Source organism: Silurus meridionalis, chromosome 9 (genome assembly GCF_014805685.1).
Source record: "Silurus meridionalis isolate SWU-2019-XX chromosome 9, ASM1480568v1, whole genome shotgun sequence".
Taxonomy (NCBI): Eukaryota; Metazoa; Chordata; class Actinopteri; order Siluriformes; family Siluridae; genus Silurus; species Silurus meridionalis.
In genome coordinates this window covers 13917761-14035152 of record NC_060892.1, presented here as the reverse complement: position 1 = coordinate 14035152, position 117392 = coordinate 13917761, and the positions used below count along the sequence as shown (strand labels likewise).

The 117392-nt window shown below is 36.8% G+C and overlaps 2 protein-coding genes across 7 annotated transcripts; both read left to right on the top strand.

The window, feature by feature from the left end:
• Window positions 1-25875: 25875 nt before the first annotated feature.
• Window positions 25876-93652, top strand: LOC124391251 (heterogeneous nuclear ribonucleoprotein L-like). The gene is made up of 13 exons (XM_046857717.1): window positions 25876-26348; window positions 64885-65003; window positions 68703-68940; window positions 70567-70652; window positions 74942-75038; window positions 75178-75250; window positions 81224-81295; window positions 81699-81913; window positions 82061-82182; window positions 87595-87796; window positions 88572-88629; window positions 89846-89944; window positions 92451-93652. Exons 1-13 carry the CDS (start codon window positions 26124-26126, stop codon window positions 92504-92506), a joined length of 1662 nt encoding a protein of 553 aa, XP_046713673.1. The 5' UTR covers window positions 25876-26123; the 3' UTR covers window positions 92507-93652.
• Window positions 93653-107513: 13861 nt separating this feature from the next.
• Window positions 107514-114033, top strand: ist1 (IST1 factor associated with ESCRT-III). 6 transcript variants are annotated; one of them, XM_046858111.1, is made up of 10 exons: window positions 107514-107623; window positions 108450-108547; window positions 108630-108810; window positions 110439-110526; window positions 110616-110699; window positions 110785-110895; window positions 110980-111159; window positions 111388-111501; window positions 112465-112513; window positions 112600-114033. In XM_046858111.1, the coding sequence occupies exons 2-10, from the start codon at window positions 108460-108462 to the stop codon at window positions 112764-112766; spliced, it is 1062 nt and encodes a 353-aa protein (XP_046714067.1). In that variant the 5' UTR covers window positions 107514-107623; window positions 108450-108459; the 3' UTR covers window positions 112767-114033. The 6 variants fall into 6 exon arrangements, with proteins under 6 accessions (XP_046714067.1, XP_046714071.1, XP_046714070.1 ...); XM_046858114.1 differs by having other exon boundaries at window positions 107518-107623; window positions 108447-108547; window positions 112504-112513; XM_046858110.1 differs by having other exon boundaries at window positions 107518-107623; window positions 108447-108547.
• Window positions 114034-117392: the final 3359 nt, after the last annotated feature.

Below are 117392 nucleotides of genomic sequence, written 5' to 3'. Positions count from 1 at the left end.
CCTCCAAAAAAATAAAATGTTAAATGTAAACACAACAAAAATGACGAAGTTGCGTTTAATATCAGATACATTCAGTGATTCTGGTGGGAGTTGCGGGACTGATGAGCAGTTCCGATCGAGCTTAAAAGGAGAATGGCAGGATCTCCAGAAATCCAGTGTAGAAGTAGTGGCAATGCTTTTGCAAACTTTGGACACAAAGTCCCAGAAAGCAAAGCAGTTGTTAGAAACATTTACAACAGAGACACCAGATGATAAGCACATTGGTGTTGACAGTGTAACTAGCATGAAAGTTGAAGCTTTGTAAGCTGATCTGTTTGAGAGTGTACAGATGAATGAAGTGAGTGAACTGAGTGAAGTGCTGCTGCATTGCTTTGTTTAGTGCGATACAAGTGCTACATCCCACTGCCTCACTGTTTGTCAGGTGATATTGTGGTTAATTTGTCCTGTTTTGCTAAGCTACTGGTAAAACCAAACTGACCTCATGTGCTCTACAAATACCATGATACAAGGCTCCACAGTTGTCTAAGTCTACTGCAGCTCGAATTTTTTGCATGTTATCTGATTTAAGTTTGTTTGTTTGCCTTCATTTATTTCCTCTTGACTACAAAACCAGGCCTTTGGCCTAGAACTGTGGTTCAGCTGTTGAAAACTGATCTCTGGAAAAAGAAAAAAAAAAAAAAAGCAGCATCACTCAAGCATCAGGAAGTGATGTAAATGTGTTCTGTATTTTACAGCAGGGTATAAACCACAGCTGGACTTTTGAGGCTTTTGCTCACATGTTATTAAGCTGCGCTAACCTAAAAAAGACAGCTGAACTAGAACTACAATTTACTGCTCTAGGAGCACTGCGTATTTCTATTTTGTCTGCTTTAACACAACAATGTGATTTAATTCAGTGGGTTTGTTGGAGAAGGCAAAACGCAAAGAAAATATGAGGTCCCCAGAGCTAAGAACGCAATCTAGTGCTAATTAGGTTGATTTTTGCGTGACTGGCATGATGCATGAGGAGGGTTTGGTTCCTTAAAGCCTGTTTGTTATTGGTTTATTTAGTCTTTGCAAGTCTTTACCCTTAAATAGGCCCTTGAGGCTTTTGTAAGAGAAAATTCATTCTCCTAAAATTGAGCAACGTAGCACTGGATCAAGGTGCTTCAGTAATGATGACTGCATTATTCAAATGTATGCGCCAGTGACATTTTCCATCGTCTGGCTGTGACAAATTAAAAGCAGCACCAGGTACTGCCAGTGTGGACTGCAGCCGATCAGGAGAGCTACGGTGTGTCTTGAGGAAAATGTTGCAAGCATGATGTATGGATTGCATGATTAAGATATGGTATATATATGCGTGTAAAAGACGGAATTCACTGGAAAATTGTCCACTCGGGTTGATTTCATCCCGTTAAGTCTTTAAAGTCTTTGCATCATTGGCTTAGCCGTTATTAATTTTTATTAATATTGGTTTGAATGTCATGATTATGCGAATGGCAATTACAACACGTGTCCCGCTGGCGCTGATGTGCGCCGGCAATCTATTAAAAAACAAGTGAGTCCCACAGAATTACAACCAGGGGTCCAATACGTCACTTCTATCTCTGATCATATGAGGGCCACTTCATTTCAGATGCCGATTATTCACACCTCAATAATTTGAGCCCAGGGCTGGAAGAAGACACAATAAAAAAAAGTGTAAAGTACTGTAGTATAGGTTTAATGTAAAGAATGTGCAATCTTCTGTTCTGCTTTTGGGTGCTATCTGCCACCATCCATTATCAAAAATATATACAGTACACACACTCAGCATCCACACAGAAGCAACAGCTGTACACCTGCACAATGTAGTTTTCTAATTTGCCAATCATGTGGCAGTAGCACAATGGGAAAAACTCATACGGGTCAAGAAATTTAGTTAATGTTTACACATCAAAATGAGGAGAAAGTGAGAATTCTGTGATTTTCTGATAATTATTCAATGGTGTGAAAAATAAAAAACACTGTCAGCAACTCTCTTCAACTGTGTCACTGAGCGCGGTTATTCATTTGATAACTTCCATTGATGTTTCATAGACAACTGTCTAGTGGACGGTAAGACAGTTGAATACCTTGAAGGCTATTTTTTGTTGTTGTTATTTTTGCTTTGTGTTCATTTCCATACATGATGATCAAGGACCAAACAGTGGCAGCTTGGTGGTGCACGGGTTTGAATCCCCAACCTTCCAAGCAGTAACGCAGAACCATAAACATTGAACTACGACTTTCCTAGGGGTAAGAAGAACAAAAAACAGCAGCTAAGAACTACATATACAAAGAACCTGTTGAAGAAGCCATTTTATAAGAGTGCAGGTTGAATCAGCTGTACTTATTGGTGGAATATTTCCTAACATAAATAAATATTAGATTATAGTTAATTTTTTATTTTAGGTTTATATTTTATGTTTCATTTGCTTTAAAATAGAATCCCTTTGCCTGGGATTCAAAGTTTATTTATTTAATCTTTTCTTTTTAGGTAAAACATAGTTATAAGAGAAATCTGACGGTGAGCAATTAATCTATAACACAAATGTAAACCTTAAGACACAAGATTAGCATTAAAGCTAGGTACTCTAATGTAATTGAGATTTACTTGGAACAGCAGTAACGGAGGAAGAAGGATTCAGAATCAGCTTTATTGCCAACGTTTTCCTGAGCAAAGATTTTGTTTCATCTTAGAGCAAACCAACACTGCACATTTAACATACAGGACTGCACAGCTCTGCACTGAATAAGACATAGACTTCATTATACATAACACAATTAAATGTTCAAGCATAGACAGCACACACAAACACACACACACACACACACACACACACACACACACATATATATATATATATATATATATATATATATATATATATATATATATATATATATATATATAATAGGAGCACTCTACCAAAGTCCCCACAATCTTGCATATTAACTCAAACTAACCCAATCATGTACCTAGCTAGGATTAGTGCTTCACGGCTAAATAAAGCACAGTTTGGTGCACAATTCAAATGACCACAGAACATAGAATAGCCGTCTGTTCTGTTATTTTCAAAATATAGAATATAATGGCACTGTTTGAGAATATTGCATCACAATGTATTCGTTGTGTATTGAAGTGTATGAAATGAGGTGTCCTGGCAGGACGTCTTTTAACAATTTGTAAAGAAAAAAAAAGGACCTACATTTAGATTTCTGTTTAGTCTCCCGACTCGTGGTTTATTCTACAAGTATTTATTTTAAACTACATTATTCAGTAACTATGAATAATTCAGTAACTGCAGTGGAGCTAATGGGAAAGGTGTGTAGGTGTGGCAGTGAGAAATGTAATGCAGGATCCAAAGGGTAAGTAGTTGACTAACTAAATTGTACATATGGTGCACAATGACCTTTCAAAAGCATGACCTAATTGGCAGTTCAGGCCCCTGCTGGACAACTAATTTTTATGGCTCATAATTGCAAAATTTGAATAATGCATTCAAAATCCATGTATCTGATCATCCGGCTGGAGTTAAACACGCTCGAAATATCGCAACGATGGATTATTTGGACCGTGTGCACTCTGGAGTCCTCCCTTCTATCACATTCTCTACAGGACCTAAACAGGGATTGATTTGTTTTTTCTTGCTCTGGTCCACTAGTAGCCTGGCTGACTCCAGAACTTTGATTTTTACCCCAAAATAATGTCCCTGCTGCCTGAGTTTCTGAGCCTTGAAATGGCTTCTCATCAGTTAATGGCATTTAGAAGGTCTACAGAGCGAGCACATCCTACCCGAGAGGTTTCCCCTCCATATTTGCATTCATCACTTACCCCAGAGTCTGTCATGAACTGTTTTTCTCTGCAAGATTGATGGCTGTGCTGAACTCTTGTGTATAAATATTTCTCTACACACTCTCTGAGAGGCATTAAATGTTTGTCTGTGATCGATAAATGAGGCTAATTGAATTATAAAGTTCCCAGACAGGAAACGGCGGAGGGTTCATTTGTCTAAATGGTTTGGTAATGATGCCTCTCGGGTGCAAGGCGGGGGAGCTCATTTGGTTTTTTTTGCGTTCTGATGTTGGGCGGCTAGAGTGCTCTTCACCTCTTCGGCGAGCCATGGCACTTTAGCTAAACTCAATTTCTGACTGGACACACCACCGCAGGTCAAAAGCGATTATGACTTCAAATTTGGCTGAGAGCAGCATTTGCAGCTTTTCACCAATCATTTTTCCATTAGGCAACGCTGTCAGGTGCATTAATTAAAAGTCAAGTGCATTACCTTGCACCACTTTAAGTCACTTTCTCAGCTGTGATTCCATGACATGCTGCTATATACCTGATGTCTGCATGGAGGAATATGAGTATCAGGCGTATGACTAAAGCTTTTCACAAGCCTTAATGTTATCCAACATAAGCTACCCAGCCACACACTTCATTTCTAAAACCAGTTATATATATGTAACATGAGTAACAGCACTTTAGTGTGGTTGTGACAAAACTGTGTGGTTATCACTTCTTTTAAGAGCAGCACAAATAGAACCAAACTCCTCCTGTTCACAATTAAGCTGGAATCAAAATAAAACCATTACTAACAGCTCATTGTACAACCTTGATTATGCCAAGCCGCATCAATATTTAATACTTTATTTTGATTGGTCAGATGATGTTGATTATTTTTCTAAAACAGTAGCAAGGCAATTCCGAGGCTTAAATAAGCCTTCTCATTCTGATATCGTTTCTATAGTAACAGTTCAGTCACAAGCATTTGTATGTTAAACAGTACATTATCCACTTTATAGCGATTTATAATGTGCATGAGAACAGGAACTCATCTGATTCATTAATAAATAAAAAAAAGATCATGACTGCAAAAGATTCAGTGGTGTAAAAGGAATGAAACACTAAAACATAAGCTTGGGTAGTTCTACGACTAAAAATTTGCACACCATCAAGTCTTTCATTCCTGAAATAACGAGGTTAGAAATGACGATATCCTATGTTTACATACTGTTTAAAATATCTGGGATGTTACACACAACAAAACCTAAAATAAGGAGCAAAAAAAATGTCTGTAGAAATGAACTCTTCCTGCAGCAAAGTGGCAAATCCATAAATAAATAAATAAACAAATCTGTTCATTATTTCCCCAAATGCAAAACTCTATAATCTCTGTGTAAAGTTTGTTCTTGGAGATCTGCCAAACGCTCTTTCATAGTCCAAATCCTATTTTTCTCAGTACAGCACTGAAAACACACACACACACACACACACACACACACACACACACACAAACACACACACACACACACACACACACACGCACACACACAGAGCTCATTTAGCTTAATCAGTTTCACCACATAATAAATCAGCCATATATCAGTTTCGGGTCAAAGCAGGTTTTCAAAACGTGCAAATTACTTGACCCTTCGCGCAGAAGGCAATTAAAATGAATATTAATGAATATTAGGGGTCTGCTTTATGAATAGTGATGACTGAATGGTGTCTGGAAAAATCAGCCTTGATTTTTAGGGAGGGAAAGACACTATATATGATGGTAGGCCATCTTTGCCAGCTGATGAAGAGGAAACAGTTTCTGAATTACTGTTGCTAATGTTTCTTCATGAGCAAGTTATTTAACGAAACGAAATAATGTCTCAAACATTTACTAGGCGATTCAGGCATAAATAATGAAGCTGGAAAATAATTTATGCAAAGAGCTCACTCTACATGCTTCATAAATGACAAACAAAAAAAAGTCAAACATTAAAAGGATACAAATTAACGTGTGTTGCATTATGAATGCCTTCTTCTTTGTCAGTTTTATTAATGTGTTTCAGAGGAGCGTGACAGAAATCTGGAGACCCTTTCCAGAAAGATTCCGGTCCCTGACGCTTTTCTCAGCCGCTTCCTTCTGCCAGAGGAAGCTCCTGCTGTTGCCGTGGCATTTACTGCTCGACCCGCTCTGGGATCAGTTTGCTGTTTGTGCTGTCATGGCTGTGAATGTGTCCGAGGTCAGGATAGTTGGTTCTAGATCAGCGTGTTGGCGTACCATGAGCACAACTGCCACCCACAGCTAGTTTGGCAGGGATGTCGGGTGAGAATAAGGTCTCTGTTCACTCGCTTTGGCAGCTTCCTCCTACGCCATGTCATTCCTGTGCCATTCTGCTTGCGAAAGCCTGCGAAAATCAGCACCAACAATGAAAAAATTGGTCTCTGAGAACTTCAGTTGTATGTTCTGAACGTTTCTTTCTCACAGACGCTGTATGTGTGTGTGTGTGTGTGTGTGTGTGTGTGTGTGTGTGTGTGTGTGTGTGTGTGTAGGTGAGTGCAAAAAGTGTGTGCACTCTTTGAGCAAAATGATGATGAATGAAGGTTTGTAGCATTTGGAGGTCCTAGCATTTGCTGCAGGTACTGATACAGGTTTTGATATGATACAATGATCATTTACTTTTTACTTATTACTAATTTCACATTAATGACGGCAATCAAAGCAAAGCAGACTGTTTTCTGCGGAGAAGCTATAGTGTACAATAACCGGATAAAAATATCTTCAACATAAAACTCTGCACAGCAAGTCATTAATGCTGAAATTCTCCAAAGAATTCTGATGCAATGGAGACAGAAACCCACACAACCACTTTTTCTAAAATCTTATGTTGACTTTAATCAAGGTAACTAATGCAGCCGAATTAATGCACTGTATTTAGAATCAACAAGCGTTATAGCTTAGACGCACCTAAATGTTTTTACATGCTGTTTAAAGCACAGAAACATGCAGTGGTGATTACCCATGCACCATAACCTCACTGAATCGCTACATAGTTCAAATAAAGTTTTAACATTAGCATAATGAGAACCAATAAAAAACATGCTGCTACACTGAAAAAAAACCTCCCTACATCATTGCATCCCTAGTTCTTTGTCTGCTGATATTTTTATATAATGTGATACGATGTGATATACGTACTAAAAGATTTTTTTTTTAATGCTTTAGGAACACTGTTTTACCCAGCAGTTCCTGATGTTGCAGGCAAACGACGTTTGATGATGCAAATAACTGATATGGAACTTCTACCTTCAGTCTCTCACACATTGCATGCTTGGGTTTAGAGATTGCAACATACGTTATGTATTTTTCTAATCTGCTTTTGAAGCCACACTGCCATAGAAAGCCACATTGGCTCAGGAAGTGATGTAATGGTTTTTGTTGTTTTTAAAAAAAAAAAAGCTAGTATGTGCAGCACACTTTGCTCATGAGAAACTATGTAAAAAAATGATCAGCCTTCTTCTTCTTCTTCTTCACTTTTTCTTCTTCTTCCTAAAAAAAAAGTGCCACCTTCTAAACACATTTTCAACCAAAACATCACAGAAATTTTTTTTTATTTATTATAATGATGTGATCAATCAATTCATTGTGTTGGGTTGTTAGACTTAAGTGAATGCACGTGGCTCCATTGGAACAGTTTCCAAAATACACTGTGAGGATCATGTGTGGAAAGATTTGATCATATGATCATACATATAAAAAAAAAGTCAAAAAACAAAAAAAATTAAATAATTGAACTTTTGAAGAAATAACATGATATAATAAATCACATGCCCTACATGTGGAAAAAAGATTTACATATGAATATGAATGGATAATGTGAGAAATTATGTGAAAAACTGTCTATAGGCTAAATGTGAAAAATGAACTGGTGAAAAGAAAAAATAAATCATATGAAACATCATCATAGATAATTAATTAATTGTGTGAAGAAGAAAAAAAAATGAATGATGTAGGTGTTAAAATCAATGTGAAAAGAAAAACACATCCAAAGTCCAAACAGAAACCACTGTCCAATCACACTGGATGACAAAAATGTAAATGGTCTTGAAAACCACATGCACAAATTACACTGGAAATTGATTAAACTGATTGCTGATAAAAAAAAAAACACAGACTTGTGTCATTTGGCACAGCATTTTCTGACACTGAGGTCAGTAGATGACAGCAACAATGAGAAGATGTGAAACCAAAACGCAGAAGCACGTGTAACTGGCGATGCCCCATGTGGCCTGAGAGTCATTTCCTGTCCCTGTCTTGTGCAGTGTAGCATTTTAATGTGTGGCTTTGTTCACACAAGCACTGCTGGGCCAAATGAAAGCTGATATTATCTCCTTAGAGAAGGAGTGGTCACTAGCACACACTGAATACATTTTCATACATTTAAGTCGCACTTTTGGTTTATTTTGACATCTTTTTTGTTTTTGTTTTGCTTCTTTCTACAACATGAAGCATTGTTGTGCTAAGGAGAAATGATGTCAAATGCATTTGTTTACTGTTTGTACGGTGTAATCCGATGATTGTAGTGCATTTGGCGTTGAATGAACAAATGATGAAATTCATCCATTCAATAAAGTCTTACATTGTTATTATTTACAAGGGTTTTTTTTGTTGTTTTGTTTTTTGTTCGGCTGAATGTTTTTAGCATAGCATTAGCAAATACACAAACTGTTTTTAACTAGCACAATAAGGACACAAAGTCTTTCTGATTATTTACTTCCTGAAAACTTTATTTTATTATGTAAGTGCTCTTGTCAGTCAATTGTACAATGTTGATGAAAATAAAGACAAGAATGAGAGAGTTTATTTTCTCTTTCCAATGAGTCAGATGATGATGCAAGTTTTGTTGAACATGTGAAATATTCCACATTTTATCAAGTAAATAAATTAGAAATGTACTCTTTTTGTAACCTATAATGGACGACTCGTGGCAAAGGGTCTTTCAAGCATGGGATGTGAAAAGGATTTAGGATTTAGAGCAATAAAAGTAAGAAACATTTTACAGATTAGGTTTGATTATTTGATAATTAAATCAAGCCACATTGCAGTCGAACCCACAGAGAGCCAAATACAGTTGTTATCATTTGGCTCTGCATCTTTACGCTACAATTGATTCAGATATTATCTACAGGCTTCTCAGTTGCACTGTATGAAATTCAATAAATTAAAATTTGAGGATACTGAAGAATTTTTCATAAAAAAAAAAAAAAAAAAAAAAAGAAGAAAGTCTTCATTGAAGGATGCATGTAAGATATATACGAGTCTTCTCAGAGTCGACTTCTCTGTGAGTAATATATGAATATCATGTACAAATATCCGACTCAACTCGGAGAGTCGACTCCTTCATGACTGATACATGAATATCACCCAATGGAGAGGAAGCCTTACGCAGCATATGGTGTTGTTTAATGCATGTTTCTGTGTTTATCTGCAACTCACACACATCCTCGTAAAACTGTCCTTCTTCCTCCCACACACACAGACCAGCATCCATTGTACTCGAGGCTTAGTGGATCAATACACAGCTGCTTCTCTCTCTCAAGCCACAGTCACACCTCCTCCTTTGCACTGGTGATGCAGCACGAGACAAAGACACAGGGAAAAAAAACAAGATGAGTGAAAGGGTAGAGGTGGGCTGCAATGCGACAGGGCAGGGAGACGGGGTGAAGAATTAAGCGGATAAATGCTTGTGTTTGGAGCTTTTCAAGTTCATGAATGAGAGATGCATTTTGAGTGTGAGGGAAGACAGAGTTGCCTTGCTTGTGAGTCTTAAACACCGATGTGAATAAAACGAAAACATATGGCATAAGGAGGCTTTCGGGTTTCATGTAAAAGGGTCATTGAATGAAATACAGACTTCCATTCATTTAAAATAAACCATGATTGCAATTCCATTATTACAATAGCGAAATATACTGTAATATACTACAAAGACATCCTGTTTCAGGGCTTTCTCTGTCCACAATCAACAATTCCTTGCACAAATACTGCATCTGTTGATCTCAGCAGGTGCAACAGAAAAGCCTTTGCTTAATCTTCAGGAGAATCTGTGGCTTGTAGCTTGACCAGTCTTTTTGGGTAGAAAGGATAAATGGCATGCTTGCTAATTGCCAGCATCTCTGTGCTCATGTGTGTATGTGGAAAAGGGCAGATAGTGTATGTACTGCTGTGTGTATTATGCTACCCTGAGACAAAGAACAAGCAGGTTAGTTGGCTTCATTTGTTTGGGAGGAAGCACATGTTCATCATACTTGCAGTTGATAGCTGTTGCAGCAATGGTGGAAAATAGGGGGCTGCATTTACAAGGATACCAGCATTGTGTATGACCCCTTTCACCCGTCACAACAGCTTTTTCCCTGAGGCACTCAGACGATTCAGCAAACTGCTCTCTCCCAAAACCCACCATTTTACAGCCATCACTGTACACTTTCTTTTTATAATGCTGCTATAATGCTGCTATTTTTCTACATCTTTTCCAAACAATTGCATAGTACTGTAGAGTTTACAGCTTACAGAGAATAGTTTGCACTGCTTTCTTGTATCCATCTAGTTAGCATGCACTATTTGTTCTAGTTGTACATGATGTGCTACTGGATTGTAGTGTGCATTATTTTGATATTGATTAAACGATATTGCATTCCAATATTTGGAAGTTATATATATGAACATGAAAAATATCAGTGGAGGGCTATAAGGGGCCAGATCCACTAAAATCACTAACATATGTTGCAATATATTTTTGTCCATGAATAAATTATCCCCAATAGACCATTCTCCTCATTTCATGGCCTTTTTCTCTGGTATGCTGCTGCAAGTATTATACATCTGTATACATTCGAGTTTCTATCCAATCAGATTTTAGCTGTTACATTATGTGATGCCGAGGTCAAAGTTATTATTCTGATGTAAGGTCTTTACAGTAAGCAACTGCAGACTTTTTTTTTAACATAAACTCTATGTTGTTTGAAGCTGTTGCTTTACCCACTATAGCACTGAATTTAATAGCTTTTCATTCTGCAATGGTTAAGAGAGGAGTGAAAGAAGTGAAAGAAGACTTGTTGAATTGTGTTTATTGGGTTACCTTCTTTAGTAATAGCATTCATTCTTACTGTTGAGATACCTGTGATGTGATGCAGCCCTCTGTTATACTGTATAAAACTGAATTGCCAAACTCAAGAGCAGGATAAACCAAGGTTGTATAAAAGTTTTTAACAGGATTAAGGCAATTGAATTCAATATCGAGTCCAAATAAGAGTGAGAGTCAAGACAAAAAATAAAAATAAAAAATCGTTTCAGAGCTTTTTCTTTTAACAAGTTAGCTTCATTTACGTGTTGACACTAGAGATTCTACAAGAAGGAATTGTTTCACGTTAACATGTGCATGTGAAAGAAAAGAAAATACAGCAGAGCATAATTTAATACTAAGACCAGCTCCCAGTATTGAGTTAAGTCCTAGTTTAACTGCCAGGGTGAATAAATCAGAGACAGTCCAAAATCAATGCACAAAATGTTTAAAAATCTTACAAGTTATGTTTTTATCTCTTTATAAAGTCTGTAAAACAAAAATACAATAACATTGCTTTGGACATTTATTCCTTCCTTCCTTCCTTCCTTCTTTCCTTCCTTCCTTCTTTCATTCATTCATTCATTCATTCATTCATTCATTCATACGTTCATTCATTCATTTATTCATTTATCTGCAGTAAATGCTTTATCCTAGTTTTAATGACTGATTTGTTGGTGTTTTTAGAAAATCAATGATTCCATTAGGAAAATATTAAATTCAGGGTAAAACAAAAACAATTTCTAGACCAGGCAATAATTGGTGAAAATGACTTAAGAAGTTCTGGGAACAGGAATATCATATCTCTTATATACACCCACTAGCAACTATTAAAGATGCTCCAGTCATGCACTAGTTTACTTTTAGCAGTACTGTATTTATTTGTGGCAGAGAATAATCTCGTGCAAATATAATAGCTGCACAAGGAAGAGAGTGAGTGTGCAGAGAGTGTGTATGAGCAAGTGAAGCTGATGTATCTTGTGTTCTGCTACGAGGACTTTATGTGTGTCTGTGATAAAGTTTAGAGCAGATGTGTAGGTGTGTGTGTGCATGTGTGTGTGCGCGTGTGTGTGTGTGTGTGTGTGTGTGTGTGTGTGTGTGTGTGTGTGAGAGAGAGAGAGAGAGAGAGAGAGAGAGAGAGAAAGAGAGCGAAAGAAAGGAGAACCTGCAGTGTACAAGTGTGTTTTAAATAGGATTCACCCTGGGCTGACACAATCCACTCACCCTTATGTTGGCAGGGGACGCTATTGAGAGACATCAGATAAACTCAGTGATGTGTCTCAGCTTTTGTGCAGTATGTGTGTTCACGTGTGTGTGTGTGTGTGTGTGTGTGTGTGTGTGTGTGTGTGTGTGTGTGAGAGAGAGAGCTCAGCATTACCTAGTGAGAGTGTGTGTAAGCTCCTGAAAGCCTTAATGAGTCTTAACTCCGCCCTGCTGTTTACATTATTCCCTGCCATGAGATGTTAGTGCTGCAAGCTAAGGCCAGGATGTTTTTTTTTTTGACAAACAAAGCCAAGTGCTTTCCTAGAATTTCCAGTAAGAGTTTGTTGAGCCACACGTATTAGAAATGTAGTAGTTCATAAATATTAAAATCTATAAGTCATCGGGCCCATGCCTGTGGCAGCCATTTCAAACAGGATGCTGCCTTTATGAGGGCTCGGGGGTGACATAAAACTAACATTGTAAAGCCAGCCTGAGCTCTTTAGACATATATCGATTATTTTAGCCTGTCAAAACCGCTTAGGCAACCATCGCAGCTGTAAATGGAGGATGATGAATCTCTGCATCCAGCCTTCTCTGTAAAGAAATTCAATCAAAAAGAAACAACACAGAACTAACAACAAAACTCAACAGCGCAAGCACTAACAGAAGCTCCTCAGCCACTCAATGGCAAAACTAATAATACCAGTTATTGGGAAGACACACAAGTAGCAATACCTGAGTTTGGTTGGATCAAAAACCTGTGCTTTCTCACTACCCATGCTTTTTGCTCATGTACACAACTAGCACAATTTGAAACAATCTCCTTCTGTTTACACTTAAACCAGACTGAAACATACAGTGTTACTGGCTCATTGTACACTTTAATCGCATCATAATGCTGCTGCATTCTTTATTCTTTTCTTTTCTTTTCGGTCAAAAAGTGTTGATTAAATCCCTGTAACAGCGTGTTCTGACTGCAGTACTGATGTAATGCCAATTAAAACTTTTATATGAATGCACCTGTTCTAATATGTTATATGCTGTTATATGTTTCCATAATAACAACAAATTCAGAAGGATCTTCTATAATCTAAGGCTAATAAAAAAATTAAAATAAAAGATTACTAATATGTGTCAGGGGACAGCCTGCCACGCCATTCCCCAGCTCCACACACACACACACACACACACACACACACACACACACACACACACACACACACACACACACACACACACACGTAGTCTGTCCCCATCATACTAAGTATCGGCACCTGCGGCTCGTTATCTACAGCCCTACATAAACCCCTCTCCTGCTCTCACTCACCGTCAGTTCTACTACTTCACGTAGAAGACCCTTTGACTTAGTGTTCAGCATTTCTGTTGTTGTCTTTTCTGTTGCGCTCTTACTTCAGTAAAAACCCTTTTTCACTACCCTGGAGTTTTTTGCTTCCGTCACTTCGCAACCGTGACAATATGCTTTTGTTTATATCATTTCTGCAATCAGGTGTTTATTTTACATTTATGGAAGGAGTCTCCAGTGTCAGTGTCAGCGCCCCATGAGAAAGATTCCAGGGCAAGTGAGAAAATAGGTGTTTGTAGCTACTACAATGTAAATGATATGTACTATAATGGAAATGATGAAGTGTAACAAACAGAATAAGAAACTAATAAACATATAACTATTAAAAACTGTATAAACCAACCAACAAACGAGCATATGGCAATTTACTGTGTATATAAGACAAATTAAAGAACTGTGAAAGTGGTTTTATAAAAAAAATAATCAGCTTCAGGTTGGTAACTGCACTAAAGATGTTTTGTATTTAGTTTTTTGTAATTCATAAACATCTTGAAAACTGAATGTTGGAAAAATAATTCAAAAACCTAATCCAAGCTTGGTCTATATAGTGGTAAGAATCCAGGCTTCATAACTGCAAATTAATTGAATCCTATTATAAACACTATTTATTTACTGCAGCAGTGCATAATGAAGTGAAATGTAAATGCTGTGTGGTTGAAATTCTGAGGTGAAGAGTTGATGCTTTTCTCACAAAATATTATATAAGCGGCAGCACACCACAATGCATATACTATTGTATTTTAATGCTATATGAGGAGTTTTGTCCGAACTGAAATCTTAATCTTCTCTATAGAGGTCAAACCCAACCACACGCACACGTGCTAATCTTACATACCTTTGTTTCTTCAAATGAACCACTAAACCCATATGTGGATCTCTGTCCCTGAACACAGCTGGGACTTTCTTGCTTTTTACAGAAAACAGAAGTGTCAGCGTGCAAACTGAAGGCCTGTGATTGTTAAACTCAGTGCAGATACCGCTGTTGACACTGTAATAAAAAAAACACACTCACGCAGGGTTCCACTTCCTACAGGCCCCTTCTGTATTTGCACAATAGCCAGGAGAGACATAGAAGCGAATAAGTGATAAACTAGTGGAAAAAGAGACACTTCAGATGAATTAGTGTCAGACAAAAGATGCTACAAGGATACATTTTATTCCTTAAAGTACACTCACTATGTGACACTCCAACAAAATAAACCACATCCTCTGGGTGCTGGAAATGAATTCCTGAGTGGTCAGTCCATAACTGCTGCTCTGACAATAGTGCTGGCTGAAACCAAATCACACGGTTTCACTGTATTTACGCACTTGTAATAGCAAGTCAGCCACAGGGACTTGCATAATAAACGCTCCGCATAACAAAATATAATAAAAATCTCTAGACATTTATGTGGCAAAGATTTCTTTAAGAAAACAGTTGTTTATTATTATCAGTGTCAGTGCTTTGTATCAGTACAGCTGTGACTTTATGTTTTTTAACACAGAAGACAAATTTTGTAATTATAATGGGACCTGGATTACATGAACAAGTTTTTTTTTTCGATATGAAAATTATTTCATATCGAATTATTATTGCATTGTTATATGACTACTGTAAATGATTCTGAGCATAATTATACATTTCAAGCTTGTAATTCTATTGGCAGAAATGTGCTTTTTTCTAGAAATAAAAAAATAAAATAATATAAAATAAAATGATGTCAATAGGAACAAGCCCTTTTCAAACTTGAACTTACTACAATGGCTTGAAATAAACTATATGGATTGAGGTTTGTGGACACCTGACCCTGATTCATAGATGTGTTTGAACGTCCTATTCCACATTTCTTTACACTTGCTGTTATAATTACCTCCACTCTGCTGTCAAGATGTTTTTATGCTGCCAAAGCTAGTCTTGCCAGAGTCTGCACCACTCTGTGCAAGTAAAAATGGTTCCACGTGAACAGCCTAAAGATCAATGAAGTTACTGAGCAACTCAAGACTATAAGAATAAATTTGGCCTGTAATTAATATAAACAATCTGCTACAATGGCAGTTTGCATGGACAGTTTTGCATTTAATCGCCCATCAATGAATAGCACACCTTAACAATGCTTAAACTATAATGAAGAAACATTGGATGTCACCCAGAAGAAGATGGGATCACATATGGCTGGAAAAGTCAGATGCTTCAATCCTTTTGTCCATAAGTGCAATTTTTATGATCATAAATGTTGGCTCACTGTATTTGTATAATAACATAGTATATATTTATAATATAATATAATAAGTATATTAAATAGTACATTTATTAAAGACCATATTAATGACATTTTAAATATACTTTTTTGTGTAAGAAGAATAAAATATATCTGAATCATGCTGTTTTTGGAAATGTATAAACTTTGTATAAACCCCATATAATTGCAGTGTTGCTGATCATTTTTTAAAAAATAACATTAATAATGATTATTACAAGTTTCCTTGTTTAAACTCTGTGTTAGTTCAGCATTAGCTGTCATGCTGTATAGCTGAACAGTTCTAGCCTCGCTCAAGTGACATGCAATGCCAGAATCTGGGATTCCCAAAAACAAGCTTAGATTTTTTGTTGTTGTTGTTGTTGTTTAAAAAATGGCAGGAACAATAATAGTGTGATGTTTGTAATTGTTTTGCTAATTGTGCCACAATACCTTTGAAGAGGAAGTAGGACATAAGCCAGGGTGTGAGTCCAAAATGTGCATGTTTTACTTCTCAAGAGCCATACTGGAAGTCCTAGTAGCTATTTTTGGAAAGTAATTTTTCCTCTGGATAAAGATATACTCATACTGATAGGGAAGGGAACACAATTTAGCCAAAATCCCTTCCTGTTTTTTTTTCTTTTCTAATGTGGTACACTCCTTTAGACACTTTTGCTATTTGTATTTATTACATGTTATCTTTACTTTGAGTTACAGAGTACAGGTAGTTCTATAGGGTCCTGCACGGAAGATCCCGGCTAACCAATGAGGCTCCTCTTACTCTTTCAGTGAGGTCTGTAATCCCTTTTCAATCTTTCAGATGATAGCAATTAATGAAAGTTAAGCAATGATGAAGTGACAAAGCTTGACCATGTAAAAACAATCCGTCACACGAATTGTTTGATTAATCTCACTAATTGATGTAAAATGATTTCAGTAGAAATGTGCTGCACCTCTCCTCCAGTCCTTCTCTTTACTTCATGTCTGTTTTTACAAGGATTCAGGATTAGGATTTGAGATGAGAGAAGTCTCTCCAAGGCCAAACGCGTTCCTATAGAAACTGGGTCAGCAATGGCCATTTATAATGTATTATTTCTGAAGCACATGCAGTGAAGTTGCTTTTAGAGATTGACTGACTGACACACAGGACCTCAGGGTTTCATTTTTTTTCATCTGTGCGTAACGTTTGAAACGTCAGCGCACTACAGTACAGTGAACTGCCTCACTGCAGTCAAAATGAATTAGTAATAAAGTTACAGCATGGTGTTTTATGGGTTCCAAAATCATTATCATTTGCAAGTAAAATGACACAGTTTGTTGCAAAATAAAGTCTTGGACTTTAGGCTCAACATTGTATTCTATAAGGATCGAAATACAAAATCGAACCTATAATCAGAAATCTGCAGAATCCACTAAGCACATCTCTCAACATACCTAATGCACAATAGCAGACTCCCACGGCTCAGTAATTGCTCTGCCCACTGTTCGATGCATAATGTATGATGATGTCTAGACTCCTTTTTTATTTTTAGATATTGAGTATATCACTACAGAAGTAAAATGCTGTAAACCTATCACTTCCTCAGTCTTCTCTGTGAATGTGATGGTGATATTTGTCTAGATTAACCTCATGAGGTCATTTTCTGTGTATCAGGTGGCAGTGTTTTTTTAAACTCGTTATCATTTGCTGTTACACATACCATATCTCATTTCACCGTGTATGTTTGTACAATGTGTTTTATCCATACTGCAATATAACGGTGTCTATGGTCTATTTTCACTGACCATATGGTCAGTATGGTCAGTGAAAATACAAAATCATTGTTTAAAACAGAATGAATTTAGCCTCAGAGGAGATAAAGTACTGTAACTCAGGGGGCCTGGACTATAAAATTTTGCATTTCCAAGAGATACTTAAGGAAGCTGCATATACTCTTTGAGAGACTAAAGAAAGTCCCATCTAGTACCCTTCCACATTATTAGTTTTTTTCTACTAGTGAAATAAAAATTTCTGAACAGATGTGTGAAATTACGCAAACAAATCCTTCTACTTTTAACTTTTCAGGAAGGATTTTAAATAGAGCTCTTTCAGAAAAATGTTTTCCAAACAACCATTGGGAACAGTTTTTGGGAACAGTTTTTTTAATGTGATTTTACATATTATTATTTCAGTGAAAGCTGACATGAGGGACAGAAACTGTTGACAGTTGGATGTAGATGTGTCCACTAATGGGACAAAGTTAACTTTAAAATTCAATTAAGCTTTATACAAATATGGAGAGACTTGATGCAGCAACAACCAATGGATGTAAAGACAGTAAAGCACACAAGATTGGTCCTTTATAAGGTTAAAACATAGAAATTATTGTATACATATTAATTGTCTATTTTTTGTTAATCAATAATAATTAGTTAAGTCAAGTCAAGTTTATTTCTATGGCGCTTTTCACAACAGACATTGTCACAAAGCAGCAGCCATGGCGACTGTGGCAAGGAAAAAGTCCCTTAGAGGTTATGAGGAAAAAACCTTGAGAGGAACCAGACTGAAAAGGGGAACCCATCCTCAGTTGGATGACATCAAGAGTGTAATTATATTCTTTAAACAATACAGAACACTGGAGAGTGAGAACTAACATGAGCACTGGAATGTAAGATTATGAGTATTGCGCTTTCTACAGTCTTTCTACAGTTCTACAGTCTTCTACAGTCTCAGCAATTGATTTATGATTGTTTGCCTGAATTCATTTCAATGGTTGTCTTTTGAATCAATGTATTAATTTAGACTATCAATACTTTTTTCTCTTAAAAAGTGCATGGACCAAATATTTATTCCTCAGTAACAGATTTATGTTGGTCAGGATCATAGTGCATTCATTGGCTATTCCAGGAAAACTCCCATGATTGGACACACATTCACACCTAGAGAAAATTTAGAGTCCACCTGGGATGTTTACGGAGGGAAAAACTTGAAAGGAAGCATAGGAAACCCAGACAGTAGAGTGGGAATGCACACATAGAACCTGCTGCCTGTCAACCACACCGACAAAGATTTCTTGGGTACAAATCTATAGTATCAGCTGAGAACATTTACTGAAGCAACAGTGTAACTGAAGTGTGGGTTCTTAGAGAAAAATGCTTCTTTAAGAAAATGTTGGCTTGGAAATTGTTCCACTTGGAAACTTTGTGACTGTAGGTTCAACTTTAACCAAACCTGAAGTTAATACTCCAATCCCTCTGAAATCACATCATGTCATAAATCCCATTACTGATTTTTGCACCCCTCTGCTGAAGAACCTGGTAAGATTTAAGAAAGAAGAGGTCTGTGATCAAAACCAAAAACCTTTCTCATGATGGGCAAACTAGAAACAAACAAAACCCTGTGGTCTGTCAATGTGCTTTAGATCTGTTTCATCATGTTTACCTGCAGGAGCAGCTCATATATTCACAGATACCTGCCACTTTGTGTTCCAGCCAAGAGCTCAGCATTCCTGATGTGCACAGAAGCTAAATGAGAAACTGGCTTTTCATTAAACTGTAGCAAATTTGTGCAGCTGTGGCACTCGAGCAATCGGCGCTTAAACAAATCCTGGGAAGGCTTCCACTGGAGTTGGCTGTGAAACATAGACCAGTGTTTTAGGGCTGATTTCCCTTAAGATCTGCTCAGAGTCATTTTGGCAAGATGTTTAGAAAGAATGCACAGAGTGGAATATGCCAGGAGTGTCGCGGGACGCCCGTTGCCTTTTGGGAAATGAATGCGTTTCGGATGCTCTGCATGTCGGATGCTCTGTTATCTCGACCTTGAGATGACCTTGCTAAAGTGCAGTGTTTCTGCTATTACTGGGAGGAAGCTCTGTTGTTGGCGATCGGCCAGCCTTGTTTAATGCAAATCCGCCAGCATCTTTGTGTGCCAACAAAGGCAGCATAACACAGACAAATTGGATGCAATAGCCCCAAACATTTTACGGTTACATGAAGCATAACAGCGAAGCGTATCACCTTTTCTTATATATTCAGTATGGAGAAGGAGAAAGGAGACGTTGTAGTGTTGTAGGACCTCCTCAGGCTTTTCTGCTGGAGGTCACGTTGTGTGGGCTGTCAGTACAAGAGCAGCAGCAGCACTGATGCTCTTATCTTCATTTTTTGGCACTGTGCTAACATTTGTACAGCCTGCAGGAAACTGGGGGAACTCAAACTGGGCTCAGAGGAGAGGAAACTGCTGTGTCCTAAATGCTTCAGCGTGAGACGGAGATGACAGTTGGGTCCTAAAGGGAACATTTTGCAATTGCCTTTTTAGAGCTGTAGCTCAGTGGTTAGGGTTCTGTGATTGGAAATGTGTGAGCACACGTCGTAGTATGGCACCACTGGTGGACCCTCGAGCTAGGCCTGTTACCTCTACAGCTCTACTTGGATTGTATTGAAAACATGTCACTGCCACATACAAAAATAATGCATAAGTAAATGCAACAGTGGCCATGTTTATATCACAGGAATGGAGTTTAAAGCAGAATCCTTTATAAAATGCTATTTGCTTAATGATTATATGCAGTTTATAAAGCCTTTGTTATGTCACAATACCATAGCACAACCAGTTTATGTCCAGTTCCATTCTTTCCATCAAAACTGTTAAATATTTGAATAAATACTAATAATCAGTCACAACAAAAGTCCACTTTTAGCATTTTGGAAGGACGTCTTTATTAGTGTCACCACAGTCAATATTGAATATAGAATTGGAAAAGATTTTGCCACATCTGTGATTACACATTTAAAAATCTATTTATGTAGAGTATCCACCATACAAATTAAATTAACTAATATAAATCAATAAAACATTCACAGCTACTGTTATAGAAAGTGAATCAACAGCCAATCATAATAGCCAATTAAATAGCACTGTAATGTAACACTCTTTTTTGATTTGTATACTTTATTGGGCTAATGAATGCAGCTCAATATGATATTGTAATTTAAGAGTAACCCCCACAATTCTGGTGAGAGTGTGTTTGGAGTAAGAGTTCTCTCACTATGTGTCTGTAACTATACAATACTCTTTCTTAAAAATGATGCAGTGTGTTGTGCAGGAGAATGGAAGATTGGTCTGCATTAATCAAAATAAATGATATATAGTTCTCATTGATTAGTACTTTAACTATTGCCATTAAAGTCCATTCAGAAGTGTGTACTTTTGTACTCTTACTCAAGTAGAAATCTACAAACAGTTTTTTTTAGCTTAATGGAGTCATATAAGCAGGAAATTTGTACTTTTACTCAAGTTCAGGATGGTGTAATTCATCCAATACTGAGCAATAGACTTTGTTCCAAAGCAGCATTACAGAGTTCTGGATAGAAATGTAGATCTCTAATGAGCAATTCAGAATAGGCAGTGTCAGGGAACAACTCCCTGGATCAACCTGAGAAAGAAACTTTGAGAGGAACCATGCTAACCATACAATTATCAGAATGAGAAATGAATAAATTTATTGCAATATAAAAAGTTAAATATGCAAAAGAATGAGTTGCCTAAAGTTCCACTGTAAAATCATGGTTCAGATTTGTAGCTACAGGACAGAGAAGGCTGACAGTTGCCTGGGGCCCCAGCAATACGGGGCTGGTAAATGGGGTTTTGGTGGCTTATCATTAATAATTAAGCTGTAATTCATGGTTGAATTCTTTATGTGTCCAAAGCCTGACCAAGCTGTCTTGTTAGCTTGGACTTTAGATTATGTACAGACAGAAAAAGAAAGTGAAAACTTAGGCTCTTATAAAATGTAATGTTTAGTAATGATGGGTTTAACAAGCTAAAATCCATAGATTACAGCCCAAGGTGTATTTTTTGCTTTTTTTTAGCAAGCTGAGAGAAAATACCATGCAAGCAATTATAGATCAATTTAGATACAAATCTTTATCTGCTTTATTGCTTTATTGATGTTAATTATATGAAATGTATAAATGTATGATATTTTGAGTAATATTTAATGTTTCTGGGTGCCAAGAAATACATGAAAGAATAACCTTATTATTTATTTAATAAATTTTCTTCCTTTCTTTAGTCTCCACAGTCTCTAATCACATCTTTACCATTTGCTAATGTGGTATCTTGCTTCAGCAGTTGTAGTCAGAGATGGACAGTATTTATGATACATGTATTTCAAATAAATATTTCAAATATAATGTAGTATTTTGTATTTTGTATTGAGTTGATGAAAATGGCTTCATATTTTGTATTAAAATACATTAGTGTCTTGTATTTTTGTTGGTTTAAAATAGTTTGTAAAAGGTCTACATGATGACATAACAATGCGGCCTCTGATAGATACACCCTTATTGTCATGCATAGTACAGGTACACAGCAAGGAAATGCAGTTTAGCATCTATGTAAGTGCAGATAAATATGTAAGTATATGCACAGCATTTAAACACATATACACTAACTGGCCACTTTATTAGATACACCTGTCCAACTGTTCGTTAACGCAAATTTTTAATCAGCCAATCAGATGACAGCAACTCAATGCATTTAGGCATGTATACATGGTCAAGACGATCTGCTGAAGTTCAAACCGAGCGTCAGAATGGGGTAGAAAGGTGATTTAAGTGACTTTGAACGTGGCATGGTTGTTGGTGCCAGACGGGCTGGTCTGAGCATTTTAGAAACTGCTGATCTACTGGGATTTTTTTTACACACAACCATCTCTAGGGTTTACAGAGAATGCCAGAGGTCAGAGGAGAATGGCTAGACTGGTTCAAGCTGATAGAAAGGCAACAGTAACTCAAATAACCACTCGTTACAACTGAGGTATGCAGAAGAGCATCTCTGAATGCACAACACATCAAACCTTGAGGCGGATGGGCTACAGCAGCAGCAGAAGACCACACCGGGTGCCACTCCTGACAGCTAAGAACAGGAAACTGAGGCTACAATTCGCACAGGCTCACCAAAATTGGACAATAGAAGATTGGAAAAACTTTGCCTGGTCTGATGAGTCTCGATTTCTGCTGCGACATTCGGATGGTATTTATCGGAATTTGGCGTCAACAACATGAAAGCATGCATCCTACTGCCTTGTATCAACGGTTCAGGCTGGTGGTGGTGTAATGGTGTGGGGGATATTTTCTTGGCACACTTTGGGCCTATTAGTACCTGAGTATTGTTACTGACCATGTCCATCCCTTTATGACCACAGTGTACCCATCTTCTGATGGCTACTTCCAGCAGGATAACGCGCCATGTCATTAAGCACGAATCATCTCAGACTAGTTTCTTGAACATGACAATATGTTCACTGTACTCAAATGGCCTCCACAGTCACAGATCTCAATCCAATAGAGCACCTTTGGGATGTGGTGGAACGGGAGATTCACATCATGGATGTGCAGCTGACAAATCTGCAGCAACTGCGTGATGCTATCATGTAAATATGGACCAAAATCTCTGAGGAATGTTGCCAGTACCTTGTTGAATCTATGCCACAAAGGATTAAGGCAGTTCTGAAGGCAAAAGGGGGTCCAACCCGGTACTAGTAAGGTGTACCTAATAAAGTGGCCGGTGAGTGTATATACACACACATGTGTTTACATGCTGTGCATATACTTGCATGTACTTACATATATATGCTGCTGTATGTGATGTATACTGCTATAGACTTTGTATTTATTCACTGTACATATGTTTATAAATCTACATATATATCTACAGCAGTGAAGAGAGCTGTGTAGCCACTGTTGAAAACTACACATACATATATTGTACACAAGTACTGATTGGTGCCTACTCAGGAGTTGGAATAGACTTGTTGAGATCAAAACAGAAAATTTATCCATATGGAAGAAGGTAGTCAAGAAACATGCAGGCTGCCAGCTTTTAAACAGATAATGTGATAATTGTTGAAACGCTAAAATGTTTGTTTTCAACTTCCAAATAGGTGTCCAGTGATTGATAAATAAATGTCTGATTGCCGAATATTGTACCCTAGTTGACCATCTGACACATAATATATTATTATATTTCTGATTAACAATCAAATGATTAATTAGTTAGAAACTAGTTGTTATGAATACAGGTGCCATTCTTATGAATGACTTGTTTGTAACTAAATTAGGATACAATAATAAGTCATTTGCAAACTGTTTAACATTAAACTGATGGCTACTTTAAAACAAACCTTCTATCTGGGAGATCACAGGTAAATGTTTGTGAATATTTGATCTGTTAACTGGTTGCATATGTCAGATTTATTGCATGACTCCAGAGTGAAGCTGCTGCTATTAAACATTGTTTACTTATTCAACTGAGTCAGTTTAATGTTGAAGGAACAAAGGTGTGGCTGCTGTATTTTGTAGTTTATTTCGATATATTTAAAGTTAAGTTAATTTGCCATTTAATTTTAAAATACATTTTGATGTATCTTTGTCCAACCGCTGTTGTAGTGACCATAGTACCATAGTAAAATAATGGGGTGTTGTAGTGAAATCATGGCAGTAAACAACAGTGAAATGTTGTTTTTATGTGTGTTATTACATGTGAAAGCATATTATTTAAAGCAAGGGGGGATAAATCTGAAATCAAAAGTCAAAGGCACAACATATAGAAATTACCTATAAAACTAAAAGTATATACACTGAACAAATTTATAAACATCCAACCGGCCAGTACATCCAACCGGCCTCACAACCACATGTCAGACAGATTGTATGGTGTCGTGTGGGTGAGCATTTTTCTGATGTCAACGTCGTGGATCGAGTGGCCCATGGTGGCGGTGGGGTTATGGTATGGGCAGGCATATGGACAACGAACACTGTTGCATTTTATTAATGGCATTTTGAATGCACAGAGAAACCGTGACGAGATCCTGAGGCCCATTGTTGTGCCATTCATCCACGACCATCACCTCATGTTGCAGCATGATAAGGCATGGCCCTATGTTGCAAGGATCTGTACACAATTCCTGGAAGCTGAAAACATCCCAGTTCTTGCATGGCCAGCATACTCACCAGACATGTCACCCACTGAGCATGTTTGGGATACTCTGGGTTGGCGAATACGACAGCGTGTTCCAGTTCCTGCCAATATCCAGCAACTTCGCACAGCCATTGAAGAGGTGTCGACCAACATTCCACAGGCCACAATTAACAACCTGATCGACTCTATGCGAAGGAGATGTGTTGCACTGTGTGAGGCAAATGATGGTCACACCAGATACAGACTGGTTTTCAGGCCCTCCCTGGTCCCCCAGTACTGCACATTTTAGAGAGGGCTTTTATTGTGGCCAGCCTAAGGCACACCTGTGCAATAATCATGCTGTCTAATCAGCATCTTGATATGTGATATGAGGTGTGGATGGATTGTCTCGACAAAGGAGAAGTGCTCACTAACACAGATTTGTGAACAATATTTGAGAAAAATAGGCCTTGAGTTCAGCTCATGAAAAATGGGGGCAAAAACAAAAGTCTTGCACATATAATTTTGTTCAGTGTATATAAAGAGTAGAAGAGCATTTATTTCTCACATACATTACAGCACAGTGAAATTTTTTCTTCGCATATGTCAGCTTGCTCAGAAGCTGGCGTCAACCATGATACAGAGCCTCTTAAGCACAGAGGGTTAAGGGCCTCAATCAAGGGCCCAAGAGTGGCAGCTTAGCAATATATATATATATATATATATATATATATATATATATAAATATATATATATATATAAATCTAATCCATGCTCCTGCTCCGCTCCCATCTTCTCTCCAGTGCGGAATATGAAATGACTGCTGCTGCTCAATCTTATCTACTGATTCCCCCAGCCAATCAGTGACGCCGGTCGGGTGTCAGCCCTGTGCGTAGTCCAATGAGAACAGTCGCTGAACTGCAGATTTGCGCGAGCAAAGCACGAGGGCGCTCTCGCGCATAAGTGTGTGCTTGTTAGGCTGGCTCTATGTTGCCATATTCTGTGGATTAATGCATTAAATATAAATCAAATAAAAAATAAATAGTTACAAAAATTATTATCTTTATTGATGTATAGGACGTCGTATTGAATTTTATTAAGGAAACATTTTCTTCCACTGAGCATTTTTTTCTTTTACATTGTTGTTTCATTTTGGCACATTTGTATTATTATAATTATTAATATTACTATAATAATTATTATTATTATATATGTAATATAAGTGAAACGAGAAACGTGAGTGCGCATGCGCAGGATGCCCCGCAGAATGCCCCGTTCTCTAGGACAAGTACGACACCAACACGTCCAATCTGGCAACACAGAGCTTGGAGCTTCTCGGCAAACATCAGCGAGCCTCACACGCAGTGCTGCCGACCAACCGACCGACTGTGCGCGCGCTCTCACGCTCTCCGACTCTTCGGCTTTCCGCTGAATCGTCCCTCCCCGCTGCGGCGTTATTCCCCTGGTTTGCTTTTTGTTGGTTGTTTTTTTTACGAGCATGTCGCTGATGGAGGACTACGCGGAGGAGGAGTACGAACGCGCGCCCAAGCGTCTGAAAACATCGGAGGTGGAGGAAGGAGAGGAGCTGGAGGAAGGAGAGGACTCGGACTCAGCATCCGCCGGGCTGCTAGGAGACGAGGAGGAGGAGGACACGCGCCGCTCTGGAGGGAAGGACCGGGCCCGGTGGAGCAGCGCGACCTATACCACCAAAGCGGTTCGGAAGGTGAGACAAAGAGGGGGTGAAAAAGACTGCTCGAGATTTTTTTTAGGGTGTGTGAATGAGTGTGTGCGCGCGCGCGGAAAACGGCAGGTGATAACGCCTGCCGTAACCAAACGCAAAAAGCATAATTAAGCCTGGTGTGGATTAATAGCGCGCGCCATCCATCGTTATAACGTCACGTTCTTCGGAACACGATTGGAGTAAGGAAATGCTGAAATAACATTCGAGCAATCAATCCCGTGCGAAAAAAATAACAAGAAGAAAAGATGAAGCAAGTGTGCAAGCCACCAGAAGGGCTTTTCTTTCATTATTTACGGCCCTCTGGAGTTCTCTCGATCGGACGCAACTCGATCAGCGTGCAACCTCGCGGCATCTGATCTTGGTAGAGAGATAGAGAAGAGATGAAACGTGTCCGGATGTGGTCCGACTTTTGCATAACGTTTTTTTTGCATTAGGTCTGTGTGCGGCTCTGGGACGTCTTAAACGAGGAGATCAAAAGGAGCCGACGCTTAAGGGGATACACGTGATAAATCTTGCGCTCCGAATCACTGCACGTTTTGTTTTTGTTTTCTTTACGTTAGGGGAAGCATCGGATGCTGTATGATAGATGGGTGTTATGAATCTCAGTTCACACAGAAAGTCTTGAAATGGTCAATATGATCAATCCCCATACTACATTCCAGTACGATATTAAGAGACTCGTCATGTGACCTTTGAAAGTAACACATCCTGTGACCTCTGTTCCAGCACTCGGACTGTACAGCATGTTAGATTGCTTGTCTATGATGAAGTTCACACTGCGAGCTTTATTGCACAAGTGTGCCTCAGATTAGATCTGTCCAGCTTGACAGTTTACTTCTGTAGGGGAAAAAAAACAGCATCGCACATCACTTGTGGTATTTAGTTTCCCTGTTTTGCCACATGCTCTTTATTTTTCGACAACATTGTCACCATGTGTGTCATGCTGGCGCTTGACTATTGCTTGAGCAGTTGTTTTTCTAATATAGTTTTTTTCCAGTTTTGTTCAGTTGATTGATTTCCCTAATCGTTTTATTGAATACAGTGCCATAAAGGCTCATTCATGGGACATAAACACGTCCGAGTGCTACATCTTTACATTTATAGAGCAACCCATTAGTATCGAATTCTTTCTTAAGTAAAATATTTATGTTCTGAACAATAAATAATAGTAAGTAAACTCGGATGTGCACATTTGCGGCCTTAATGTTTGGAAGTAACATCGCCTGTGTCGGGTTGTATGAGTTGTATCAGTATGTAAAAAGCTGCATAAGGTCATAATCAGTGTGTTTAGTGTGAGGTTATTGAGAAATACATTTGACGTGCTACAGAGCTCCTTAGCACATGCTCAGTGAGCGTTACTGTAGAGTTCACATTGAGGCTCAGGGGTCTTAGAGTTTCTCACACACACACACACACACACACACACACACACACACACACACACACACACACACACAGGCATAATACCCTCAGCTAATGGCTCAAAATGATGCATACTTATACATCTCTAATGCTAAAATGAGTAAGTTAGTCACTCCCATTTACTGATCCACCAGTTATTGTGAATCTAATTCACACACAGATCTAGCGATCAAGATGTAATGGCTTGGCTCAAGGCCCCAGCATCGCCAGGCTCGCCGACTGGGATCTGAGCTAACATTCCTGCTTCATCTCCTCTCTCACTATCACTCTCTCTCTGTCAGCCGTCTGCACTGTGGCTCTTTATCCTTGTTTATGTCTCTTTTATTGACGTTTGGAAAGTAAAGCGAGAGTCACAACAAAGAAACGCCTCTCCACTCGTGCTCCGTGTGGCTCCCCGAGGAATGGAAAACATTATTTTCGGGTCAGAGATATGAAAAGAGAAATGTTTTTTTATTGTACAGATTTTACAGATCAGACCAAAAGCAGGGCAGGGGGTGCAGGTGGGTGGTTGTAATCCGAAAATATTCGACAAGAAAAACATATTTGGAGCTGTGAATCATGGGTCGGAGATAGCAAGGCGGTTGTAGATTCAGTTTGCGCCTTTCATCTGCCCACTTTTTGTGTGAGTGCAAATGGGAGTGGAATGAGAGTGCAGTGAGCAAGATGCTGCATCGTTCAAACCCCCCCTCGTGACTGTGACTCTCTCAGCTTCTCGGTCCCTCTTTGTTGGATGGTTCTAGGATGGCACGGATGACTAACAAACGATTGAGCGAGCCGTTTTCCTCAATGCTCGTGTGCACGGCCTGACAGACCGTCGATCACTTATAAGAAAAGAGACACCAGTGCATCCTGATACCACCATAGAAAATATAAATAAATTACCATAACAAATATTTATAGTATTAATAATATTAAAGGAAACACAGCTACACCTGTCATCATACTCGCATTAAACACTGAGTGGTAAATATTTGAGTTCATAATCTCAGAAGATTCAAATTCACACTCGTAAATATATGCAGTCCTGGTTTGGTTTGAATGAAATGTTTTTCTATAACCTCGTTCATTTATTGTAGAGTAAATATTTTGCATCCTACCCTAGTTACTTTCACTTAATGTGCCTTGTAGTGTAGAAAACAAGATTTAGTGTGTTGATTATTTATAAGTTTTTTTTGTTGTGGTCCATAATTTATGATCTCATAACCTCTTTGTTTTGTAGTAATTGTTTTAAATAATGAAGTTAAATATTTGTGTTCAAAATATTGCAATATTGCATTTACCTCTCCTAGTTATCATGATTACATTCCTATTTCGTTAGGCATTGTTTATAATTATTTAATTGCTATAATCAAATAAAAAAATACTGTTACTTCAATGAAAATCTACAAAAGTACAAGTAAAAAGTAGCTCATTTAAAATGTACTCAGAGTAAAACTTACACTTTTTTTTAACAGGGAGGATTCTTGTGTCAAAAATCTCGAATTAATTGTTTAAATAAAGAACACCTTTACAGATTAAAGTGCACTTACAAAAAATAAAAACTACAGCCCATGACTTGAGTCTAATGTGAGTTATGCACTCACATTGCAAAATGCAGATTCAGAATTCAAACAGTGAGCGACGAAATTTTTGCATTTCAGCTGGGTCTGCATCACTGGCGTCTTTCTTTTCCGTCTCCATCTTTCTTTCTCGTGAGTTTAGTGTGTTTGTTCTCTGCCCATCAATCAATCAGTGTGACACAATTCTTTCCCCCTTGCAATATTTTGATTATAATTTTTTTTTACGCTGTAACGGATTTGATTTAAAATGTATTTCAGTTTAATACCTCAAACAAAACATACTTAAGCAGAAGTAGAAATACAGATTTAAAAAAACTACTTTAAAAAGTAGAATTACAAAAACAACCACTTAATTACAATAACGCGAGCAAACGTAATTCGTTACATTCCGCCTCTGGTATTTATGGAAAGCCATTAAAGATCATATGCATATTTGTAATTCATTTATTATAAACTCATTGGTAACAACTCTAAAGAAATCCAACCCAGCTGTTACGTTATAATAGTTCTTCTTTATTTTATTAAAGAAAACTATTGTCAGACTGATTTATAATATGTTGTAAACACGACTTCACATAATGACAATTCATAACGTTTAAAATTAGCTTGGTTGTTTATGCATCTTTTTAAATAATCATTATAATGTGTATAACGGCTTATTTGAACATTAAACATTATAATATGAATATTATATTTAATTAAAAAATTACTTTGATAGAAAGTGTAAACTTTTTTTCTCACACATGACACACTACGCATGATTATTGTGCATGATTACACAGACTATATTTCATAGACAACTAAATTTCCATTACGTTATCAGTTATCAGAGAGAGAGTGTCTTCATAATGATTTGCAGTATTAAGGTTTTTGATTAATCACAAAGATCTCAAATTTATTTTGCCACTAGCTTTTGAAATCTCGGATCTATACCATCAAATCTGTTTTCTAAACTTAAAACGAGTACATTTTTCTTTGAGGCGTTGCTCTACTTTCAGAAATTGATCAAAAACAACAAGAAAATATAATTGCATTTAACTTTTCTGTCACGTTCCTGCTTAAAAAACTAGGCCACCCTGTTCCACAAATCTCCCTGCTTACTCCAAACAGCATGGCACTCGTGGAAATAATGTTTTTTTTTGCCATGTAAGCACTATTCATATGGTATTAGTTTTTCAGCACAATGCCACTCATGTTTAAACAGCTATGAATTTTCATGCTAAGCAAATTTCTAGCAATTTTCTTTTTTTTCTCGACAAACTCGCATCATACATGGTGGAGAAATCTAATTATTGAATCATGAATTTGTTTACAGAAATCTATAGTCAATATCGTGGCGTATGCGAATATAAAATGAGGCTTTATTGACAATCCGTAGCTGTACTGTACTCGTGCTTTAATGACTGGCTTATTCAGGCATTTTTTTTTAATTTTCATTAATGAGATCTAAGTAAACATAGTGTGGATCAATTAGATGTTTGAGAGTGTGTTCAAAAGCATCTGTGATTGTCTGGTTCGAGAAAGATAAAAAAAAAAAAGAACTCTGGGTGTACAGTATATGCAGAAACATAATACATAGGAGAAAGGAGAGAAAGATTGATATGGAGTTATCTATCTATCTATCTATCTATCTATCTATCTATCTATCTATCTATCTATCTATCTATCTATCTATCTATCTATCTATCTATCTATCTATCTATATGTGTGTGTATATATATATATATATATATATATATATATATATATATATATATATATAAATATAGAGTGAGAGAGAGAGAGAGAGAGAGAGAGAGAAAGAGAGAGAGAAAGAGAGATCGATACGGATTCTATATGTGGTGATGCCTCTCATGTCGGACGAATTAGAATTAGCTGTGGTCTCTGGAGCTCAACACTCAACAAAAATAAAGTGTGTTGTATTTTTTAATATGCTTTTCTTTTTGCCTATTTTAATAACCCACTGTCTGACTTTGATGCATCTTGGCATCTCTTGCCCCCTGCTGCCGAACTGACAAAACTGTGAACATCTTGGTTTTTCTCTTTAAATTAGAGATTTAAATGAAGAAATTGAAACAGAGCATTTTTTATGGGGTCGACTTGCACCATACAAATATTTCATACGTTTTCTCTCTTTCTGTTCAACACAAAGCATTTGTAGTTTATGCATAATTGCATTTCAAAGTTATAACAAGCTTATTTACAGAAGTTTATTTACAGTCCCAACTTCAGATGACCGTGTTATAGTTCATAGTTAATAGTTCATTCATTTAAACAAAGAATTTAAAGGAAAGAAAAAATTTCAGATTTTCGTGTTTTATAGTGCATGACATTTTAAAGTTCTGTGCTATGTGTTGTTCCATAGATTTATAATCATTAATAGATAATATATACGTTGTTATATTATAATAACAAAACCAAGACGGCATGAAAGAATTTGTTTAATAACAGCTGTTTAGAAATTGTAATTTGAATCAATCATTGTGGCAGTTTGTATTAAAATATTTGCCTGAAACAGCCTGAGTGACATGTGGGTTAAAACACAGCAGCACTGAAACACTTAATGAGTCTGCAGGAAGCAGGGTGGACCAGGTCGTGAAATTAACTATTGATTTAAGGCCAGTGATGTGCACGCTTCAGATGCACAGATATGATGGGCTGCAGTAGGGCTTCCTACCCCTTTCTTCTGAGGAGCTCATTATGACACTGGAGAATGAAAATGATGGAATGATTTTGTTTTCACCTTACAGGCGCTGTGGGACTGACATTAAATATATAGATCAGGTGAATATATTTACGCATTGTAGACATGTCACGTCTCTGTGTCAAACTAGTCTATTAGGGGATGGACGCGCATCATAGATCTGTGTTTAAATGGCCTGAAATAGGTTCACATCCATTTCTATTGCCCTTCCATCCATATAAAACAGAGAGGGTTTCTGCAAACAATCGAATACTTCAATAGACCCACAAAACACGTAATTACAGAGAGAGTTACCTTCATTTTATGAAATTGATTTCCAACGGAACTTGTTTAACTATTACTGCGAACAAATATAACATTTCTGAAAAGTCCTAGCAATCTACTTTTAAAGGTTCTAGGTTAAAAGGATAATTAGAAATTATTATTATTATTATCGATTCTGTTTGGTCAGAAGGTGCTGATTAATTTTCTTCATCATCAATGTCTGATTTTAGTGCTGGCTGCAAATCACACGTTTACATTAATGTGCTCGTTCCTATGCATTTCTGTTTCCATAGCAACAGCTAATTCACTGTGGATTTAAGGTGAAAGCACCACATTATCTAAGGCTATGTCCACAATAAGGCACGCATAGATCTAAAAACATTTTTATTTTAAAACGCACTACACTCATGTTTTTAAATGTCTTCCAAAAACTGCGGGTCCACACTGAAATGTTTAAAAATGCTCACATCACGATACTGCAACATGTATAGGAAACTTTGGCCTGAGTCATTTTCGTTCAGGTCGAGTTTTTTAAATGGATAAATGAAAAGTGTAATTGTTGAAGATTTCTTTTACTTGTTATAATTGATAAATGAAGGCTATCAAGTTGTTTGTTTAGAGTAAAATGGGTCACCTTGCTGCATGACATGCCTAAAAATATTGTCATTTTTTGATTTCTCGGTTCCAGCGTTTTCAAATGTATCCAGTATTTACTTTTTTTTTAAGCTTCTGGTTTACTGCACAAAAAAACACCATTTTAGTGTGGACAGAAGACCATAGCGTAGAAAAAAAGTTGCCCAAGGTTCATTACAAAGCTTTTAAAATGTTGCTATTTAACAACAAGAAGCTTAAAAACACCACCCAAATAAAGATTATTTATATTAAAGAATTTATGAAAAAGTATCAGCATTTGTGAAAAGGAACTTTTCAGGACAGGGTTTTTTTTATTAACTGGAACAGCTGTTATAACATAAGTGGTACCAGGAGCTAGCATGTTTTCTGACACTAAATTCAGACTATAAATGTATGGTGTGCTCTTCTTGAATAAAAAACCTTGTAGTTTTTGGCACATTGTTGTGGTACACGAGGAGTAAAACAATTAAATCCATTGGGTTATTGGAAACCAATCAACTCATGGTGGTTATTATTCTGTAATATGTTATAGCATTGTTGTTTATTTTCCTGTAGCAGCACACCGTGTACATGTGTTATTACAAAAAAAAGTGTCCTTTGTGTTGCTGTGTTGGTTACAATAATAAGTGTTGCAAGAACTCTTTCTGATGAAATCAGTGGTAATGTGATATAAAGGTCAGAATTGTAGAAAAAGATAAATTTTGCAACAAACAGATCTTCCTGGTTCAGCAAAAGTGTTTGGATGTTTTATTGAGACATGAGTTAATATCAGTAAATTAATGTCTTAGATGTATTGAGTCTTAAGGCATCTTACGTCATGTTTAAGGTATCTTCTGTAAATGGAAGTATTTTTAAGTACTTTTGTGTGTGTGTGTGTGTGTGTGTGTGTGTGTGTGTGTGTGTATGTGTGTGTGTGTGTGTTTTGCAATCACCTTTAATTTTCTAATGTGCAGGTGCTAAGCTGTGTGTTTCCTCTTGTCATTGTCTACTCTGTGTGTGTGTGTGTGTGTGTGTGTGTGTGTGTGTGTGTGTGTGATCTTTATCAAAGGAAAACCTACTAACTATAGTGTTTTGCCTAATGATAATTGCAACACGTCAGTGTGCAAAATGTAACTCATTCATACTGAAGAAACAATTTTCTCACCAAACACGATTAGTAAACGTCATGACATTCTCAGTAATTCTGTTCAGGACCCGAAAAACCGCTGTTCTAACTGTCGTACCACATAAAGCTAATTAAATGTACACCGGCATGCTTTGCAAAAATGTAGAAATGAAACAACTGCGTATCCAAATGAATCAGACTCAAACAGAAATATGACACATCGCTTCCTCATCTTTTAGCATGATGCATTGTTAGCTGTCCTGCTGGGCCTTATTTCAGATCTCGTTTCTCAGCCATGTTTAGATACCTTTTAATGCCAAGTTAGTGAGATGTGTGATCTAAAGCTGCCAGCCAGACACAGTGCATCAGCCATAAGACCACAGATAATTGCTACTTCTTTTTTTTTTTAAATAAAGCTGAGGCTTGAAACTAAACAGAATTCACTTTGGCTAGCGTCATTCAGATTCTTACATGCTGCATCTGAAACTCGAACTTCAGCTAGCTGCTTTGCCTCAAACTACTCGCGTTAATTTCTGACAAACCAAAACCAAGTTATTGTACATTTTCAAACGATCATAATGACATGTTAATTATTGTGTTCTATGATTTTTGCATGCCTGCAATCCATCAACCAATTTTTGCACCACATAGGTTCACGCTGTTGTTAGAATGTCAATTATCAATGCTATAAATTGCTCATCTACAGTCCTGTTATTTGTTTGTTACCCTATTATTGTCACCTGTTTAGCCGTCAATTCGTTTGCCTTGTTTTGTCTGTTTTGTGTTTTTACCTTTGCCTGTGTCTCGAAGTTTAAGTATGAATGATCCTATTTTGATGTGGCCTGCCTGTGTGACAGCCGCTATTGGCACTGATTGTGATTCTTGAATTTGCCCTCACGTCCTGCTTCACTCACCTTATTCTACACCTTCACTGAGCTGTTCCTCTATTCATGGTTGGAAATTATTTTTTTGGAAACGATTATGTAACTTAGATAGGTAAGGTTTACTATGCTAACGTTGAGAAAATACCAAATTGTTATTAAAAATAATTGATAGGCATGTTTGTTAATGTTCTGACATTATACATCAGTATTTCTCAGAGATGGGAAGTAATGAAGTACAAATACTTTGTTAATGATTTTAATTTCACTTATAAAATTTTTGACACAAAATCTGTACTTTCTACTTCTTATATTTTTAAACCAGGCTTGTTACTTTTGTTTTAATCTATTTGGTGACATGATCAATATTTTTTTCTTCTTATTGTGCACCGTTTTCAGCCCATCAACCTATTTCTTGTCATTGCACGCCTTTTTCAACCTACAACTGGTGTATCATTTGCTGGCTATCATGCACCACAGATGTAGGCTAGTTTAGGAAGCTAACAACAAGCAAGGCAGAAGGCAACAAGTATGGCTGACGTGGATGAAACAGAGGTAGTCAGTGATATAAACATAACTGAGAACAGAGACATTCTTGATCACCTGATCATCATCTCTGCTCTGCTCGTGTTCTATATGGTGGCAGCCTGGATACATTTTGAGATGTGAAGTGTAGTCACTACTTCAAATTTTACCAGAGTCTTTTAAAAATTCTACTTAAGTGTATATGTATATATGTATATCTTTGTATTGAGTGCATCGTGGTGTTACACACTGTGAAGCTGGAGCTTTCTGAAAAATGCTGTTATAATCATATTTTCTCTTTCAACTGTTCTCAGTTCAGACAGTCTTTTTGGGAGAAGAGAAAATGAAATTGGTGCACAACCAAAGTAACACTTCCCTAATGGTCATAATTTTAATAAAGCTTGGGATTAATTCTTAAAGGAAACTTCACAAAGGGTAAGTTTAGTATTGGGACTGGGGTTTGTAGCATTTGCATCTTTTAGCAGAACCAAAACAACTTGACTTGAACTCGTGTTTGTTCAATTCATGTGAATTCTTAAAATCTTTTTATTTCTTACTAGAAATTTAACATTTAGGGAAATGGTGGTAGAAGTATTAAGAGGAAGTTATCTGGCCTTGTCATACAAAACATATAAGACTTATTGCAAGTCCACAACTATCTCTTGAGAAAAAAACGGGGCATTTATATTCTTTCTTTGTCCAAATCTTTGCACAAAAATCTGCAGGTACAGTGAAAGTACAGGAAAGTATTTACAGCGCTTCACTTTTTCCATATTTTGTTATGTTACAGCCTTATTCTAAAATGGATTCAATTTATTATTTTCTTCAAATATCTACAAATGATACCCCATAATAACAATATAAAGAAGTTTGTTTTAAATTTTTGCAAATTTACTACAAATAAAATAAAATAAAAATATTGCATCTACATAAGTATTCACAGCCTTAGCTATGTTGACAGCCAAAGCACTATACTTTGTTGTAGCACCTTTGGCACCAAGTTCAGCCTCGGGTCTTTTTGCGTATGATGCTACAAGCTTGGTGCTCCTATTTTTGGGCACTTTCTCTAATTCTTCATTGCAGAACCTCTCAAGCTCCATTAGGTTGGATGGGGAGCGTCAGTGCACAGCCATTTTCAGATCTCTTCACAGATGTTTAATCGGTTGCAAGCCTGGGCTCTGGCTGGGCCACTCAAGGAATAGATTGTGGTGTAGCCACACCTTTGTTATTGTGGCTGTGTGCTTAGGGTTGTTGTCCTGTTGAAAAATGAACCATTGCCCCAGTCTGAGGTCCAGAGCGCTCTGGAGCAGGTTTTCATCAAGATGTCTCTCTACATTGCTGCATTAATCTTTTCCTCGATCCTGTTTTGTCTCCCACTTTCTGATGCTAAAAAAACATCCCCACAGCATGATGCTGCCACCACCATGCTTCACTGTAGGGATGGTATTTGCGATGAGCGATGCCTGTTTTTTTCCAGACATGACGGTTGGCATTCAGGCCAAAGAGTTTAACATTTTTGTTTCTCATGGTCTGAGAGTCTTCCAGGTGCCTTTGGCAAACTCCAGGTCGGTTTCATGCACCTTTTACTGCAGTGGTACAGTGGTTTCCTTCTACCATACAGTCTTGGTTGGTGGAGTGCTGCAGAGATGGTTGTTCTTCTGGAAGGTTGTTCTCTCTCCACATAGAAAAGCTGGAGCTCTTTCAGAATGACCATCGGGTTCTTGGTCACATTTCCAACTAAGGCCTTTCTCTCCCGATCGCTCTGTTTGCTCAGTTTTACGGATGATTGAGTTCACTGTGCTTTTTTTTTTGTACCCTGTCCCAGATATGTGCTGAGTTTACCACAGGTAAATTGTAGAAACGTCTCCAGGATGATCAGTGGAAACAGGATGCACCTGGGCTCAATTTTGAGTGTCTTGGCAAAGGCTGTGAATACATGATTTTACATTTTTTTATTTTTACAAAATTTGCAAAGATTTCAAACAAACTTCTTTGACGTTGTTATTATGGGGTATTGTTTGTAGAATTTTGAGGAAAAAAATGAATTTAATCTATTTTAGAATAAGACTGTAACATAACAAAATGTGGGAAAAGTGAAACGCTGTGAATACTTCCTAAATTCACTGTATGTTTTATGAAGCCTGCAAGCTTTTTAAATGCATGATGGTGTTGGAGATAGAGAACTATGGGCCAAATACTTATCAGATTTAGATACTGTACTGTTGATGCAGTATTGGTGCACACTGATACAGCTGAATAACTAACAAGCAATAAATAGCAGATGTACTATGCTACAGCACCACTATTAACTTAATATAGACCTCAATATGTTGTGTAGTATGTTCAGAGGACATCCTGACAGTGGTTTTTTAAGGTACTTGGACACATAATGTATGAAGCAGGTTTCGTGTGTGGTTTCAGTTTCAGACTTGCCTGACTGAAAGGTAAAAGCAGTTCATAGTGCAGCGTGTTTTACAGTCTGCTCGGAAATATTCACACAACACGAATGAGTTCACATGGATTCTTTTTTTTTATTCATATCTATTCAATTCTAAATTGACACATGGATTCTTTTTTTTAGATTAAATTCTATAAAATTTTTAATTGAGAATGTATCAACATATTGTGTTTCTGCAGTTTATTAGCTTCATGTTTGCACTTTAAGCTCTGTAAAGTGTAAAACACTAAGATCTAATTGATTAAATAGTTTTCTAAGGACATCAATAACTAAAGACATGAAATTATATCTAAGTCACATTTCCCAGGTCATGGTATGACATCTTTAAAGAAAAAGTAGCAAAGATTACTTGTATAAATATAATTTTAGCTTAGCTCATCTAGATTTACCATGAAAGTACTTGCTTAAGTATGAATTACAATTGTCTCTCAGAAATCCCATCAAGTTAGTTCAGGTTAGGTAGCACTTAAGATTTTTACCAATGAATGTTATCATAATTCTGATTTAAAAATTTAATCTCATAAATCCTGTTATTTAGCTATCTGGCTAGCCTTACCATTGAAGTATGAGAATATTCAGGATTTTGAAACAAAATCTACAAAACTATGAATTTGAATGTCATTCAGAAGTCCTGTCAGGTTAGCACATGTTAACCAGTACATTTGTTTGATCAGTAATACTACAGTATAGCTATTCATTAAAAAATATTTATCCAATAATTCCGTACAGGGTAGATTGGTGGCTAGTTTTACCAGTGACATGTATAAATATCCATAAGTATGAGTTTTTATTCTCAAAAATCCTGTCAGGTTTGCTGATCCTAACTATCTTAATAAGTTTATAATTGAAATGTAAAAATGTTCATTAATATGATTTAATATTGTCTCATTTTAATTGTTAACATATTAACTAGCTCAGTAGATACACCATTGAATGCTATGAATATTTACACATATAATTTAAATATTGTGTTAGTAATACTGTCATGTTATGGATGTTAGCTGGTTGATTAGCTTTGCTAGTGAATGGTTAGATAATCATAAGTATGATTCAAAGTTTTGATAATGTTAGATCACATTATCAACTTCATTAGCTTTTCCAGTGAAATGTATTAATCTTGTGTTTGCTAGCTAGCTAACTATTCAAAGGTATGACTTAACATTTCACTAAAAAATCCTAAAATTACTCTCAGTAGTCCTGACAGGTTAGCTCATGTTTGCAAGATAGCTATTTTTAACAGTGAAATGTTTTTATATTCTTCATTATGAGTTGGAATTACTTTCAGAAATCATATGAGGAATTCATGGTCGGTAGCTGGCCAACAAAATCTGGTCCAATGCAATGCCTTCATTATAGCTATAATCTTTTAATAATTAAATAATCAATTTTGTTGTCATTTTAGCACAATTTAACATAAGGCCTAGTAATTTGTTGTCATTAGTTCACATATTAGGACCAATAGGGACCATTGGGACATCATTAAACATCCATTCCTACCATGGATTCTTTAGTTTCATGATAATGATTAAATAATGTTTATGAACATGTAATATTTGAATGTTATTTACTGTGGAATCCTTAGAATTTCTGTGATGATGCCTGTTGTTTTTCTCGAAAGGTTTCTCACCTTTCCATATTTTCTTTTAAGCATCTGCCTTATCGTACAAGATCATGAGCTTTCAATAAACAATTGCTTAAAGTGTCCTGAGACAAACATTGTATTGTCTGGAAATGTTTTGAGTATTTATAGAGCACCCAGTGGCTCTGCAGACCATGCAGTTGTGTCTGGATTTTTTTTAATGCACTGCTGTCTGCAGAACAAAAATATTACAGAAGAATGTAATTGAGTTAATGCACGCGAATGAAATGGATGCTGTGTTCATACAAAAAGGGTTATCGTGCACGCTAAAGCTTTTGGCTTGCAGGAAATGTGCAGCATGTTTGCAGAAAAGTGCTTTTCCCGTTATCCAGAGTACAATCAGGCCAGAACGTGAGAAAAACATTTCATCAGCGGCTTGTTTATATTTCAGCAGATGTAGTGAATTTACATGCTCATTAGTACAAAGTGCTTAATATATATGTATATGATTTTTTCAATATATATAATAATTCCGGGTTCATATATATTTTATATATATTTTATGATTGTCATGTGATTCAATGTTTTTTTATTAATTGACAAAATCTAATTATGCTACTGTATTAAATAATTATGCATAAAGATCAACATAATTCATTTCAGCAAACAGTTTATAGTTTATATATAGTTTTTGGAACATAATATATATTTATAATATATAATAATATCATTAATAACAATATAATAATATTTTCTAATTATTTATTGATTTTAAACGAACACAAACATGTTGTTAGGCATTTAAGTTGTCAATGTTTAAACAGGTTTCCGTGTTGAAGGTGCACAGACTTCTGGACCGCAGCTGAGTGAGGTTTGATCATGGCCCCGACTTAGAGGTGGTTTAACACAGAAAAAAACAGACCAATTATATTTAAGTTCTCGTATCAGATGAGAAACATGTTCTGTGGATATATAATGTCCCTTTTAAGGAAATTGACTGTGTGTTTCTGCAAAGGAGTAGTGTAGTATAGTGCAGTGTGTGGTGCACTTGAAAACATTCCCACACATTTATGTACAAAAGAATCATGTAAAACAAATGGGGAAAAAATATTTGGAATAAATACCACACGTGGAAGGTTCATGTACTACAGGTGTCGTCCAATAGAAACACACTCCCTGCATCACACCTAAGACAGGTTGACATTCACTCTTGTTACCTCAAGTGACTTAAGTCCCGACATGCAACACAGGAACACATCAAGCTTGGTGCATGCTCTGATCTTGATCTTCGCCTTCACAGAGAAATCTTGAAAGGGCAGACTGCTCTGTGAAGTTCTGAAGGCTCGCTGCCTCCTGGCTGGCTGTCCTACTTAGCTACAATTTCTCTGACGCCGGCTAACGCTCAAACCTTGTCTGACATCAGAGGACTAATAGAAGCAGCAATTTATATTCCCAGCTTTCATCATTATTACCACCATCGTCATCATGCAAGAATCTTCGCCCCTTGTTTATTTTTTTTATACAAATGTTATCTAAGATGTTTATTTTTTGGTTTGGTAAAGAAAATTTCAGATTTTCAAATCTTGTATTCATTAAAATACAGTATTAAATACAAATACAGTACAAATGTACAAATACAGAAGTGTGACAAGCAAAACCTTCACGAGTTGCTTCAGATTCTCGAAGGTGCATAAAAAAACTTCCAGCATTTTAATTTTATTATTTTTCGTCATGTTCCAAAAAAGATTTGCCAAAAAAAATGTATATGCGTTGCCATTTTATTATAGGACTAGTAAATATATGTTAAAAATTTGTTATAAAATGTGTTATAATGTTGACCTTTTGTGCAATTGTTTTGACCAGTGAAAATCGCTTGGCAAAAATATGACGATCTCTCTTTCGGTTTTTCATTTTGAAAAAATATATATTTTTTAAATATCAGAGTATAATTCCATGAATTAAACTGTAATATTAACAGGTCTAGACAAATATTTCTCACTCTCATAAGTACACTCCTGCGCTAATATCTAATAATTTCTATTTATTATAATAATAATAATAATAATAATAATCATAATAATCATAATAATCATAATAGTAAAATAATAATATATTTTCCAGTACTTCTTGCCTTTCTATTACACACACACACACACACACACACACATATTGAGAAACTTTTTATGTTTTTGTTTTTTGCAATTGAATGCATAAAAACAATGAACTCTATCCAAAGAAAATGAATCTTTGTTGCCACTGTATATCAGTAACTTCACATTTGTATTGATTTATTGATTTAAAACTGTTAATACCACAGAGTGGCAGAGTTTGCACCTCCTAGGCCCACATCATGGTCATGTAGGAGCAGAAAGAGAGAAAGAGTTAGGAGAGTGAGCATTCACAGATGCTCTTTAGTAACACAAGTAACACAAATGTACAAATGTCAAGATATTAAATGTGGAACAGCAAACTGAAAAGAGATTAAAAGGTATTCTTTTATTGCAAAATATGTGATTTAATTCAAACACCTGTACCAAGGTGACCAAGTAAGTGAACATAGTGAAGTGAACACATAGATGCACTCACATATGAACACACACACACACACACACACACACACACACACACACACACACACACACACACACACACTCTGCAGTGTAACTTTAATAAAAATGTACATCTGGTCCTTTGGTGGCACTTTAGACAGATGGATGTGGAATAGAGTTGCTAATACATTGTGCAGAGTAACAGATGGGCCAATTTAAAATAATTATTTTTTAAATAACATCATAATTTCTACATGTCTATATATTTATATAGTCTATGACTACAGGAGAGTGTAAAGTAGTGCACTCTGAAATGTGTCCAAAAAGTGGATTTTTTTTTGTCCAGTGTAAAAAAAAGCAGAAAGCTCAAGGCATTTTTTTCTCCCCCACACAAGTATGCTGTGGATGGTCTTCTCACACAATGCTGTGACTTTTCTCCTTTTTCACGACTGCTCATCCGGAGCATACTTTCCACCGGCTTGCCCCTCTGTGCCTCATTTTCATTCTGTCTTTGATGTGTCTGGGCCGGAGGAGCACTGCCTGAAATGTGCCAATCTCCATAATTAATTTTAGCAATTTTCCTAATCAAATTGAGTCCTGGTGGAAATTCATTGAATTACGGTCTAAGAAAAGCAGAGCCATTTTTAAGGCTTAAGAAAGGAACAACAGGCTCAAGCAGCTTACTTCTATTTATGGTCACATTTTCAACTTGCGCTTCCTATTTACCAGTTCTATTTTTAAACAGTAGCGTAAGTCATACGACCAAGATGCAGCGGCCAATAAAGCAGAACTGTTTGTTTAGGCTGTTTTATGCATTTGTGTGATTAAAATCAGATGCATAATACTTAATCAGTTGAGCGTGAGCATTGCAGCGACATCTGTTGCACATCTTTCCCTCTTTCAAGCATCTTTTTGCTTCTCAAGTTAATTATATGACTACAAACAATAATTTGGGTTGTGCATATATGTGGTTTTTTTTTGTTTGTTTTAAAATTTGGGAGGTGGATGGAATATTTTACTGACTTCTTGACTGGGATTTGACATAATCGATTAGATGTTCATTCCATGATTGCAGCATCAAAGCAACAAAAAAATCAACCCGACATTGTCCTGTTTTCTGCCAAACAGATGTCTTACTTGGAGTGGTCTTGATTTTTGATGTTGTGTTTGTTAGCTATTTTATACCACATTGCTGTTGAAGTTCTGATTCTGATTTGTCATAAAGTGTTGGTTTCTTCTTTTATAACAGCAGCTCTGGCTTATATCAATGCACTTGGTCCAATATGCAATTGTTTCTATGGTAACAGTGTAGGCAGAGGCTTGTATTGAGGATATTTTACATAAGGTGACCAAAATATGGAAATGCTGATATGGTGACGTATTTTGTGTGTAGATTTTTTAAATCTTTTTTTTGAAAGGAGTCTCCAGTGTCAGCGTATTTGTATCACGGCAGACTTTTGCATTTTGAAGTTTCGCTGTAGCTTTATATTTTTTATTTTATTATATTTGAGACATATTATAATTAATAAACACATTTTTAATATATTTAGTTTAATATATTTAATTCTAGGGTTAGGGCTACTTAAACATTACTGTATAAACAAAGAAAAATCCTATAATCAGATTTTACATTAACAGTGTAACTTTTAACTGCTATTAAACAATGGCATAAATATAATTTTTTTATTTTTGTAAATCTGTAATGCATTTCCTGCATAAAAAAAACATGCTCTCTAAATATTCCTTCAATTGCGTTCAGGAATATAAAGCCATATGTATGTCCACACGGTGAGAAGAGGAATAGCAGGAGGCTTAATGATTTCTGAAATAAAAGATTGAGAGCAGAGACGAACATGGCTGTGTCTCTGCGCTGACAGAGCCGGAGTGTGTTATTATCCACCAACAGTTATAGCAGCTTTATTGTGCCATCGAACGTGCCATCATGCTCCGAGTTCAAAGAGCGTTGAAGTGCTGCTGGAATTAAGCTTGACTTTGAAGGGAAAACAAGAGACTGAGTGAATGAGAAAGGAAAGAGAAATAGAGAAAGATGAAATGTAAGAGAAACGGTCTGTGACGATTATCACAGTGGGCAAGTGAAAAATCAGCCTGACTGTGAAAAATGTAATTATAAAAGTAGGGCAAAGAATTAAATCTGTCACAAGCTCCATTTCTATTTCTCTCTTACTGTGTGTGTGTGTGTGTGTGTGTGTGTGTGTGTGTGTGTGTGTGTGTGTGTGTGTGTATACACCTTTGTGAAGGTGAGGTTGTTTGTTGGTTTGTGGTGAATGAAGAGAGGATAGATGGGTTCAGATGGATGAATGAATTGGTATAAATAGGGAGATGGATGTGCTGCGATAGGAGGATAGATGTGTTAGAGGGGGGCTGGGTGGATTAAATGGGATGCTGGATTTGCTTAGATATGGGGGTGGATGGGTTGAATGAGAGAATGGATGTGCTGGATAGCAGGATAAATGGGTTTAGAATGGAACCCTTTTCTATGCAGTTATATGCTTTTAACTTTGCCGCAACTGTTTGGGGAAGAACCACATATGGGTTCTCACCTTATATTAAGAGTTTTAAACCTGTTCCATCATGACAATGCTCTTGTACAAAAAGCTCCATGAAGACATGGATTGCCATAGTTTTATGTGAAAGAACTTGAGTGTTCTACACAGAGCTTCATCTCAGCTGAACTTCTTTGGAAGGAACACTAACTGAACCCCAGATCTCCTCACCAAAATCAGAGCCTGATCTCACTAATGTTCTTGTTGCTGAATGAACACTAATCACATCAGCCACCCCCTAACATCAAGGTCCATCTCATGTATGAATGCCTGTTGGTTTGGAATGGGAAAATCTGAGTATAAGGGTGTGTTGTCCACATAGTGTATATTGGGAAGAGGAACTTCGACTTTCGTGGTTGTGAGAATGAGAAGTCATTAGGGTCCTGTAGAACTGTTCCTGTTCGAGAATGTGCGGTATCATAATTGTTGTACAATTTAACTCGCCACTTGCACAAACTCCAGCGGAGATTTAAGGAGCGAATTAGTTATTCAGTATTATCTGTGAATTAAAAAAATAGACGAAATAGGATGAAATGTTGCAGGTCAAGTCAAGTAAAAAATCTTTTGTTGTCATAAGCATCTGATGCAGTACACAGTGAAATGGGACAACGTTTCTGCAGAACCCTGGTGCTACATAAAACATAGAGCTATATCACACAACATAGAGATACATACAGAACACAAAGCTAAGAATAAAGTAAGTTGCCCTCACAACATAAAGTGCATCGTGTGCAACCTGGTGCAAAGACAAAAGACAGTGCAAACAGACAACACAATACAGTGTAGGACAGATACACAAAACACAAACTAGCACCGCCAGTAAACCTCCTGTATGTTTTACAGTACAATGTGCAAAAGAGAACTGTATACAGGAGTGTAAATAAACACAAAATGTAAACACAAAATGTTGTGCAAAACAGTAACAGCAGCAGTCAAGTAGATGTGCAAAAACAGCATTTAAATGGTTTTATAGCTATAAAAAAAAAGTAATATAAAACGGGTGGTGCTGGAGACATGGATGTGTGTAAATTCAAATGAGTATGATTGTGTGTTTGAGTTCAGATTTGTAGCAGATCAGTAACACACAGTTGCGTGCGAGTTTCAGTTCCAGTTCAGTTCTGTGTTGAGGAGACTGATGGATTGAGGGAAAAACTGTTGCATTATTTTGTTGTTCTTGTGATCCTTTTCAGTATATCCTTTTCAAAATTGTTGCTTCTTGTTAAATGCCTTTTTGTGCTAGCAATGCTTCTGCTGCTCACTCAAGGTCAGTTATTATACACCGACACAGGTCGAGTTTAAAGAATTCAGTTAGCGCAAATGCCTGTATGTTTCAGGTGTCCTTGAAAAGAAACTTGGGATAAAGAACAGTATCGAATCGGCATTCGATTATCATTGTACAACTTGTTCACACTTTAATAAACATGTTTCATATTCTTTTTATTTTTATGTATGTCCACGTGATTTTTATGTGAAATGAAAGTAGTAAAAGAAAGAAAACAAGCTTGATTTTTTTTTTTTTTTACTTCTTTTTCTAGCTGAGATACAGAATTGAGGTAAAGATGAGGTAAAAAGCTGTGATCGAGATTTTTTTTTTTTTGCCATTGATTGAACAGGTCTGCTGCTAAATATTTTTTTTTTTCACATTTTAAGTTGCTCACTAACGTCAGTGCCTCTTTGGCTTACTAAGGAACAATTAATAAAAAAGGAAAAAAGAGGAAAAAAGTAGGAATAAATAAAAGTGTCACATTTAATGCCTTCTAGCCGTGTCCTTATATCCTGATACATTGATTTGGTATGAAGGCATTGGATTTAGTTTTTCAGCGACCATTCAATACTTTAAAAACTATAAAGGCCTAATTTATCCAAACCAGTACCCACTGTAACCTCCATTTTATGTTCTTGGCTACCAGGAGATATGCCTTTTTACTGGTGTGGCTCATATACCTTAAAGTTCAGCATTTTCTGCTCTTCTGACTTCCTGTCATCTCCAACCAGCCATTTTCCTCTGGTGGATCATGTAAACAACACTTTTCTAGCCACCAAATCCATTTAATTCAATTGTATTTGTTTAGTTAGCATTTTTAACAGTAGACACTATAAACTTTAAATAGCAACTTTATAGACATATACAGTTTGAATTAATACATTTTATCCCTACAAACGTATCCCGAATTAGAAAGCAAAAGGTGATGAAAAATGACAACGAGGATGAGATCTTAAGACTGAAAATAGAACCTGATCTCATTTGGGTGACATCGGATGGTTAGAATATAAATAATTAATTTCTATAGCTGTGTGGTCAAACAGTGCATTTGTATACAGAGGAAATTCATTAGAGTTTTAACATGAGCTCTGTTTGGTTATAAAATATACACTGATGGAAACTTAAGTACAAAACTGTTTTTGGTGATTGTGGCCTTAAAGCTATCATATCAACTGCAGTTTAAACCCATCGTCCTGGTTTCTAAGTGGTACAGTACCATCCACTGTAATCTCAGGTATCTTAAGCCTGTCAGTGTGGTCCATGTGTGGCAGAGAGAGGTTGCTCTGATGAGAGCTCCAATCAGAAGTGAAAGGCATGAGGAAGGTTCAGGCAGGTCTAAGGAGTAAAAGGGGGTCTGGCTGAGTGGTATAGGTGGTATAGGTATAGCATGTGTAGCTTGACAGAGAGAGAAATAAGGAGCTTCTGCTTACTGGATATCTTGGGGTTTTCACACCTTCCTGTGTAAACCACAAAGTGAAGATTTTTTTACATACTCAAAGCAGCATGTCTGAAGGCACCGAACACACCACGGTCACTACAGTTACACTTTTATTAGAGTTTTTCGTTCATTCTGATGTTTGATGGCACTATTAATTGAAACCTTTGACCTGGATCAGCATGATTTGCTGCATTGAATCACTGCCATCTAATTGGCTGAATGGTCAATTGAGCAGGAATGAGCAGGTATACATGGGGAACGTATGTGAATAATTAATTAATGTATTTTTGTTTCTATAGAAACAGTGCACTCACAGCAATCTGCTGATGAATAAATAGGTTTGAAGCAAACGCCTATAACAAAAAACGGTTGAATAAAAATGATTTTTCTAGTGCACAGGGATTTAATTTGCCAAATGTCCTTGCAAAAGTGCATAATGGAAAAAGTATAAACATATATAGATATAGATATTCATATCTATAAACATAATTATCATATTTGTCTATTAGATTAGATGAGATTAGATTAAATTGCTTTTCTTATAGCATGCCACAAAGGATTTTATTCCTAATACATTTACAGTGCTATTGATCAGGCTGAAATGATCCACAAAAAAACAATAAATTATGGTCACTTGCTAATGACATCAGATCATCACTGTCCTAAGGTTCAAATGAGGATCTAATTAAATCAAGGTCAGTGTAATCAGTGTAATCACTTTCACCAATATTTTAGTCTGGTGCTATAGTTCCTGAGCGTGATGTTGTTCTAGAATGAAATATCAGTTTAATAACGCTCAAGCCAGACACAAAGCCAGTGCGTTTCAGGCTGCGCGTTTACTCGTTGCGTATCGCATGTGTTGTGTTCGCTTTGCACAGACGCCTTTAATCTATTTTATAATACTTTTGCGGCCCAGCACACTTTTCACTTTTTAAAGACTTAAGCGGGATTCTGCCTCTTTTCACCTTAAGATGAAATTGCTGTTTGAGATTGAGATTGATGAAGGAGTGAGCCTCGGCTGTATCCCTGCTAGCTAGTGAAAATGTCAGAATCTCTGCTGCGCCTCTGTTTAGTAAAGACGAATAGCTGGGATTTAGAACGAGTCGGAGTTTGTAAGCCAGCGGCGTGTAAGGCTCAGTTAGCTTTGATGTTGATATGGCCTGAGCCGTGTTAGCGTTGATTAGCGAGGCCACATTAGGGCCCTGCTTTGAGCACTGCTCTGATCTGGGCAGGGTTTGTCAGTTCCGAGCCGCGTCACTGCACTTTTTCCCGGGCACTGCGCCTTGCTGCTGATGTATCGTGGGAGTTATTGCAGTGGCCAGTTTGCTCACCGTGAGCACAGAGCTGAAGACAAGAAGAATTTAGCCTCATTTATCAAGCACACAGGAGCGTTTTTTCTTCTTCTTCTACTTGCTGCAGTGAAACTGCCCTCTCTATACCCCCCTCTCGCTCCCCGTTCCTCTCGTCTTTAATGAGTACCTCGGGGAGAACGATGTAAAGATGACCTGACGAGTCTATTTCAATCTATTTCTACCGAAATAAATGAGGAACAACATTCTGGAAGTGAACCAAGCCTTTTTTTTTGTTGTTTTGTTAAATTTTTTAAAGAAATTAGCAGAATATAAGACAGCATTAATAGCCTCATCGACAGAGATGAGAATATATGATGTAAGTGTGGGAGGAGAGGTGAGATCGCTGTAGGCGTCTTTTTGAAAAGAAGTCCTGAACCTCGAATACTACTCCATGCCAAAGTGTAGCTGCTATTATGAAATATATATCGAGACTGACCTAGAATAAAAAGAGCAAATTGATCATAACGCTTTCTATGAGGCACATGGGCAAGATGTGTAAAGCTTAATGGCTGTGCTTGTTATTCTTGGTTAAAGCATTGTAAGCATTTTTTTCACAAACTCGTACAAAACCTAATAAACCTGGTAGAGAAAAGCCATATAATTAATTCCTCAATGGCATATTGGAACTGCTTCTGTTGATTATAATTTGAAAGCAGACAATAATTGAGACAAGGGTAAGAGAAACTTTAATACATTTCTTTTTAGTGACACTACAAATATAATTTTTTTAGACATTGAAAATAAAAGGCTTTAAGGAGTCTGTATTTAATCAAACAAGCAAGCAAGCAAATATATATATATATATATATATATATATATATATATATATATATATATATATATATATATATAGATTTTACATGTACACATGGATTTACTTTAAGATTAAAGCATCGTCAGTTTACAGAAATGTAAAAAAAACTATAAATCATACAAATTTTAACAACAAACATAAAAGAAATTACATACAATTTTATGATATTTTTTTTTATATTTAATTGCCTAATAAATGATTATTATTTATCATATTCAGAATATGTTCCTTAGGCCTAGAGGGCATAATATAATATACTACTCAATAATCATATCATTAAAAAATGATTACATGTTTTTTTATATTGCTAGATTTTCATTTTGCTTCTTTTACTTCTTTTTCTTTGATCTCTTCTGAGCCTCTTGTGATCGTGAATAGAGAGCAAAGAAAATCTTGTTTCTCTCCATCAGCATAACTGAAAAACCAGCATTGAAAAATGAAACACTTACATAGTCTTTGTTCCCCTCTTTCTCTCTCTTTCAATTGACTCCCTTCATCTATTAATTGATTAAATGGGATTAATCTAGCACTTGTGCTGCTCAGGCCACATGAACGAAAAGGCCTGTGAATTTTTATTTAGGACTTTTTGGCCGGTTTTGGGCATTTTATCAGAAAACCAAACACATGACTACAGAGCAGCGAGGCGTCTGCTGCAGTGTACCGTGTTTCTCCAGACGGCTAAATTTGTATGTCAGGGTCTGTTTCCCTTTACCACATCGTTGAGGCCATGAGAGTGATTGGTGTGTCACAGCATGTCATTATCAGTGAGACCTTCTCGCTGTTGAACCACCTACAGTCTTGTGTTACATCTCCCACCTGCACCTTTTCCTGTGGGCGATACACAGAAATAACAAACGGCCACATCATTTTCACTTTTATATTCAGGGCCATGACATCAGATTTGATAAGACGAGGGATGTGTTATCTCAGGCGCAGATGTTTCTCTCTTGGGATTTTGTACACTTTTCTGGAAACAGTCTTCAGGATCTTTATGATTGCGATCTCACTGGCTGTCTGCAGTTCGTGTTTTTGGTTTTGGGGAGGAAAAAACAATGATATGATCAGAACTTTGGATTTCTGGGTAAAACAAATCCTAGCAAAAGTTTTCTATGAATGGGAATTTGAGTTTTTCAAGGGGCTAAAAGAGACCATGTTTATTGATGAAGTAAACAATGAATGATTATTGGAAGGCCATAGAACATTTTTCAGAGGGTGTTCATTTTATTTATTATTTCTCTGTTAAAAAGTTACATTCACTACCTTTGGCCGATATGTAATACTATACTTGGCCATACTTTTTTGAAGGAACGTTGGTAAAAAATACATACAGCAAAAAAAAAAAAAAAAAAAAAAAAAAAGAGGGTCGACCTCAGTTTTTCTGGTACTTTTAAATTGTCAATACATCATGTACCAAATTCTAACATATGGGCCAGATTGCCCACCCCATGGGTACGACTATTTAGTATTCATGAAGTATATCAGGTCATAGTTATGATGTAGCACCACATTATGTACTACTTACCTATTCATGATTAGGGAACGGTCAGAAATTTGCACCGCATTAACAAGCTGATGTTGCATGTTTAATAGGACCAAGAATATCAAATGTTCATGAAGGGTGTGAGGTTACAAGAGTTCACGTATACTCCCTTTTTTGTTATTTGGTTTGATGGGAGTTTCATATGACACGTTTGCTCTTTTTCTGGGAAACCTGCTTGTTGTTATCTCATTAACCCATGTCTGGTTTTGTAGATCGCCTCGTATCCTGCCTCTCCTTTTGAGTATTGCCAAGCCATTTTGTTCTTTTAGCCTGAGTGGCTTTGACAAAAACCATAAACCTGCACCTGTGTCCATCCAATAACCTCCACGTTCTCACAATCAGCATTCTTAAACTATTAAACGCGGATGAGTGGAGATGGGAAATGGGGGTAATTACTCAATCACAGCACACACTTCCAGACTCATACACACACACACACACACACACACACACACACACACACACACACACATACACGTCACCGCCTCTCAAGTGTCCTCCCGCCAGTTTCTTACCCTCCATCAGAAAGACCTGTTTCCATAGTGACAGTGAATGGGATATGGGTGTGTGTGTTGGGGTGTAAAGAGTTTAGAGGTGTAGTGGGGTTGATGCTGTCATGGTGTTCAGTTAAAGTCTTTCTGTCAATTCCCATGTATTTCACATGGCATATGAAATCTCTTCGAGCTCCCAGCCTTGGAAAAGGAAATATTTTTTTATTTGTCTAACTTTCCCTGAAGCTGTATAAGGACTGAACTCGTTACCAACCACTCTTTTGTTTAACAAAACAATTGTGTTGCTAAGCATTGTTGAGTTAAAATATACATTGTAGCTCTTGTTTGAACACAATACTGCAAGCTGTAATTGTACTGTTGTACATTAAATAACTGAAATACATTAAAATAAATGAAAAACATATATATCTTATTTCTTTTGATTAATTTGAAAGAGTTTACACAGGAACCTAATCTGAATGAAGTCATCGGCATGAACGTTTCTAGATGTTTACTTGTGTAGAAGCGTCCAAGTTGGGGATTGCTTGATCTTGACTTCATCACATTTTAAACATTCCTTTAAACTTAATATATGAAAAAATCCAGGGGATAGAAAATATGAACTGAACATGCAAATCGCCTTAGTCTTTAAATAATCTGTCAAACATACTGTTAGAAAAAATTATGAGGACAATGATTATAGTTATGAAGAAGAAGTTTATAACAGCGTAGCAGTAACAAAATACATGAAGTACTTCTAATTCATGGGTGAATCTGACTCAAAAAGAACGCAGAGCAAATTCTGCCCAGACATTTTATGCTGTTTTTCCCTTTGAAGTGTAAAGACAATTTAGCTTTTGAATGTAAATTAGGTGTAAGAATGAGTAAAGGTCCACATGGCTGGGGATACTACGCTCAAGACAAGGTCAGCAGATGGTAATCACCTGTATTTACACCTTTGCTGGCCCCACAGCAGGTCGGGTTAGGGTATTGTTTAAATGATAATCATGGTCTTGGACACCTTTTGGTAAGAGATGATCCTTGATGGATCGCTGCCTCTCCCAGACTGATTAAATTAGGACTATGATTAAGATTGAAATTCCGAACAAACTCCAAAATTACTTTTGTGATATTTAAGCCGTTTTGTGGATGAGCTCATTTTGAAATATCTTGGGGTGAAAACTGGATTAAGGCAGTCTGTAGATTCTTACAATACTGTAATAATGTCATTTAAAATTGAACAAGAGACACTTGAATATTGATGATTAAAAAATCACTGATTTGGAAGAATGAAAATCTGATTATGAAAGATTTATAGATGAATATTTTGAAATAAACGTAAAGTTTATAAACATAAATTTCATTCTGACATTTTGGGGTTACATTAAACATATAAAGAAAGTGGTGCTGGATGTAATACTGGACATCAGAATTTAATGAATGGTGTGTAGCTCTGTACTCATGTCTGAGGTCTGAATATGAATGCATTCTGCATTCAGTCCTCACTATAGACTGGATAAAGATTAAAGATCTGTGACTTAATTTTCTTGTGATCTCAGAATCTTTTGAACGACCGTAGTACACAATGGCACTGTTGTCTGCACGAGGTTTTATTGCACTGCAGTCTGCCATGGAACCGACTGTGCAAGTTAAAATGATGAGCTGAATGAAGGTTGACCTCCACTCTTCCACCTACACTGATATCTTGTTAGTCATTCATCAGTACTGCTAAAGCATCTCACACACACACACACACACACACACACACACACACACACACACACACACACACACACATGCATTTACTCACATTCACACACACACACACACACACACACACACACACACACACACACACACACACACACTCACATTTTTAGTAAAAGCTGCACTTTTGGGTAAAAACTGTTTGGTCCCCATTAATATATAAAAACTGTAACACACATACACACACACATGCACACACACATGCACACAAACATGCACACAAACATCTATACACACCTATTTTCTGTTGGTTGGTCTCAGGCTCTGAAGTTCACACGCTGAAGTTTTTTTTTGGCTTGCTTGCTTATTATGCTCTCACACATGCACGTAATCAGTTCATCGTCATTTCATCACATAGCAGAATAGCTTAAGGGTTACGAATCAAGAGGTTCATGGGGTGGTCTCTTGTTTTTTTTTGCTTGTTTGTGTTTATGTTTTTTCTTACTCTTTTTTTGTAAAAAAAAAAAAAAAAAACAGGTACACAAATAGACATGTTTTTCCTTGGATTTCCAGCACGCTCGCTTGTGCATCTGCCGGAAATGAGGTCGAGTCTTCGTGTTGTTGCATGTTTGCTTCTGCAGAAGCTTCAGGTGTCAGTCAGTTTGACATTGATGTTTTAGAGCAACACGGTTAATTTTTTTTTTCCAACCACAAAGTGATGGTGTGAATCAGAATGAGCTACTGGAAGTGTGTAGACTTCATCAGTTTGATCAGTTTGCTGTCAATAAGTGCCTTAAATTTAATAATTAAAAAGTTTTTTTTTTCAGTAATTCAGTAGGCCATATACTTCCACATGCGACAGACACGAAATCTTACGCACGATTTACGCACTTTTGCATTTTGCTTGCATGACTGATAAAACACAGCGACGTGGAAGAAGTGAATCAGAAAGGATTTCTTTTCTGTTTTTCATAGCTGAGTTTACTTCAAGATAATTTACTATCTTATCCCGCGAAATGTATTCTAACATTAAAAACTCCATAGTTGAGATTTACTGAACGGACACAAGAGACTCTTTTATCGCACACAAATTAAAGTGTCCAATTAAAGGTATAAGAGACAAAAACACACCAGCGATGCCTCCCAGGGTGCAACATTTTTTCATGCACTATAATACAATATCTATTTTTCTAATGCTGCATTTAGTTTATATCAGAAGTGGAATTCAAAGCTCAGAATTATGACAATCACTGTGTTTTACCAACTTTGAACCCATAGAGTACCTCTGTGTTTTACAAACTTAAAACCCATAGAGGTGTCCATGCTAGTCTTTGCTAGCAACAATTTAGCAAGCCAGCTATAACGAGTGATGTATAGCTTCTACCTTAAAACAGCAATTTGTATAATCATTGTTATAGATTAAACAAGCAAATATGTCAAGTCAAGTTTATTGAGCACTATAGTGCTTTTCACAACAGACATTGTCTTAAAGCAGCTTTACAGAATTTTAAGAGTTAAGGTGAATGGTGTGCATTAAACCCTGATGAGAAGCCATGGCGACTATGGCAAGGTAAAACTCCCTTAGATGTTATGAGGAAGAAACCTTGAGAGGAACCAGACCGAAAAGGGGAACCCATATAAGTGACATCATGAGAATGATTATAAATCTTTAAACAATACAGAACACTGGAGAACTAACATGAGCACTGGAATTTAAGATTATGAGTAAAGAATTTTCTATAGTTATACAGTCATTTGTGGTTATAAAACTAGGAGCTACTGAGCAACTCATAAAATAGCTCAACATTTGAGATCATCACAGATCCAACACCAGCTTCTCCATGCCAGAGCCTTCAAACACTTAAGGAGGTCCAGTGTCCAAACCCCACATGAAGTGGGATCCAATTGTCACTGGTACGTCTCTAGATGGTTCGGGATGTTTGCGGCATCTACTTCTTTAAAGGTCCACAATCTTCATGAGGTGGGACGTGACTGGGTCTGGAGCAACCTCAGGATGCCTCGGGATGGGTAGAGAAAGAGAAGCAGTGGAGAGGAATTAGTGTAGCTGCTGTTCATGAGTGTGCATTTGATTTGATGTTCTGGAGCACAAATATATCTGTATGTTTATACACTTTAAACAGTTTATCAGTAGAAAGGTGTATTTGAATTGTCAGAATGTTCAAGTAAGAAATGAGTGAACACTCAAGGATGTTTGCTGTTAAAGTAATTGCGAGTTGTTTTTTGCTGCCTCTGCTCATTACCTCATGACTTGGCTGTTTTGAAACACTTTTACTTCCCCTTGTGTAATAGGGGAAGTGTGAAGGAAGGTCTGTAGTACCTGACATACCTTAAACTCAGATTCAAACAGAAGAAAATGTTTTTTGTTCTTGCTAATGCCCACAGCCTAGCTTCAAGCTAATTACATTTCCTGGCTTTTTTTTTGTTTTGCTTCACCTTTATGCCACTGATAATACTTAGTTTACAGCTGATGTTCATTTTAAGTCACTTCCTCTCTTTTAGTTTTTGAAATGCAGAAATTATAAGTTACACCTATTAGTGAATTCTAGTATTACTTCATGAAAAGTTGTTCCTTCTAATTTATAACATGGTCGACAGTGGCAGATAATGTACCACTATTCACAATGTGGAGGTGGACAGCGGATCATATCTGGACCTAAATGGAAATGGTCATGATTACATGTCTGTTCCATATAGTAAATGTAAAAAAAAAAAAAGGTTTTTTATTTTTTTTCTTGAACATTCAGGCTACAAAAACGAAAAGTACAAAACTACTCGGACTGCTAACACACACTATGCAGGAACACTCCCGGTGCTTGTACGTGTGCACATGCAGCTTTGCCACATAATGGTTGCTCTAATATTGTATCTGTAATAAATGAAGCACATATGAACCTGTTTTAACATGATGTGTGAGTAGCAGCCAAAGGTGCATCAGTTTCCTGCCCCTGCCTCTAGTACTGTTTGCGCTGTGGTTTTTAAGATATGGTTTCAGAAGTTTCACATGGCCTTTCTTGTACATCCTGTTGGACTATGAAGGTTTTGAAATGAAAAAGTACCATATACAACATGAGACCCAATATAACTTGCATATACACTTCCAGCTGAAACGTCTTTAACACTAGTATTTTTTAAATTATTTATTAAAGTTTACTCTCTGCTGGTGTTAACCAATAGTACATGTTGAAAAAATAAGGCCAAAACAGATAAACAAATCCAGGTTTAGATTCTTAAGAGACTTTAAATGAGGGGTTTATTAAAGACTCGTGTTTAGACTTTTAAGACTGTACATAACTATTAGCTGAGAATTGTCATACAGTTGATAATTAAATGTAATTCATAAACTTTATATGTTGTACCACATGTTTTACGATACAAGTCAGTCTGATTCATCATTGAATTTCTGATGCAATTGGTTAGTTATTAATAAATAAATAAACACGGCCTCCATCAGCCAGGTTTTTAGCATTTCACAGGGTTTGCATTGAGCACCCATTTCGTAACTCATCCTACTTTGAAACCCACACATAAACCTACACACATGCACTCTTTATAAGTCATTTTTCATTAAAATAAAGTTGTTCTTCCCAAGTTCCATAAAACCTCTGAAGAGAGTGCTTGGACCCCTTTGATCACCACTTGCATTTAGAAGTGTTTTGTTTGCTTTCCTATTTATTATGAGCTACTTCTGTCTGTTATACTCAAATTACCTTTTTTTTTCCAAGTTCAAAATAAGAGACACTTTAAAAACAAAGTGCATTAATCAATACATCCAAAATAAAACTATTTGGATGCAAAATTATTTATATTTATTTTTAAAACAGCAGCAAGGTTGGAAACAGCAAACTATCAAAGCACATAAAAAAAAGAAACAAAAAATGTTGAATTCAACAAGTGCAATGATTACGAGGCTTTTGACTTTATAAGTTTAGGTTGATGTCAATCAGTAATCAGGTCACTTATCATATCATAATTATAATCAAGCATTCATTCAGCTTGCTCTGTGAGTCCTTTTTCAGATTTAATGAATACATATTTCAAATTTCATTATAAAATCCATACTAGAAACATGACTGGTTAAAAAAAAATTTATGTTTTATGTTATGTTTTATTTGTGGGTGGATATTTTATTGGTGAATAGCATGTGCAAAATATTATTTTAAAATGATGACTAACCAATCAGGATCCTGCTTCTGTGCGCCTGAGCTCGTGGGAATTAAAGTGACTGCGTTTTGAATACTAGAGATGGAGGGAAAAGTTTACATGTGGTTTTCACTAGCATCTGTTCTTGTTGGTGAAAATAGTGAAGTTGCTAGATCTTTTGTAGAAGTGGTCATAAAAGTCCTGAAAATGTCTTTAGTTATTTGGTTGGATGTGAAGAAATTCATGAACGTGCTCCTGACAAAAATGTGGTATGAACGGGGTTGCCAGATCTAACTAAAATATGTATTTTGTTCCTTAAATAAGTCTCTCCATGAATGTCCTGTGTATTTATATGTTTTGAAATAATTAAATATGTACCTGGCAACACAGATGGCATTTCGCTGTTTTATGCAGAACTGGCTGTTGTACAACTATTACTCATTTTGGTACAAGCTTTCCTTAAATAAATATGTATGTGCAATAGAAGGGAACTTTAGTCATTGCCACATGCACACTGCTTAAATAGCACGTGGATGCTCGAACATCAGTGCTGCACGTAACAAGTGTTCTAATACATGTAGTCTCAGAAATCTCTCCAATATTTATTTCTGTAGTATTAATTTTTACATCAGTGTAGTAAAGTTCGTTTGGCTCAGAACAGTGTTACAACATAGTGATTTTTTAAGAGTCTTTAGAGAGAATGCAGCCGTAATAAAACGTGTTTGGCATAAATAACATTCTTTTATTGCTCTGGAGCTCTGATAGCGGAGGTCCGAACTAATCAACTTCCACTTAATGGCCTCCAAACTCAATCCTGATTAACTGCAGCAAATTTTACAGCACACTTTACTTTTGTCCTGTGAAGTGAAACATATCTACACATCTCTTTAGCCTTTCCTCCCTCTCTCTCTCTCTCTCTCTCTCCCCCCTGTCTCTCCCTCTCTCAATGCAATTTGCTCATTTTTATGGAAGCGCTCGTGTGGGCTAAAGCTGTTGCCTTGGCCTAATATTTATCGTCCTATTTATTCGCTTCCATTCAGCCGTCTCGTGACAGTCCCTCTCTCGCTCTCTGTCTCGCTCGCTCTCCCTTCAACCATCCTTCTTTCATCCTTTCATTTCCTCTATGTGTGTGTGACTATGAGGAGGGGGGGTAAAGTGATGAGGGGAAGTCTGTTAACCTCGCCTGACATTGCTCCTTATCGGCCGAGCGAGCTGCAGTGGATTATACGGTGGATTAATAGGAAGAAGCGACGTGCTCGCCGCGAGACACTGCTGCTTTCCGTCATAGCTCCAATTCCACCACTGAAGAAAGAAAGAGAAGGGAGAAGAGGGGATTAATAAAAGTGTCACTGGATAAAATTATGTTGTGTTTTTTTTTTCCGACCAGTCGAGTTACCCGAGAAAACATGTTAACACAGTGAGGTTTAACCTGGTGCAGATGCACAACGATGCAAGCATGCTTTTGCAAGCAAACGAGCAAAGAACACGAGTGCAAATTTACACAGATACTGTATGCACCATGTGCTATTTAGGACGCTCCACATTTGACTTCCTCGATTGTTATGATAGCTTCCAGATTTCAGTTTTCAGATTCTTTTCATTGAAGTTTAACATCGTTAACCATACAACTTGTGTTCCATACAAATTATAAAAAAATATAGAAATTATTATTCGAAAACCTTTTTTCATCATGATAATCATAACGCTGTGCATTTCCTAAGTCGCAAATCAAAACAGAAGATTAAAGCAAAGGCAGTTTCTGAGTTTTTGTAGGACCACACAATAGTTTGGGTAGTTTTGACTATCTCAATTGTATTTTTATTGTTTGTATGTGTCCTCAAAGCCATGAAAATATATACAAAATTCATTAAAAGTATGGAAAATAAGGGAAAATAACAATTTATGAAACCCATGAAATATGTGAAAAATGCAAAAAATACAATATCTAAAAAACAACCAGAGAATGTTTTGTTGATGGATCCTTTCATATAATATACATAAACAATTTATTACGATGTAAAAAATATATGGCTTTACATTTTTTTGCATGAAAAGTATCGGTTTATGCATACAGGCATACAGAGAGCAGGACAGAGAAAAGGACAGAAAGAGAGAGAGACAGCTAGGATGATGGAAAGACTGAGAAACGAGAGAATGTTCTGGGCATGGTTTGTCACGACAGCTCAGGGACGAACAAGATGCATATCCTCTTATCATTTTGAACAAGTGCCTGAGAAGAGATCTGATCGAGAGAAGGGGGAGGATTGAGTAGAGCCACAGACGGAAAACAAGAGCAACTTCTTGCAAAATTCACATCACATTTCAACCTGAAGAGCACGACAATGAATTTTAAGAGACTCCACTCCCTTCTAGCAGTGTAACAAAAAGCCCTGAAAGCAAGACCTGACTGAAAATCCCCAAACAAAAGCTGACAGAGCTACATGTAGCGAGCACACACTCGTCTCACTGATCAGTAATTAATTAATTCATTCATTAATATTCAGTACATAATATTAAACATTACTTTTAATTAATTATGTTGCTTCTCCCTATGTTTGTCATTGACACGAACAATTTTGATTTAATACAAATTAAGTCATAAACAAGATACAAATATAAATATAATAAAAAAATTCAGTCCTCAAAAAAAAATGTTTCTACATAAACATTTACAGTAAAAACATATATATTCATATATTTAATATATTACACGATTGGATCAAAAATGTTTTTAATAATTTTTTTGGTGGATTTCTTTCTCTTTCTTCTTTTTCTTCTTCTCTGAACAGTATAATTATTATAATTTTTTTTAATTTTTAACATTTTAATTCAGTTATCATTTTGACTTTTTACCATTCCATTTTGAAGTTTCACTTTTATTTATATTTTGACTTAATGCTTCATCTGAGTTATACCCCCATCATTGTACTCCACCTGAGTTATACCGCATCATAATACACCATCGGAGTTATACCTCATCATAATACTCCACCTGAGTTATACCTCATCATTATACTTCATCCTATACCTCAACTAAGATATACCCCTGTCATAATACTCCATATAAGGTATGATTCCATCATAATACCCCATCTAAGGAACGTTTTTAGCACTTTGTCCTTTTTATCTTATTCACCTTTTGAAAAAAGAAACTCGTAAACATCTAAAATCAAGGTTGCGGTTATTCACCGAAAAACATCTGGGGTTTTTAGAAGAAGCACACACATATTTCTGTTTTATTTCAACCAAGCAAGGACTGTACCATCAGAGCATCTCTGTGGCATTGTAACAGTCTCTATGGAGACAGAAATGCACAAGTTGTCATTGAGGGTGACAGTAATAACAATGGAGTGCAGGATAGTCATCGTATTGCTGTCACTACTTAAAACAGTAAATGTAGATTTAAAATGAATCACAGTGGGAGATGAAATTGAGGGAAAAAAATATAATGCTGAAAAAAAAACAGACACTCTGCTTGGGAAAGGAATGATTCAGTGCTGGTAATGCGTTTTGTCAAAGTTTTCAGGTGAATTTGCTGTAACTTCAAGTTATTGTGTGAATACTTTTACCAGTAAGCACAAGTTTTCTACAAGCATGCTTAAAACAATGTAACTCATTTATTCACAAATGGTACACTAGTATTCATGATGTGCCATGTGAATCACTATAATTACTAATTCAGCTACGACTACTACCACCACCATTAATATTAAAATGATTAACAATTAATGTACTTATACTAAATAATTACTAATAACTACTTTAATTATAACAGAAGGATTATATAACGATCAACAGCCTTTATTCTTGATTTTCATAATAATAATAATAATAATAATAATAATAATAATATTCATTATTGTTATTTTAAATGTTTACATTAACACACTAACTTTTTATTTCCAGTTAATATACGTCTCTAAGTGTTCCTGTAAAACACGTTTTAAACTACTACTTTTAAACTACGACTTTTTAAATTACAATTTTGATGAAAGCTACTAATCATTATGGTTATATTAATATTAAAATAAGCATACTATAGAAATTATAATACAGTATATAATAATAAGTACATAATTATATAATGTATTTAAATATTGTGAAATAGATTGATATCTGATGGTAAATGTACTTTACTCTTTATAGATTTTTAAGAAGGTATAAAATGTTAATACATTAAAATATTTAAAACATAAATAAGCACAAATGTTCCAGATCAAATTACACTACATGCCTTATCAAAATCAGGAAACGCAAGAGAAGTACAAACTAATTTTATACTATAAATATACTATAAATATACTAGCATGGTTATTTGTAGTAAACTAGTAATATACTAGTGTACATTAGTAAAATTCGCAACATGAAGTAAAATTACATTCAGATGTGCTTATAAATATTTGTTAATATAGATAAATATAAATATTAGATAATTTTAAATATCAAGTGTTATAATGGTAATAGAATTTAATTATTTATACCAAATAAATTATATCACACAATAGAAATATCAATAGATAAATATGTAGTATGCATTGTACTCATAACATGGGTAATAAATGTTTGTTAAATATATGTGAAATGTGGTCCTTTGTCATTTAAAAAAAAAAAAAAAATTATATATATATATATATATATATATATATATATATATATATATATATATATATATATATTTATTTATTTATTTATTTATTTATTTATTTATATTTATTTTTTTGTGCCCTTCGGTAACTAGAGGATAATAACTTCATCAAGGCTTATTTATAGCTGAATTTTTGTAACACAAAAATGTATTAGATCCTTTTTCCAATAGATTATCTTTACTACTGGAAGATGGGTAGAAACAGTAGAAAGCCATGAGATAAAATCGTCTGATGTAAAGGCAGTTCTGATGTACAGATTTTTTGTAGGGAATAAAACACAACATGGCATGTTGTTATAGGAAAATAATCAGCAATGTAATCTTGTAAACTTCTCACCAATTAGCCAACCAAAAAGAGCATCATCATGTTGTTTTATGCACTCATATTTTGTCGTGGAAGTCGAAGAAACAAGTTCTTGTTATCAATGACATTGAAGCTATTTTAAACATGTTACCTTACCACACTCTCTTTTGTTTAGTTAATAAGAATATTAAGACTAAAATAACACATGGAACACTTTCCAGAAGGAGTCCAGAAACCGGAAAGTAGTGAGACATTTCTAATGACTTTCCGATTTTTTGAAAAGTGCTGAAACGAGAGTCTTTCCAAAGTGTTAAATAAATATTTCCCTACAGAAAACGTCAACATATTAATGACTATTATGATAACGTATTAGCGAATGAGCACATTAATCTCAATTTGAGTTCCAGCCGGCGTGCCTGTCAGACCTGCTGTTAGAGAAAATAAATCAACACATCTCCCAACCAATCAGAACGGAGAATTTGACAGTGCTGTGGTATTCAAATATATAATTTGCTGTATTCTGCTAAGTTGCTTATGTATATAATATATAATACAGTGTGGTGTAGGATTTTGCACAGTGCAGAATTTTGAATTATGAGGCAGAGGAGCATGGAATGTCCTTGATATAAAAGGTTGAAAGCCAGTACAGCCAGTACACTGCCGTAAACTGACTCAGGGCTGATTTGCTTAGCCTGTGTGTTTGTGTGTGTGTGTGTGTGTGTGTCTGTGTGTGTGAATACAGACTGCTCTTAGACACATTAGTGCAGAAGTGTGTGTCTCAGACAGACTCGGAGTGATGTGTTGTGATGCCCTGTCTCTGCACCTCGGCCTTAAATGTCCACAGAGAGGCAAATGTCTGCCTCCGAGTCACTTCAGGTTTTGTGGCTTGTTGAAGGAACCGAGAATTCAGGGGCCAAGAGGAAGTTACAGTGATAGAGAGAGAGAGGGATGGTGGGGGATAGAAATGAAGAGAAACAGCCAAAGATATAGAAAGAAAGGTACAGAGATGGAGAAGCTTGAAATCACTGCTACTATAATGAACTAATCAGTTCAGTCTGATGTGTGCGTGCGTTCCTTTTCTTTCTTTCTTTTTCTTTCTTTCTTTCTTTCTTTCTTTTTCTTTCTTTCTTTCTTTCTTTCTTTCTTTCTTTCTTTCTTTCTTTCTTTCTTTCTTTCTTTCTTTCTTTCTTTCTCAGCTTTCACTTTTTTATTAATTTTTCTTACTTTCCTTTCTTCATTCTCACCTTTCTCCCTCTGTCTTGTTTATTTATTTATCATCATCATTATGTAAGCCTCGAGCGAGTCCTGGTGTTCACTATAGTAATATTTCCATATTATTGCTTTCTGAAGTAAATTCTGGGAAAGATTTATGTGTGTGCTTGGCTTCAAGAGGAACAGAAGTTCATGTTAGAAAGTTTCGATGCCTTTTCCTTATCCATACACTTGAACAAGAAAAGCTTGTTTTATTAGGAAAGTTCATTACTTTGATACTTTAATAAATAAGTTATTTTTTTGTTGAAGTGATGTTAGAGTTAACAATATTTGAAATGTTCGTTCTGAATGGAGTTGCTTCACTGATTAATTGAGACTGTAAACCTTAGACTCAATCATGTGGTGTAGTAAAGTATGTGTTTGAAATGCAACGTCTGTCTGTCTCTCATGTCAGTATCTCACATTTACATCAATATCAATGTTCAGTGTTACAAGGCTTCCTACATGACAGTTTTGCAGTCTCTCTCTCTCTTTCTCTCTCTCTCTCTCTCTCTCTCTCTCTCTCTCTCTCTCTCTCTCTCTCTTTTTCTCTCTCTGACACACACACACACACACACACACACACACACCATGAAGCTCCAAGGCCGCCAATTGTCCGCAGAGTTCTTTATATCTGTCGCTGTCCTTTATTTTCAGCTCATAAAACATGATTTTACTGGACCCTGACCTCCTACAGGAGACAAATGCTCTCTGAGATCATGCTGACAAAAATACTAGTGAGATGTTAAAGTATGAAATATTGTGTTTGGGTCTCAGTCTCTGACTTTGTGTCGCAGGTGTCAAATTCAAATAAAATTAGCATCTGAGCTTCTTTCCTTCAGTTTCTTACATTTTCCCTCATTTATTTTCTTTCTTTCTTTCTTTCTTTCTTTCTTTCTTTCTTTCTTTCTTTCTTTCTTTCTTTCTTTCTTTCTTTCTTTCTTTCTTTCTTTCTTTCGTTCGTTCGTTTGTTCGTTTGTCCCGGTATTACATACAGAAATAATACTACATTAAGTAATATAAAGATGACGTTTTTGTTGTGTAGGAATTTATCTGTTTGGATGCTTCTGCAGTGCTTAAAATTAAATGAACAGCTTATTTTAGTTAAGGATTCACTGCATGAATAGGACCTTGCTTGTGACTGCGCTGTTCATATTGTGACATAAATTAGAAGCTTTGTAAGTTAAACTGCATTTCAGTTGTAGTTTAATCATGAACGATTAATGTGGCTCCTGAGGCAAGAGGAGTCGAAAACTGCTGCTCTATTCCACTCTCTTTTCTGAAAGACTGTGTTTTCTTGGTTTGCAGGATAACGGGGATGAGACCCACAGGATTGCGCCATCCCCGGTGGTCCACGTTCGGGGACTGTGTGAGTCGGTAGTGGAAGCTGACCTGGTGGAGGCTTTGGAGAAGTTTGGAAACATCTGGTAAAAAAAAAATGTTTTTTTCAAGCTTTGATCAATTTAGATTATTCTATTTCAATAAGATGAATAAGATCAATGTGATCTGTGGGATCAAAAAGCTCAATGGCATCAGTGGAGTCGATATTTCAGTAAGATCAAAAACATTTGTTTGATCAAATATATCAATGGGATCGAATTGGCCACTTCTGGTACAGGCAAATAAATTATAGAGAGGTGTGTAATCATATTTCTATTTTAATACAAGATGCTAAATGTAAGGTTTTAATAATTTAAAGGCTTCAAATTAGTGACTAGTCCTATCAGGGATATTTCCTATCCAGTGCAGGCATCTACTGGATGTAATGAATACCAATGAACTTTAATAAGGATGTGATGAAGGCAGTGGATATAGTGCAGTAATAAACTGGGTTAATTTAAAACAAGTTCCTTTGGGAAATTTTCATGAAATAAAGTGGAGCACAAGAAGCGTATAAATGACGATAATACACAGACACAATTCGTGTTGCGATCTTGTTTGGATCAGGATACTCAAACTCTTTAAATAAACTCTTCGAATGTCTACTCAGCGGTCTTCTCTATTGTCAACAGGATGTGCGGTTAGAGTTAAGAGGTGATGTGGCTCGACACAATGTTGTCACTCCAAAAAAAGCACATCCAGTGTCTTTTACTCCTCTTATAGACAGCAGTATCCCACAATTATATTTCAATTTGTTTAAGGAACAACACTTATCTTTCAGCAGCTACAAATGGCTGTTCCTTCACCAGCTTGTTTTTATTGTACTTGGATTCTAAAACATAGCAACCTAATTTTATTGTGCAGCATTTTAGCAATTTAATTATTTGCTGTGGATAATGTACCAGACAAATTATTTCTGGAAGACAATTGATTTAAAGCAACGTTGAGCTTCTACTCAGGAAATCACATATTCAAAATGAAGTACAAAGATTGTGGCCATGTTCTGTCTGATCTGTCAAAATGTGAATGATCCACATAGTAAAATAGTTAGTCGAGCCACGGGCTTTGTTATTTTTGCATTTTAACCCTATAGCTCTGGTTCAGTGAAAGGAGTCTCCAGTCAGTTTTATTGTTTTGCGATAGGCAGTAGATTTTCCTCCATAAGTAAGTCTTTAGGACAACAAGTGTCTTGTTTCTTGGCAACAAAACAAGCTACATTTTTGACTGGACAGTTATTGCTGGTGATGATACAATAGGAACAAGCTTGTTTCACATGCTTGACAACATTAAAAATAACTATACAGTACATCAAGTATGATGTTTGATAATGCATTCAAATAGTAAAGACTGGCAAATTCCTGTTTTATAAGAAGATGTGTTCTAAGTGTTTTTCAGGGTGAGAAATACTAACCCCGCTTTTTTATCAGATTGCATCATAGCACTTTGACATTGATTATTTTCCTATAATAGCATGCCCTGTAATGCTTTATTCCTTATTGTGTGAGGAATTTCTCCCTCGAACCATGTCCTGCCAATAGTTGTCTCTTTCATTTGTCTCAATTACTCCCAGCTGTTTTCAGTCCACTCACTGGACACTGGCTATATTTAAGCCCTTATTTTTTCCTTTGTTCAGGTTAAAGTATTGTCATTACCCACCTGTCGTTACTGTGACTATGATGTGTGTTATAATTTCTTGGTTTTCAATATTGTTCTGTTTCACCATTCATGCTCTTTGAATTACTAAGTTATTGTTGTTCGCAAATGAGTTTTGTCTGTTTTCTGTTTCTGGGGACGATTTACTTTTTGGATTTGTCTGCCTGCGCCTCAAATAAAATGCTTGACTGCTTTTGCATCTGTTTAACCTCTTGACCTATGACACAATGCATGATATAATGTGTATTTTTTGACTACTTCTTATTGCTCTGTTCAATCTGTATGTATTTAAAGAATTTAACAGCACCAGTGAGATCATTCTCTAGCTCTTAAGTGTCAGCTATTTAGGAGGACTTTACTTTCTGTTTTTATTCTTTGTTTAACAATATTACCAGGAAGCTTTGGCCTCACTGCTGAAAGTGAGGGTTGTATTTAATTATACCACCATGTGGAGTGTGAAGGACTTAATAGCTCTCATTTTTATGTATAAAACATTGTAACATAATCTTAGACATGTCCAAGCTAATTCATGAATCCTCCATTTAAATCTATTGTTATATTGCTGAGCTTTGAGTTTACAAAATTCATGTTGCTTTTATTTATGTAGTTCAAACTGAAGGTCACATTACATTGGAATTAATAGTATTTTAGGGGATTTGTGTAGATATCCAGGAAGAGAGTTTAGCGTGTGTGAAGTGCCGTATCATGAAACGTTATGATTGCTCTTCCCCTGCCATTAGATATCCTGGATAAGGTCAGTGTGTGATAATGATGTTCGGAGGGTATCGGATGGCACGGGATTAAGCCCGATGCTTCTTTCCGGTGCAGCTGAGTGGAAATAGAGTAGCGCATTAGGGTATTTTTAGGCCGACAGGAACATCAACGAAGGACTTTGTAAGAATGTCTTATAGGAAGCAGCGGGCTGCGACATTGTATTTATGCCACAAGAGATCCTTCCCAGAAGTGCCACGTTAACTTGAGACTGTAGCGAGGCAAAGTTAGTGTGTACAAGTTAAATATAAGAAACAGGAAGTCAAAAATAAGAACAGAAAATAATAGTACTTCAAGATGATCTTAGTTTACTGTAATGAATCTTCACTTTAGTAATGGTAAAAATTTATACCACTATGGAAATTTTCCAAGTTCTTTTTTATTCCCTCAGTGCTACAATGGGAATTAATGAGTCATCCCATGTAAGGATCCCATGAGTCATTTTATGTAAGATGAGATGCTGCAATCATGTGAAATATTTTTTGTATATAAAGCCCCATGAATATTTCTGGTGCTCCTGAATCTAAAGCCCAGCATGTAATTGGGGCTTACATGAAGCTCAAATTGAACCACCATAAAATAAAACAATAAACATAGCAGAAAGTGTTGTTATAAAAAACGAAATAACAGACTGTTATGATGCAGTTACTATTTTAAAATATTATTAAATGATTATATTAAAGATCATTTCATTTTTTCTTAACCATTCCTTCTTGGTTTTTTTTGTCTTGTCATGTGACTAAGAATACAAAAAGTGCAAATAAATCCTGTAGGCTATGGAGACACTGAAAACTCAAACTCAAACTCAAAACATTGTTACTAGAGAAATTGGACCCTACATGCAATCTGTTTATCATAAAAATTTTCATCAATTTTCACTGTACTTCCAATAAAGTTTCCAATGCAAATTCAATGAGAACGTTCCATAAGGAATGTGTCTATTGCAGTTAAGAATCCTGAGTTTACAAACGCCATTCAATGAGTGAGACTAAAGATAAGACCGCTTATACATGAGGATGGTCAACTGATGCAAATCTTCTTATGAAAAACAATTTGTATGTTATGCAAAGAAATGATTTGAGTTTGATGTTGGAGGTACACAGAAAGGAACAGAAAAATGTTCACAGTTCAGGCACTGCTGTCACAACCTTCATTTTTCACCACGTCATTGAAATCCGTCCGGGGAAATATTTTGTCATATTTGCCATGGAATAAATGATCCTGCTTGTGCATTTCATATTGCAAAAATGAAATTAAATTTAATGTACAGAGAAAGACCAATAATGTTAAAAAACGATTACTTCTTCCATCTGTTCTCACAGCTACGTGATGATGATGCCGTTTAAGCGTCAGGCTCTGGTGGAGTTTGAGGATGTAGAGAGCGCTGATCGCTGTGTGGGCTGTGGCTCCAGAGAGGCGGTGTACATCGCGGGACAGCAAGCCTATTTCAACTACTCCACCAGCAAGCGCATCACACGGCCCACAAACGCAGACGACCCCAACAGTGGAAACAAAGTGCTGCTGCTTTCCATTCAGAACCCTCTTTACCCCATCACTACAGTGAGTATGAGGCAGTGAAATTCATTGCATGCCTTGCTTAGTCGTTTACGTGTATCCCAGACCTGTTACATTGCATTCATGTGACTCTAAGCAGCAGTACTACTATAGCAACAAGACGTCCTGTATTATCAAGTCAGCCATCAAGTATCTACTTCTCAAACAAAAGGAGAGGTGAAGGATTCATGTAGCCTAATATGCTACCTCACAATTACTTAACTAATCATTTAGATTCTGTAATATTTCTTGTTCCCACAGCATTTGGTTGCATTTTGTCAACCTGACACATCATTTACAGATAACAACAGGGCAATAAAAACACTTACAACCTTATTGTTTGGCAGTGAACAATTAATAACAACAATTAATTGTGAACAATAATTCTGGCCTGGAATCTGAATGCATTTAGGTACAGATCTGGAAAACTGTAAAAATATACAATATATTTGAGAAAAAACATGTCGCTATTCTGCTATACTTCTTGCAATAAGTAAGACTTGTGACATTTAGCATGAAATGATTATCATATGATTCCTCCTTTACATTGTGGTTCCCATGACAACAAGGAGTTTAATTGATATTTTGCCTTTAAATTTTGCGTGTCTTTGTTCACCTGTATACCTACTGTGGTCACATGTTTTGTGTTAGCCCCTATTAGTTGACCCTCTATGTGCTTCGACCCCTTCGAAATTAACTTTGACTTTGATGATGTCTGTGGCTGATGGTGCCCTCACTGGCTTCCTGCCTTATCTCACAGCATGCTACAACATTTTCATGGCTTAGTTAATGTCATGACCTTTTAAAAAAGGCTAAAAGAAAACTGAAAACTCTGCATTGAAGAAAATATTTTTGCACTATGAAAAACGCTCTGAAACATAAAGTCATCACGAAAGTCTAAGAAGGAAGTGACAAAGGGAAATTTTTAATCTGGGTGCCATGGGCAACGAGGGAACAACAGTCTCCAAACTGAGGTGGAATCACACTGAATGTCTTTTTCAAGGTGAAAACCCAAGACAGATATTTAGACTCATTAGTGCTGTAATTTGAATCCGTTTGAATTGCACCCGCTTCTGTGACTGCTGCACTCGTTCATCTCCAACACATTGCTAAATCACCAGGCTCACTACAACAATGCCAAATCAATAGCAAACAGCCTTGAAACGTACCCTGGTCCCTTATCTCAACCCCATCGCCTGAAAGCTGGAAAAAAAAAATCAAGAGTACTAACAATGACAATCATCTAGTGCACTAATCTCACTAATGGCTAGTCAGACGAAACCTCATTGATCATCGTTATGTGAGTTCCGGCCTTAGGAATCGTCAGCTGAAACCCCTGCTGGACTCTCTTATAGATCAGTGTCCTGAACATTCACAGGCGAGACTTGATAATAGGCCCTGCTGTAGCGTTAGGTTAAGTGGTGTGGAGCGTTCAATAGAAATAGATCTGCATATCAAAAGACACTGGGCTTGATTAATAAGCTGAAGAGATGCTTTGCTGCTCTAAATCCAATGCAATTTATTTCTACTCACTGCACACTGATGGGTGATTTATGGACGTGCACATTGTAGATGATTATGTATTAAGTACTTCTTTCTGAATTGGAACACTCTTTCTGTTTCATGTTACAGGATGTTTTATACACAGTGTGCAACCCAATCGGCAACGTGCTGCGCATCGTCATCTTCAAGCGCAACGGAATTCAGGCCATGGTGGAATATCCTTACTGGAAAGAAGCACACAGGAGGATCATTTACAGGGAATTGTGCTTGTGTGAAAATCGAGCATATACATAACATCTGGACATTTATTGACACACATTTCCAGCCCATGCTTTTACACAGACCTCATCTTATTAGATAAGATACAGCCTTACTGTCATTGTACAAGTTCTGGTACAAGGAAATACATTTATGTGCATATCACATGCAGCTAAATAGGAAATTCAGGTCATTTGGCAACCGATTTGAGAAAAGAAATGAACATGTCCTAAGCATTGTTGACCAAAGAGTGCTTTCACTCAAAACTTGGTATTTATTTATTCGTCTATTTATTAAGGAACATTGTTACCCAGAGCACCTGTTGCGCTAATAAAAAAATGTGGCTCACAGGAAATACAACCTGTAACACTCCATTGATAATCCCCAATGCTAGCTAGGATAGATTTAGTATCAGTAATACGGATGAAATAAAGATCATTATAACTCTGGAAATGAAATGAGCAAATGTTAACCTCTCTGGTAGAATAAAACAGTTTTAAAAGAGTAAGCTAGCTAAGTGACTAGCAGCTAACATAGCCTGTCTTACTAGCTAAACCGAAACATGGCAATAAATTTAGAAGAAATCGTCCACTATATGGTTCTTTAGTCAGGTGAATACTATTTGATGAGTACATTTTCAGCCCTACACACAGCATTTTCTTTTAGCTTGTTTAATTATGTTCAACATGAATGACCATGACGTTTGTCTACTTAGTAGCTTTGACTGAGATGCGACAGTTAAAATGAGACGTCACACTGATTGTCACATAACAGATACGTTGCATTAAAGTTTTTGTGACATTTGGTTCTAATTTGAAAATATGATGTGCTGCTGTATCCATAACATGCATTCATAACTCTACGCCAACTAAGTCTATTAAGTCTGCTAGTCTTGTGCACACTGAAGCCTGACATTGATTGGATGCTCAGCTTCACCAGAAGTTTTACATTTACATTACGTTTGTGGCATTTAGCAGACGCCCTTTTCCAGAGCCACGTATAAAAGTGCTTTGAGTCTCTAGCAATGAAAAAATCTACACTGGTACACTAGATTACAAACTTAAGATAAATTAGGCTACAACTCTTGATTTTTACAAAGCAAATTTTGGAAGTGCTAATTTAAGAGTTTCGGGAAGAGGTAGGTCTTCAACAATCGCTTGAAGCTAGCCAGAGATTTCGCTGATCTCAGACAGCGTGGTGCACTGCGAGGTATGATGAGGTCTCTGAGGTAATATGGTGCTGATCCATTTTTGTCCTTGTACTCAAGCATCAGTGTTTTGAATCTAATACGTGCAGCTACTGGAAGCCAGTGAAGGGAGTGCAGCAGTGGGGTGGTGTGGGAGAACTTCAGCAGATTGAACACAAGTCGTGCAGCTGCGTTTTGGATCATTTGCAGTGGACTACTGCAAATCTCTGCTGGCAGGTCTACCTCTGAACGCTATTCGTCCACTGCAAATGATTCAAAACGCAGCTGGCAGAGAGTTGCAGTTGTCCAGTCTTGAAATGACAAGAGACTGAACAAGCACCTGGGCAGCCTGTGTGGACAGAAATGGTTGAATCCTTTAGATGTTGTAGAGAAGAAATCGACAAGAACAAGCCACATTAGCAACATGTGAAGGAAGGACAGTTGATTGTCCATAGTTACCCCAAGGTTGTGAGCTGTGACTGAAGGGGAGAGCAGAGAGTCATGAAGAGTTATTCAGAGATCTTGACCTGGAGATGAATCACCTGGGATGACAGCAGCAGTTCTGTTTTGCTGGGGTTGAGTTTTAATTGATGAGCACTCATCCATGTAGATATGTCTGTCAAGCATGCTGAGATCCGAGCAGAGGAAAATAAAAAATGAGTTGAGTGTCATCAGCATAGCAGTGGTGAAAACCCATGTGAGTATATGACTTCATCAATAGAGTCGGTATGGAGGGAAAAAAGGAGGTGACTAATCACCAGTGAAGAGTCTGCATGGGGCAGATGTGGACCCCCACCATGTTACCTGGTATGAGTGACCTTCCAGGTGGGAAGCAAACCATTCCCTTGCTGTCCCATGGATACTGAGGCTCCTGAGGGTAGATAAGAGAGTCTTGTGGTTGACTGTGTCGAATGCTGCTGAAAGGTCAAAGAGGATAAGTACAGAGGACAGCTTGGCTAATCGAGCAGCATTCAGTTTCTCAGAAACAGTCTGGAATGTGCCGCTTTGAAGCCAGAACAGTTTGGATCATGAAGGTTGTTCTGTGAGAGACAGTTGGTTAAAAAACAGTGCGCTCCGATTTTGAAATAACGGAGAAAAGTGATACCGGTCTGTAGTTGTTGATGTCTGATGGATCCAGAGCAGGTTTCTTAAAGATGGGAATGACCCTTGCTTGATTGAAGGTAGTTGGCACATTGCCAGATGTTAAGGACCCGTTTATGATTGTGGATATGAAGGGCAGGAGGTCTTGTGAGATGGTCTGAAGTGTAGTTGAAGTGATTGGATCCAGAGGGCAGGTGGTGGGATTGCAAGATTGGATAACTTGCAGAATTTCATCGTCTGTTATGTTTGAGAAGCTTGACAATTAAGGAGTACGGGATTCCTAGCTGTGTAGTGTAGTCATTGTTGGGGAGGAAGAAAGGTCTGGCAGAAGATGACTTTTGCTGAGGAAGAAAAAAAAATCTCATCAATATGATGTTTCTCCTTATCTGTGTGTAATGCTAGACGGTTACTTATCCAAATTGTTCTCTCTGATTTTGCTCTAATTTACACAGCGACTTCAAAAGCTACTCAGTGAAGCATCTATTGGATAGATATTACATAGTGAATATTCAAAGGTATTTGAGATTTATTAGTGGTCGTGCTGTGGGGGTTATATCTAATAGTCCCTTATTGCAGCTCATCAAACTAGACAAAAGCCAGAAGTATTGTAGTATTCACTATTGTACATGTTGATATCTTGGCTTTGCCTTCATGCTCAATAAGATGCTTTGTACAGTGGCTTGAACATATGGACTGGGAAATTGTTTCTACAGTTCACTTTGGCTTTGACTTTGCCTGACCACTATGCAACCCACATTGTTGTGTTTATGAATTACTGTCCCCTGCATATGTTTGCTTACAGATTTCAGCTTGTGATGAGAGTATATTTTTCTTTGTTCTTACCAGATATGTTAAACTTACACATTGGAAGATTTACATGAATTCAAAAGCATAAGCAATTGCATTTGAAAACGTCTTATGAGAGAGTAAACAAGGGCAATGAATTATATTGCTTGACGAGGTATGAAGTGAGGGAAAAGCTGTAAAGTTGCAGAAATGTCGTTTTTTTATATTTTTAGTTTTCATGGGTGGGTTTTTTGAAAGGGCATTACTTTCAGTATGAATACATTTTCGACCCTTCACACCCCTCAGATATTACTATATGATTAGCATACATACAAAAAAAATATGTACATGTATAATTTTCCAGAGAAAATATATATGTATCTATTAAATTCATAAAAATTTGAGGCTAGCTAGTAAACTCTTCAACAAATTATTGGCAAAAAAGTATTCGTGTTTTCATATATCTTACCATAGTTCAGAAATGGAGCGGCTTGTGAGAGTGGGGAATGATTTTCCTTGCATGCAGATTTTGATTTATTTATATACAGATTATATATTGCACACAGAATAGATATTTTGCATTAACTAGGGATTCAAAAAAGCGTGCAAGTATATCTGTTTTAATTAAACGCTCAATCTTTAGTAAGCCGTGAGCTTCATTGCCGCTTTCAGATTTGCTGCCATACATTCCGCAGAAAACTTTTACATAGATAGATAGATAGATAGACAGACAGACAGACAGACAGACAGACAGACAGATGTTGGGAGCCCACATTAAAAAATGCATATTGCAATATGTACATTTGCAAAATAGCAAACATTTTGATATACCGTGCAGCCCTACCAATTATATGATTTTTCTTTTAGCTTGTATACAAGCATATTAGTCATCTTTTTAACCTCTCTAGCCAAAAAAGACTACACTAAAAACACTACAGTAAAATTGTCATAGATGTAATTTTAAAGCTTTTGACTGGGTATGTTATGTGAGTACACAATTGCTTCCCAAAATTTCTTCTCTTTTGTTTTTTTATTACCTGTCAAATGGAAGGCAGAAGTGCATAACTAGTTATCGGTTTATGCTTAGTTTTTGTCGGGATCGAGTCCTAAATGCTTAGATGCCTGTAGTGACTTGGGCTTTGTTATGATTTTCCTTGACTGGCTGTCCTCCACGTTTGAATCGGTCCAGAATGCCCAGAAGGCCAAAGCGGCCCTCAATGGAGCCGACATATACGCCGGCTGCTGCACACTGAAAATCGAGTACGCTCGGGTAAATCTGCAGCGCTCACACACACACACACATACTCCTGCACACACTTACACACAGTCACACACATACACACACACACCGGTGGAGCCTAACACACATGCACTGCCGCTGTGCTTTCTCTCTCCCTCCCTCATTTTAGCCCTCACGCCTCAACGTCATCAGAAACGACAACGACAGTTGGGACTACACCAAACCCTTTTTGGTCAGACGAGGTAAGAGACCGGTCTGAGAGAGTGTGTGTGCGCGTGTGTGTGTGTGCGTGAGTGTAAATGCATGCCTATCTTTGCTTATTAACCCTGTCTTTCCTTCATCTTCATTATGTCTTTTTCATGTTTTTATTTTACGTGTGTTCTGAAATTTCTTTCAATCTTGTAATTTTTTTTTCTCTGGGGTTATAAAAAGTGTGAAAGCCAAAAAAATGCTGTGTGGTCCACAATTGCATCCTTTCAGCTGGAAGCACATTTACATTTATATTTATTCCCTTTGAGAGATGCCTTTTATCTGATTCAACTTCTCATTGAAGCAGAATAGAAACCAACATATATATGGTAAATGAGCTGACAATGATACAAGCACTGCAAAGCAAAATATGCACCGGTTGATCTGAAGGAGATACCGAGACAGTCACAGGCACATAGACTGGAGTAAAGAAATATGAGGAATGTAGTGTGGTGTTACATAATAGGAGGAGCTTTCATGCAGATCCCTGAATGCTCCTGGCTAATCATATATACTAGAGTGGTAATATCTTATTTGTCCCAAGTGATTAAATTAAAAAAATATATCACTGATACATGCTAGTAGATAAAAAAAATGCTGAAATGAGTATCAGGCCAAATAGCTTTTCTAATCATATATTTGTTTACCACATCTGGAATAGGATATGGAATGTGTACTAGAATACACACTGTAAGCTAGGTGGGAATATAGCACTTCAGCAGCTAGGCATTTAATCCAAAACTGTTCCAAAATGTTTCAAATTCAGAGAATATTCTGGGGAAAATATGAATAATTAGCTTGGCAAAGACCCTAAATGTGTGCTACAGTTAATAAACTTTAAAAATACCAAGATAGAAAACCAAAATAGAATGTCTGAAAATGTATTTTGAAAGGGTCAAAAAGCACAAGACCCATGAGGTGTCAGCTGTAAATTACCAAGAAACTGCAGAAGGAGTCAGGTCTCATATTTCAACAGATTTTTTACTGATCATCTCGATATTATAGATCATATCTGTAGAAACCAGGAGATCGCCTGAATATGCTTTCATGCTGAAAGCTGGATCGACCTTGATTTAATAAAGAGAGGTCAAGGTGGGTGGTGATGAAGTACTGAGGCGAAGGAGTTTTTGGCAGGACAAGAAGCTTTTTGACTCTAGCAGGTTGAGATAGAGATGGCGATCCTTCATCTAGGCTGAGATGCCTGTAAGGCATGCTGAAACCAGTGTGCCCTACTTAAAGAAGGACAGGTCAGGTATACCTTTGTCAGCATAGTCTGCAGAAGAGAGAATATTTCTTTCTTTGTCCTCCTTTAATTTTTTTGCTTTTGTGACCTTGAAGACTTTAGAAAAAAGTATTCAAAGGTTTTCCCAAAGGAACCCACCATAAATCCCTTAGGTGGCGCTAACTCTCTTGTAGAGTCTTCACAGTACCTTTAAGAATTTCCCAGAGGAATAAACCAAACTCTTTAACTAGTGCTAAGTGAATTTCTTACACTTCTGTGAAGTACTGTTACGGGTTACTTAGAAAAAACCCCCGAAAAAACGTTGTTGTTACCTGTGTTCTAGACGTCCTTAACGTGCCTTTAATCTTTCACTCTAGGAAACAAAAAGGAAAAAATGAAACATTTAATGGTGCAAACCATTTGTGTGACTTTGCACCTTTAAGAGTTTCCCCCAAAGGAACATGCTAATTAACCTTTAAGTGTGCTAATATTTCTGATGTAGACAATTGTCAGGGAACCATCAGCCACGCCTTCCCTCAGCACCCAGCCCGCTCGTGGCGCTTCGCCCACTTACTAACCACCTTCACCACCTTCACCCCCCCCCCCCAAACACTCACTACTGACAGTCCATCAAGGTCTTTACATTACTATTCGATCTGGCTCTTGGTACCAGAAGGCTGTGTGATAATAATGGAAACCTGAAAGTGAAGGGAGGAAAAGAAAGCATCACTGAAAGATCAAAAAGATGAATGATGCATGGTGAGCGGGTAAAAAGAAGGAGGTGAAATGGTCTTGGAAACATTAGAAATACATAGCAAGGGCATGTGATTAGGCAGCTTATGAATGGCTTGGATCACAGAGGCACTGCTGCAGTTGCCGATACCCCCACAGTTCTTTCAGCAAATAGAGATAAACAGCCTTATCACCGGAGAGCCGGCGATGTTTAGCAATCGAGTTTTTGTTGTGGAGGTACAGAAGGGATGCAGGTATTTGGATGCTAATTGAATCATAGAGTAGGGAAATAAATAAAAGCATATTAATGGAGCTGCCAGCAATAAAAGGAATACCTCTTTCTCCACCTCATTCTATCCCTCCCTTGCTGTTTTTCCCCATTGGGGCTCAAGTATTTCAGTCAGCACTTTGTAAAATTACAAGCATCACAAAGGTGTACAAGAAATGCTCGTCAGAGGCCTGGATATATTGAAGTACATCTGGCCAAAGCATCAAGAAAAATGTACAAATGTACATCAAGGCCGTTTCATTCATATATATATATATATATATATATATATATATATAGTTTTGCAAGGTAGCTTCATTCCTACAGTCTAAGTAACACCTGGCAGTATATTGATTATATTTGAAAACAGTGAGTCCCTTTAGAGATTTTGTTTAGTTCTCCACCCACCTTTCTGCACCCCCACACACACACACACACATCAAGGTCAGCTGGTGCTTGACCAGATTCAAGGCTGACTAAACACAGATTTAATGGTGCTATTGGATGGCAAGACAGCCCAATCGTTAACTAAGCTTTTGAGACTGTGGAGGTGGAAAAATAGAACAAAGAACCGACACTGGAATTGAACTAAGAACCGAAATAATGATATCCAAGGCTGCTTGAAAAAGAGACTAGTAGAACAGGTCCCCGACATCTGGCGTGTGAAGGTCACCTTGAATCCTAATGGCCCCCACCTGCACCACGTGGAAATAAGAGACCGGTGGTGCCTGCAAACTCCCACCGTTACCCGCTCATTTTGTAGCAATTAGCATCGCTCTGCACGACTTCTCCCTGTAGGCCTCCAGAGCTAAGTAGAGAAAAAACAGAAAGTAGAAGAAGGCGAGAAATGGAAAGAGACACAGCACACTCGGCTCTGTTCTCCCTCCATTGTGACAGTTTTGAGACAGACTTTGTTCCTTTGCTAGCTTTGAAGCTGTATAACAATGCCTGGCGCTTTGCATCAGTGTGGAAATCCTCATCACATATTTGGCTTTTTCTTCTTCTGTGAAAATCTCAAAACAGCACAGTATAACAAGGCATTTGCGATTGTGATTGTGAAAAAGCAAGACAACGTCCTCCTGCGTTTGTGAAATGAACTTTCAGCATTTGTGCTTAATTGATTTTATTAAGGAATTTATCAATTTTAACAGCCTGTCTTCCTCCATCCTGCTGTTTGCTTTCAGTTGGATGTGAAAGACAGTGTTGCACTTATTGTGTTATTGTGAGCGCAGACAAAACGGTTATCGGGGGGAAAAGTTTTTTTTTTAAACATTGTTTACTGTGCACAGCTGGGTTCTTATAACTCCATGAATATTTACTTTTTTTATTTATATTTATTTTTGAAACACAGCTGGACATGAATATCCTTTCTCTAACTTTTTACTTTGGATTGTCCTTTTTATTGATGCAGTGCCCTGTCAAGTGGCTTGACCTGATTTGCAAGGAAGACACGACTGTACAAACATTGTTTATTATGGGCAGTTTGAGAACAAGAAAATAGAATTATTGTCCAAGGTCCTGCTTTGCATTTTGCCTCCAATGCAGTTTTTTTTTTGTTTTCTTGTCCTTCCTAATTGTCTTATAATACATTTTTTATCCAGTCTAATTTTTACTGATATTGAAAATCCTTAAAAATCCTTCATTTAGATATAAAAAAGTGACAAATATACAGTATATTTAAAAAGATAATATTAGATACATGAAAGATGTTTAATAAAACAGAGACATGATAATCTTAAGATTAAGCAGTTGAATAAAATAATTAATTATGACTCTTGTTATAATAATAAGTCCTGCGGTTACACAGACGCTAACATATTGCTAAAATTCAACTGTATACAGTATTGTCTGCCTGAGTGTAGGAGGATAAAGAGCTTTTTTTTTTTTTATCGATCACCCGTCCATGTATAGATATTCATCAGTATGTGAGAAAGAGGAACTTGGGATATGTAATGAGCAAAATTGCTATGCTTTTTGACCATTTTTTGTATACCACAAAAAAAAAAAAACAACAATTGTAACAAAGTAAATCTGAACTGGAGATAAAACTGAAAAGCATGCCTGAACACTTTCCTGTGGCAGAAGCCTATGTTACTTAATCACTAATCACTCAAGACTGACTGACCTAAAACGTCTTACAGAAAGCTTTGTCATGTCAAAAAAAAAAAAGAAACACTTTCTGACCAATTTGATTCACAAATTCTGCAGCATTATGATATACAAATGGAGTTATACAACTTCTATTCTCTTTTGTGTCACACTTTCTTTTGCTTTGTTAATGTGTGTTAAACCAACACAAGGTGTCACACCTTACAAAATAGACTTCTGTCTATTGTTTACATCCTCTGCACTGATAAAAACTAATAACTGTTATCTCATCGACCAATTAAATTAGAATCCTCATGTGCCTGAAAACAATAACAGGTGGACTCAGAATACATGCCTGAGGTGCACCTGTGCTCAGTACTTATGTAGAGGAGGTAAAAACATCAGCCCTATTATAATTAACTGAGTAAGAAAGCTGTTTCAGGTTTGGGAATATCCTGTAAATGAGTTTGGAGTTTGGTGGAACAGATGTTGGAGGGGAAAAAAAACAGCAGGATTGCAATTAATGTTCTGAGAGTTATATATGGTTTTGTCTGGCATTTTGGGGAATAAAATGCCCTGTGGTGTTATTACTATTATTTTTCGAGGTTGTGTAAAACTTGCTTCCGTTCTCTCAAAACTGGCAGGATAGTTATAAAAAGTATGTGTAGGAATGTATAAAATGACACTTTTATACACTCTTATTTACTGTTTACTGAGTGTTTAGTGAGCTTACTAGTTAATAAACATTCTGCATGAAGTGAATTAAATAAATCAAGTACAAAATTTAACATTGTTAATATGTAAAAATTCATAGTAGGTATTGCGTAGATGATGTTTGGTTGCACAGAAACAAATGCATGTTTGGATACATTTTTAACACTGTATAATGTTTTCCAATGAAATTGTGTAAGAAAAAATGTTTAGTTGTTTAGGAACAATTTAAGATATTTAAATGTTATGCATACTGTGTATTAGGGTGTAGTCCTGATTCAAAATGTCACATATTTGTTATTTCATTAAACACAAAGATTATTAGGATTGTCTATTATCTATTAAAGATTAATAGATGTAAGGTGTATCCTAATAAAGCCAAACCTGTTTTTACTGTGTTGTACAGGATAATAATGTTCTATGTTTAGTCAGTGTTCAAGATTTCATTTTCAGGTGTCCCAGAATTTTGATAATATAAAACTGAAGAAAGCATGAAGTGTAGGAGTTTAGGCCTTGCGGTAAATGTATATTTTAGAGAAATATTTATATGCTTTTAATCGTGACTGTCTAGACTGACCTTATTATTATAATATTCATGAAGTATGCATTATTATTATTGATATTGTTATTCATATTACTATCATTACTTATGTTTTAATTTGGAGCATAAAAAAGGGTTACCAATTCTTAGTTACAAAGGCAAATTACACGTTTTTTGTCTCGTCACCTACATTTTTGCTGCGGTTGTGTTTTCACTGCCATTTCACATCTCATCACACTTCATCTCTTATTCCTTTCTATCTATTTATTTATGCATGGGTTATCCAGCTGTGATGATTGTGTGTGTGTGTGTGTGTGTGTGTTTGTGTTCTTCATGGAATTTGTTAAGGCTCTTCAGCACTTTCACACCCCACATTGTGCTTCTTCTCTGTGCTCTGATTACAGAGCGTGGTAAAGGTAGACAGAGGCAGGCCATCCTGGGGGAGCATCCGTCCTCGTATGGCGACAACGGTTATGGTCAGTCTCCATCACTCTATCTTGTCTTTTTTTTCTGCCTTGCCTGTCGCTCTGCAGCTGTTACTCAGTTCGAGTGATTAAGCTTTCTCATCCACTGTCATGCAGATAAGTGGGAGGCAGAAGGAAAGAGATGTAGGAAAGGGAGAGAGAGATGGAGGAGAGATGCAGCAGAGAAATGTCATGTTGAGGGAGGGAGGGAAAGATGAGAGTATTCTGCTAAGCACGGTGTAATTAGTAGGACCTGCACGGGAACGGGAGTGCATCAGACTAGAAAATAGTGTGTAATTTCTCTTGCTCGTTCGTTCTTTTTTGGTTTTCTGAAGCATTGCACCAGAATCTTAACAGCTGCCGTGGGCGACTGACAGCAATTCCTTTCTCTTTACCCCCCCTTGTGGCTACCCAGGGTCACACTGCCCCCTGCTGCCTCTGCCCAGTAACACCAGGTTTAAGAGGAGTTCTCATGAGGTACCTGATGTTGTGGCGTACCCTCTGCCCCAGACCTCCTCCTACATTGGCCACTCCTCCAGTTCTGTTGCCATGGTGAGCGGCCTGCATCCCACCAAGATGAACTGCACCCGCATCTTCAACCTCTTCTGTCTCTATGGTAACATTGAGAAGGTGAGTGGGCCATGAGAGGAACAGTGCTGCAGTGTTTTGTCATTACTGACTTTTTGTCTAATGGAAGTCAAGCTAAAAGATGGACTAATCAATAAGCTATAAGGAATAATCTATGTGCGTTGCTGAAAATGGTGTTTTCTTTTTCAGGTAAAATTCATGAAGAGCGTTCCTGGAACAGCCCTGGTGGAGATGGGAGATGAGTATGCTGTTGACCGTGCCATCACACATCTTAACAGTATCAAAGTCTTCAGCAAGAGGCTCAACGTATGGTACTGACACCCTTCTGTTATTAATCACACAAGCTCTCTAAGTGTGCTGTGTTTAGTATTGTTGTGAGCACCCATTAGTGTTTTGAGTGTTTTTAGTGCTATGAGTAAGTGAATCTACCTAGTCTACCTGCCTAGAATCAGGTTAGAGTCCTGCCTAAACTGTGCCAAAATGTCACTACAGTGACAATAACAATATTTTAACACTGTCTGTTTTTTTATTCACTGTGATTTCTACTCACACTTCCTTTTTTATTCCATTGCATTTAATCTGACCAATAAATAAAAACATTTTACGTACGATTTTGAGCCTTACACACCCAAACAAATTTTTTTCCCTTTAGAGTTTGTTTAATTAATATCAAAATTAAAGTATTAATTTTGTGCAGCTTTACACTTTCCAGATGGACCAGTAGTTGTGAAAGCAACCTTCAACTAGACATTTATATACTTATTGATTTACCCGACTTATTCCACCTCTTAATACCACTACTATCACGTCACGATTATAGAAACCATAAATACTGTAAAAAAACGCAATATAACAACACGTGACATTACAGAAAGAGAGGCATTTTACATATAGAGGGTGAATACAAGAAAAAGCAAGAAACCCAGTTAAGAAAACTCCAAACCTCTACACTACCACCACAACTGTGCACCTACATCATCTGGAGCAGTTCAGAATCAATTTTTGTCTAATAACATGACAGAAACATAAAAAAAATACAACCTACTAACCAAAGATGCAGAATCATAATTTGTACAGCTCCTTAGAGGCTGTAATCCAGTGGTACCGCTCGTATTCACTGGTCTGGAAGTGGAGAACAAACGCTTTCCCGGGCTGAGACACGCTAGCTAGCTTCGGGGTCGGCGGACCACGATGTATATATACTCTCACAATGTATAGCTTTTCTTCAAAATTTATTTAAAGGATTTCCGAGACCAAAAAAACTCAGATGTATTAATGTGTGCAGAGCTACACACGTGGTTTCCCTCTGACAAACCAATCAGAGTACAGAAAAATGAAATATGAAATCTCACCGATTAAAGAAACAGAGCTATTTATTAAGGAGACTAGGGTAAAAAAAAGGCCAGCAGAACAGATCTTGCAGGTTCTGGACAGATTAGATTGACATGGCAACACATAGAGGCTGAAATCTGATTGGACAAAAAAATCTAGCATACACGTACTGGAAGAAGTGCAGCCAAGAGAAACGCTACGAAATGAAGAGAATAAACTGTTGGGAATAAATTAAAGCAATTTCATGGAGAAAAAAAATAAGAATTTTGTAGGTCAGTGCTTCTGATAGTGTTTAGGCCAGCAGAGAAGGCTTTGCTGGCCCTGACCGCCCACCACTGCTTATTGATTCATTTACTGACAGCTTCCAAATAATTCTAATTATTCTGTTTTTTTTTTTAATGCTCTTTTTTTTTAATGCTGTAGTTCTGAGACTTATTTTTTTGTATGTATTCAGACCTACATGCCTTATTATATTTTTAATTTGTTTATTTATTTATGCTTTTTTGATTGATTTAACCATCTGTATTCTGACGATTCAAAAGCTAAGAGTACTCTCAGGATGGGAAGGATGGTACAGATTAGATTGACATGGCAGCACATAGAGGCTAAAATCTGATTGGACAAAAAAAATCTAACATACACATACATGTACTGGAAGCAGTGCTGCCAAGAGAAACGCTATGACTACCCTCTGGTCTGAGTCATTGTGAGACTTGCTAGTCAGGGGCATCTATGAGCTTATGCATGCAGAATGGGGCAGAAAAGATGCAGAGGTTCTGTTCATATGATTCAGAGGAAAAAATCACATGCTAATCCGACCCCTCTCAGTTGGTCATTGGTATATGATAAGGGAAAATTTGCTGCTGGGTGGGAACTTTCTTTCGGCTTCTCCCATTAGGGGTCGCCACAGCGGATCATCCGCATGTTTTCATTTGGCACGTGTCTTTACGCTGGATGCCCTTCCTAACACAACACTCCCCATTTATCCAAGCTTGGGACCGGCACTAAGACTTGTGCAACCCTAATGGCTGGGGTTCGTTCCCTGACCGGGGATCGAACCTGGGCCGCAGCGGTGAGAGTGCCGCATCCTAACCACTAGACCACCAGGGAACCTCGCTGCTGGGTGGGAACTGGCAATACAGTGGAACCCTGTTGTACAAGCATAATTCGTTCTTGAAAATTGCTCGTAGGTCCATTTGCTCGTATGTTCGAACTGATTTTCCCAATAGGAATGAATGTAAAAGTGATTTAATCCGTTCCGAGATCTCATCCGATCACTTATTTCTGCACTTAAAAAGTATTTGTAGCCTATTTTTCAAAATAAATACACCGCAAATTACCATAATATAAACATAATTTAACACTTACTCATGTGATAGTGGTTGATTGCGAGTGTGAGACGCGTACCATGCTCATAACCTCCTCGGTTTCCATGGTAATTCTATTTACTTTCGTTTTCACAGCACCATCACTGATTTTCTTGGGAGACATTTTTCAAGATTTCTAGTGAAATAAAAATATAAAACTAAAAAAAGTTACTGTGGGAGAGCGTATGAATACGGGAGCCACTTTTATTTGTTTGTTTTTTTTTGTGTGTCGGTCTGCTTAGTGCCCCACTCAGCACGTCTCTGACGCGTGCGCATGCACACACACACGCTCTCCTCCTTAAATGCACCCTCCGATCACTTGAAAAGAGAGAACAATCATTAGGTCACATTAACTTCAGGTGAGGCAATTACCCTGCCTATCTGCTCCCGGACCCACCCTCCATTCACAAACCGCCGCTCGGCCACGCCCCCGCTGCCACAGTTACGTTTTTGCTGCACTGAACAACGACAGCAAACGAGTGATACGTCATCAACTAAGCGACTGATGCGACCCTCCGCCGAAAACGGGGAACCGGCAGCGTGGGTTTGCTCGTGCCTTCGAAATTTGCTCGTGAAACAGAGTAAAATTTTGCGAGCGAGTTTGCTCGTATCTCCGTTTGCTCATACTATAGGTTGCTCGTACAACGGGGTTCCACTGTACTAAATTATTAAGAAAATTTCTCAAACAATCTCAACCATTAAATTAATTTTGTTTATCGGTTTTGCTCTACTACTGTATGTGTGAGGTGCAAGCATCAAAAGCACAGGACTGAGCTAAATTATCTGAACACAGGAATGTATGCATATTTTCAGTCTAATTAGTAAAAATTACATTATGCTAATTGCTTGACTATGAATTTTCTCTCAGCCTTTAATGGACCTATTAGGTTCAGGCATGTTTTTAATATTCATGAGACATTTTGAAATTATACCTAAATTACAATAGTGTGCCTTTTTTTTTTTTTTTTTTTTATTTTATTATTATTGCTTTTTGCATCTCACAGGTGGATCTGACTGACTCTCCTCACTTGTTATTAATATTCATTCATAAAGCAGACCCCTGCTGCTCATTAATATTTATTAGATTGCTAATAGCCTTCTTAGCGAATCGACAAAGCATTTGTGCATGTCAACACATGCAGACGTCTTGTTTGAAGTCGATGTTTTGCACGCAAATGTGCAGCGTCATTTTTAATATTGTGAAACCCAGAGATAAATCAGTGCTTTGTGAGCTGTAGGGAAGTAAGTTAGCAGTCGGAGGTTCGCAAAAATAAAAAAATAAAAACCCAGACGTTCTCCTGGCTCCCGTCAATAGTCATTTTAAATTATTTTTTCCCCCTCTGGTGCTAGCTATAGAGTCGTGTCTATCATTCTCATACTAAAAAGTCCAGTAAAGATTATGTAAAAGTGGTCCACCATCAGCTTTTTCTTTAAATATTAGTAGTAAGTAAGTGGTGTGTGTGTGTGTGTGTGTGTGTGTGTGTGTGTGTGTGTGTGTGTGTGTGTGTGCGGCGTGTGTGCGTGCGCGTGTGTGCGTGTGAGTGTGTGTTTTGGTTCTGCTGTAGATCTACTGGCCCTTGTGGACCATAGCAAAGTATTAAATCATGTCTCTTGTGTGAATTAGATAAAGTCCATGGCTATGAAAGAAGTGCAAAAATAGAGGTGAAGTCAATACACAAATGAAGACACCAAAATTTGTTTAGATTCCACTTTCTCTCAGAGATGATTCGACTACATGCTCAACGTTGTTGTTTGTAGTTTGTGTCAGTGAGTTCCACAGAGAAAAGCTACAAACCTAAAAGTGATTCACACACAATTTTTAAAGTGAATTTCATTTTGATTTAAATGCCAAACTGCATGTTAGGCTTCATCAGCAGCTGGCATGTACGCTAACCAGAGGCACAGCAATCTCTGCTACTTTCCTCTAAGCCTTGTTTTTTTTTTTTTTATGTCTCTATACATGTTTAGTGAAAGGATGATATGGCAGGTATAAATGAAACTATGCTGAAAGTTTTCTTCTATTTTTTGCAGGTTAGACAGTAAAGGGGACTGAATTGCTAATATGAACTAAGGTTGTGAGTGCGGAATTAAAAAGAAAAGACAGAACAGAGAATTCCTAGTCGAAGGAAACGCATCACAATGTTATAGGTATTTAGCATACAGTTCAGAAATTTTGTATCATACACATTCATAGACAATAGTAAAAAAAACAAGGTTTTAGTCATGTTACAGTTTGAATGTTGAAGCTTAATACAGTAAGAACTACATTATAGAAACTTTCAGCATCTAAGTGTCAGAATTCTGCGTCTCATTTTTATTTCCCATTCCTTGGAGAGCCCTCAGGGAATGAAGAGATGTCTCGTTGAATCGACCCACTTCATCCATCAGGATAATACACCGGCGAAGGAGCAGATTAACTTAAGAGAAATTGTAGCATGCGAGCACTAACCTGTCGTTTCATTAACCTAACCAGCTTGTTTCCTCTGCTGTTTTTATCCTCCGGCTCTTAAAGCATGGGCATGTGCAGACCGGAAGAAGGTGCCAAAGATGCCTTTTGTGTGACAGTGATTTAAGCTGCTGTGTGCATTTACATAAGCCGTGTCTGTGTGCTTCTGGTGAAGATATATACTGAGGATGAGCAGTAACGAGGTTTTAAAAAATGCACCAGCAGCTGAAGGTCGAGCAGTTTATAATAAGATATATCTCTCTCTGTTGTCTGACTTTTTCTTTTTCTAGCCTGGAGCCATGTCTCCTTTTGTTGCCCGTGTTGTCGTTTCCAGAATAACACAGAAAGATGCTTTTTTTTTCCAGTGCTCTAAATCTGTCTTTCCTGACTGATGCTTCCTTCACTTCTGAAGGATGATATTCACATTCACTCTTTTGTGTTCTCACTTGTCTCTCCTCCACCATTTAGTTTGCCTCTGTTTGTTTCTTGTCTTTCTTTGATTGAAATGTCTATCATTTTCTTTCTTATCATTCTCTCCCCAATACTCTCTGTCTCTTTCTCTCCCTCTTTTTATTCAGCGTGTCCAAGCAGCACGCAGTCATCCCCAGCCAGGTTTTTGAGCTGGAGGACGGTTCGAGCAGCTACAAAGACTTTGCCATGACTCGCAACAACCGCTTCACCAGCGCTGGGCAGGCATCCAAAAACATCATCCAGCCTCCTTCATGCGTGCTGCACTTCTACAATGTCCCTCCCTCCATCTCTGAGGAAGACCTGCAGAGGGTTAGTGCATGTGCCTAAAAGTCTTGAATGCAGGAGAAAAGCGGCGACGGAATTATAAAGGACAGAGTAGACCAAGCCAGTGCAGCTGTTAGAATGGGAACGTCCACAATCTGTCCCTGTCACCTGCTGCTGTCCGAACACACTGTCTGTTAAGCTCTGATAACATTTAGCGCAGGTGGAAATGTCAGTTGCCATGATAACCATGATAAATGAATTCTCTTTCATAAATATAATGCATTTTTAAAAGTGCATTAAGTCATAAATAAAGAACAATGAGAGAGTTTGATGAAGCAGAGTTTCTCTTCACACTCTGCAATTCATCAGAACAGCACTTCCAGAAAGGTTTTGTTCTTAAAAAAAATATATATATATAGACAGTAGGAAAGTATTTATATTGAGGTACATTTTAAGTAATTATCTGTACTTATCAATTTTGAAACCTATTTACATTTTTCCTCCACTACAATACAGAAAACCATGTTGTTCTTCACTGCTTAGAATTGCATACATGATTACGTAAGAATAAATGAGAACGTGTTTTAAGACCCCAAGTGTAACCCCAGTGTGTTTAGTAAGTCCTTTTGGAATTGGAGCTTTCATAAACATTCGAGTACAATGGAAGGGAATGTATTACAATTGTGGGACATAATAACATTAATAATGATAATAATAATAATAATAATAATAATAATAATAGTGCATTTATTATTATACGGTTTTGGTGCTATGTTGTTACTGCCACTCATGCTTTCAATGTCTTATTAATCTTTTCCAGTTATGCACAGAGCAGGACGTGCCAGGCTTCATCAAGTTTAAAGTGTTTGACGCCAAACGTAAGTTCCTACGCTTCCTTGTTTATGTCTGTTTTTGTGTTTGTAATGACTGTAAATGTGACGGCCAAAAATAAAGATTTGAATCCTTTATTTCATGGATGAGGCATGTGCCGTTTAGACCTTTTTTTTTATAAATCTTTCCCGCCCTACAATTTTAGAAATGTAGATGCTATGGTTCACATCACTTTCGTACATTCTTCCACATCTTAAGACTAGTGATACTACTGCTGATCATCTTACAAGTATTTTCGATTCCTTACCGTACTCTGGATTCCCATCAGGTTTCGATTTGATTTAAAAGATTTTCAGGCTGACATATAAAACCCTACATGGTATTTCTCTGAGCTCTGAACACTCTGCACGCTAAAATATAACCTTCTGTCTTTTTAGTCAGGTTTTTTAGTTGTCTTATATTATCTCATGTATAACACCTTGTGTGAGAAGGCTCATTTGGACAGCATTTTTCAGCCCGGCATTTTAATACGATATCTGTTTATCTGTATTATCATTAATCAACAGATGATTGATGAGTTTCTAGACTTATTTCCATACAGGCTGTAATGTTTATCCAACGCATACTGATATTCACTTAATCTCCACAGGTGACAGGACTTTCTATTCTTATTCTGCTAAATTATGTGGTTCGCTTCTGGCTGATTTCAGACACACACATTATGTATTTTTAAATTGTATTTTTTAGGTTAGCTGTTACTTATATATTGCAGAATGCAAAATGGAGTTTTTGATATGTGTGCTAATTTTATTTTATTTTTTTCTTATATTGTATGTAAAGCACCCTGAAAAAACACCTTTTTAAAGGCACTATATAAAATAAAGTTTATTATTATTATTAGTTTTAGAAAATGGGCCATGGTGTTATCTTGCCAGATTGACTTTATTTGTAGATATAATATTCACATATATTCATTTAATAGTAGAAGTAGTGTTGAGTACAGTTATTGCAAAGTGTAGCAGTGTAGTCTTATTAGTATGCATGTGATAGAATGTCACAGTTTGCAGGAAATTAGTTCTGAAAACCCATCTGTTGATTAATAATAATATGGATAATCAGATTCTGGAATAAAGCACCAGGATGAAAAATGTTGTTCAAATAAGACTTACATGAGACAAAATTGGCTATGAATGAAAACTGCTATTAGGGTACGCATATGGTGTTTTATGTGGTTTCTATATGATTTGTGTGATGATTTAACAGCGAGCTCCAAAACCATCTCGGGCCTTCTGGAATTTGACAGCAAAACACACGCAGTGGAAGTACTGACAGTCCTGAATCATTACCAGATCAGAATACCTAGTGAGTACCATTACTGCTTCAATTTCCTGTATTCTGACCACCTGTATTATGAACACATAATTGTTTTTACATTTGTTATGAGCATTGTTCTGTCCTGAAGTGTTAGCAGCCAAAATATTAGCCAGCAGAATCACTTATGAACATCAACATATAATACTTTTATAGTAAATACATTTTAATAGTGCTTTTCTGGACCTGTTTTATAAACAATGAATTTTGAATGAATTTCTGCTTCAGAAATTTACTAGCTAATATTCTGAGGTAAACATTTTCACAAACTATAAATAAAACACAACCACATTGTGCTAATGCATCTAACAACACACATTTCCCAGTATTCCCCAGTAAATTTAGATTGTTCTTAAAGAACTAGCTACCAGATACCTAGCTAAATGTTAGTTGATGTGTTGTTTAAATGACAATTAAATTGAACTTTAGCTTCATAACGAACGTGTGTTTAGCAGCAACAAAGCTTACTGACATGTTTCTGCTGTGCTACAAATTAATCCAGCAGTTATAACTTTCTTTTTTATTTGTTTATGTAATTTAATGCAAACTCGGCGGTAAAAAGTAAAAATTTTTAGAATACAAGTGCTAAAAGGAGATTAAAGTAGTTAGAAAACTGAAAAGCCGGAAAGCACCAGATTAAACAATTTATTCGAGTCGGTAATTTGAATTTGATTGTTGTACTTATCCACAAGCTGGCACGCACACACACACACACATACACACACAAACACACACAATTGTACACCTCTTAACAGTTTTGTGTGATGTGCATCTCCCTGTGCAATTAATCTTGCAGTGGTAAATGTAACATGGCTCTGTGTAATCGAGTCACAGCAGGCGTTTTCTTTTTGAGCTGAGGACAAAGCAAACAGTTGCCTGCTTGTGCTTTTGTGCTGCAAGGCATTACATCAATTTTCTAAAATACCATTTATGTTATTTGTTTGTGATAGTTTGTGTTGTATAATGAAAACTATTCCATGTTAACAGAACAAAAATGGAAAAGACGCAATGATTATTCATTGTGCTCAACTTGGGTGTTTTACTGCACTTTGATTCAGCTTCTTGGGATGCTTTGCTTGTCACATCATTTAAATTTAAATTGCATTTGTCACATAAACAAACATACACAGTACGATACGCAGTGAAATGCTTTTTCTTTTTACTGGTCCTTGATATAAAGTGGAATATTTTTTTTTTTTAAAGGGTAAGTGTTAAAGAGTAGAAAACTCAAGGCCATTATCAGTTTTCTAGTAAATGAACTTAAAAATAATAATGTGAAAAATGTGTTGTTTAAAAAAGGTTAATGTTTAATAATAGACATTTTGCTTTAAAGAGATGTTTATTTCACATTTACAGAATAAATTTCTAGAGTCAGTGTTTTGTTAAAGTCAGATGCAAAGCTTTAAGGTTGAATGATGTAGTGCTTTGTGCTTTGGAACTAATTTATCTAATTAGCATCCCACAATATTAAATGTTCACTATATGGGCAAAAGTATGTGAACACCTGAACGTATGTCATAGCTACACATATGTACCGTAATTTCTGGACTATAAAGCACACCCATATATAAGCTGAATTTGACAAAGATTTTAATTTTGAACATAAATACGCCGCAGGTGTCTACACTGAAACTAATGAACTTTACACAGGCTTTAACGAAAGACAGTGTCTGTTACACGGCTTGTATCTAAAGAGTAGCCTACCAAGAAAGTCATTGTTCACTGTCTTTCACAACTATTTCTCTCAGGAGTTTATCTTTTGGCATCGTCGTGCGTTTAAAAATCACCATCGGTGAAGCTTTTCTCCTGATGCTGTGAAGCTCAGAACACAGGTGAAGTGTGTTTTTTCATGCCCGGTTGTTTTTAGCGTGACGAATGAGTCGCATTTCCTGTAGACAGTCCGAGTGAGTGGCAGGTCAAACGTCAGAGGAACCTCATCCATATTTATGATGTGGTGCGGCCCGATTCAGTGGGAGCGCATCTGATTTAATATAAAGAATTTCATTGGTTCACCTTAACCCGTTCGGCAATTTCATTGGTCTAATGTTATGGGGTTCAGTTTTTTGGCTTGAAGTTTGTGAAACCGGGAAAAACTCAGGAAAAATCCATAAATTAGCCGCTTCATTGTTTAAAAGCGTTCAAAGCATGGGAAAAAGTAGCGGCTTATAGTCTGGAAAATACGGTAAATGTTTTTCTTAATATCTCAGTTTGAGTAGAAATTGTGTGTTATTCTGGCCTGTGATTAAAATGGGAATGAAAAAGGTAAAAAAAAATTAAAAAGCAAACCGATTACTTCTACTTGCATATTTTTAGTTATTCGTACAAAGCCCAGATTGGAAAAAATGCACAGGACTGGCACTCCTGACTGCATTGTTTCATTCATATTTCTATAAATAATACAACAGGGTCTTTTGTCTAGTAGTTCTCCTTTCCATTTTATTAGCCGGTGCTGTGATTTATTCTGAAATTGTAACTAGATTCTTCTTCACCTCCACAGACGGCTCCAATCCCTACACCCTGAAGCTGTGCTTCTCCACCTCATCCCACCTCTGAAGAGGAGCTGAAGACGCACACTTCACACCATCGCGCTGTTTACACTGGACGGAGATGATGGGAAGAGAAAGCTACAGAGTGTGAGGGAGAAGGGCGTAGAGAGAGGGATGACACACACGTGGTCGTCACCCTTAGCATGAGGACTTCAAGCGCAAAACACTCAAGAATTCCTTCGTTTCTTCATTTTTTTTAAGACTCTTAAGTGTTTTCTCATTACATTCTGGTAAAACCAGAAACTGACTGACTTTACAATAATGATGTCATCTCATCGAAAGTGAGTTTCCCATGGGCAAAAAAAAAAAAGAAACAAACACGGACGCCTTTTTAATTTGTGTGTTTTCGTCCTTCTTTCTTCTTTGAATCTTGTGTGCTGCAGAAAACACACGAGGTACGCAACCTAAAAGACAATATCGTATGAACTACTGTTATGCCGATGATACTGACATGGAGAATAGACGTATAAGAGTGTAATGAGTGGTGTATGTGTGTTGACATAGAGAGAGAGACCTAAAGTGGTATTGGGCAAACAGGGAATCTGTTTATAGGCTGTAATTTAGATCCTTCTGTAATATTGTTGTGTATAGATGCCAAGGCATGAGGAATTATGAGAATTACTGGCACACAAGGTGGCCTTATAAGCCTTTAGGTTGAGTTTTGCAGGGGGAAAAATGTGTAGTTGTATTGCTAGTTCTGCTAGTCTGGATCATGTGCTAAAGGCTTTATTAGATTTAGGCCCCTGAGAGTCTGTGCTTTATGGGTGATTAGAATATTATTCATAAAATTATGGCGGTGGTTGTATGGCACACTGCTGCTCCACAGCTAGACTATAAAATCTAAAATCCTGCTATGTAAACCTCATATCTGGCTCAAAAAGAACCGGGACAAATTTTGTATCCTTCGCACAAGGCAGCCTTGACCTCTTTCAAATGGATTCTTTCAATAATGGCAATAACAACAAAAAAATATTTAACCCCAATTTAAAGATTTAAATCTAGCTTTGGATCACAGTATGTCAGACAGAAATACAAAGATCACGTGTGCAGTGTTCTCAGTTTACTCTCACTTGTCCATGTGTATAATTGGCACGTCACATCATCTGCGGTTCACTGTGAGCATGTCCAGCCATTAAACACATTTGCCAGCTGACATTTGTGTCATTTTTTTACCTTTAATTTCACAGGGCTGTTGAATTCTTAACTCTGATTTGTCAGAAGCTGTGCACTTATTTTCCATAACAGGATCTCTGAATGTATTTCCAGCTGCAAGAACATGTTGTACATTCATTGTTATTATGATATGGTTTCTGCATTAGGATACACTGATCAGTCATAACATAAAAAACTGACGAGTGAATGCCACCGATTGTCCTGTTACAGTGGATATATGCCGCAACCAGTGAACACTCAACACTTTTCGAAGTTGATGTGTTGTGAAGCATGAAAAAATGGTGTTAAGATCTGAGTAACTTTGACAACTGTTATAGCTAGGCGACTTTGTCAGAGCATCTCTAAAGCAGCATGTTATGCGAGGTATTACTGTTATGCAGTGGTTATTACCCACCAGAAGGGAGGAAAACCAGTGAACTGGGGACAAACCTTGGACATGCAAGGCTCACTGATATGCGTGGGGAGTGAAAGCTAGTCTGTCTGCTTTATAGAGCAACAAAAGAAAGTGGCTTAGTGAGAACTCTGAATTAATCATGTTTTTCTTTTTCATAATGTGGATGATCAGGAGTGTGTGTCCCTTATCCGGGGACGAGATAACACCATGATGCACTGTGGGAAAAAGGCAAGCTGGTAGATGCAATGTGATGCTCTGGGTAATGTTCTGTTGGGGAAACCTTGTGTTGTGACATCATGTTACTTTGACTTGTACCACCTACGAAGACGATTTACTAATATTTCCTTTTTTACAGTTTATTTTTAAAATGCTGCAAATTTTGCAAAAAAAACCTTTTGATTAGATTCAAATATTGTTAGACCACATAAAAAGTGGTCTTTTTTGGAAAAAAAATACTTTTTTTTTTGGTGCCACAATTTAGATTGTCAAAAGCTGTTTTGCATTGCCATAATCTCATTACATCATCTTGATAACCCACCATCTTTTAAATAATTTAATAATACATCTTAATATCTTATTATTTCAAAATAGTATGTGGTTATTATAACTCGGTATATTGTTCATTTTACTTAATAACTTGAATAACCAATTTGACATAAGATAATTTACAATAATCTCACCTTGGATGAAAGTGAAAAATATGAGACATAAAGATCGAAATAATGACATGACACGACAAAATCGTAGGATATTACTAGAGAATAATGGTATATAACATAAATATTTTCAAATTATTTGGTTCAGTAAAATTTGTTAAATTTTTTATTTCCTTTCCTCAGATGTAATAAAAATAGGTTAAAAATTTTGTGCAACTAAATTTTTATATATACTTTTTGTTTTAATTTAACAAAAGGTTTAAACACATGTATAATAGATTACAATGATTCCCTGTCTATTAATCTGTTGTACTTTGTACAGTACATGCTCACCTCATCTCACTGTTCAGACAAGCGATAAGGGAATGTAATGTCTGTGTGGTTGCTATGTGAGAGTCCTTGCTGGATGCTGGGAGAGAGCAGAAGAGAGAGCAGTGTGGAGTGATCACAGCGGTCAGCTCAGGAAATTAAGCTCTCTGCAGGTCCATCTGGTTCAGTGAAGACCAACAGCAGGATGCCACCTTCATTGTTTTGCCTTTTCCTTCAGACAACCTCTCAGGCTTTCTGGCTCTGCCTCGCTCCCTGCACCCTGTCTCCTACTGCTTTATCACTATTTATCTGCATTTCCTATTTATAGATATGTATATATTTATTTATATATTGATATATGGAAATGTGAAAAAAGGCTTAAGACAGTCAGACTTAATAACACAGTTTACTTTTCTTGTTACGTCAATTACACCATGTTCAAATTTGGTTACATTTCCTTCAAATTACTTAATTGTATCTGATTTTTTTTTATCTTCCATAAGCTTTCTGTGTTCCCTTGCTAAAAGCTTTTACTTATGCCCCCTGAGAGAACCTGTGTAACGCAGGTTACCACAGTCAGGCTTGTGGGACTCCTTGCTAGAAATGTATTTTTTTAGTTCAGTCAACAAACTGTCTATGGGATTCAAGTCAGGGCTGTGCGATGGTCACGTCAATACTTTCTTTTGTCTTTAAGAAATAACCTTGTGACATGACCCAAAGAGCTGGTTGCAACTGATTCTTTCAGCAGGATAACAATCCACAACATTGACGCTATTGGAGTGACCATCAAATCATTTTGTAGGAAGTACATTTGCGACCAATGTTCTGGCTGAGGTTTTCCCTTAGTATTTCTCCTATTTAGCAAATTACTCACTATAGCATAATAGTTCTAGCCCACACATCCTTTACATTCTTCTAGGATAGTGTTTTTTTTATTGAAAGCCTTACTCTTTCCCTATGTTCCCTAATTTCTTCTGACCAAACAACACTCCTGCAAAAGTCTATAAATCACCTGCAAACATTACCCTGGTATTTTCATACCGTTTTTTTTTTTTTTTTTTTGTATGAAGAAGTACTTTAACATAGTTGTATGGAATGTTCTTTTATACCGAACATCCCATGTAATATTTACAGTTTTGTATTAGCCCTATAAAGATCTTGCTTATTTTGCAGTTTTATCCTAAATTCAGGTAACTGTCCTTGTCTAGTTTTCCCCATGTCTACATGGGTTTCCTCCAGGTTCTCTCTTTTCCAAAGACTTTCAAAGCTAAATTGGTCAATCTAAATTGTGTTTGTGTGCATGATTGTTGTTTGTGTGCATCAACTGTACATTTGGTTAATTCATGATAACTGGTTTAACCTTAACTATTTGTTTCTTATTAATAGTCGTATGTTCAGATGAATATATAAACAGGCTCGGATTCAGCCAGGACGGTTAATGCTGGTTCATCTTTCACATTGTGCCCCAGCTGAGGTAGGACTAATTATAGAAGGTTCGGTGAGCCAATTAATTTACTTCACTGTAGTTTCCCTTCAGCTACAGATACTCATTTATCACCTGCTTCTCTTTACACATGTACCTCATGAGGAACAGGAGGATGAAAAATAAAAAAAGAAATACGAGTATAAGTTTACAACAAGGAACTGATTTTAAATTACTTATTTAGCATACATACATACATACATACATACATACATACATACATACATACATGATATAGCCAAAAGTATTGGGTCACCTGGTCATAAGTATGGTATGTAATTTTTTAGCATTTTTTAACTCTTATAATTCCTTCCACTCTTCTGGGAAGATGTTCCACTAGATTTTGGAGTGTTCTTATGGATATTTGTGTTCATCAGCCACAAGGGAATTATGAAATGCAGGTACTGATGTAGGTGAGGAGGCCTGGGGTACAGTCAGCGTTCCAATTCATCCCAAAGGTGTTCATTAGGGATGAGATCAGAGCTCTATAGCAGAGTTCACTTTGTGCACAGGGGCATTGCCATGCTGGAATAGGTTTGAGTTTTCAGGTTCAAGTCAATGCAAAGTTTTATTATAACGCATCCAAAGACATCCTGTACAATTAAGTGCCTCCAGCTTTGTGGTAACAGTTTGGAAAGGAACCCCATATAGCATTAAAAGTCAGGTGACCCAATTCTTTTGGCACATGTACATACAAACATACATACATACATACATACATACATAAATACATATATACATACATACATACATACATAAATATATATATATACATATATATATATATACATATATATATATATATATATATACATACATACATACATACATAAATATATACATACATACATACATACATACATACATACATAAATACATACATACATACATACATACATACATACATACATACATACATACATAAATCTAAATAAATCACAACATCTCATATTAATAAATATATTATATTTGCTTTTTCGCAACTGCACTTATCTGCACTTTATTCCACATACAGCTTTTTCTGCTATCTATCTTTTATATTTGTATAAGCAATTTTATATATCTTTCTGTTTCTATATACAGTTAATTCCATAATGTTTAATAATTCCATTATGTTTTTACATACATTTCTGTATCATGTTAGCAAACAATCAAAAAAAGAAGTTCCGTGCTCTGTGCTCAGGTTAAGATGTTGGATTTCTGATCAGAAGGTAATGAATTCGAATCTCACCATCACTAAGTTACCACTGCTGTGCCCTTGTACAAGGCTCTTAACCCTCAACTGCTCAGTTGTATAAATGAGATAAATGTAAGTCGCTCTGGATAAGGGTGTCTGCTCAATGCTGTAAATAAAAATGTTAATGTAAGAGCAGCGCTGTTGGCTGTAATAAAATTACTATAAAGCACAGCTTTGTTGAGCTCATTTGCTGAGTCGTGGATGTGTTAGCAAAGCACCAGGTGGATTACTTTCTCTATTACTTAGTAAATCTTTCAAAATACTTTGGGAGAAACTGGAATTAAGTAGTAGAGGTGTAAAGAAGGCATTGGGTTTACATGGCAGGTGCAAATTGATAAGCTTCAAAACTGATTAAAGAGAGAGAGAGAGAGAGAGAGAGAGAGAGAGAGAGAGAGAGAGAGAGAGAGACAGAGAGACAGAGAGTGAAAGAGAAAGAAAAAGTGAGATAGAGAGTTAAGATTCAACATTGGTGTTCATCGTTTGCCACACACACACACACACACACACACACACACACACACACACACACACACAAAGACAGCATGGAGTGATGGTGTTAACAGCAGGGTACAAAGATGTACAGCTTGAGATGCAACAGGTAACACTACTGTTATCACTTTTTTCATTGCTCTCTACCCTGCACTTTTTACTCGTCAATTGCAATAACTAAAGCTATCACTTCCTTCAATTTAAAGGACATATTCAGACATACGATAGATGAAATTCAAATCAAATATTCAAAAGAGACCCAGCAGCATTTTTTTTTACCCCCAAGACTTAGAGATTACAGATTCAACGTAGCACAGAGAATTACTGTAGCACTAATTCTATGAAGACATATTTAAATTGGATACATCATTGTAATGAATGGAAAGATATTGGATCAGATTTAAATCGAACAGAGTGCTATAATTAATCATATTAAATCAGAAGTGATTTGAAGTGTATTGTTTTGTAATATCATATTACCACATCATATTGTAATATGATATTAGTCATATTAGTAATTCTACACAAAGTGCAAATTATACTAGGTACAACAAACAAAATGTGGATATTTTGTTTATATATGGTCTAGCTAATTGAATTTAGAGCTTTTTTTATTTATTTATTTGTTTTTTTTTTACTTATGATTAGGGATGAAAAACCAACCCAAAAGTGGAAAGTGGAAGGTCAGTGGTTGAGATGTTGGAGGTCTGATTAAGAAGGTTTGGGAGTTTAAATCCCAACACAGACAAAGTGTAACTGGTAGGTCATAACCCTTATCTCCTCATTTGCTGTGGACAAGGAAGACTGAATGATTTTCACTAATGAGTCATCTTTTTTTTAAGCCATCACTATTATATATACAGTGAGGAAAATAAGTATTTGAACACCCTGCTATTTTGCAAGTTCTCCCACTTAGAAATCATGGAGGGGTCTGAAATTGTCATCGTAGGTGCATGTCCACTGTGAGAGACATAATCTAAAATAAAAAATCCAGAAATCCAACTACTAACATGGCCAAGACCAAAGAGCTGTCCAAAGACACTAGAGACAAAATTGTACACCTCCACAATGCTGGAAAGGGCTACGGGGAAATTGCCAAGCAGCTTGGTGAAAAAAGGTCCACTGTTGGAGCAATCATTAGAAAATGGAAGAAGCTAAACATGACTGTCAATCCCCCTCGGACTGGGGCTCCATGCAAGATCTCACCTCGTGGGGTTTCAATGATCCTAAGGAAGGTGAGAAATCAGCCCAGAACTACACGGGAGGAGCTGGTCAATGACCTGAAAAGAGCTGGGACCACCGTTTCCAAGGTAACTGTTGGTAATACACTAAGACGTCATGGTTTGAAATCATGCATGGCACGGAAGGTTCCCCTGCTTAAACCAGCACATGTCCAGGCACGTCTTAAGTTTGCCAATGACCATTTGGATGATCCAGAGGAGTCATGGGAGAAAGTCATGTGGTCAGATGAGACCAAAATAGAACTTTTGGGTCATAATTCCACTAAACGTGTTTGTAGGAAGAAGAATGATGAGTACCATCCCAAGAACACCATCCCTACTGTGAAGCATGGGGGTGGTAGCATCATGCTTTGGGGGTGTTTTTCTGCACATGGGACAGGGCGACTGCACTGTATTAAGGAGAGGATGACCGGGGCCATGTATTGCAAGATTTTGGGGAACAACCTCCTTCCCTCAGTTAGAGCACTGAAGATGGGTCGAGGCTGGGTCTTCCAACATGACAATGACCAGAAGCACACAGCCAGGATAACCAAGGAGTGGCTCTGTAAGAAGCATATCAAGGTTCTGGTGTGGCCTAGCCAGTCTCCAGACCTAAACCCAATAGAGAATCTTTGGAGGGAGCTCAAACTCCATGTTTCTTAGCGACAGGCCAGAAACCTGACTGATTTAGAGAAGATCTGTGTGGAGGAGTGGGCCCAAATCCCTCCTGCAGTGTGTGCAAACCTGGTGAAAAACTACAGGAAAAGTTAGACCTCTGTAATTGCAAACAAAGGCTACTGTACCAAATATTAACATTGACTTTCTCAGGTGTTTAAATACTTATTTGCAGCTGTATCATACAAATAAATAGTTAAAAAATCATACATTGTGATTTCTGGATTTTTTTTTTTTTTAGATTATGTCTCTCACAGTGGACATTCACCTACGATGACAATTTCAGACCCCTCCATGATTTCTAAGTGGGAGAACTTGCAAAATAGCAGGGTGTTCAAATACTTATTTTCCTAACTGTATAATAATAATGATTGAATAATGATTGAAGTAGACTTTGACCAAAATGTATTAGAACAAACCCTCAGACCAAATGCAACAGCATCAGACTCACTTAATTGTGTTTTCTCAGGGCTTTATCTCCATCCAACCAGTTTGCCAGCTCTCCTGCAGTGTTGCTCTAAACCATGACCTGCTTTTCCTACCAAAAGTGTGAAAGTTCATCCACTTCACTGTTCCTCAGTGACATGCTCGGAAACAGACAATCCTCACAATTTAAAATTCCAGAGAACTCATATACAGCTTGGGGCTTTAGGCTTGGAGGGGGAAAGATGGATTTCAGTGTTTGTGTCACCCATTACTGCTTGCTCTGTGCCTGTGTGCATGTTGAAACACTGTGCCCTAGTTTTGTCAGAGCTGATTTGGACCCCGAAGGATCTTCCCCAGAGAGGCAGGAGCTTGACTTAAGTAGCTGGAGTGGAAAAGATCAATCATGCTCTCTCTTCTCTCTGGCTTTCCATCGCTCTCCTTTTTCTCCTCCACCTTCTGGCTGGTGTCTGTCCCCTGACATATTAACGACACTGAATAAAGTGTGAAGAGTAGATTTTTTTTTCATTTGCACTACAAAAAAAAAAAAAAAGAGAAAAAGTTTCCCCGGGCCACAGAGAAGCGACTTAGATATGGCTTCTTTCAGCAACCTGAGCATGCAGCGTCAGCAGCGTCATCTTACACTAATCCAACTGAAATGTCATGGGTAAAAAAACTCCCTCGTTCTGCACTCAATACCGAGTCAGTGCCCCAACAAATGTGTTGAATGTTATAGAATAAATTCACATCATCCAGTATGGCTCAATATCCTCACACTTCTTTATAGAAACCAATGATATGGCACATAGCCCTAGAGTAGACCTAGTGCAAAGTAAGCATAACTCTAAGATGACGTATGTAAATACATTAGACAATTTTTAATTAAATGGCCATCTTATATTTTCAGAGAACATTTTCCTAGCACACCGTGATCCATTTGTCTTTTTAGAGTGAAGCATCACTGGAAATAAATAGAAAGTTTCTCTGATTGATCATGTGATGAAACATGTTTATCCCATGTTTATAACCCTGCCCATCTTTAGGTCATGAAGGATTACTGAATGGTTTGGTGAAAATGTAATAAATCATATGCTATGCCTTTCACATTAGTTTCTACTGTTGTTGCCCATCCAACGCTACGTTCAATATCTTCTGCATGCTGAGATCTTCTTCTGTTCACCACAGTAAAGAATGTTTTTAAGACACTGTAGACTTCCTGTCAGCTAAAACCAATTGTGGAAATTTTTGTTTTACCTTTCATATCAACAAGGTCCATAGATCCTTTGCTAGTTCAATATTATTTGTGTTTCGCATTATTCTGTACTATAGATACTATATATCTGGAGATTTATAGTAGATAAATTAACTCGCAAGCGTGTTGTTGTTGTAGAGTAATTTAAATGCACAGCATAGTGTACCTTCTTCTACTTGTTTATTGTAATTGTCGCTTTTCCTCAGAGAGGCTTTAGCAGGCCACACACACACACACACACACACACACACACACACACACACACACCAATGTGACAGGAAGCTGATTCTACATAATGTCAAGAAGCTCATTAAATTTTTTCCTTGGGAAATAAAATCTTCCAAGTAAAGAAACACTACTATATTATATACAGTCTGTCATCTTGTGAAACTTAATGAAAGAGTTTAGTGTTTAGTTACTACTTAAGAAATGTGTTCAAGGGCGACTAACAAAGTCCCTTATTATTTTAATAGCACTGGGTCACCTTTAAAATAATTCAGAGATTTGTAGGTGGTTTGTTTTTGCCAGACACATTCAAGCTGTTCAATCAAAATTAAAAATGACTTTTTCTTATATTCATTAATTATTTTTGTACATTTAGAAAATCATTCAGACATTCGGAAATTCATAGTAAACCTACACTCTTTTTTCATTCGCAGTCAATAGTAAGTGATGTAAATGCTACAGCTACTTGCAAAAAGCTAACTGTGAAAATAGTCTTCATTAAAAGCTTGTATTTTTTGTGCAATAGAGATATTAAAATTCTTTGAAATATCTATCTATCTATCTATCTATCTATCTATCTATCTATCTATCTATCTATCTATCTATCTATCTATCTATCTATCTATCTATCTATCTATCTTGTAAAAAGGTGTCGTAAATTGTGTATAGATTGTAAATAAGGGGTTAAAATCCCCACCTGGAATCCAACACCCTTCTGTGTTTCTTTATTCACCGAATCCCAAAATGTCATCAGTTTGCCTTTCAGCACTTTCTCTGGACGCTGCCACAGTCAGCTAAAATATATGATAATTTTATTCAATTATTCCATGCAAACATTCTCTGAGTTAAACTGACCTTGCTTTTATAATAAAGACATTTTGTATCTGATTATGTTCGACCCTTAATGATTCAATTGGATTAAATCGGGTGTCATGAAAAAAAAGGTCTTTAGATTAATGTATTTCCCATTCAGTATATGTGTATTATGTATATGTTTATTCTGTATAACAGAAAACTACAATTGTACAATAATTTAGTACAAATGTATTGAACATTTGTTCCTGTATAGCCAAATCTATGCTGGTGTCTTAGACACAACTTTGGGCACTAAAAAGTGACAGAAAACTTTCAGCACCCAATCAGGAGATGACTGAAAGCATCAGAGAAGAAACAATGCAGAAAAGAGAGTGTATGTTATACTGTAGAAAGAGAAACTTGCAGAACAGGTGCAATATTTAGTTTTTCTCTTTGCTGGAAAGCTGACAGTGTTACTGTTGTTACTCAAATTTCAACCATATTAACTTTATTTGAGAATGTGTATTTTTATTTTGCTAAAGTTATAATTTTAATTAAACCAATGCTCCTGTCTGCTGTTTTTGACAAGTCCGGGAGCACAATTCACAGATTAGATCATATTAAACATGAAAACAGAATACACATGCCGGAAGCAAACAGAGGTTGTTCTCTAGGCTGTATTGTAGATACACTATATGGATAAAGTTTATAGACACGTTACCATAAGATTTTCATGCACTTATTAAACATCCTGTTCCATATTTCATCCCCATTTGCTGTTAGAATAACCTCCACTCTTCTGGGAAGATGTTTCACTAGATTTTGCAGTTTGTGGGGATTTTTGCTCATTTAGCCACAGGAGATTTAATATCTGATGTAGGGTGAGGAAACCTGGGGTGCAGTCAGCATTTCAATTCATCCCAAAGGTGTTCAATGGTGATGGGATCAGAGCTCATTTACAGGTCAATCAAGCTCTTTCATTAATTTTCATTTTGCCAGGCACCGATAGAAACTATCCACAAAAATCCATACACATAGTTTTTCGGGCTTCCGGTCCACTGTCATTAGGAGAACGACCTCTAGAGGCGAATCACTGACACCACGTGCTGTTTGTTTTTACTCGTGAGGCTTCACGGTGATAGTAGAGCACCGTGAAATAAATAAAAAACAAAACATACAATTTATAATATATACATTTTATAATTATATGTATGAATTAAGATAATCCATATTAATTTTATCACATTTTCGTGATTAAGTCCAGTTTTTTTTATTTTTGTAATAAATGTCAGTACTTTCTTTTTTTAATCCTGTATCCATTTTGAAAGCTAATTGATTGGCAAGTACAATGTGAACCATATTTTCACTGAGTTACAGTTTGGGGAGGAATCACAAATTGCTGAAAAAGTAATGAGTCACAAGACTTTTGTCCATAAAGTGAACCTAGATTTTAGTGTTTTAGTAATACTACTGAGACATGCTAATTTTACAGGTTGGAATGCATTCTCGAATTAGGTTTTGATTAAGATGTAGTCAGTCTTAATTACACTGATTATATTTGCAAATATAAAAAAATTGTTTATCTGTGTTGGTCCTATTTCATTACCGAATATAAAATTAGGTTTAAAATATACGTATATTGCTTCATATATGCCTCTTTTAGGTCTTAATACTTACAAATCATTTATTATCATATGATAAACAATTGCACAAATATATTTACTTATACTAGTGACAACATTTATTCCGGCCCCTATAATAAACTGCAATGTACTGACATCTAGTGTTGCTTTGTAGAACTGCACCCAGTGGGCCTTCTAATTGTTCTTCTTGTATTTCTTGTTCTTCTTGTATTTCTTCTTCTTCTTTTGGCTTCTCCTATTAGGGGTCGCCACAGCGGATCATCTGTCTCCATACTCCACCTGTCCTCTACTTCTGCCTCTTTCAAACAAACTACCTGCATGTCTTCCCTCACCACATCCATAAACCTCCTCCTTGGCCTCTTTTCTTCATGCCTGGTGGCTCCATCCTTAGCATTCTTCTATTGATATAACTTATTAGTCAATGCCACTGTCTCTAAACTGTACAACATAGCAGGGTTCACCGCAGTCCTATTAACTTTCTCTTTTACTCTTGCAGATACCCTTCTATCACAAATCACTCTTCTCCACCCACTCCACCCTGCCTGCACTCTTTTCTTCACTTCTCTAACACACTCTCCATTACTTTGCACTGTTGACCCCAAGTACCTAAACTCCTTCACCTTTTCCACCTCTTCTCCCTAAAACCGCACCACTCCACTACTTCACTGCCCTCCTCCTCATTCACACACATGTACTCTGTCTTACTCCTTCTGACTTTTATTCCCCTTCTCTCCAGCGCATACCTCCACCTCTCCAGGTTCTTCTCAACCTGCTTTCCACTTTCACCACAAATAACAATATCATCCACAAACATCATAGTTCATGGAGATTCCTGTCTGACCTCGTCTGTCAACCTGTCCATTATCACTGCAAACAGGAAACGGCTCAGAGCTTTAATGCAATCCAACCTCAAACTTTAACCAGTCTGTCGTTTCTACTGTTGAGTAGAGATGTCCTTCATCACCCTCACATACTTCTCTGACACACCTGACTTCCTCATACAATACCACAACTCCTTTCTCGGCACCCTGTCGTATGCTTTCTCAAAATCAACAAACACACAATGCAACTCTTTCTGACCTTCTCTATACTTCTCCATCAACATTCTCAAAGCATATTGAATCTGTAGTGTTCTTCCTTGACATGAAACCATACTGTTGCTCACAGATGGTCACCTCTTCTCTCATCCTGGCTTCCACTACTCTTTCCCATAACTTCATGGTGTGACTGATCAACTTAATTCCCCTGTAGTTACTGCAGGTCTGCACATCTCCCTTATTCTTAAAAACCGGTACCAGCACACTCCTTCTCCATTCCTCTCACCTTCCAGAATCTTGTTGAGCAATCTGGCCAAACAAACTCCACTGCCATCTCTCCTAAACATCTCCATGCTTCTACTGGTATGTCATCTGGTCCAACCGACTTTTCCACTCTTCACCTTTCATTTTCTTTATTCATTAGCTGCTCAAAATACTCCCTCCATCTTCTCAACACTCTCTACTTACTAGTAAACACATTTTCATCTCCATCCTTTATTGCTCTAACTTGCAGCACATCCTTCCCAACTTGGCCCCTCTGCCTGGCCAATCGATAGAAATCCTTATTTTCCCTCCCTTAGTGTCCAACTTCTCATACAGCTCCTCATATGCCTTTTCCCTTGCTTTAGCCACATCCCCCTTCACCTGCTGCCGCATCTCCTTGTACTCCTGCCTACTTTTCTCATCACTCTGACGATCCCAATCCTATTTCGCCAACCTCTTTCTCCTTATGCTTTCCTGCACTTCCTCATTCCAATACCAGGTCTCTTTGTCTTCCTTTCTATTTCCAGATGTCACACCAAGTACCTTTCTAGCTGTCTCCCTTATCACTTCTGCAGTAGTTTCCAATCATACAGCACCTCTCTACCACCACCGAGCCCCTGTCTGAACTCTTCCCTGAACCTCACCCTACAGTCTTCCTCCTTCAGTTTCCACCATCTTATTTTTCTTTCAGTCCTCACTCTCCTTCTCTTCTTCTGCACCTCCAAAGCCATGCTACAGACCACCATCTGATTCTGTCTAGCTACACTGTCCCCTGCCAACACCTTACAGTCTCCAATCTCCTTCAGGTTGCATGTCCTACATAGAACATAGTCCACCTGTGTGCATCTTCCTCCACTCCACGTCACCCTATGATCCTCCTTCTTCTTCAAATATATATTAACCACTGCCATTTCCATCCTTTTAGCAAAATCTACCACCATTTGCCCTCAAACATTTCTCTGCTTAAAGCCATACCTACCATCACCTCCTCATCACCTCTGTTCCCTTCACCAACATGGCCATTGAAATCCGCCCCAATCACTAATCTTGCTTTCCTAGGTACAGCACAGTACATAGGCACTGATGACATTTATCATCACTCCTTCAACTTCCAGCTTCATGTTCATCACCCTATCAGAAACTCTATCAAAAAGTCTGTTGTTTCCCAAAATCTGAAGATCTGAGATTAGAAACAGTTTCAACAAGTAGAGACAGTTTGAAAACCCTAGAAATAATTAGAGACATAATAATAATAATAATAATAATAATAATAATAATAATAATAATAATAATAACAGTAAGGTAACATAATTCTATAAAGTTTTTTGTTAAAACAAATCAACAGTAAAATTGTAAAGTATACTTACAAAACTTATCTTTAAGTATTAAACAAATTAAATATTTCCCCAATTGGATCCTATTGTCTGTGTTTTTTATGAAGAAAATTAAATCACGATTTTGATCTTTTTAAAAAAATCTTATCATTATTCTGTTCATTAGCAGGTTTATTTTTATTTATGATTTCCTTTAAATCCTGACTTCGTACTATGCATTAATTTAATGTAGTTCTCTTTTTTATATTCGGATTGTGCTCACTTTCCGAGTATTGAATGACTTCAGAAATAATAAACGCTGAAAAGAATTATTTCATGATTTGTCTCAATTTCTTTATGCTTGTTGTGGGTAATTTTACTCCCAGTGTTCTCCCCGGGAATTTCCCCGACGAGTCAAAACGTGACTTGTGACGTCATACGTTCAACACGGAAGTGATAAGAACCTTCACTACAACATTATTTGCAACATCGAAATAGGTTCCGCCTTCACAGTCTCTACACGAAATCAAAGACAGGTCGGTGTCATTTTAATTGTTAATTTCTAACATATTACTGATTCACAAAATAATTAATTAGATTTTTCGAAAACAAAACGTAAAGAATTATTCGTTTCTGTTTATATGTTGCAGCATTTGTTTACTTTTTTCCTTTGACGTTAGCTTCCTAAATAGCCACCCGGCTTGTGTTGTCCTTCCTGGTATGATTCCTTGCGTTTCTGGGCCATGTTTTTCCCCTACCTGTTTTCTTATTCCTGTGATGTGATTGGGTGGTTTGTTGTCTGTACGAGCAGTCAATTGGTTGCAGATGATGATTGACTTTAGAGTATGACGTATTAACCAATCGTGATGAAGGGGCGGGATACTGGGGAATGCGGGTAGTGAAAATAACGCGTTTCCTGGTTGTTAGCTTGGTGGACGCTGTCTTGTTTAATTACACGCTTGAACTTGATAAAAAAAAAATATTTTCTCTGAATGTTAGTAGACTTTTTTAGTGATCAGTAGTAGAAGTATTTCGATAATGACGTGTTTGTGGGAGAATTAGCTGTTTATGTTTTTCCTTTGACGCAAACACAGCTTAGCTGATTATAACTGTACTGTTAATGTATATTTCTAACATTGCTTAATGGATAATCAGATTTTTAAAGGAGGTATTTAATGGAAGAGTTAAAGGATGTGAGCTGTGGTCTTCTCCGATAATTATAGCTTTAAAAACGGATGTTGTAATCTGTTACCATATCATCAACCAAAAGACATAATGATGAGAACTTGTCTAGATCCAAACCTGTACATATAACATTTTGTCCTTTCTGCTTGTTTTGTGGTTTGAATTCCTCCACAGCAGTCTGTCCATCATGCTTGGTGGTGGATTCAAAGGAGAGAGGCTGCGAGTCAATCTTAGACTCGTCATCAACCGCCTCAAACTGCTTGAGAAGAAGAAAAGTGAGTTCCTCCCCTCTCTCTTACTTGTTGTAGAGCTTTAGATAATAAAACTGAATCCTTTTCTTTTTTTCTGTCTCCACAGCTGAATTAGCGCAGAAGGCCCGGAAGGAGATCGCAGACTACCTGTCAGCAGGTAAAGATGAACGAGCACGGATTAGGGTGGAGCACATTATTAGAGAAGACTATCTTGTGGAGGCCATGGAGATTCTTGAATTGTACTGTGATCTGCTGCTGGCTCGCTTCGGCCTAATACAATCTATGAAGTAAGTTACAGAGACATGCAGCGTTCTAATAATCATCAGGGCTTGTTAGAAGATGTGGAACATTTTAAAAGGTTTAATTTGGAATGTGCTTTATTGTGAGATAAACAACCAAAGAATAATCCCAATACATTTCAATTTTTAAAAACTTTGGAAACTTACATTTCATTGTTTTATAGTTATATTCAATGTTATATTAAGGACTTTCTCGAAACAGTTTTGGTTGGTAGATAGATAGATAGATAGATAGATAGATAGATAGATAGATAGATAGATAGACAGACAATATTAATAAATAAATAAAGTAGAACCTAGATAGATAGGTAAATAGATTGATAGATCTGTTTCTTTGTTCAAGAGGGATATGCCCTTATTACACTTGCACGTAGTGCAATCATTTTATGATTTTTATTGAAAATTATCATTACATTATCACATACAATATAGCAGCTATAAACGTTCATTCCTTCCCCAAACCTGTTTTTCTTCTCTCACTCTTGAGAAAAAGTTGTTGAGACAAAGGCACAGCTTGTCATTTAACAGATAGATTCAGTAATGTAACATTTAAAGCTACAGATTTACATCTGACTGTTACAAAACATTGACATTGGAGTCTAATTCTAGAAAAGCTAAATAAAAATGTCCTTAACCATGTCAACAAAATCAGGTTTTTGCGGAAAGTCTGCCAAAAAGGTTCTTACAAATGAGTTCCTAATATAGAAAATATAACATATTGGAATAAGCACATTGACCTGTGCTTTGATTTACAGTTGGAACAGCTGTCACAGCTGCAGTTACAGCAAATGGATCAGCACTTAGCTTTAGCATGTCAGACAGTGTTCCTGTTTACCCACTTAGCCTGCGGTGCCAGGCTAAAAGACTCTTAACCAAATTTAATATAAATTCTATAATCAGATTCTAGCACTGGATATTAAATGGTCAAGTAATTAAATCATTACCGTTATGCTCTGACATCTGACTAGGAGTTCAGCTTAAATTTGCCGGAAATATTAGTGAATACAGAAGGCTAAATACATGGACATCGTATTGAGTCAGGCAGAAATGAAATCTTTCTGGCAGGTTTGTTATTTAAGCCACATAACCTTTCAGTAAAAAAAGCGTAAATTAAAACAAAAAAATTGTATCCCCTTTTATGAAATTTGCACTGTGTAAATGTTTCATAGGCAAAAAATATAATATATTTGCAAAACTTTCTTCATCCTCACAAAATAATTATTTTTTAATTTTTTTTTAATTGATTCAAGTTTTAGGCATGCCCACAAAACTCCAAAGTCTTCCAGTAATACTTCTACAACAGACACACACAATCCCCCCCTTTTAATAAAAAGATTAAAAAAATATATATATATTTTTGTCCTAACTTAATAGGTCTTAACCAATTGGTCTTTCTGTGTGTGATTTTAAAATAATTGTTAAATACAATTCCCAGTGTAATTAATAATTTAAAGCCAGTCAGTTGAGAAACACCTCTATGCTTATGTATAAAGAGAATCGCACTCTGACTGTATTTTTCAGAATTTTTGTGGAAATGCTCCTCGAATAGTTAACGAATAATATATTTGTATCTAGTTTAATAAACAAAGCCTTGAATTTTGTCGTCTTTCTCACAGAGAGCTGGATCCTGGTCTTCAGGAAGCAGTATCCACACTGATCTGGGCAGCTCCTCGTCTGCAGTCTGAAGTCACCGAGCTTAAAATTGTGAATAGCCTCACACAAAAGCAACACATCTTTGTGGAAATTCACATTTTTGGAAACTAAACCATCTTAATCTGGTTTTGTTTTTGTAGGTTTCAGATCAGCTCTGTGCGAAATACAGCAAGGAGTACGGCAAGTTGTGCAGGACAAACCAAATCGGAACTGTCAATGACCGAGTATGACTTCATGCTAAATTTTATTAATTACTATATACAATTTTTGCTTCTATGCTAAACCTCTATGTTGGCTGTATTTCACCAGCTCATGCACAAACTGAGTTTGGATGCACCTCCAAAGATTCTGGTGGAACGTTACCTCATAGAAATAGCCAAAAACTACAATGTTCCTTATGAACCTGATGCTATGGTGCGGGTAAGGTGCATGCATCCATTGCAGCTTTGCCTTGTTGTCATGGTTTTGCAGGTGATTCTGTTTAATTCAGTGTTGTGTTTCTAGCCGGAGGTTGGAGAGGAAGCGGACCTCATTGATGTGGACAGTGACTTTAAGAAGCATGGTGGCGGAGGTGGAGGCGGTGGAGGTTTTACTGCTCCGGCTGCTGCTATGCCAATGCCTATGCCCATGCCCATGCCCATGCCAACAAACACAGCCTTCAGCTACCCTCCACCTAAAGGAGCCGTGAGTCATGACTCTTTCTTATTATCCATGCTTTCCCAATCCTTTCTCTTCACCTGCCAAATCCTCCCTATCAGCCATGCTTTTCCTACCAGTTACACATTCCAATCAACCACTCCCCCTTTAGTCACGCCCTCAACCACTCATGCTCTCCCCATCAGTCATAGAGTGAATTGATTCTATTTTAGCCAGCATGCTTTCTTTTAACATTCTCTCCTCCTTTGTGTATAGGAGCCCTACAATACTCCCACTGGCACCTATGATGTTGGCTTTTCCAACTTCCAGCCTCCAGTGAGGGGAGTGCAGCCGCCTCAGCTCCCCAGTTGCCCCCCAACCTACGAGTCTGTAAGTGCAAGTACCCATGCCCCTACCTCACACTTCCAGACTGAGCAAGGACGTCCTGTTGGCATTTCAGGAAAGAGGAGTTTGTTCTAGTTCACATCCTCTATCGCTTTCATGGCTTTATGTGTAACTAACCCCTGGGTTAAAATTCAGATTATGAGGTTAAGACATTGGAGTAAATGGAATGGAAATGTATTATTTATAGAAAAGTGACTACTCTACAGTTGAGTGTAAAAGTTTGCACAATCCGAAGCATTTATTATTGGAAGTGTGTGTGGTTTTTTTTTTTTGTTTTTTTGTTTTTTTTTTTACTTCAGGGACCTTGCGCAACATCTGGCTTGGTTTTCACTTTGCTCATCCTGAAATCCTTCTGGACTTTCTGAACTTGCCTACTTACTGACTTGCTTACTTCCTAACGTCTTTATTCTCTTTTCAATAGTAACAAAATATTCTATTTTAAGCTCTTTCTAAATCATCAATATCTATCCTCTAATAGGTAGTCATGTAATAACAGTTTTAGTTTTTGTAGTGAACGGTTGTGGGATATGGTTTTATAAAATATTTAGTAACTGTTTATGTTCCATGAATGATTGTATGTGTGCAGCTAAATCTGAAAATAATAAATACTTTGATAAAAATGAAAATAACCATCTTTAAAAAAAAAAAAAAAAAAGCAAAAAAAAAAAAAAAAAGCAGTAAAACCAAACTCTTGCACTCACCTGTAGTGGTTACTTTTTGATGTTATTTTTAAAATCCACTAAAAATGTGTGCAGCCGTTCTCAGGTTAATGTAATTAACACGATCAGATTTTTTACAGGTTTTAAAAAACGTGTGGAATGCTAAACTATTTTCTTGTCCTTACAGCACTAACAGACTAACGCCATAACACCAGCACCTAATCTACAAAATATAGAATAATAGTACATTTACAATTTCCTCTAACATGCATTTTGTTTTTTATTGAAGATTGATGATTTGAGTGTCAAACCCTCTGCATCTCCCCAGGTTGTCCCAGGTATGTATTAATGCTCGCTGTCCACAGGAACACATCATTGGTGTGGATTTTGTCCAGACACCTCATATGTGTGTTTCTCTGTGCAGGCCCAGGCCCGTCTGGTCAGATCTATGATAACAATGCACTTCCTGAGCTTCCCTCAGTTCCTGACACACTCCCCAACTCGTCTTTGGGTGGCAATACAGGTGCCTCAGACGACATCGACTTTGACGACCTCTCACGGCGCTTTGAAGAGCTCAAGAAGAAGACCTAATGGCTCAAAAGCACATGTCTGTTTCACCCGTATGTCCAGTCACAGGAATTCATGAGAAAAAAAACCCTGGTCAAATTATTTATCTTAAATCTTCCTCTGGAGCAATGATTTCTAATTACTTTAGACATCAGTGTAACATTTACCTCGTGGAAAAAAAGCACTGGTGTCTTTCTGGTGGAGGTTATTTTAATCTTAACATTGCAACATGAAGGATGTGATGGAATTTAAACCCCATAAGTCAAGACTTTTCACTAGACTGTTGCTATGAAACCCTTTTTTAAGCACTTTCCATATATGGCCTTTCTGTAATGTAATGTAGTATAATATATCTTGCAGAGGGCGCGCATTGCCACGCCCAGACGGTGTGATGACAACACCAGGCCAGCTTTTAACTTTGTTCCGATCACACATCTGGATTTTTTTGTGCACCAAGTCATAAAAGAATATGATGTAATTATTCATTGACGATTCATTGACGATTGACTTAGTGTTTGTGCTCAGTGAGCTATGAATCAGCAGTTATTTTCAGGGAATAACAGAAGAGACGGGTTTAACCTGTTCCCACTGCTCACGCCCAGTACCGAGGTAGGGACTTTTGCAAATAATATAATCCACCACGTGAGTTAAGTCACGGCTCAACATGGCTAATTTGAGCGTCATTTGACCTGCATATCTCTTGAATGACATAGCAATCTTCTTTTTTTTTTTTTTTTTTTTTCCCATAGAATTATCAAAGCACCACTTGATACTAAGTGAAATTAAGAAGTGGCTTCGGTTTTGCTCATTTCTACTTAGCCTTCTTAATTTTCTTTTGATAAGAACATGGTCTTAACATATGACTAACTGACTTACTGCTCATTGTCATTGAAGCAAACACTCCCAGTAGTATTATTCCCTTCCTCATTTATTATATTATCATCCCCTGATCTGTGGCCTTGCCATTTTTATCCGGTTAGGTCCTAATTTAATGACAATTTTGGTGAAGGATGAGATTTATTTTTTTCTAATATTTTTTGTTCTTGGCTTCTGGAGAGTGTTAATACAACATTTGCTTTGCTTGTATGTTTTTCAAAAGTCTTTGGCCTTTGGTCTTTTTATTTGTTATTTTTTATTTTTATTTTTTTCCCTAATTGTTTTGTAACACTACTGTGTTCCTGTCGCATCAGCTGAAGGAGCAATATGGGATCTTTAGGAATGCTTGCTACTAGTTTTTCCATGTAGTGGAGACATATCTGATAGTCATATAATAAAGTATATTTGCTCATAATGTTTCTCACACTATTTTATTAAAGTACTTATTTGAGCCATGTATCTAAAGGTATTGTTCTTCATTCAAAAACATTTGATCAGTTTTAACTGATCACATGCTAAAATTACATTTTCAAAGTCTTCACCAGGCTCTAACTATTGCTTAATAAGTGATTTTGGGTAAACAGAACAGCTTTTTTATTCAAATGTTTGAAATCATCAAATAATAACTCCTAACAGATCCTCTTGCCATTAATGTTCTAGCCTGATGTAGTGCATTAATTATGGTATAAAACAGCATTGTGCAGTGTGATGTTAGACATTCAATAGTTGATTTTACTTCTCACTGCTCCAGAATGATTCGCAGCAATTTGACAATTACTTTACTCTCCAATGTAGAACATGTCATAATTTTTTCTGTTTATAAGTACAAATATACAGCAGTTACTTCTAATTCACTAAAGTCAAGTTAAGAGGCTTTTATTGTCATTTCTACTATACACAGTGGTACAGAGTACACAGTAAAAACGAGACAACGTTCCTCCAGAACCCTGGTGCTACACTGAACAACATAGAGCTACAACACACAACGTAAAGCTACATAAAGTACATCGAGTGCAACTGAGTGCAAACAGTGGGGACAAAAAACAGTACAGACAGACAGTACAGACAACACAAGACAGTGTGGGACAATACACATAACACAAGATAGCGCCGACCAGTAACCTACTGTATACTCTGAATATACAGTACTGTGCAAGAGAGTATATGTAAACAAACACAATGTTGTGCAAAAACAATCTAATCTATTCTATTGAAGTAACCAATTAAAAGAACTAACCAAGCTACCTAGCTGATAGGCTATCAATAAACATTACTTCCTCAGGTTCTAGGTTTAGTTGGCTGAAATGTCAATTTCTCAATATTAAATTTATAGTTGAGATATTTATATCATTGTCATTTTTTATTACGCTGTTGCAACAATATCTTGCATGCAATTGTGCAGCTACGCTGAATATTTTTTAGATTTTTCAGTATAACTGCACTATAACTGCTCTGTTATTCCTTTTGCTATACTCATTCATTATTTCACCATTTTCTTAAACATCACAAACTGCTGACCTAAAACTCATTCCTTTAATGTTAAATAAATGGGAGCACTCTCCATAATCATTTTTTTTATTATTCTTGACTGACAGTATCTGGCTTTGCCCTTTAGCCTGTTCCAAATGTTGTTCTATTATTTCACTGTACAGTGACTTGTTTTCAGGGTCAAGTATGTAATCAAAGGTTAGGGTTTTAATGTTTTTTTTTTAAGCTTAGCTTAAAATCAATGCATCACAACACAAATCTTAAATAAATCTGTCAACTGATTACTTTATTAACCCTGTGAAGCCTAAAATATGCTAACATTTGAAATAATTGACAGAAATGTAATTTATGGGGTCTTTAAACAAAATTATATATATATATATATATATATATATATATTAATAACATTACAAATGTGATTTTTTTGTTGTATCATATTTGATACTTTGGGCATTTTTGCCAACTTCCTGATCACAACAATGTTTATTCTATAACAAAAACAAATTGTATTTGGAATGTCCACTCCTCCTCATTATTCTCATCATCCCCTAACTGCTCTAAGTCCCTTGAATTGCCATCCATAACCACGCCGATGACAAATTCAACACTGTATTTTTTGACATCTGAAAATACATACAGAAAAATAATGTTTTTGTTTTCTGAATTTCTTCTCTGAATTGGTAAATATAACAGATTATGATGGTCATTTATTTGTTTTACTGAAAATACAAATATTAGTGTTGGGCAAAGTTATTTTTAAAAGTAATGCATTACAATATTGAGTTACTCCCCAAAAAAGTAACTAATTACGTTACTTAGTTACTTTTTATGGAAAGTAATGCGTTATATTACTTTTGCGTTACTTTTGCGTTACTTGTATCTCTTTCAGGACTTACAGGTGTAACAGGTGTAATATAGATAATTGCCATTAAGAAATAAGTTATATTAGGGCAAAAGACATGTCTTAAACATTTAAAATGTTTAATAACTTCTTAGAGAACAATAAGATGATCGACTAAATTTTGACCACAAGGCTGAACACTTTCCAGTCGCACTTCTGAACACTGCTTTTCAATCTGCCTTCGCCGTCAGAAATGTAACGTGCAATTCCGTAAATATGACCTCGTCCTCGTCTACATCATTCTCTGCTTCATCATCAGCTTGAAACATTTTGAATGCTTTTACAAAGTTTGTACTATTATCAGTGACCGTGGCAGTTTATCTTTCCACAAATGAGCTGTGAATTTGCTCTCTCTCTCCGCTGCGATGGCATCGTACGTGTGTCTCCCACAGAAAACTTTTATTCTGAGCAGTCCATAGATCTGATCTGCAGTGGTGAAAACATATTCCAAGTCGGCAAAAGTTTTCTTTAGTTCTGTCTCCATTTCCATATATGCCTTATATATCATCTGAAGTGCTGTGCTTTGCATGCAGATGTTTTTTTTTTGTTTTGTTTTTTTAAGTGGTATTTTTTGCAGTTGACGAGAGCTTTTCACCAACACATAATCTACACTTAACGATTCTCATTTGCCTCGACTATTTCAAAATAATGAGAATACTTCCTTCACAGTAATGTAATGCTCTGGCCTGCTATAGCCACTTCTGACCAGCTTCTGTTCCCGCTGCTCTCACTGAGTGCGCGATTCTACGTGACTACGTTCATTTTAATTTACTATTTATTTATTCTTTTATGCAAAATAATTTAACTGAAAAGTAACTCGCATTACTTTTTTTAAAAAGTAACTCAGATATGAATGTGTAAATTTATAAAGTAAAGCGCTACTTTACTCGTTACTCCAGAAAAGTAATATTTTTACGTAACGCATGCTACTTGTAACACGTTACCCCCAACACTGGCCACCACATTAGAGTGGATGTACAAAAATCACATATAAATACTGAATTTCCACTTGTATGGAATCAGTAAAAAATTATTTTAAGATGACATTTAAATTATAAATTAGTTTAATTAAACATTAACAAATTAAACAATAAGAACTTGTTGGTAAGAGATAAGAGATTGCATCATGAAATGCAAAACATTGATGACTAAGCTAAATTACCTTATATACCTGCTCTATCATATTTGATACACATTTTTTTTAACACGATTTCACTAAAACGTTCTTTTAAAAATATTAGATAATTATTAGTTGCTACAAAAGGTACATATTCATATTCCTTCAAAAAAAATCAAGTCAGTTCAGTGAAGGCAGCCATATTGGAAAAGACTGCCTAAAGCCTGCTATTGACTGCAGAGCATAGATAACTCCAGTAGGGAGCAGT

Coding starts and splice junctions, on each gene's coding strand:
- ist1 (XM_046858111.1), top strand. CDS start 108,460: ATGCTTGGTGGTGGATTCAAAGGAGAGAGGCTGCGAGTCAATCTTAGA. Junction 108,811..110,438: donor GGCCTAATACAATCTATGAA/GTAAGTTACAGA, acceptor TCTTTCTCACAG/AGAGCTGGATCCTGGTCTTC. Junction 111,160..111,387: donor ACCCTCCACCTAAAGGAGCC/GTGAGTCATGAC, acceptor CTTTGTGTATAG/GAGCCCTACAATACTCCCAC.
- LOC124391251 (XM_046857717.1), top strand. CDS start 26,124: ATGTCGCTGATGGAGGACTACGCGGAGGAGGAGTACGAACGCGCGCCC. Junction 81,296..81,698: donor GTATGGCGACAACGGTTATG/GTCAGTCTCCAT, acceptor GTGGCTACCCAG/GGTCACACTGCCCCCTGCTG. Junction 89,945..92,450: donor TTACCAGATCAGAATACCTA/GTGAGTACCATT, acceptor TCACCTCCACAG/ACGGCTCCAATCCCTACACC.